Genomic DNA, 144,179 nt, shown 5'->3' on the forward strand with positions numbered 1-144,179 from the left:
GGCTTTGGGGATAAGGCGGGAAAGCGGAGTTGAGGATTATATCAGATCAGTCACGGAATAGATGGGCCAAATGGACAACTTCTGTATCTGTGATTCTGGCTGAAATAACAGATCAAACCCAGGCCCGAGATGGACTCCGTCCTACCCTGAGCTGCAGGATGTTACAAGTAAAACACACTCTTCAGAAATAAAAGGTAAAATTGATAAAAAGGCCAGACACACAGTTTATTCCATTATTTTTTAATAAAAATGAAACCAATAAAACTATGTACATTTTCATACATGCAGTTACAAACACAGACGATAAAAGCTTCTAAAATGTAAAACAACGGCACAATTGATTGGCGGTTGAGGGAGCGGGGGTGGGGGGGGAGGTACGATTGGACATTTTAACTGGGTTGGTAGGTGTGTTTGTACTTGGGGTGGTTGTTGTGGCTGACCCTCTGTCCCGTGACCAAACTCTGGATGATCCACTCCTGAGAGACGACGGGGAGGGCCAGTGACTCGGCACACTTCAACAAGGAGGCTGGGCAAGAGGGGTCCGTCACCACAATGTCAAAGATACCCAATGGGACATCTGAAAAAGCACAAGAAGAAAGCGCGGTTAACCGGGGGTGGGGGCAGGCTGGACCTTCACACTGGGCTACCTGCTGTCCTGTTATTTAAAAAATTCTTCTGTGGGATTGTGCGAGGTGGTGTTATCACTAGACTGGTAACCCAGGATCATGTTCTGGGGACCCGGGTTCGAGGCAGTTACATGGGTACAATGGATATAGAGGTACATGGGCCAAATGTGAACAACTGGGACTAGCTTAGTAGTTTAAAAAAAGGACGGCTTTCCGAATCTACTCTGCTTAATCCTGTTAGACTTGTGTAAGTTCCTACGAGATCCCCTCTCACTTCAAACTCCAATGAATACAATCCATCCAACTTATTGTGGGACATCTTCCACAGACAAGTTGCAGCGCAGAGGAGGAATGGAAAATTTATCACTTTCACTGAAAGCTGATTAAACTTATATTGCTGACTGCTGCGCCGCCCTGGAATGACAGAGCTGGCTCGAAGGGCTCACTCCTGCTCCTAATTCATATCGTACGTTCACCTGAGCATCAAATTGTAATCACAATTCTTAGCTGGTGCGCTGAGGTGCAATATTTGGGGGAAATTGCGATACTGAACTGTGATGAGGGAGGGAACATACTGAAAACACTGGACTGGTTAAAAGGTGTCACACCTTGCTCTATATTACAGGGGGTTTAATTAATTACCTGTAGAATCACTGGCAGCAAATTCAGCCTTACTGCCCATCCCTAACTGCCCTTGAACTGTGACTTTATTTATTTCTTTCTCAGTACAATCTGTTTTCAAGTTTATTTTAGTGCCACAAGTAGGCTTACATTAACACTGCAATATAGTTACTGTGAAAATCCCCTAGTCACCACACTCCGGCACCTGTTCGGGTACACTGATGGAGAATTTAGCACGGCCAACACACCCTAGCAGCATGTTTTTTTAGACTGTGGGAGGAAACCGGAGCACCCAGAGGGAACCCACGCAGACACGGGGAGAATGGGCAGACTCCATACAGACAGTGACCCAAGCCGGGAATCGAACTCAGGTCCTTGTGCTGTGAGGCAGCAGTGCTAACCACTGTGCCACCCTGCCACTCATTGGCTATTTCAGAGGGCAGTTGAGAGTCAACCATATTGCTGTGGTTCTGGAGTCACAAAGGCCAGACCAGGTAAGGACGGCAGATTTCCTTCCCTAAAGGACATCAGTGAACCAGATAGTTCTTTTTCTACAAGAATCGACATTGGTTTCATGGTCATCATTACTGAGACTAGCTTTATATTCCAGATTTATTATTGAATTTAAATTCCGCCAGCTGCTGTGGTAGGATTTAAACCCGTGAGCCTCTGACTACTTGTTCAGTGACATTCCTGCATCACCATCTCCTCAACATCTATATTCTGCACAATGTCAGCACCCACTGACTCATCCAAAATACAAGATACACCCATTGCAGTAAGGTGCAGACTAAGGCACATTGAGACAGTGTAGAGGGAGCTTTACTCTGTATCTAACCCCGTGCTGTACCTGTCCTGGGAGTGTTTGATGGGGACACCGTAGAGGGAGCTTTACTCTGTATCTAACCCCGTGCTGTACCTGTCCTGGGAGTGTTTGATGGGGGACAGTGTAGAGGGAGCTTTACTCTGTATCTAACCCCGGGCTGTACCTGTCCTGGGAATGTTTGATGGAAAAACCCTAACCCAATTCCCATTTTAAACACACTGCATTTTAGGTAGAGGCAGTGGCCTGACTATTTCTGAAGTATAAGTGGATGTGGCCAACAGATTTCAGGACTGACCAAGCCCCCCCAGGTCCGGGTGAACCTACCCTTGTTGTGTGCTGTTGAGTTGTGCTGTCTGACAGACATGGCCCCACCCATCATGAGAATCTCCGACCACAGGCTCAGGAAGCCCTCCTGCTGGTCAGATACAAGCAGCAACTTCATGTTCTTAAACGGAGTCGTCCTTGGATGCCTGCAGGAGACAGAGAGAGAGAGAGAGAGAGGACATGGGGACATGAATATATCAGGAATCAGACACACCCAGGGAGCAACAAGTTTATTTAAATGTTTTCAGCTGACAAATGGCAGACGGAGTTTAATTTAGATAAATGCGAGGTGATGCATTTTGGTAGATTGAACCAGGGCAGGACTTACTCAGTTAATGGTAGGGCGTTGGGGAGAGTTACAGAACAAAGAGACCTAGTGGTACAGGTTCATAGCTCCTTGAAAGTGGAGTCACAGGTGGGCAAAGTGGTGAAGAAAGCATTTGGCATGCTTGGTTTCATTGGTCAGAACATTGAATACAGGAGTTGGGACGTCTTGTTGAAGTTGTACAAGACATTGGTAAGGCCACACTTGGAGTAGTGTGCACGGTTCTGGTCACCCTATTATAGAAAGGATATTATTAAACTAGAAAGAGTGCAGAAAAGATTTACTAGGATGCTACCGGGACTTGATGGATTGAGTTATAAGGAGAGGCTGGATAGACTAGGACTTTTTTCTCTGGAGGGTAGGAGGCTGAGGGGTGATCTTATCAAGTCTATGAAATAACGAGGGGCACAGATCAGCTAGATGGTCAGTATCTTTTCCCAAAGGTAGGGGTGAGTGTCTGGAACAAGCTGCCAGAGCTAGTAGTAGAGGTGGGTACAATTTTGTCTTTTAAAAAGCATTCAGACAGTTACATGGGTAAGATGGGAATAGAGGGATATGGGTCAAACGTGGGCAATTGGGATTAGCTTAGGGGTTAAAAAGAGGACGGCATGGACAAGTTGGGCCAAAGGGCCTGTTTCTACTCTGCAAACCTCTCTAATGTTTCATTGGCTTTAGAGTGTAAACAAGTGTTTAACTAGGAAGAGGTGGGGGGGGTTGGGTGGTGAAGTGTGTACATGGGAGTGTGGGGGTGGGGGTTAAATGGGTGAGTAGAGTCAGTTATTGGAGTGGGGGGTGGAGTGTACAATTCCTGAACAAAAAGAGGAAACGATAGAGGAAGGAAATATTTCTCTCTCACCATTCCAGGATGCGTTCTGCCTCCACACTGTACCCCGCAGGCAGCATGTAATTCTTGTAAGGCTGCAGCTGGTTTGCCAGACAACTGTCCCGTACCCACAGGTTAGACACACAGGGGACGCCACTGGCGATACACAGGAAGTATTTCTTTGTGCGACAGTGCTGGTCTGCTATCAGTACACACTGATAAGCTGCTTTACACTGAAACAGAACAGACACACACCCACCCCGTGAGTCTCACATGCAGCAGTAAAACAGTCTCTGAAAAATAATTTAACAACTCTACATTAAAACCTCAAGTACTTGGCGTGGGAGTGGCCCTGGGTTACTAACTGCTACGCCCAGCTTTTAACCGTGGCTGGTGTCGTTGGCTGGACGGTGACATGGAAGTGTTTCACTCAACATCATCAGAGTCTGCCCAGGGCATGAGGGAGCGCCGCACCGTCAGAGGGTCAGCGCCTCACCATCAGAGGGTCAGCGCCGAGGGAGTGCCGCACCGTCAGAGGGTCAGCGCCTCACCATCAGAGGGTCAGCGCCGAGGGAGCGCCGCACCGTCAGAGGTATTAGCTTTCGAACGTGGCCCTGTTTATCCTGTCACAGATGGTAACAAATCTTGTGTCACTAGAGGAGTATAGGAGTTTGCTCCAACACCCTGGCCAATATTTAACTCTCCATCGATATTAGATTGCAGCTGTCACATTGCTGTATGGGGCTGTGTGCTGTTCACAAACTGGCATCACAACAGCAACTATACACAGAGATATCCTGAGGTGGAGAAAGAAGCTATATAAATGAAATCCTTTTTTTCTCCGTACAATCTCTTTTCAAGCTTATTTATTAGTGTCACAAGTAAGCTTACATTAACACTGCAGTGAAGTAACTGTGAAAATCCCCTAGTCACCACACTCCGGGGCCTGTTCGGGTACACCGAGGGAGAATTTATCACAGCCAATGCATCTAACCAGCACGTCTTTCGGACTGTGGGAGGAAACCGGACCACCCGGAGGAAACCCACGCAGACACGGGGAGAACATGCAGACTCCACACAGAGTGAACCCAGGACCCTGGCACTAAGAGGCTGCAGTGCTAACCACTGTGCCACCATGTTGTAATTTAGAGAGTGACTAAATCCTACTTTTGTTAAATGAGTGGGAATTATATTTATTTCAGCAGCGTACCATTAGAATCTTGTTTTATTTGAGAATAGTGAATAAAAGGGATTTATTTGGTTTGTTAATAGTTAATTTATTCACTGTTAGACAGATAAATTGTTACGTGTTGTTTTCAGACTGTGTGTCAGGGATTTATTTTGCATTTAACCACTAGGTGGTGTTAAAGAGCAGGTTGCACCACTTCACACACACCTTTTACAGATTATAGGGCAAGGTATTCCTCTTTGCCGTTAGTTCTCTGGGAGGGGGGGGGGAATGCATCACTCCTCTATTGTTCTCCCTACGTCTCCACCTTGCCCAGGATCGGGGCTCACTGGATAAAAGCAACTGAGGGATTGATCTTACCTGGGCTTCGTTGAAATCCTGCAGGATGTAGCCCCCGCCAGCTCTCAGCTGCTTCTCGGTATACAGCTTGTTGTAGGCTGCTGTTTCCACGTACTCTACAGGGGTAGATAAAACCGTACTTTATTCACTATCATTGGTGGGGGTGGCGGGGGGGACAGACTGCATATTGGAAAACCACCCCAACCTCCCCCATCACGCCTCGCATCACTGCCCCACTGCTTACAGCTGGTATGTGAGGTTCCCTCTGTACTCCCACTGTCCCCTTCCAAGTGTCCCCTCCCCTATTCCCCACCATAACCCCCCCCCCCCCAGCATTGACCTCTCTCGCATCCCCCTCATCCACAACTCCTCCCCAGTCTATTGGGAGCATAGTTAAAAGATTTTTTGGTTGGTGTCAAAAGTAGGTTTACATTCACACCGCAATGAAGTCACTGTGAAACCGTCCCCCTCACCCCCCCCCCCAATTAACGATAAAGAACAGACTTGGGCAGAAGCGGAGATGGTCTCACCCTCGTCCTCCTCGCTGCTGACGGCTCCGTCCCGTTGTGTCTGTTTGTTGGTCCTCCGGTCCGATTCCGTCGCGGCGGTGAGGATGAAGGCGTAGCCCACGAAGAGGGTGGGGTTTTTCGGGATGGGTCCATGCTGGGCTTCCAGCAACGGGCCAAGCTCACTGGAGACATCTCCCTCGGAGGGGCTGGTAAACCCCGTCGGCTTCGAGCTCCCTGCAGACCACAAAACAGGGCTCAGAATTTACAGACTTGGAAATATGTTCATACTCCACCAGGTCCTCCCACCTAAACCAACTCCCTTCTCCCACATCTGCCTCCCCTACTCTACACTCCCCGTGACAGCGGGTTCCACATTCTCGTCACACTGTGGGGGTTTTTTTCCTCATTCGTGGGACATGGGCATCTCTGACTAGACCAGCATTTATTGCCCATCCCTATTTACCCCTCGAGAAGGTGGCGGTGAGCTGCCTTCTTGAATCGCTGCAGTCCATGTACTGTGGGTTGACCCACGGTGCTGTTAGGGAGGATTTTGACCCAAAGGAATGGCAATATATTTCCAAGTCAGGAAGGTGAGTGGTTTGGAGGGAAACTTGCAGGTGGTGGTGGTGTTCCCGTGTAATCATAGAATGCCTACAGTACAGAAGGAGGCCTTTCAGCCCATTGAGTCTGTACTAACCAATTCCCTCTATGTCATAGCCTATGGTATAGAGAGATTTAAACCCATGTCCCGAGAACATTGGTTGAGTTGAGAATCCTAGACTCTTACAGTGCAGGAGGCCATTCGGCCCACCGAGTATGCACCTACCACAATCCCACATATTTATCTTGCTAATCTCCCCCTGACACTAGGGTCAATTTAGCATGGCCAATCAACCTAACCCACACATCTCTGGACTTCTCGATTCACAGTCTAGTGATAATATCACCAGGCCATCGTCTCCCCCAGTGCTGATCCAATAGAAATCTTTAATATGATTAGATGGCAAAGGAAATGGGACCAATTACTCAAAAAGAAAAATATGCAGGAATATCAGTGGCAATGTCACTGGGCTGGTAATCCAGAGACCCGAGTTAACACCCTGGAGACACAGATTCAAATCCCATCAGGGTAGCTAGTGGAAGTCAAATTTACTTAATAAACCGAACCAGCGGATAAAATCCGGAATGGAAAATTAGTCTGAGTAATGGTGACCATGGTAACCATCATCCACTGTTGTCAAAACCCATCCTGTAAAGAATCCTGCCTTTAACTCCACATCTCAATGCTCTCTGAAAGGGCCACAGTTTCAAGGGGCAATTAGGGAGATGGGCAACTGGCCACCAACCCAATGAAACTCCCTGGGTCTGACTGGCCGAATGGCCTCCCCCTGTGCTGTACACTTCTACAGGGCAAGTGCCGGGCACACTATCCCAATCCGGCTGCCGAAATCTACCCCCCGCCCCCGTCCTTACCGGATTTTCCGCTCCCTGGTTTGCGGCCACGTTTTGCGGGAGAACGTTCCTCGTCCGAGCTCATCAGCTTCCGCTTCCCCGAGAGGCCCAGTCCCCGGGGGCTCTCCCCCTGTTTCCGGGTTGGAGTGCTGGAGCCAGGATTGCTGCGCCGCTTGCGTTTTCCCTCCACCAGGTTATCTGCGAATAAACATCCAGCTCATAGACTCACCATCCTCTACACACACACACACACACACACCCCCTCCCCACACGTGTCTCCCCACACGCACGCAAACACACGCACCCCCCGCCCGCGCAAACAAAAGCCCCTGTGCCTGTGCGCGCAGACACACTGCGAGATCTCAGCTGGAGGACTGTGCACAATTCAATGTGTCGTAGATGTTTACAGCATGGAAACAGGCCCTTCGGCCCAACTTGTCCATGCCGCCTTTTGCTTTTAAACCCCTGAGCTAGTCCCAATTGCCCGCATTTAGCCCATATCCCTCTATACCCATCTTACCCATGTAACAGTCTAAACACTTCTTAAAAGACAAAATTGTACCCACCTCTACTACAATCTCTGGCAGCTTGTTCCAGACACTCACCACCCTGTGTGAGAAAAAATTGCCCATCTGGACACTTTTGTATCTCTCCTCTCTCAACTTAAACCTGTGCCCTGTAGTTTTACACTCCCCTACCTTTGGGGAAAAGATATTGACTATCTAGCTGATCTGTGCCCCTCATTATTTTATAGACCTCTATAAGATCATCCCTCAGCCCCTACGCTCCAGAGAAAGAAGTCCCAGTCTATCCAGCCTCTCCTTATAACTCAAACCATCAAGTCCTGGTAGCATACTAGTAAATCTTTTCTGCACTCTTTCTAGTTTAATAATATCCTTTCTATAATAGGGTGAGCAGAACTGTACACAGTATTCCAAGTGTGGCCTTACCAATGTCTTGTACAACTTCAACAAGACGTCCCAACTCCTGTATTCAATGTCCTGACCAATGAAACCAAGCATGCCAAATGCCTTCTTCACCACTCTGCCCACCTGTGACTCCACTTTCAAGGAGCTATGACATTAAGGACAGATCCCCCACTGTACAACTGGGCCCATTCCCAACTTACCCAAGCTGATGTCCGCTGCCATGGTGAGGGGGGTGGTGGCCTCGCAGGGGTCAAGGCCAAATTGCTCCCGTAGCCGGTTCCCCTGCTCCAAGGACAGGATGACCGCCATTCGCTTGTACCATTTCTGTAGCCCGTCTTTCTCGATGCAGTAATAGAATTCCTCAGCCTCCTTCCGGTGAGCCTTGACAATACCTGCAGAGCACAGCACGCAAGGCGCTCACTGTCTTTACAACTAACTGATTCAATAGTCTCCAGAAGGCAGCGTACAAGAGTAACAAATACTGACCATCCTCACTGCAACTCCATTTACCCTGCTCATCTCCACATCACCTGACACACAGAATCCCTACAGTGCAGAAGGAGGCCATTCAGCCCATCGAGTCTGCATCAACCACAATCCCACCCAGGCCCTATTCCAATAACCCCATGCATTTACCCTCCCAATCCCCCTGACACTAAAGGTCAATTTATCACAGCCAATCAACCTAACTCGCATATTTTTAGAACGTGGGAGGAAACCAGAGCACCCGGGGGATACCCACGCAGACATGGGGAGAATGTACAAACTCCACACAGACAGTGACCCGAGGCCAGAATTGAACCTGGATCCCCGGCACTGAGGGGCAGCAGTGCTAACCGCTGTGCCACCCACTTACCCGACATTAGTGGGAGGCACAGTGCCATTGTCACTGGACTAGTAATCCAGAGACCCAGGGTAATGCTCTGGGGACCCAGGTTCGATTCCCACCATGGCAAATCATAGAATCTCTACAGTGCTGAAGCAGGCCATTCAGCCCATCAAGTCTGCACCAACCCTGCGAAACAGCATCTTACCCAGGCCCTATTCACGAAACACTGCTTAATTACTCCGCTAATCCCCTCCAGATGGGTAAATCAAGCCTTCTCCTGTTCCTTTGTACTAGTTTTGAGGGGCTGAATGGCCTTACCACTGACCCTAAATGTATTTCTGGGTCTTTTCTTGGCAATTCTCCCAGCTGGCTGCAGTGGGATTCGAACTCGGGTTCTCTAGGTCGCCAGTGTAGTGGCGGCTCGCTGCGTCCTGCCAGCGAGACAGAGCTAAATACCTGCACTGAAGTACTCGTCGTCAGACAGGGCTGTCACCTCGGTCTCCACGGGGATGGGGTCACACAGCAGGATGTCCTTGCCCGGGACTTCGCATTCATAGCCATCGTCAAACAGCACCTTGTATTTGCCATCGCCGGAGTCGCGGGTAATGGTTCCCGAGTAGAAGTATCCATTGGATGACCACTTGGCCACCACGCGCAGCCCCACAAAGCTGCTGGCCTGAGAGGCCGGGAGCCCGGGGTCAGAGGGCGACGCGGCCTGCAGGGGTGGGATCTCCGGTGAGCCCGAGCGCGGGTAGGTTGGGCCCACCGCCTTCTCGGAGGGGCGGGCAGCAATGCGAGTGTAGTGTTCCTCCTCGGGGGACGTGGCACTGGACTGATCCGCCCCCCGTGCCCTGTGAGAGGCCGGCATCATCTCCCTGCACGGAAACAAGACGGCGACAAGAGAGCGGATGATAGAGAGAAAGAAAAGGCAGAATGAATCGTACGATCCCTACAGTGCAGGAGGCCATTCGGCCCATCGAGTCTGCACCGACCACAATCCCACCCAGGCCCTACCCCCCCGTACATTTACCCTAGCTAGTCCCCCTGTTGCTAAGGGGCAATTTAGCATGGCCAATCCACCTAACCTGCACATCTTTCGAATTGCGGGAGGAAACCGGAGCACCCAGAGGTAAAAATATGCAAACTCCACACAGACAGTGACCCAAGCCGGGAATCGAACCTGGGTCCCTGGCGCTAAGAGGCAGCAGTGCTAACCACTGTGCGACCGTGCCACCAATTGGTTAGGTCAACTGGTCAGGATGGGGACTAAAGGGGGCTGGCAGAGCAAGACACAGAAGCAGCACAAGTGCACCAACGCTGGGCCGAATGGATCCCATTTCCCCCAACGCTGGTGTTGCCCCGTGTCACCCAGCAACGCTGCTCACCTCCCAACGAGCGATCTGATTGGAGGCCGTCCTCGTTTCCCCCGGCCCCGGGGCGCAGGGCTTCTTGGCGCCTGCCTGTTGCTGACGGAGATCTCCTCGCTCTCCGCCACGCCGGACAGTGGCTGTCTGGTGGGTGACCAGTATTGGGATCCAACCTTCCTGGGGCTAGGAGATAAGAGAAAAGAGAGACAGGAGTTACAGATGGGAGAAGTCACTCAGATGGTACCGACCCCTGGGATGGCGAGTGAACACAGTAAGAAGTCTCACAACACCAGGTTAAAGTCCAACAAGTTTGATAGTAAACCCACAAGCTTTCGGAAACGCCGTTCCTTCGTCAGGGGTGTGGAAAGTTCTGGTGGGTTTACTATCAAACAAACCTGTTGGACTTTAACCTGGTGTTGTGAGACTTCTTACTGTGTTTACCCCAGTCCAACGCCGGCATCTCCACACCATGGTGGAGTGAGCCACTCATCAGGCCTGGCAAATGTAGCAACTCCCTCCCAAACACGGATCACCTGGACGCCAGCCACCCTCACATTGTGGGGACTGCGATCCAGCCTAGACCATCCCCCCAAGACAGACCCCACTCTCTGTAAAAGCTACATGTCCAAGTGCAGTCACGCAGTAGCCAGGAAGTTACTGCACAGATAACCCAAGTTAACCGCTAAAGAAATTTGTCCAAATGAACAGTCAGCAGATATTGAGAAATATTTAGAGAGATATTGGTTTAAAAGATCCACTGTGATATCCAATAGGAACCGCTGTCGCAATCAGTTGACTATTTCAACCAGAGACACTTCAGGCTGTAGTCACACAAACCCATCCCCGTGCTGTACCTGTCCTGGGAGTGTTTGATGGGGGACAGTGTAGAGGGAGCTTTACTCTGTATCTAACCCCGTGCTGTACCTGTCCTGGGAGTGTTTGATGGGGACACCGTAGAGGGAGCTTTACTCTGTATCTAACCCTGTGCTGTACCTGTCCTGGGAGTGTTTGATGGGGGGACAGTGTAGAGGGAGCTTTACTCTGTATCTAACCCCGTGCTAGGGGTGGGCCCCCACCTGAGTTTGGACTGGAATCCTCTGCCAGTGGGCACCACAAACTCCCGGGGGTCGGCCCCTCCGTTCCTGCCCCGGGTGGCCCCGCCACCTCTGCCCCGCTCGTGGGGTGCGAGGCCCCCTCCCCCACTGCTACTGCTGCTGTGTGCCAGCGACGCAATGCTGCTCGTGCCACTGGAGGCCCGCAGTAAGCTGGAGGCCTTGGAGGAGAAGGAACTGATGTCCGCCAGGTCTCCGGACGTCATGGAGCCTGTAGCCCGGGACGGTGAGACTTCGCTCTCGTATTCCCGAGATTCCACCACCGGCTCCTCACTCTCCTGGTGGAAATAAAACAGACACAAAGACACAGGGTGAAAGGTCAGTTCCACTAGTCTGAGCACAGATTCATGGTTTATTTACAGTTGTTAAGCACAGATAATATTGTCACCCTAAACAAAACCAGAGTCATTATAACAATGAGCCCATCAGACAGCAAAAAATCTGTCAGCACTTTTAGTGAGGGAGCGCCGCACTGTCAGAGGGTCAGTGCTGAGGGAGCGCCGCACTGTCAGAGGGTCAGTGCTGAGGGAGCGCCGCACTGTCAGAGGGTCAGTGCTGAGGGAGCGCCGCACTGTCAGAGGGTCAGTGCTGAGGGAGCGCCGCACTGTCAGAGGGTCAGTGCTGAGGGAGCGCCGCACTGTCAGAGGGTCAGTGCTGAGGGAGCGCCGCACTGTCAGAGGGTCAGTGCTGAGGGAGCGCCGCACTGTCAGAGGGTCAGTGCTGAGGGAGCGCCGCACTGTCAGAGGGTCAGTGCTGAGGGAGCGCCGCACTGTCAGAGGGTCAGTGCTGAGGGAGCGCCGCACTGTCAGAGGGTCAGTGCTGAGGGAGCGCCGCACTGTCAGAGGGTCAGTGCTGAGGGAGCGCCGCACTGTCAGAGGGTCAGTGCTGAGGGAGCGCCGCACTGTCAGAGGGTCAGTGCTGAGGGAGCGCCGCACTGTCAGAGGGTCAGTGCTGAGGGAGCGCCGCACTGTCAGAGGGTCGGTGCTGAGGGAGCGCCGCACTGTCAGAGGGTCAGTGCTGAGGGAGCGCCGCACTGTCAGAGGGTCGGTGCTGAGGGGCGCCGCACTGTCAGAGGGTCGGTGCTGAGGGAGCGCCGCACTGTCAGAGGGTCGGTGCTGAGGGAGCGCCGCACTGTCAGAGGGTCGGTGCTGAGGGAGCGCCGCACTGTCAGAGGGTCGGTGCTGAGGGAGCGCCGCACTGTCAGAGGGTCGGTGCTGAGGGAGCGCCGCACTGTCAGAGGGTCGGTGCTGAGGGAGCGCCGCACTGTCAGAGGGTCGGTGCTGAGGGAGCGCCGCACTGTCAGAGGGTCGGTGCTGAGGGAGCGCCGCACTGTCAGAGGGTCGGTGCTGAGGGAGCGCCGCACTGTCAGAGGGTCGGTGCTGAGGGAGCGCCGCACTGTCAGAGGGTCGGTGCTGAGGGAGCGCCGCACTGTCAGAGGGTCGGTGCTGAGGGAGCGCCGCACTGTCAGAGGGTCGGTGCTGAGGGAGCGCCGCACTGTCAGAGGGTCGGTGCTGAGGGAGCGCCGCACTGTCAGAGGGTCGGTGCTGAGGGAGCGCCGCACTGTCAGAGGGTCGGTGCTGAGGGAGCGCCGCACTGTCAGAGGGTCGGTGCTGAGGGAGCGCCGCGCCGTGGGAGGAGCCATTAAACTGAGACCCTCCCTCTCAGGGTGGATACAGAGGATCCCAGTGCGCTGTAGTGAAGAGCGGGGAAGTTCTCCCCTGTGTCCGGGCCCAACATTCATCCCTCACATCAACATCACTGAGACAGATGGTTAATATCTCATTGCTGTGTGTGGGATCTTGCTGTGCGCAGAGTGGCCGTCACCTTTCTACATCGCGATGGGACATCGCCTCAGCTTCACCACCGAGATTCTGTAACTCCCTCCCTAACAGTGCGACGTGGACTGCAGAGGTTCGAGAAGGCAGCTCAGCACCGGCACTGGGCATGAGGGGTAAACGCCGGCCTAATCCGCGATATCCCCATCCCACACCCGAATAATTAACAAGAGCGAGAGCAGACTGAAGCAAAAGCTGCTTCATCAGACGTCACAGTCACACAGGAGGCTGTGCTGAGGTGGGGAGATGGTGAGGATGGGGAGGGTGGGAGGAGGAGGAGGCTCACACACACAGACAACAAGGCAGCATCGAACTGCTCCTGTTCGTACAATGTAAATTCACGCTATTTAATTGTTGGCAGATAGAGGCAGTTAACTGGGGGGTGGCGGGGGTTTGCGGGGGGGGGGGTCAGAAAATCACTTGTGTCCCTTTAAACAGAAATAGACTTTTTTTAAGCGCTGCTGCCTCAGATCACTGTGTGGAGTCTGCACACATTCTCCCCGTGTCTGCATGGGTTTCCTCCCACAGTCCAAAGACGTGCAGGTTTGGCGGATTGGCCAGGATGAATGTGCAGGGATATGGGGATAGGGCAGGAGAATGGGCCTGGGAGAAAGAACAGCACAGGAAACAGGCCCTTTGGCCCTACAAGCCCGCGCTGCCCATTTTAACACTCAGAGTCTTTTGTTGATCATTGATGTTCTTGTCTACCTCTAGTGGACTCCACAATAAAGGGGTGCAAATTTAGGAATTATACGTGTACCAGATTGAGGGAGATCCAATTCAGGGAAACGTGAAGCACTGAATGGCCTCCTTCTAAATTAAAAAAAAGAATTGAGAAACACGGGGATAAATTCAAAGACGTGCGGGTTAGGTGGATTGGCCGTGCTAAACTGCCCCTTAGTGTCAGGAACATTAGCAGGGTATAATATGTGTGCTTTTGGGGATAGGGCCTGGGTGGTGTTGTTGCCCATGCAGGTTTGATGGGCTGAACGGCCTCCCGCATCACTGGGAAAGTGGTCCAGATTGAGAACATCTGTTAATGAATGGTGGGCTAGGTTTGAGGGGCCGAGTGGCCCCTTTATCTTTGCGCTGTATTCGCCTGCCTGGAATACTGACCCCCCGCTGAGGCAGACCGCCCCCGTCACACCGTCCCCACCCCCCCCCCCCCCGGGAGGGGTCCTTACCTCAGTGACTTTGCGCTCCACCTCCTTCCCGTCGATGTAGTACACATCAGTGATGATTCGGGTCAGCACGGTGCGCACCTCACGGATGGTTCGCACGTGTCGGCGCAGGAGACGCCCGGGCGGAGGGGCCGGCAGCTCAAACTCCTCATCCTCCTTCAGCAAGGAAACAAACGCAAGCCCCTGTCAGAAGGGGACAGAACCATCGACCGGCTCTACACAGCCTTAAACCGAGCCCCCAGCCTCAGGTTAAAGCAGCCAGAGCAGGAACTGTCACCGCTCCGGGAAACATCTACAAACAAACATACAAAATCCAACTGCACCAAACGGGGGTGGGGGGTGGACTTTAGTGGGAGAGTTAAAGTACCCGAGAGGTGGCACAGTGGGTTAGCACCGCAGCCTCACAGCGCCAGGGACCCAGGTTCGATTCCCTGCTTGTCTGTGTGGAGTCTGCATGTTCTCCCCGTGTCTGCGTGGGTTTCCTCCAGGTGCTCTGGTTTCCTCCCACAGTCTAACGATGTGTTGGCCAGGGTGCATTGGCCATGCTAAATTGCCCCTTAGGGATTGACAGAGTAAATATCTGGGGATAGGGCCTGGGTGAAATTGTTGTTGGTGCATGTTCGATGGGCCAAATGGCCTCTTTCTGCACTATCAGGGGATCAAAGGGTTACGGGGAGAAGGCAGGAGACTGGGGATGAGAATCATATCAGCCATGGCTGAATGGCAGAGCAGACTCGATGGGCTGAATGGCCAAATTCTGCTCCTATGTCTTAGGGTAATTATACTAGACTGAGCTCGCTGGCGGTCTCTCACTCCATTTTACCAGTGTGATGCTCTCTAATGGGAGCCCGCGAACGGAGTACCTGACTGTGGAGGGAGTCCGGGAACGGAGTACCTGACTGTGGAGGGAGCCCGGGAACGGAGTACCTGACTGTGGAGGGAGTCCGTGTCTCGGTCCTCAGCTCCCTGGTTTGCGTGGAATGATGTGCTCCTTGACCTCATCTGTGGTTTTTCCGCTGACCCTTCCGTCTGCACCATGGCGTCCCGAGATGGAAGCTTGCTGCTGTCCTGTGGCGTAGAGCTGGTGCTGCTGGTCTGAGTGGCCGTGTCGGTGACACTGAAGTTCGCCAGGCACCTCGAGCCCTCCCCATGTTCGGGGGCCCCCCTGGCTCTCGCTGTGCTGGTGCCCGCCCTCCTCTCCGTCCGCACAGCCTGCTCACCCTCCAGACGGGCCGGCGGGGTCTGGTGGACCTCCGGAGTCCTCCGGCCAGCCTCGCCGTCACCGTCCCCCCAGTGTGCGGCCGGCCCCTGGCCGCAGGTCACCACGTCCAGTTCCATGGCTTCTTCCTCGCTCTCTCCGGTGCTGCCGGCTAAATGCTTGCCGGCACTTGATTCCGGCATCGACTCCTCGGGCGTCTCCCCGACCTCCTCCTCCTCCTCTGGCGGTGTCTGGGTGACCAGGATGTGGCGGCGGGCTCTCTGCTTTGCCCGCTGTTGGCGCTGCCAAGCCTTGCGGTCTTCGCGAGCTTCCTCTGTCTCTTCCTCAGTGCTCGAGAGGCTGTAAGGCTCGCTTCTGAAAAACACAACACGTCCGAGTGAGATACAGAAACACTTAGATCCCCCCACCCCCAGGTAACTCGAGGGACAAATCTGTCCCTCATTTCCAATGACAGACGGCGGGGCAGTGGATACAGACTGAAAATTAACTTGCAAAAGGAAGCGGGGGGACAGGAAGGGAGGTTTTGCGTTTAAACTCAATGAAAAGAATTGCCTCACTAGATTATACTGCGGCACGGCGGTTAGCATTGCTGCCTCACAGCGCCAGGGACCTGGGTTCAATCCCCAGCTTGGGTCACTGTCTGTGCACATTCTCCCCATATCTGCGTGGGTTTCCTCCGGGTGCTGTCTTCTATTTACTGATCCAACTCACCGCCCCCCTCCCCCCCCCCCCCCCCCACCACCCCTTCCAAAAAATGCAAATATCTCTACGGCCAACCCCATCGAATCCAAATCATTACAAATAAAACCTGCGTCAGGTTGGCTTGTTTGCTCTGATTCACCCAGTCTGATAATGTCCTCTCGATGTATCTCTAACCCTGAACCCCCCTCCTCCTGTGCTGCCTCAATTCATTTAATAAGACGGAGACTAGAACTGCCCGGGTGGTTAGCATTGCTGCCTCACAGCGCCAGGGATCCAGGTTCGCTTCCCGGCTTGGGTCACTCTCTGTGCACACTGTCCCCATGTCTGCGTGGGTTTCCTGTGGGTGCTCTGGTTTCCTCCCACTGTCTGAAAAAATGTGCTGATTAGGTGTCTTGGCTGTGCTAAGATCCCCCTCTGCGTACCTGAACAGGCACTGGAGTACATGGTGACTAGGGGCTTTTTCACAGTAACTTCATTGTGGTGTTAATGTAAGCCTTACTTGTGACACTAATAAATAAACTTTAAATTTACCTCCAATTGGTGGATATTGGTTACCTTCCCTCAATCCCCTCAGTAAGAAGTCTCACAACACCAGGTTGAAGTCCAACAGGTTTATTTGGTAGCACGAGCTTTCGGAGCACTGCCCCTTCATCAGGTGAGTCACTTGTGAGACTTCTTACTGTGCCGATCCCAGTCCATCACCGGCATCTCCGCATTACGAATCCCCTCAGAAGAGGCATCACAAATGTGTAAATTCTGGGGGTGGGGGACGGGTAGTATTTGCATTTATTTATTCCATGAAAAAGTCATTACACAGCACGATCCCAGATACTGCCTGCTGATTATGAGCTGTATTAACTGCAGTATTGCTACACATGTACAGGCGGCAGTGTTGGGAGCCTGTGTGCTCAAGCTTTAGCACTGCGACAGTAGCAGAACGGCAGGCACCAAATAATATTCATTTTAAAGATATTCCAATGTAATTATTGGAACAGCCAAAGTGGGGGCTGGAGGAGCAGACACGGCCATTTCAAACACGCTGCTTTTCCACCCAGCCAGACGTCTGATTCCTCGGCAAGCTGGAGAGAAAGTGGGTGCCCAGCAGCCTACAGGGTAGGGGAAGTCGGGGGGGGGGGGGGGGGGGCAGTGGTGGGGGAAACGACATGGAGTACAGGTGCCTGTCCCCAACACAGGAGCACAAACATAGGTGGGAAGTACATCAGAGACCCCAACCTGCCACGTAAGTGGGAGGCTTGACGTCAACTATATCATAGTCAAACCCCCCTCTCCCCCACAAACCCCCTCCCTCCCCCACAACGCACCCCTACTACCCCTGCAACTCCCCCCCCCCACAACTACCCCTGCAATTCTCCCTCCCCCTCCCAACTACCCCTGCAACCTCCCCCCGTCCACTCCCACCAAGCCACATGCCTTCCCGACTTGGAAAATACATTGGCCGTTCCTTCAGTGTGGCCGAGTTGATACACTGCTGCCTCACAGCGCCAGAGACCCGGGTTCGATAAATAAACAAACTTTAAACTGAGGTATGTTCGAAAACAACCACTGGATCATCCCTCCCGCTCGGGCGCTGCACACAGCGGGGTGCCACATTGTCAGAGGAGCCACAGTTTGGAAGAATCATTCAGGCCCCAGGCACTCTGTGGATGGGAGCTGAAGACTGAGCGATGTGGTTTGAAGAGCAGTGTCCCGTTCTCCCGGTGTCCCCACCTACCCCCCCATCCTGAAAGATCATGGATGTGGAGATGCCAGCGTTGGACAGGGGTGAGCACAGTAAGAAGTCTCACCAGTGTAACCCAAACAGGCGCCAGAGTGTGGCCACTGGGGGATTTTCACAGCAGTTTCATTGCAGTGTTAACGTAAGCCCACTCGTGACACTAAATAAATAGAACATAATCCTGGAACTCCCTCCCCAGTGGTGCCGTGGGTGAGCCAACACGACACGGGGGCTGTAATGGGTTCAGGGAGATGGTTCAGCCATCACCTTCTTGGGGAGGGGGGGGGCAGTTGTGGGAGAGTAATAAAACGCTGGGTCCTGCCAGCATCCCGAGAATGAATCTAAGTGAAATGTGGGTCAGTCCAGGGCTCTGTCTGGCCAAGTTCCACATCGGAAATGGAAATAGCATCACAGCCAATGAAAACATTCCATGTTTGCTTCTTGTTCCGATTGGACTCGAAGGGAACGGAGAGACAAATGCAGAGGGAGCGGGAGCTGTCGGAGATCAAGCTCCTTCCTCCCCTCCGTCCAGGGCCCTTCTTTGAGAACAACAAAAACTCAATTCGCTGCAAAGAAAAACGCAGTCAAGGTCTCTTCTCCCCCGCTCCACCTCCCGTTCTTCTCCGGTGTTTAGATTCCAGGAGCTGGGAGCACAGCGTCCTGTATCACTGTTTTCACAATCAACTCACCTCAAATTAGCAGTCACCGTTGCATAGCAACGCTAACCATTTGACCTCGAATGTACTTCCAAAGTCTGGATTCGGCTGCCTGTGCATTTTAGCTGCAATTAAACCCCGCAGCTGGGAAGTTAAAGTAAATCTTCCGACTGAGATTGCACGTTGTAATTTGTATCTGCATTTTAAAGGGTTCTAAAACATTCCCAGTTACCGTCAGCTGGATATTGTAAAGTGTCCGTACTTTCTAAAGCTGGGGTACTTGATAGAATAGAATCCCTACAGTGCAGGAGGCGGCCATTCGGCCCATTGAGTCTGCACTGCCCACAATCCCACCCAGACCCTATCCCCATACCCCATGCATTCACCCTAGCTAGTCCCCCTGAAGCCAAGGGGCAATTTATCACAGCCAATCCACCCAACCCACACATCTTTGGACTGTGGGAGGAAACTGGAGCATCCAGAGGAAACCCACGCAGACACGGGGAGAATGTGCAGAATGCCAGACATGAGATAATGAGGCACTGCTGTCTCACAGCTGCAACGACCCAGGTCCAATTCTGACCCTAGGTGACTGTCTGAATTCTCCCTCAGTGTACCCGAGGCATGGCGCCCACAGGATTTTCACGGTAACTTCATTGCAGTGTTAATGTAAGCCTATCTGTGACACGAATAAATAAACTTTTAAAGTTTTAGCTTTAAAAAAAAAAGTTGGCTCAGTGTTTCAACCCAGGGGGCCATGAGGCATTCCCTACCCACACTCAGAGCAGCCACTGGTGGAGTGCTATTATCACTGTACAGTCATCCAGAGATAATGCCCTGGGGCTCCGGGTTCGAATCCCAGCACAGGCAGGGGGTGAAATTTGAGTTCAATAAATGTCTGGAATTAAGAATCTGCCGATGACCATGAAACCATTGTCGGAAAAACCCATCTGATTCACTAATGTCCTTTAGGGAAGGAAATCTGCCGTCCTTACCCGGTCTGGCCTACATGCGACTCCAGAGACACAGCAATGCTCTGAGGGACAGGCAATAAATGCTGACCCAGCCAACGATGCCCACATCGCCATGAATAAGTAAATAAACACCCCATGCTATCACCACCTCCACCGGCCCCCATTTCCATCACCATCTCTTCCCCTCTCCCCAACCCACCCCAAACCTGTCCTCAAACCCTCAGCGACCAAATCAAAGAAGATTACCTCAACGGGAAGGTGGCTTCCTCCTTCTCTTTCGCGTCTGTCTCGCGTCTCACCTCACAGACCCGACTGAACACCGACTGGCTTTTTGCCGCACTGCAGACAGAGAAACGGCCGATCAGTCACAGCCCCACTTTCCCCGGAGAACACCACAGGAGCAGCCGTTCCAATCCTTAGACCTGACGTTCTAACGCTGGACTGACCGCACTCTGCTAACTGCAAGGTATTGTACAGGAGAGGAAGGCCATTCGGCCCCTCCCCTTGGCTGAGCTGTAACCTCTTGAGTCTCAAGTGGTGATAAGTTTGAGTCCCAATCCAGAGACCCAAGGGTGGACTCCAGGATGACACTGCCAGTGCAGTAGTGAGGGAGTGCTGCACTGCCGGAGCTGCTGTCTTTCAGACAAGATGTTGAACCAAGGTCCCAAATAGAACCATACAAAAGTTACAGCAGAGAAGGAGGCCATTTGGCCCATCCTGGTCCATGCCAGCCTTTTGCTACACCTTTCTAATTCTACTTTCCAAGCCATAGCTCTATCTGCTTACAGCACTTAAGGCACAGATCCAGGTACCTTTTTTTTAAAAAGATGTGGAGATATAGGTGTTGGACTGGGGTGGGTACAGTAAGAAGTCTCACACACCAGGGGAAAGTCCAAGAGGTTTATTTGGTAGCACAAGCTTTCGGAGCGCTGCCCCTTCATCAGGTGAGTGACTCACTGAGTGAAGGAGCAGTGTTCCGGGAGCTCGTGATTCCAAATAAACTTTCTGAACTTTAACCTGGTGTTGTGACTCTTTTTTAAGAGAATTTAGGGTCTCTGCCTCCACCACCAATTTGGGCAGCGAATTCCAGACACCCAACACCCTCTGCATTAAAAACAAAATCTTCCTCATGTCCCCTCGATCCCTACTGCCACTTGAATCTGTTTCTGCTGGTTCTAGAATTCTCCACCAATGGAAATGATTCTAACCTGTCCACTCTATCTCATCCCCTCTTAGTTTTATACACCTCTATCAAATCACCCCTCAGCCTTCTTTGTTCCAAGGAAAATAACCCCAACCTATCCAAACTCTCCTCATAGCTACACTTCTCTAGTGCTGGAAACAATCTGGTATCTGCGGTGGACGTAACAGAAAGTTTGACACTATTAAGGAGAAATGCAAGGGAGTTCTCCCCTCTCCCCCTCCCTACCCCCACCCCACCAAATCTGCCCAGGCCAATATTTATTCATCATCACTGAACAAGTTTGAAGTTTATTTATTAGTGTCACAAGTGGGCTTACATTAACACTGCAATGAAGTTACTGTGAAAAATCACCTAGTCGCCACACTCCGGCACCTGTTCGGGTTACACTGAGGGAGAATTAAGCACGGCCAATGCACCCTAACCAGCACGTCTTTCAGACTGTGGGAGGAAACCCACACAGACACGGGGAGAACATGCAGACCCCGCACAGACAGTGACCCAAGCCGGGAATCGAACCCGGGTCGCTGGCGCTGTGAGGCAGCAGCGCTAACCACTGTGCCAGGAGGGTAAGAAGGGAAGAGCTTCCAGGGAGAGACACGGCAGAGAGAAGGGACTAAATGCGATTGGAGTGGGTTCAATAGTGTCACAACATTAAACACCCCTCCAGCTGATCCAGAGGGGCGTTTGGAAAGTGGTTTACTGTAAACACACAGTTGCAATATAATGGAGGGAGCAAAATAGCCAAAGTATTGTCACACAAGAGCACAGTGCAATATTGGAAAGGCCCACACGTTACCTGGCAACCGCCTCAGCAGCAGATGTTTGTATTCCTGCCAGAACAGGCTCTGCAAAGAGAGAAAGACCAAATATTATTCCAGAGAAACAGGAGACTGGCTCAGAAATTAAACACCAGCCTGAGCCAGGGTCGGGGGGGGGGGGGGGGGGGAGAGAGAGAGAGAGAGAGGGGGGAGGGAGGGAGGGATAGGGGGATACAAAGCACAGCGGTGACACGGCACAGAGAATCTAATAACTGAGCACTGAACCAGTTGACCTCACTGCCGGCTCGCCCTCAATCAAAACACCATCAACAAAGTCTCCCACAGAGTGAGGGGAGAGGTGGTGATCTTTTCTCTCCCAGTGGAGATGTGTGGGGGAGGTTACCATCCAGTAACACAGCAGCAGGACAGCAGTGTCACTGTTCAAATCACACACTCTTCATTCTTCACTGTGGGGGGGGAATTCTAAACCTCCCTTGGCTCAAGGGAAAGGCTGTACCAGAGGGAAAAGATCAAATTTAATCCACTGAACCCCTCCTCAGATCTGTCAGCGCGTGTGTCTGCAAGTACCAGGCTGCACGTGCACACTCATCTTCCTGTGCAAACTCAGCTCTGGGGGTTCGAAACCCGCCACGGCAGATGGTGGAATTTGACATCAAATTCCAGAACTAAGAATCTAGCAGTGACCATGGAACCATTGTCGATTGTCGGAAAACCCCATCTGGGTCACCAATGTCCTTTAGGGAAGGAAATCTGCCACCCTTACCCAGTCTGGCCTACACGTGACTCCAGAACTAAAACAAGAGTGCTCGACTCTCAACTGCCCTTCAAAGGCAACTAGAGATGGGCAATAAATGCTGGCCCAGCCAGCAAAGCAGGCCCGACGGGCCGAATAGCCCACCCTTGCTTCAAGATTCTGTCTCACAATTGAATAAAAACAGAAAGCGGTCAGGTGAGAAGAGGATAGGGTTATCAGTGATGCCTTCTGCTGTCGAGCAGCTTACTTGAAGGTGCCTTGAACTGCTGCAAGATTCCGCAGTGTATTCGGGGTGAGGGGGAATTGGGAGGGTCCAGAAGAGGAGGCCAGGATTAAAGACAGAAGGAGACAAAGGGAGGAAGCTGGGCTGATGAGTTCTCCCCGTCCTTACTTTCCAGGCTGAAGAGGGCGGAGTGGTCTCCCTCCTCCGGGACTGGGGTCTCCAGCCGCATTCGCAGGCACAGCTTGCCGTCAGCTGTCGAGGCAGCCAGGGACTCGGGACTCGAGGTCTCCCGCTCATGTTCCCCCGCTGCAACGTCACTGGTTCCCATGGCATTGTCTGGTGTGTCATCAGCTGTTCCCATGGCGCGGTCTTCAGGCTCTAAGTAACGAAAGAGACAGGACAAGAATTCAATTCGATTTGAGATGAAATACGGATTGGAGTCACCGCTCCGCGAAGGGATATTTCCGCGGACTTAGTCATTAGGAACTGGAGAGATTACACTGTTCTCCCTCTCAACCAAAAACCCATCAGCTCAAAAAGGTGATATTGTCACAGTGTAAGCCAGGGTAACACGCTGGTCCCTGGGTCACAGGTTCGAGTCCCACCCCAGAGACCTGAGCACAAAAATCCAGGCTGACACTCAGTGTGGTGCTGAGGGAGGGCCGCACTGTCAGAGGGTCGGCGCTAAGGGAGTGCCACACTGGGGAGGCGGTGTGGGGAGCATAACATAGAACAATTGGGCCGAATGGTCTGTTTGGGAAGACCGTGAGAGACCATGTGACTCCCAGAACCTACCAATAGGGGTGCTGTGCCTCGGGCCCTGCTTCAACTTGCCAATCAGAGGTGGCGTTCCGCTGCTGATGGGTTGGATAACATCTCCTTCCTTGGGCAGCGTGAAGTGAAATGGGATTTCTGGAGGAGGAAAGAACATTCACAACTCAACAGAAAAGGTGCGGTTCGCCATTAGAGTCAGCTGCCAGAGTCGGTCACTCTCTCAAACACTCCCATCTCTTCTGCTCTTCGTCACTCTGTAAGGCTACATCTGAACGGCACATATTGTCCCACGGCCTCTAACCAAGCAATTTAGCCCCTAAACACCCGCTCTTGACCAGGAATCAAGGTCCCAGTGTCTCTGCTGCCTATTTATTTATTTCATTGGTGAGGGTTAATGCAGCCCGGGGCGGTGGGGGGTGCAATTTAATCCGTATTATTCGATAGGATCCCAAGGGATCAAGTGGAGGATTGGTTTCAGATCCCACCTGATTCTGGTTCCTGTGGGGGGGGGGGGCTTACCAAATCTCAACCCAAATCAGCCCCTTCTGCCAGGAACGATCACTCACTTCCATCAGTGGGGTGTGGAGCGAGCCAAGGGATGATTGATATGACTGATGCTATCTCATCGTTCTTTGCCTCGCTACAATCTCCACACCCGTGACCTCAGCATTGGGCCCTCACCTTTTCTTTGACTTTACCCACCCGGGGTGCCACCCTGGGCAGTGGCACAGTGGTTAGCGCCGCTGCCTCTCAGCGCCAGGGATCCGGGTTCGATTCCCGGCTCAGCTCACTGTCTGTGTGGAGTTTGCACATTGTCCCCGTGTCTGTGTGGGTTTCCTCCGGGTGCTCCGGTTTCCTCCCACAGTCCGAAAGGTGTGCTGATTAGGGTGCATTGGCCGTGCTAAATTCTCCCTCTGCGTACCCAAACAGGTGCCAGAGTGTGCGCAACTAGGGGATTTTCACAGTAACTTCATTGCAGTGTTAATGTAAGCCTACTTGTGACTAACAAAAAAACTTTAATAAACTTTAAACCCTTCTATCCGACTGACCTCAACTTTTCAACAGGGTAAGTGTGTTTCCCTGCCCTCAATCCGATATTCTGACTCAGTCATCACCAACGTGGATCTTACTGAAGTACCCACCACCAGAACTGTCCAGAAGGTTCTTCACCGAATGTTCCGGTTGTTGAAGATCAGGAACTCCTTTGTTCCGAATCTTCACGTCCGGTTCCTGCTGACTGGCTCCCTGTGTCTTTGGAGATCCCATCGACAGGTCGACGCCGCTGGCTTTCGCCAGTTCCTCAGCCTCCGGTTGGTGGGGGTGTCTTCCCGGGATTTTCGCCTCTTGTCCGGGGGATGCTTCGCTCTGGCTGCCCGGGTTCTTCTGCTCCTTAAAGGTCTCCTCGCCTTCCGCTTGCATCTTGATGACCAACTCTGCCTGCAGCTCCTTCCCAGCATCTGTGACCTCCCCACCTTGCAGTTGCGAGTCTTCAATCAAACCTTCCTGGTCTCCCGAAGAGACCAGGCTGATTTTCTCAGAAGATTCCGGAACCTTCTCTCTCGGTTTCTGTGACGCTGATTTGCCATCCTCGTTTGGACTCTGGCCAACGGCCCCACGGCTCTCCGCAGCCTCTTCTTCCTCGATGCCCCGGTCTTTGTTTCCCGAGTGTTCGGGAGCCGGAATGAGGGGACGCTCGGGGTGGGAATGGTCCGGATTTGCAAGTACAGGAGCATGGAAAATTCCCTTCAATTTGACAGTGTCACTGATCTCCTCCTCCATTGGTTCCTCGTCTTCCTTTGGCTGTCTTTCCTTCTGGAGCGCTGCGGATTGCGTTTGGCTTTGAGAAAGTTCCAGGTCGAGGGAAGCTTCTTGGACCATCCCGTTGCCCTCCTCTTTTGGGGGCCCTTTTCCTGCGTGTTCGTCGAGACTCAGGGACGCGGGTACCTTCTCTGTCTCGCCCATTGGAGTTTCGTTCACAATTCCTCGTCTCACCGTGACAACATTCCTGGGCGGATTGCCAAACCCGCGGGATGAAGCAGTCCAATGAAGGTTCAGTGGCTCTCGGCAGGGGAGCGACAGCACAGCCGCTCCTCCTCCACCCGGCTCGCCCTCTCCGTCCTTTCCCTCCGGCTTATCAGCCGCTCGGGCAGAGGAATCCTGGGCTGAAGCTTCGGGAGGACAGGGGGGCTGCGCTTGGCTCTCCTCCGTCATTCCCAGATGGAAGCTGCGGCTTTCCTCGGGCTGGGCTTCCTGGCTGGTATCAGCGCCAGCTCCTTCCTCGATCTGGGTGGCCTGGCTGTCCTCAAAGCCGGAGGCTGGGCTCTCCTCTGTGTCCATTGGCAGCTGGCACTCACTGGCCGACAGCTTCAACTCGAAGGGTTCCCCCGCCCGCTCGTCCAGCTTCTTCACCCCGATCTCCGACCTCCCCTTCCGTCCCGGATCCTGCTGCTCACCCTCCACCTCGCTGTCGGACGCTGCCACGGCTGGTTTAGGGGGGTTTCCCGTCAGAGCGGCTTTGGGTTTAACCCTTACAACGCCGCTGGCGTTTTCTGACAGGCTTGGGGTCGGCATAAAAATATCCTTCAAAAATAAATTTAAAAAAAAAACATTTTATTGTGAATATTTCACTCGCCAGGGAAATTAGCAGCTCATTCAGAAAGCACGTACATCTATTGTGTAACGCAACCTCGCTGAGCAAGGTAGAGTATTGCCTCTGAGATTTATGTGAATCATCAAGGTTCATATTCCACTGCAGCGCCGAGGGAGCGCCGCGCTGCCAGAGGGTCAGGGCGCCGAGGGAGCGCCGCGCTGCCAGAGGGTCAGGGCGCCGAGGGAGCGCCGCGCTGCCAGAGGGTCAGGGCGCCGAGGGAGCGCCGCGCTGCCAGAGGGTCAGGGCGCCGAGGGAGCGCCGCGCTGCCAGAGGGTCAGGGCGCCGAGGGAGCGCCGCGCTGCCAGAGGGTCAGGGCGCCGAGGGAGCGCCGCGCTGCCAGAGGGTCAGGGCGCCGAGGGAGCGCCGCGCTGCCAGAGGGTCAGGGCGCCGAGGGAGCGCCGCGCTGCCAGAGGGTCAGGGCGCCGAGGGAGCGCCGCGCTGCCAGAGGGTCAGGGCGCCGAGGGAGCGCCGCGCTGCCAGAGGGTCAGGGCGCCGAGGGAGCGCCGCGCTGCCAGAGGGTCAGGGCGCCGAGGGAGCGCCGCGCTGCCAGAGGGTCAGGGCGCCGAGGGAGCGCCGCGCTGCCAGAGGGTCAGGGCGCCGAGGGAGCGCCGCGCTGCCAGAGGGTCAGGGCGCCGAGGGAGCGCCGCGCTGCCAGAGGGTCAGGGCGCCGAGGGAGCGCCGCGCTGCCAGAGGGTCAGGGCGCCGAGGGAGCGCCGCGCTGCCAGAGGGTCAGGGCGCCGAGGGAGCGCCGCGCTGCCAGAGGGTCAGGGCGCCGAGGGAGCGCCGCGCTGCCAGAGGGTCAGGGCGCCGAGGGAGCGCCGCGCTGCCAGAGGGTCAGGGCGCCGAGGGAGCGCCGCGCTGCCAGAGGGTCAGGGCGCCGAGGGAGCGCCGCGCTGCCAGAGGGTCAGGGCGCCGAGGGAGCGCCGCGCTGCCAGAGGGTCAGGGCGCCGAGGGAGCGCCGCGCTGCCAGAGGGTCAGGGCGCCAAGGGAGCGCCGCGCTGCCAGAGGGTCAGGGCGCCGAGGGAGCGCCGCGCTGCCAGAGGGTCAGGGCGCCGAGGGAGCGCCGCGCTGCCAGAGGGTCAGGGCGCCGAGGGAGCGCCGCGCTGTCAACAGATTTCCTTCCCTAAAGGATATTAGTGACCCAGATGGGATTTTTGATCCAAAGACCTTCAGTGCAGAAAGAGGCCATTCAGCCCATCGAGTCTGCACCAACTCTCCAAAAGAGCATCCCACCCAGTCCCTCCCTCCGCCCTGTCTCCGTACCCCCCCTGCATTTATCGTGGCCAATCCACCTGACCTTCAGGGCTAAGGACTGTGGCGGGAAACCCACACAGACATGGGGAGAACGTGCAGACTCCGCACAGCCAGTGACCCAAGCCGGGAATCGAACCCGGGTCCCTGATGCTGTGACGCAGCAGTGCTAACCACCTTGTCACCGTGATAGTTTTGTGGTCACTATTACTGAGACCAGCCTAAGATTCCAGATTTTATTAATCGAGTGTTGAGAGACATTTGTGCCAGAAATACAAAGTAAATTCAGGGGGAAGGTGATGACCTAGAGGTATTAACACTAGGCTATTAATCCAGAAACTCAACTAATGTTCTGGGGACCCGGGTTCGAATCCCGCCACAGCAGATGGTAGAATTTGAATTCAATAACAAAAAAAAAAAATCAGGAATTAAGAATCTACTGCTGACCATGAAACCATTGTCGATTGTTGGAAAAATCCATCTGGTTCACTAACATCCTTTAGAGAAGGAAATCTGCCATCCTTACCCGGTCTGGCCTACATGTGACTCCAGAGCCACAGCAATGTGGTTGACTCTCAACTACCCTCCAAGGGCAACTAGGGATGGGCAATAAATGCTGGCCCAGCCAGCGACACCCACATCCCACACACAAATAGCCCAGACGGAGAGGCTGCACTTGGAATATAGTGCTCCGTTCTGGTCACCACACTATCAGAAGGATGTGGAGGATTTGGAGAGGGTCCAGAAAAGATTTACCAGGATGTTGCCTGGTATGGAGGGCATTAGCTATGAGAAGAGGTTGGAGAAACTTGGTTTGTTCTCACTTGAGCGACGGAGGTTGAGGGATGACCTGATAGAAGTCTACAAGATTATGAGGGGCATGGACAGAGTGGATAGTCAGAAGCTTTTTCCCCAGGGTGGAAGAGTCAATTACTAGGGGGGCACAGGTTTAAGGTGCGAGGGGCAAGGTTTAAAGGAGATGTACGAGGCAAGTTTTTTTTTTTACACAGAGGGTGGTGGGTGCCTGGAACCCGCTGCCAGGGGAGGCGGTGGAAATGGATACAATAGAGTTTTAAGGGGTGTCTGAACAAATACATGAATAGGATGGGAATAGAGGGATACGGTCCCCGGAAGGGTTTTAGTTCAGTCAGGCAGCATGGTCAGTGCAGGCTTGGAGGGGCCGAAGGGCCTGTTCCTGTGCTGGAATTTTCTTTGTTCTTTGATATTCAGCAGCATCTGTTCACAGAGGAGATTGACGACGCTGCAATGTTTTACCACCTCTCTGTGACTGAAGCTCATTGGACACCGAGGTTTCAGAAACCCAAAAGGAGCCCCGAGCACTTACATGGGATAAATCTGGCGGTGTTGGCACAGGAATCAAAGAGCCCGCGGTGAATGCGGGAGCGGTCACTGACACCGGTGTGGAGGACTGCGGGCCGGGGAATGGCGCCTGCGCTGTCTGCTCCGCAGGTTGGTCCATTTCCATCGGCTCTTCATCTTCACACGGGCTTTTCCCCAATTGGCTGGGGTCTGCGGGTGGCAGGGAGGTATCCATTGGCTCCTCTGCTGGAAAGGAGAAAGGTTAAATATTATCACAGGCAGCATTCCCTCTCCTAGTCAGACACTAAGAACATCTTTTTCTGCAACAACAAATGATAGTTTTTGTATTAGATCACAAGCTACCCACCATTTCAATTGGTCTGGCACACTATCTAACCCCATGCTGTACCTGTCCTGGGAGTGTTTGATGGGGGACAGTGTAGAGGGAGCTTTACTCTGTATCTAACCCCTGTGCTGTACCTGTCCTGGGAGTGTTTGATGGGGACAGTGTAGAGGGAGCTTTACTCTGTATCTAACCCCGTGCTGTACCTGTCCTGGGAGTGTTTGATGGGGCGACAGTGTAGAGGGAGCTTTACTCTGTATCTAACCCCGTGCTGTACCTGTCCTGGGAGTGTTTGATGGGGGACAGTGTAGAGGGAGCTTTACTCTGTATCTAACCCCATGCTGTACCTGTCCTGGGAGTGTTTGATGGGGGAGGACAGTGTAGAAGGAGCTTTACTCTGTATCTAACCCCGTGCTGTACCTACCCTCGCATCCAAACCTAGTGTGTTGCACACTCGTATCTCATGTGCAGATATAATATATGTACTTCTGCTAGTTCCATTAATAACTGGCCCCCTTACCCGGTGTGGGCTGAGATGTCGGGATAGGGGAGCCTATGCAGAGCTAATTCATTCCTACCGAGGGAAGGACATCACTGACCCAGAGCCTCAGGTCTAGGGAGGTTTACATTCAGTCAGGGGTCGTTCTGCATCTAAGCAAAACAGCAGGCTCAACTGTGACGCCTGTCACAGTCAAATATCCCACAGTCTGGTTTTACATAGGAACGGCCACTGAAGTTTTGGCATCAGGTCCTACAGAACTGCACACCTGCAAAGCCCAGAGTGTATAGCAGAGGACGAGGCCATTCAGCCCATCCAATTTCAGTTTTACACGAGCCTCCAGTCACCTCACCAACATTTCTTTCTATCCCTGACTGGGCAAGGATGTTTCTCCAGAATTCCCCCCTGGATGTATTTACTCCAATCTCGTATTGCTTCGGGCTCCCACAACAAGCAGAAATATCTTGCTATCTGGAACGTGGAGATGGATAAATATTTGAAAGGGACATTTTTGCAGGGCTGTGAGGTGGGGAACAGGGGGAGTAGGGTTTTTTTTTTAAGATAATCCCTTGTAACTGTCTATCGGGATGGACTCACTCAGCTGCGGTGAACAGCCACAGGTGTTTGATAGAAAGCAATGGTTTAAGTCGAGGGTGCAGCACCCTGCTCTCCAGAAGAATCCAATTCTCATCCTAGCATCCGGAGATGAGGGGGTTAGACTATGAAGAGAGACTAAATAGTCTGGGTCTGTACTCGTTGGCGTTTAGAAGGATGAGGGGGGATCTTATAGAGACGTATAAGATAATGAAGGGGGTGGATAGGGTAGAGTACAGAGATTCTTCCCACTTAGAAAGGACAGCAGGACTCGAGGGCACAGCCTCAAGATAAGGGGGGAGCAGTTTAGATCAGAGTTGAGGAGGAACTTCTTCACTCAAAGGGTGGTGAATCTCTGGAATTCTCTGCCCGTTGAAGTGGTGGAGGCTGCCTCGCTAAACATATTTAAGTAACGGGTAGATAGGTTTTTGACAGACAAGGGAATTAAGGGTCATGGTGAGAAAGCAGGAAAGTGGAACTGATCCACTTCAGATCAGCCATGATCTTATTGAATGGCAGGGCAGGCTCGAGGGGCTAAATGGCCGACTCCTGCTCCTATTTCTTATGTTCTTATGTAGTTTTCGAGTCCACCCCCATAGCCTCAGCCCTCCCTCCAAGATCTCTGCACTTCTCTCATTCCGGCCTCTTGAACATTCCTGATTTCTATCGCTCCACCACCGGTGGCCGAACTTTCAGCTGCCTGGTCTCCAAGCTCTGGAATTCCCTCTCTGAACATTCCCACCTCTCCACCACACTCTCCTCCTTTCGGACGCTCCTTAAGACCTACCCCACTTGATCAAGCGACACAGTGGTTAGCACTGCTGCCTCACAGCGCCAGGGAACCTGGTCCAACTCCTGGTTTGGGGTCACTGTACGGGGTCTGCACATTCTCCCCGTGTCTGCATGGGTTTCCTCCAGGTGCTCCGGTTTCCTCCCACAGTCTGAAAGACATGCTGGTTAGGGTCACTACTGACCCGAACAGATGCCGCAGTGTGGTGAAGAGGGGATTGTCACAGTAAATTCATTGCAGTGTTAATGTAAGCCTAGTTGTGACAGTAATAAATAGACCTTTTAAACATTTAAGCTTTTGGTCACCCGGCCCAGTATCTTATATGGCGCAGTGCCACCCTCACTTCTGTAATACAGATTAGGAGCAGGAGCAGGAGTAGGCCATTTGGCCCCTCAAGCCTGTTCCCCCCATTCAATAAGGCCAGGGCTGATCAGACTGTAATCACAATCCTGACTCTCCTCAATAACCTTTCACCCCTGCTCGCTAATCAGGAACCTATCTCGCTCTGCCTTAACAATATTCTAAGACCGGAATGTTCCGGCTGTTCACCCCGGTGAGATTTTCCTGTCCCGCTGCAGTGTACAGGAGATTTAACTGGGCACCAAACTCTCTGACCTCGCTGTAGTAGGAACGTGGCATGGGTGGCCAGTAAGATGGCACCCTCAGTTCCCCACTCCGCCCTGCAAAAACCTTCCCTTTCAAATACTTACCCATCTTCACAGCGGAACATTCCAGATCGCAAGATATTGCTGCTTGTTGTGGGAGCCCAAAGCAAGGGAGCTGTTGATGTGAGATTGGATAAATAAATCCAGCGGTGAACCCCCTTACCCTGTGCTTCCACTGCCTTTTCAGGAAGAGAATTCCAGAGACTCTGATAAGAAAATTCTCACCTCCTGTCTTCAGCAGGTATTTTGAAACTGTGATCATTCTACCACCTTCCCCCACCCCCAATTCAGGGTGGCACAGTGGGTTAGCACTGCTGCCTCTCAACGCCAGGAACCTGGGTTCGATTCCCGGCCTTGAGTCATTGTCTGTGTGGAGTCTGCACGTTCTCCCCGTGTCTGCGTGGGTTTCCTCCGAGCGCTCCAGTTTCCTCCCACAGTCCAAAAGATGTGCAGATTAGGGTGCATTGGCCGTGCTAAATTCTCCCTCGGTGTAACCCGAACAGGAGTGTGGCGGCAAGGGGAATTTCACAATAACTTCATTGCAGTGTTAATGTAAACCTTACTTGTGACACTAATAAGTAAACTTTAAAAGCTTGAAAAGCCTTACAATGCTTTATAAATAGGTGCTGTTGTAATCAGAGGGGACATTAATTGTGGTTTTGGTAGTGAGGTCTACGTCTTTGGAAGGAAAGAAGTGGGTGTAATATTTTCCGGAGTATTTCCGGGTGAGCACCGTTACCTAATTCACCTGCTTGCTCCGTTGGGCTGTTGGGAACAATGATGGGAGTCGGTCCGAAGGCCTCCTGAGATGGATCAATAACATCGTTGGAGCTTCTGTAAAAGAGATGGTACATCATCAGGGATGGCAGGCACAGAACCATTATTCAATCAAACACCACTGGGCAGGGGGAGGTTTATCACACCAGCCTGCACCAGCTCGACACCAAGACCAGCCTTTTGGAGGGAAGGCACCAGCGATGGCCTTTGCCTCAGAGACGTTTACAGCACAGGAGGAGGCCATTCAGATGCAGCACTCTTTCCAGATGTATCACAGCTTGGAATGGCTCCAGCTCTGCCCAGGACCACGAGTATCTACAAAGGGTTCAAAACTCTGCCCCATGCCCAAAGTAAGTAGTCTCACAACACCAGGTTAGAGTCCAACAGGTTGATTTGGTAGCAGAAAGGCGTTTGCTACCAAATAAACCTTTAACCTGGCGTTGTGAGACTTCTTACTGTGTTTACCCCAGTCCAACGCTGGCCTCTCCACACCGTGTCCAAAACCCAGGGGAGGCAGTGGCCGAGTGGTATTATCACTAAATTATTAATCCAGAAACTCAGCTGATGTTCTGGGGACCCGGGTTCGAATCCCGCCACGGCAGATGGTGGAATTTAAATTCAATAAAAAATATCTGGAATTAAGAATCTACTGATGAACTGAAACCATTGTCAGAAAATCCCATCTGGTTCCCTTTAGGGAAGGAAATCTGCCATCCTTACCCGGTCTGGCCTACATGTGACTCCAGAGCCACAGCAATGTGGTTGACTCTCAACTGCCCTCTAAGGGTAACTAGGGATGGGCAATAAATGCTGGCCCAGCCAGCGATACCCATGTCCCACAGATGAATTATAAAAACCCCTGCCCCGTGTCTAAGACCCCGTGTCCATGATCACTCTCATCCAATCCCACTCTCCCATCACCCAAGTTCTCACTAACCTACACTCCTCAACTTTAAAATTCTCATCCTCATTTCCAAATCCCTCCCTGGTCCAAGCCCCTCTCAGTAACCGGCTCCAACACGACATCTCCCCCATCCCTCCAAAAGGCGACGTTCGAAAAATCACAGCCTCGTCCTGAATGGCTCAGCCACTGGCCATTCACCGTAAACCTCTGCACCTATCAACTTGTTCCAAGTCAACTCCAAGCTGGTTAGTGCTGATATCACTGATTCGATTCAGTGTCACGTTTGTTTGACAACCTTCCCTGTGAATCCTGTTACAGGTGCTATATAAATGCAAGTTGCCACTTCATTGCAGAGCGTGGATGGCTTTTATGATGCTTAGACATCACTCGAGGTCTCCCGCACCCCCTCAGACACAGCAGGTAACACGCAACCCCACCCTCGTCAACCAAACCATCTCCAGTCAGGAATGTTCCTGCTAACTGGGCAATCCCTCATCGGGAGCGGGATAGGGACACACTGTAGCTGGTCTTCTTTGATGCAGGTACACCCGAACAGAGGGGTTAATCAGTACATCCCTTTACTCAACATCCTGCAGCCTAACATCACACAATGCAGGCACCACCTCACTCTGGTTTCTCCGTGTATACAGCGGCAAAGGACCTGCCACTGGGAGGAGGAGCGGCCAATGCAAATCGCTGCAGTATCGTAGCAACAAGAAACACGATGCCCTCCGAACATCCCCAACTCAACAGCTATAATTTACAGAGAGAGAGACACACAGACAGAGAGAGAGAGAGACACACAGACAGAGAGAGACAGAGAGAGAGAGAGAGAGAGAGACACAGACAGAGACAGAGAGAGAGAGAGAGACACACACACAGACAGAGAGAGAGAGAGACAGAGAGAGAGAGAGACACACACACAGACAGAGAGAGAGAGAGACAGAGAGAGAGAGAGAGACACACACACAGACAGAGACAGAGAGAGAGAGAGAGAGACACAGACACACACACAGACAGAGACAGAGAGAGAGAGAGAGAGACACAGACACACACACAGACAGAGACAGAGAGAGAGAGAGAGAGACACAGACACACACACAGACAGAGACAGAGAGAGAGAGAGAGACACAGACACACACACAGACAGAGACAGAGAGAGAGAGAGAGAGACACAGACACACACACAGACAGAGACAGAGAGAGAGAGAGAGACACAGACACACACACAGACAGAGACAGAGAGAGAGAGAGAGACACAGACACACACACAGAGACAGAGACAGAGAGAGACACACAGACACACACACAGACAGAGACAGAGAGAGACACACAGACACACACACAGACAGAGACAGAGAGAGACACACAGACACAGACACACACACAGACAGAGACAGAGAGAGACACACAGACACAGAGAGAGACACACACACACACACACAGACACAGAGAGAGACACACACACACACACACAGACACACACACACACACAGACACACACACACAGACACACACACACAGACACACACACACAGACACACACACACAGACACACACACACAGACACACACACACAGACACACACACACAGACACTTGAAGCCTTTTGACGACAATGGGTTGCAATGAGTCATCTTGCTCTCTGCGCAAACAACCTCAACATTAATAAATCCAAGCCTTTTTTTTGCTCTCTCTAATCCGCAGTTTCAGAATAATCAGACACAACATGTAGATACAGATCACAATGCTTCCTTGGTTAGGAGACCTCACGGACGCTCAGAGAGAGTGTGGAAAATGTTCAGCCCACTCACTCTCACACAGATGGCCCCAGAGGCTTTGCTTTAATATCCCATTCTGCAGTGTAATGCAGTGCTCCCTCAATACTGCCCCAGAGCCTGGCTTACAGTGCAGGAACCGGGCCCTCCCACACACACCCCGAGAGGCACAGACAGGACATTTAAATCCAGTCGGCACCGCAATGGCTCAGCGTGGCTAAAGTGGCCTCAGTTTTGCTTCACTGATAATCAGTTGGGGTGGGGACAGGGTCATTTAAAACCTCAAGGTGTGATCACCTCTGGCCTTTAACAAACCGCCGCAGGGCCTGTTTAAGCTTTAAAGTTTAAGTTTATTTATTAGTGTCACAAGTAGGCTTACATTAACGCTGCAATGAAGTTACTGTGAAAATCCCCTAGTTGCCACACTCAGGCGCCTGTTTGGGTACACCGAGGGAGAATTTAGCACGGCCAACGCACCCTAACCCGCACATCTTTCGCTCTGTGGGAGGAAACCCACGCAGACACGGGGAGAATGTGCGGACAGACAGACTGCTGAGTGCATCACTCTCCTCTCCCAGGCCCCCGATCTTAAAGGAAGCAGATCCCTCATCGAGCGACCACCACTGGGGACCTCGGGTGTGTTTGGAAAAGTTTACAAGTTGATTATTAATCTGTCTGGGCGTGTTATGAATGCACCTTCCTTGGTCATCAAGTCCTGGGCTGGGACTCGAACTCTGGCCCACAGGGAGGGACGCTAATCCCAATGTGCCACTAGACCACCTTCTAACACTCCTGTAAAACGGACAGGTTTAGGGAAGGAACTGGCTGTTGAAGACAAAGCCATCAATGGTGGGGTGATTATAATCAGGATTGCAAGAGAGGCCAGGGACTGGGGGAAATGCAGAGATTCCAGATGTTAAAGTTTGTTTATTGGTGTCACAAGTAGGCTTACATTAACGCTGCAATGAAGTTACTGCAAAAATTCCCTAGTTGCCACACTCCGGTTCCTGTTTGGGTACATTGAGGGAGAATTTAGCACGGCCAACGCACCCTAACCCGCACATCTTTCGCTCTGTGGGAGGAAACCCACGCAGACATGGGGAGAACGTGCAGACTTCGCACAGACAGTGACCCAAGCCGGGAGTTGAACTTGGGTTCCTGGCACCGCGAGGCAACAGTGCTAACCACTGTGCCGCAGTACAAAGAGTGATTACAGCTCCACCCACAGTGCAGACTCCACACAGTCTGTGACCTAAGCCAAGAATCGAAGTCAGATCTCTGGCGCTGTGAGGCAGCAATGCTAACCACTGTGCCACTACTGTGGCGCTGGAGGAGACAAATGTGAGAGAGAGAGAGAGAGAGAGATAGAGAGACAAATGAGGCCCTGGGGGAGATTTTGTCACCAGACTGGGTATACTCAATGTGTGAGGCACAGCCTGACCCTAGATTTCACCCAGCGACTGTATACCAAGCTCAGGTACTGGTGGTACTCACTCTGAGAGGCTTTCCTGTGCCAGCGTTTGTTGCCCAGAGAGATGGAGGACTTTTAAATGATCGACACGGCGTGACGAAACACTTTCACTTCTCACAGGAGTTTCTGCGCTGGGACCTGAGAGAGAGGAAAGCAGCAAGAACTCATTCCCGGCACAGGCTGGAAACTGGCAGCAATCACTAACAGGGCAGAGGCTGAGAGAGCTCATTCATCAACGGTTCACCCCATCCAATCCTCCAATTAATAACAACACCTCCCCCCCCCACCGCCGGACAATCAGGGGCAGGGGGGCCCTGAGGGGCATTCCTATTAAAGAGTTAAACCACAGTAACTGGATTGTAATAGGTACAAACATGCAAAAACAAATTCAAAGCATGTTCCATTTCTTATACATTAACATGTTCTTTTAGTCAAAGTCTTTAAAAGTCTGACCGTTTATCATTTTTACTGCGGGGAGCAAAGCTCAAAGATTCATTTAGTATTGGGAATGCTGTGGGAGAGCTGGATTCTCCAACCAGACACCCTGCTCCCCCCACCCCAACCTTCCTCCCCCTCCCTCCTCCACCCCTGCCTCCCCCCACCTATGCCTGCTCCCACCACCCTCACATCCCCCGCTCCCCCCTCCAACACGCCCTCTCACCCTCTCTCCCCCCGCCTCCCCCTCCACTCATGCCTGCTCCCACCACCCTCACCCCCTGACACCTTCTCTCCCCCCACCCTCCTGCCTCCCTGACTCATGCCTGCTCCCACCACCCTCGCCCCCCACCCCACCCCCGTGCCCCCTCACTCTCCCTTCCCCCCCACTTCCTTTCCCCCCTGCGCTGCCCACCCCACCTCTCATTCCCACCGGCACAAATGATCATTAGAGAGTGAGGGTGACTCAAGGAAGGCTCGCATTCACACGGTGCCTTTCCCAATCTCAGGATGTCTGGAATCTCATCCCAGCCGCTGAGGTGCTTCCTGAAGTGGGATTACTGTGGTAATGTAGCAAAGGCAGCAGCCAATGAGCACACAGCAAGCTGCACTGTCATAGGGTCATGTGTCCTTGTGACGTTGACTGAAGATGAAGATTGGCCAACGGCAGCATCCCCCCAATTCTACTCCGAAGTATCAGCACGTGAGCTTTCCCGGCGAGCGGACGGTGCAAGCGGAGCCTGTGTTTCACAGGCAGCGCCTGTGACAGAGCAGCACTCCCTGACTGGAGGCTCAGCCTGGAGTGGGGTTCACCTTGGGGATGGGGGGGTGGGGGTCTGAGCTGTGGTGAGCCGCAGGGGAGCGAGGTTCTGGACGCTCACACACACCACGAAAGACATACCTGACGGCGTTGGCTCCGGCGAGTCCTCCTTTGACGGGGCGATCTCGGAGTGCTCCGGGTCTGGATGTGACGGGGGCTCCTCGATCCGCAATCCGGAAGGCATCAGGAAATGGGCCGTCATCTCCTTGGCATCTCGCAGTTTCTCCAGGCACGGGGCTGCAGGCACGCTCGACGTAACCTCCGATCTGCAACAATCCATCAACAAGGTTAGGCCCACTCACTGGTGGCGGGGCGGGGGGTGGGGGTCCACGATGGTGCACACCAACTCAATCCAGAGTGAGGGGGCAGCCAGCTAGTTAGACCGTAAAAACAAAAGGGGGCAGTTTAGATCGGAGTTGAGGAGGAACTTCTTCACTCAAAGGGTGGTAAATCTCTGGAATTCTCTGCCCGTTGAAGTGGTGGAGGCTGCCTCGCTAAATATTTTTAAGACGTGGGTTGATGGGTTTTTGATAAGAGAGGGGATTAAGGGTTATGGGGAGAGGGCGGGAAAGTGGAACTGAGCAGCGACAGATCAGCCATGATCTTATTGAATGGCGGGGCAGGCTCGAAGGGCTAGATGGCCGACTCCTGCTCCTATTTCTTATGTTCTTATAACACGGCACCCCCAACAGTGCCACACTCTCACAGCACTGCGCCGGGAGCATCAGCCTGGAACGAGTGGGACTCGAACCTACAACGTTGTGATTCAGAGAGAGAGGGGGCGTTTAATCGCCAGTCCCTCATTGCCCAGGAGTGGGCGCTGCAGAGCCTTCGCACTGAGCCTCAGTCCACGTGGCAAAGCAGTCTCTGCCAAGCTTAAAGTTTATTCATTAGTGTGACAAGTAAGGCTTACGTTAACACCGCATTGAAGTTACCGTGATAATCCCTGAGTCGCCACACTCCGGTGCCTGTTTGGGTACACCGAGGGAGAATTTAGCACAGCCAGCGCACCCAAACCCACGCGTCTTTCACAGGAAAGCGGAGCACCCGGAGGAAACCCACACAGACACGGGGAGAATGTGCTAACTCCACAGTGAGCCAAGCCAGGAATCGAACCCGGGTCCCTGGCACCGTGAGGCAGCAGTGCTAACCACTGTGTTGCCCCAGGTCACTGACCAGGCGAGGGTGAAGGATGGATGGACACAAGACCAAATCAGGACTGTGCGTCACTCAGAGAGGAAGCTGGAGGTTGACGAGGCAGGACTGTACAGAGAGAGCAAGACTGCCTCGCTGAGGCACCCCCCACCCCATCAAAATTCACCTGGTCAGACCGGCAAGAAAGATCTCCCAGGAGTTTTGTCCAGACATTTTTAAATGTTGACCAAGCTCTGCACAGAGCAGAATGTTCCGACTGATGACAGAATGATGACACTGCCCCATCTGTTCCCATGGTTTCAGAGAGACCACAGATCAACAATGACATCACTTACAGTAGAGCACAAAGGAAGAGGAGGCCATTCAGCCCATTGCATGGCTGCAGGCTGTTCTGAAACCACTTCCCGTCCTTCTGCCCTGTTCCCCACTGGCTCTCAAATATTCACCCTTCCGAAATTCTAAACCTGTCCTATTTCTGGCAGGGGATTCCATTCCCTGGCAGCTCTCTGGTGTTGTAGAGAGGCCAGGCTCAGTCTGCCTGAAGGGCAGATCCATGCATTGCAACATGGCAAAGGCTGACTCCCCAGAAAGATACCAAGTCAGATTGCATTCGCTTGACTTGTTTCAGGGTCTGTATTAAAGTGGTTAACATGTTAAAATAATCAGATATGATGTGACTACAGCCACCTCGCGCTCTCCCTCTTGGCAATTTGGAGACTGAGATGGAGGAGGAAGGTTCCTGTGGTCTAAGGGTAACGTGAGGGCTGTGGGCCACAATCTAACTGAATGGTGGGTTAGTCTCAAAGGGCCAAAGGGCCTCCTGTGTTGCCACAGTGGCACAGTAGTTAGTACTGCAGCCTCACAGCGCCAGGGACCCAGCTTTGCTTCCCAGCTTTGGGTCACTGTCTGTGTGGAGTTTGCATGTTCTCCCCGTGTCTGTGTGGGTTTCCTCCAGGTGCTCCAGTTTCCTCCCACAGTCCAAAAGACATGCTGGTTAGGGTGCATTGTTTGTGCTAAATTGCCCCTTAGTATCAAGGGAACTAGCTAGGGTAAAAAGCATGGGGTTATGGGGATAGGGCCTGGGTGGGATTGTGGTCAGTGCAGACTCGATGGGCCGGATGGCCTCCTTCTGTACTGTGGCATTGTATGATTCTACAATCATCGACAACATGAGATGAAGTGTTGTGGAGTACAAACTGGGGTTGAGCTTTTCAATTCTAGAATCAAGAATTAAAAGCTCCAATTAACAATGATCATAAAAACCCATCTGGGTCACTAATGTCCTTTAGGGAAGGAAATCTGCCGTCCTTACCCGGTCTGGCCTACATGTGACCCCAGAACCACAGCAATGTGATTGATTCCCAATTGCCCTCTGAAGTGGCCAAGTGAGACACACAGCTTTAGGGTGGCTCCCTGTCCTGCTCAGGGGCAAGTAGGGATGGGCGATAAATGCTGGACTTGCCATGAATGAATACAATCCTGGCAAAGCAGTCTATTTGATTGGCACTCCCGCCATCACTGACACACAGCGGTAGGCGTGTGTACCACCCACAAGACCGCACGCACAGTGGCAGCTGTGTACCATCTCCAAGGTGCGTTGCAACAACTCACCAATCTCCTTCAACAGACCTTCCACCACTACCATCTAGAAGGACAAGGGCAGCAGGTACCAGGGAACATCCCCACCTGGAGATTCCCCTCCAAGTCACTCACCATCCTGACTGGGAAAGATATCAGCCATTCCTTCACTGTCGCTGGGTCAAAATCCTGGAACTCCCTCCCTAACAGCACTGTGGGTGTACCTACACCCATACGGAACTGCAGTGGGTTCAAGATAGCGGCTCACCCACCACCTTCTCGGGGCAATTAGGGATGGGCAATAAATGCTGGATCTAGCCAGCCACACCCACATCCTGAGACAGAATCAAGAAAAGCTTGCAGCTGATGTCAAAAAGCTCATTTCCCCTCCCACTCCTTGGGCAGGAACACTCAAAACTGTTTGTCTCTCTAACGCACCTCTCGGTTGGGTGGCTGGTTCCGGTTCCAGTTCCAGTTCTGTCAGCAGCTTGGCGTCCTGGGTCAGCCCCGAGGTTGGCGTCTGCGAGGAAAGAGGAGGAAGAAGCATCAAAGAACTCGTTTATCTTGTCCCCATACAACACCGTCTGAGCTCAAACCTGGCTCCTGACTGAAGAACAGTCAGCGCTGGCCTTCTCAGCAACAAACTCACCCTCTCTACCCCCACAACCCCTCCCCTGAAACCAGCCCCCTCCTCCAAAACCCTCGCACATGTAGCCATTCTTGCACAGGCAACAACGTAGCAGTTACTTTTCACACAGCAAGATCCCACAGAGATAACTGGACAGTTACTCTGGCAGCACATCAACAATAAACACTGGAAAATCTCAGCGCACCTGACAGCATCTGTGCAGAGAGAACAGAGCCAACGTTTTGAGTCAGGGTGACCTATTGGAGAGGCAATGGCCTAATGGTATTACTGTTAGACTATTAATCCGGAAACTCAGCTCATCTTCTGGGAACCTGGGTTCGAATCCCGCCACGGCAGATGGTGGAATTTGAGTTCAATAAAAAAAAATTTGGAATTAAGAATCTACTGATGACCCATTGTCAATTGTCGGAAAAACCCATCTGGTTCACTGATGTCCTTTAGGGAAGGAAATCTGCCGTCCTTACCCAGTCTGGCCTACATGTGACTCCAGAGCCACAGCAATGTAGTTGACTTTCCACTGCCCTCCAAAGACAACTAGGAATGGGTAATAAATGCTGACCCAGCCAATGATACCCATGCTCCATGAATGAATAAAAAAAAAATTTAATCTGGTGGTACTGGTTGGGACTGGGATGGCAGGGTGGAGACTCCTCTGTGCCTCAGTTAATAATGCGGCGCTCCCTCAGCGCCGACCCTCCGACAGCGCGGCGCTCCCTCAGCGCCGACCCTCCGACAGCGCGGCGCTCCCTCAGCGCCGCAATGGAAAATTAATTGGAATCTGTTCAGTCTGGGGATTTCTTAATATTTTGAACACTGACAATTGAAATGCTGAAAGGTTTAGAAAGACAGTCTCTGGAGTGTTGTCAGCATCGAAAGGTCAATCCCCTCCTACCTGTGTCTGCATCCGCGTCCTTGCACTGTCTGCTCGAGGTGTCTATGCTCGCCTCCTCTGGGCAGTCTGCACTCTCACTGGCCTTGTGGACACTGCTTTCAGGATCAATGCTTTCACTCTCTGATAACTCGAGCAACCCAAAACCAGCCTGGGACGTGCCTGAATAAAACAAAACACATAACAACATAAGACATAGGAGCAGAATTAGGCCACTCGGCCCATCGAGTCTGCTCTGCCATTCAATCATGGCTGATATTTTTCTCATCCCCATAACCCCCTGATCCCCTTATTAATCAAGAACCTATCTATCTCTGTCTTAAAGACACTCAATGACCCGGCCTCCACAGCCTTCTGCGGCAAAGAGTTCCACAGATTCCCCACTCTCTGGCTGAAGAAATTCCTCCTCATCTCTGTTTTAAAGGATTGTCCCTTTAGCCTGAGGTTTGTGCCCTCTGGTTCGAGTTTTTCCTACTATCCGTTCCACGTCCACTCTATCCAGGGCCTCACAGTATCCTGTAAGTTTCAGTAAGAACCCCCTCATCCTTCTAAACTCCATCGAGTACAGACCCAGAGTCCTCAACCGTTCTTCACACGACAAGTTCTTCATTCCAGGGATCATTCTTGTGAACCTCCTCTGGACCCTTTCCAAGGCCGGCACATCCTTCCTTAGATACGGGGCCAAAACATACACAAAGACATCAGATCAGTGATGAGACAGGCCATTCAGCCCATCTAACCATACTTACCCACAAAGACGTTAAGTCCCCTTAGAAGTTTTTGATCTTGGGAGGTGGGATGGGGAGTGTCACTGGCTGGGTCAGCAATCCCCGATTACCCTCGGGGAGGGTGGCACAGTGGTTAACACTGCTGCCTCAGTGCCAGGGATCCAGGTTTGATTCCCAGCTCGGGTCACTGTCTCTGTGGAGTCTGCACGTTCTCCCCGTGTCTGTGTGGGTTTTCTCTGGACGCTCCTGTTTCCTCCCACAGTCTGAAAGACGTGCTGGTTAGGTGCACTGGCCGTGCTAAATTCTGTCTCAGTGTACCCAAACAGGCAACTGAGTGTGCCGACTAGGGGCTTTTCACAGTAACTTCATTGCAGTATTAATATAAGCCTGCTTGTGACACTAATAAATTAAATGTTAAACATCCATATATCCATGTAATCCTAGTAGAATTTTTGAAGTCTCTATGGGATTCTTTCTAAGGTGGTGTGTGGGTTGCCTTCCTGCAGTCCGTGTGGTGTAGGTACACCCACTCTGCTGTTAGGGAGGCAGTTTCTGGGTTCTGACCCAGCGATAGTGAAGGAACGGTGATCCAAGTCAGGATGGTGAGCGCTTGCTGGGGAACTTTCAGGGAGTGGTGTTCCCACGTGCCTGCTGCCCTGCTCTATTCCGTAAAGGGCATAGAATCAGAGAGGTTTACAGCACGGAAACAGGCCCTTCAGCCCAACTTGTCCGTGCTGCCCTTTTTTCTAAAAAAAAAACCCTAAAGTAATCCCAATTGCCCGCATTTGGCCCATAGCCCTCTATACCCATCGTACCCAAGGTGCTTCAGTGCTTCTTGTCACTGGTAAATATTGCCACTAAGTTTTCCAAGTGACTCCAAGACTTTGGGCTGGATCAGTATATTTGGAGGGGTGGTGGGGGGGGGGGGGGCACGTATTTTAAACTCACGAACAATTGTAATTTAGTTCCTTATAATTCAAAGCATACTAAATTGCCCCTTAGTGTCCCAAGATGTGTAGGTTAGATGAATTGGCCATGCTAAATGTGTGGCTTTATAGAAATAGGACATGGGAGGGGCCTGGTTAAGATCATGGAATCAGAGAATCCCTGCAGTGCAGAAGTGGCCATTTGGCCCATCGGGTTTGTACCAACTCTCTGACACAGCATCTTACTCAGGCCTTCTCCTCCGCCCTATCCCTACAGCCTCACACATTTTATCAAGGCTAATCCACCCTGCAACTTGCATATCTTTGGAGTGTGGGAGGAAACCGGAGCACTCGGAGGAAACGCACGCAGACACGGGGAGAACATGCAGACTCCACACAGACAGTGACCCAAGCCGGGAATTGAACCCGAGTCTCTGGCACTGTGAGGCAGCAGCGCTAACCCACTGTGACACCGTGCCAATCCTGGAACTATTAAGATATTCTGTCAGAAAGTCAGTGCAGACCCGATGGCCCAAATGGCCTCCTGTAGGGATTCTATGGTCTTGTTAAACGGGCCCAATTCTACCTTCAGCGCCAATGGAGTTGGTTGTTGAATCTGCGATGTCTCCGCCTTCCCCGGCCCGTGGACTAGCCCGGGTCCTCACAGCACTGCTGGGGTAAGAAGAAACAAATTAATAGCATTGCCTCCTTCACAACTGGTCTCCCTGCTCACCCTGTCCATGCAGAGGGTAGGAACACACTGCCATTCTGCCCAGTGGTCTATATGCCTTCACTCGCCTTGCTGTCCCACCTAGTGCTGCATCTCTAGCAGCAGAGACTGAGGAGCCAGGACAGCAAGTATGTGTCTACAAGAGGCAACAGTGAGTGCGAGTGCCTGGGGGGAGCAGGGTGGAGGCGTGTTGATGGCAGTGTCAAGCAAAAGAATCAACCCTCCCAGATAGCACGAGGACCAGAGCTGGCAAAAAGACAAGGGAATTGGATCTTGGAGAATCCACAGTGAGGTAACAACTATTCCCTGCATTTATATAGAGCCCTTTGTGACCTTAGGAGGTCCCAAAATGCTTTCCAGCCAATGATGTACTTCCAGCGTGCGCTCTCTGCAATCAGATCGTACTCAGCAAGCACCTTCTCAAGGGGCAATTAGGGTCGGGCCAGCGACACCCACTTCCCATCAACAAATATATTTTTAAAAAATGACCAGTTCACCTATTTTGGTTCAGGTGCAAAGTACACCCACAAAACTGGGGTGAACCTCCCAGCCCTTCCTGAAAACAGTGTCACAGGATCTTACAACAGCAGCCCGAGAGAACTCAGTTTAACATCTCCACTGAAAGACAGCACCTCCAACACTGCTGCACTTCCTCAGTACTGCACTGGGAGTGGCAGCCTGGATTGTTCGTACTTGAGCGGGATTTGAAACCAAGTGTCTAACTGAGAGACAAGAATGCAATCCTGAGCCACGGCCCACCCACCACTCTGTCCGCCCGCCCACCCACCCGTCTATCTATCTATCCACTCACTCTCTCGGTGACGCTGAATGGACACTGGGAGCAGTGGTTCCTCCCTTTCTCTTTCCACAGGTAAACGTCACAAGGCAATTCCCCCCCCCCCCCACCCCGAGGCCTCCCCCTTTCCAGATACCGTCAAGCGTTCAAGCCACTTACCTGGTTTGTCCATTTGGCCGTGGTAGATCTTCAGTCGAGGGAATGGGCTGCTCGTCCGACCTCTGACCTGTCGTCGTTTCCATGGCACCCACAACTATCAGAGATGAACCTGGTTAGGGGTAGAGTTGAAAGATGAGGAGCCGAGGGGACAGAACATTTGCCGCAAAGGTGTCCGTTGGAGAAGCGGCCTGCTCCCTTGGCCAATGAAGTCACCAATGTTCTTTGAGCTGACGTGGCAGTCCCATCCCACCTTCATTTTTGGTTAACCATCTGCCATGTTGACTGCTGCATTACAATGAGTGGACCTTTTATGCTGAAAAATTTAGTCTTGTGCTGCACACCCACAGTTGTTTATTTGACATTGGGATTGCTTAATGGGGGTATGTTGAGGAGTAGCCAAGGCCCACACTGCAGGCCTGGTGCCTCCATCAAAGCCCACTTCTAGAGTTCTTTCATGAGATGTGGGCATTGCTGGCAAGGCCAGCACTTACTGCCCATCCCTAATTGCCCTTGAACTGAGTGGCTCGATTGGGCCTTTTCAGAGGGCAGTTCTGAGTCACCAACATTGCTGTGGCTCTGGAGTCATGTGTAGAATCCCTGCAGGACAGAATGAGGCCATTTGGCCTATTGAGTCTGTACCGACCACAAACCCACCCTAGGGCCTAACCTATAACCCTCAGTTACCCTAGCTAATCCCCCTGACACTAAGGAGCAACTTAATACGGCCAATTCACCTAACCCGCACGTCTTTGGAGAGTGGGAAGAAACTGGAGCACTTGGCGGAAACCCACGCAGACACAGGGAGAACATACAGACATAGACAGTGACCCAAGGTTGGAATCGAACCTGGGTCCCTGGCGCCGTGAGGCAGCAGTGCTAACCACTGTGCCACCGTGACGCTGCCAAACTTGGAACCTCATGAATCGGAGGAGCCACTCACTGTAAAAAATCTCACAAATCTGGCCCTGGCGAGTTTACCAGAGACATTTTAACCCTGGTTCCACGGATCCTCACCTTTGTGGGGCATGTCCTTCCGGTCAGAGGGCTCTGCGTCGCCTCCCGCTGACGTCTTGGCTGCCTGGGGGCCAGCAGTCAGCTCCTGGAAAGTACAACACTGGGTTATCTGTAAGCCTGAGGCACAAATCATATCAAATCCACTTGCTTTCCAACTTCAATTCCCAGGGAATGCTCCAATCAGCAATAAACAGCCAATAATAAATCCAATCAGGAATTTAGGGCAAACATCTTTAGCCGGAGAGAGTGTGGTGAGAACGTGGAACTCCCTCCTACAGGGTGTGACTGATTTGATTTATTATTGTCACATGTATTGGCATGCAGTGAAAAGTACTGTTTCTTCCCTACTACATAAAGCATACCATTCATAGAGACAGAAAGGAGAGGGTGCAGAATGTAGTGTTACAGTCACAGCTAGGGTGTAGAGAAAAATCAACTTAACGCGAGGTAGGTCTATTCAAAAGTCCGATGGCAGCAGGGAAGAAGATGTTCTTGAGTCGGTTGATACATGACCTCAGATTTTTGTACCTTTTTCCCAACGGAAGAAGGTGGAAGAAAGTATGTCTGGGGTACATGGGGTCCTTAATTATGCTGGTTGCTTTGCCGAGGCAGTGGGAAGTGTAGACAGCGTCAACGGACGAGAGGTTGGTTTGTGAGATGGATTGGGCTACATTCACGACCTTTTGTAGTTTCTTGCGGTCTTGGGCAGAGCAGGAGCTATACTAAGCTGTGATACAACCAGAAAGAATGCTTCCTATGGTACATCTGTAAAAGTCGGTGAGAGTCGTAGCTGACATGCCAAATTTCCTTAGTCTCCTGAGAAAGTAGAGGCAATGTTGGGCTTTCTTAACTATAGCGTCGGCCTGGGGAGACCAGGACAGGTTGTTGGTGATCTGGCCACCTAAAAACTTGAAGCTTTCAACCATTTCTACTTCGTGGCTTTTTATCTCACTCAGATGAAGAGCTCTGATACACTTAAGGGCAAAGCTGGATTAATACTCGAAAGGTAAAGGAATTGGAAGATTATACTGACAAGATGAGATGTAAAGTGAGAGGAGACTCAAGTTTAGCATAAATAGTGACTTAGAACCAGTTAGGTCTATTTCTCTGCTGTGGATTTTACGTAATTCTATGCAAAAGATACTTAAAGGAGATAGAACTTTCAGCGCAAAAACACCCCAAAGGGTTTCATAGAATCATAGAACTCTACAGTGTAGAAAGAGGCCCTTCCCACCCTACCCCCATATCCCTACATATTATACCCACGAATCCCTCTAACCTACGCATCCCTGGACACTAAGGAGCAATTTCGTAGCATAGCACATCTTTGGGCTATGGGAGGAAACCGGAGCACCCGGAGGAAACCCACACAGACACGAGGAGAATGTGCAAACTCCACACAGACAGTGACCCGAGCCGGGAATCGAACCCAGGACCCTGGAGCCGTGAAGCAGCAGTGCTAACCACTGTGCTACCGTGCCGCCCGATTCATTTACACAGAGTTCTTGGAAAGTCTAGTCACTGATGTCCTGAGTGTAAAACACAGAACTCACTTCATAACAGCAGAATTCAACATGAAGCAAAAGACACATGCTGTCAAAGCTCACCGTCTGGCACTCACCCAATTCGCAAGAATAGCAAATTGTAAAGGCAGCAATTTATGCTGCACGAGAAGAGTGTGCTGACTGTTCGGCAAGCGGTCAGCACAGTGGCTAGCACCGCTGCCTCTCAGCCCAGGGACCAGGGTTCGATTCCCAGCTTGGGTCATTGTCTGTGCAGAGTGGGTTTCCTCCAGATACTCCGGTTTCCTCCCACAATCTGAAAGACGTGGTTAGGTGGATTGGCCGTGCTAAATTCTCCCTCAGTGTACCCAAACGGGCGCCTGAGTGTGGCACCCAAGGGATCTTCACAGTAACTTCATTGCAGTGTTAATGTAAGCCTACTTGTGACACTAATAAATAAACTTAAACCTCTGATGTAGAGGCGTAGGCACGGAGAATGCACCAGTAAACTGATTACTGACAAGTTGTTGCTGAGCTTGTCCTCCATGTGTGCACTTTGACTGAGTTTTGCTTCGCTTCAAAAATAATTAGTTGGATGTAATCTATTTCTGAGTGAACCAAATACAAGTGTTTGACATGACAGCGTACCCAGGCATCAATACAACGCCAAGGTCGGTGCCCAGAAAATATGAGGAGTTCTCAGGCTCACACTGCACAGGAGGCGGCCAATTGGCCCATTGTGTCTGTACCAGCTCTTTGAAAGAGCAATCCAATTAGTTTCACACCCACTCTCATCGCCCTCCATATGTTTATGTTGCTTTTGAAAAAGTGCTGATTAATTCTGCTTCCTCTGCCCCTTCAAATAGAACATTCTGGATCACAACAGCTCACCAGGTGAAAATATCTGTATCTCACCTCCCCAACAGAATCCCTACAGTACAAAGGCCATTTGGCCCATCGAGTCCGCATCGACCACAATCCCACCCAGGCCCTACTCCCGTATCCCCCTCATATTTACCTTGCTAATCCCCCTGATACTAGGGTGAATTCAGCATGGCCAATCAACCTAACCAGCACATCTTTAGACTGTGGAAGGAAACCGGAGCACCCGGAGGAAACCCACGCAGACATGGGGAAAATGTGCAGACTCTGCACCCTAGCTGGGAATTGAACCTGGCTCCCTGGCACTGAGACAGCAGTGCTAACCACCGTGTTCTCCGATTACCAACTCACTTGCCAGTTAAAACACTTCCTCCTCATTTACTCTCATCAAAACCTTTACTGATTTGGAACGTCTGTTTAATTGCCCTGTAACCTTCTCAAAGAACAAACCCAGCCTTTTCTCTGGGGTTCAAGAATGGTTCACCTGACTGATACAGGCCATTCACCCATTGGGACTGTACTAGCTCCGGCCCAGGTGCGGTGGAATGGGAGATAGATATATTTTAATTCATTCATTGAACATGGTTGTCGCTGGCTGGCCAACATTTATTGCCCATCCCTAACTGCTCGAGGGCAATTAAACGTCAACCACATTGCTGTGACTCTGGAGTCACACGTAGGCCAGACCGGGTAAGGACAGCAGATTTCCTACCCTAAAGGACATTAGTGAACCAGATGGGTTTTTCTGACAATAGTTTCACAGTCATCAGTAGATTTTTAATTCCAGATTTTTTTTTATTGAATTCAAATTCCATCATCCGCCGTGGCGGGATTCGAACCCGGGTCCCCAGAACATTAGCTGAGTTTCCGGATTAATAGTCTAGCGATAATACCACTAGGCCGTCGCCTCCCGGGTTCGAAGGTGCCATCTTTAAACGACAGGGGCTGTCTTGTCTGCTGGCTGGCAGTGTGAAGGGTACTCACCGGAAAGACTTGTGAAGGGGAAAGGCTTTCAGGTACTCACCAGGACGGGACTGACCGTGCGGGGCTGTAGGTTGGGCAGACACCTGGCTTGCAGGCGCCGGTAACTCTGCTCCGGGTCATCGTCTGACAGCACACTTTCCGCCTGGGAGTCCTCCACAATCAGGCAGGGGGTGTCTTGCTGCGAGAGCTCCGATTCCAGCTGCGTCCCGTTCGGGTCCATGTGCTGAACTAGAATTAAGAATAACTCATGCTAGGTAGAAATTCATAAGAACAGCAGAACTAGGAGGAGACCATTCGGCCCATCGAGCCTGCTCCACCATTTAATACAATCACAGCTGTTATCATAGAATCTCTACAGTGCAGAAGGATGCCATTCAGCCCATTGAGCCTTCATCGACCATAATCCCACCCAGGCCCTATTCCCACATCCCCACATATTTACTTGCTAATCCCCCAGACGCTAGGGGTCAACTCTCACCAACTTTTACAGGTGCACCATAGAAAGCATTCACCGCATTTTTCACAGCTTGGTACAGCTCCTGCAAGAAACTACAATAGGTCGTGAACAAAGTCCAGTCTATCACTCAAACCAACCTCCCATCCATTGACACTGTCTACACTTCCCGCTGTCTTGGAAAAGTCAGCGTAATCAAGGACCTCACGCACCCCGGACATTCTCTCTTCCGCCTTCTTCCATCAGGAAAAAGATACAAAAGTCTGAGGTCACATACCAACCGACTCAAGAACAGCTTTTTCCCTGCTGCTGTGAGACTTTTGAATGGACCTACCTTGCATTAAGTTGATCTTTCTCTACACCCTAGCTATGACTGTAACACTACATTCTGCACTCTCTCGTTTCTTTCTCTATGAACGGTATGCTTTGTGTAGCGTGCAAGAAACCATACTTTTTGCTGTAATGTTAATACATGTGGCAATAATAAATCAAATCAAAATTTTGCATGGCTAATTCACCCAACCAGCACCTCTTTCTGACTGTGGGAGGAAACCGGAGCACCCGGAGGAAACCCACACAGACACGGGGAGAACATGCAGACTCCACACAAATAGTGACCTCAAGCCGGGAATCGAACCCAGGTCCCTGGCGCTGTGAGATGGCAGTGCTAACCGCTGTGCCACCAGATGATCTTAGGCTTCATTTTCCTGCCCAATGCCCCAGACCAAAGATCTGTCCACCTCAACAACGAAGCATAAAATGTGTGGGGTAGAGATTTTCAAAGATGCACAACCCTTCCAGTGAATCTATTTCTCCTCATCTCAGTCCTAACCTTTCAGGTCCTGTGTTTTAGACTCGCTGACCAGAGAATCAGGGGGACTAGCAGGGTAAACGTGTGGGGCTATGAGGATAGGGCCTGGGTGGGATTGTGGTCAATACAGACTTGATGGGTGGAATGGCCTCCTTCTGCACCGTAGGTTTCTAGGATTCTATAATTCTCGGGCAGGGAAATAGGATCAGCTCATCATTTCTGAAACATTTGAATAGACAAAAGTACAATCCTTATGCTAACTATAATAGATTGGGCTGGCAAGGTGGCACACTGGTTAGCACTGCTGCTTCACAGTGCCAGGGAGCTGGGTTCGATTCCCGGCTTGGTGTGGAGTCTGCACATTCTCCCCATGTCTGTGTGGGTTTCCTCTGGTCTCCTCCCACAGTCCAAAAGACATGCTGGTTAGATGCATTGGCTGTGCTAAATTCTGTACCTGAACAGGCACCGGAGTGTGGCAACTAGGGAATTTTCACAGTAACTTAATTGCAGTGTTAATGTAAGCCTACGAATGAATAAATTTTAAACACTGCTTAGTCTTTTACATACAAACATTTGCCAATACATTCAAACATGCGAATTAGGAGGAGTAGGCCATTCGGCCCCTCAAACCTGTTCTGCCATTCAGTAAAATAATGGCAGTTCTGACAACGACCTCATCTGCACATTCTGTCTGCCCCGAGAACCTTCCACCCCCTTGTTAATCAGGAATCTATCTGGCTCTGCCTTAAAAAGATTCAAAAGTCTACTCCCACTGCCTTTTGAGGAAGAAAGTTCCAGAGACTCATGATGCTTGAGAGAAATCCTCATCTCCGTCTGGAATGGGCCATCCCTTATTTTTAAACAGTGGCCCCTAGTTCTAGATTCTCTGACCAGAGGAAAAATCCCCTTCATATCCAACCTATCAATACCCCCTTAGGATCTTATATGTTTCAATTAAGTCACGTCTTACTCTTCTAAACTCCTAGCCTGCCCAACCTTTCCTGATAAGACAACCTGCCCATTCCGGGTGTTAGTCTGGTAAATCTTTCCTGAACTGTTTCCAATGCTATTACATCCTTCCTTAAGCAAGGAGAACAATGCTGCACAACTGTACTCCAGATGTGGCCTCACCACTGCCTTGTACAATTGAAATATAAGCTCCCTACTTCTATAATTAACTCCCCTCGCAATAAACTATAGCATCCTATTAACTTTCCTAATTACTTGCTGCACCTGCACACTAGCCTTCTGCAAATTCATGCAAGGGGACGTCTAGAGCCCCCCGATTCTCAGGGTCTGTAATCTCCCGTTTAGATTTTGTCATTCCTCCTGCCAAAATGGATGATTTCACATTGTCCCACATTATATTCCATTTGTCAGTTTATTGCCACTCACTGAGTCTAATTATATCCCTTCGTAGCCTCATGTCCTCTTCACAACTATTATAGAATCCCCACAGTGCAGGAGGCGGCCATTTGGCCCATCGAGTCAGCACCGACCACATTGCCACCCAGGTCCTATCCCCATAGCCCCATACCATTTACCTTGCTAGTACCCCTGACACTAAGGAGCAATTTAGCACGGCCAATCCACCCAACCTGCACATCTTTGGACTGCGGGAGGAAACCAGAGCACCTGGAGGAAACCCATATAGACACGGGAAGAACATGCAGACTCCGTACAAATAGCGACCTCAAGCCGGGAATCGAACCCGGGTCCCTGGCGCTGTGAGACAGCAGTGCTAACCATTGTGCCACCACACCGTACTATTCCACCTATCTTTGAGTCATCAGCAAATTTAGCAACCATACTATCGGTCCATCCAAACCAAACCATCGGTCCATCTAAACCATACCATCCAAACATTGACATAAACTATAAAAGTTGAGATTCCAGCACTGATCCCTGTTGCACACTAATCGTTACATCTTGCCAATGAGAAACTGACTTACTTATGCCAGTCTCCTGTTAGCCATCTAACCTCTTATCTATCCTGTTACCCCCTGCACCATGAGCTTTTTTTCTGCAATAAGCTTTGATCTGCCATGTTGTCAAATGTCTTCTGTTCTGGCAATGTTAACTGAGAGATAAATATTAAGCAGGGATGGCACAGTGGTTAGCACTGCTGCCTCACAGCACCAGGGACCCAGGTTTGATTCTCAGTTTGGGTCACTGACTGTGTGGAGTTTGTACATTCTCCCCGTATCTGCATGGGTTTCCTCCAGTTTCCTCCCACACTCCAAATATGTGCAGGTTAGGTGGACTGGCCATGGTAAATTGCCCCTTAGTGTCCCGAGATGTGAAGGTTAGATGGATTGGCCATACAAAATTGCTCCATAGTGTCAGGGGGACTGGCAAGGTAAATGGTATGGGGTTATGGGGATAGGGCTTGGGTGGGATTGTTGGCAGTGCGGGCTTGATGGGCCAAATGGCCTCCTTCTGCACTGTGACTCCCCCTGCTCCTCATCAAAATAATAGCCGTGGGATCATTAATGTTCACCTGATAGGGTCAGAAAGCATCTCAATTTAGCCTCTCATCTGGGAGACAGCGCACCAGACAATGCAGCACTCCCACAATACGGCACTGGACTCTCAGGTCTGGGTTTTCCTGTTCAAGACCTGGAGTAAGACTTGAATCTAGAACCGCCTGCAACAGAGCAGGATTACTATGGGCTGACACTGGAGAGAGATGGGTGCACAAAGATCCTATGGCACTATTTTGCAGAAATTGCAAACTCCCACTGGTGTCCGAACCAATATTTATTCCTCGTTCAATATCACGAAAAACGAAGAGGTCATCAGGTCTTCAGCACATGGCCATTGCAGGAGTTTACAGAGAGCAAACTGATTCCTGTACAACACTTCCTTCCAGCAGTTCACCACACTTCAAAGCAAATCATTGGCTGAAAAGTGCACTGGGACCATCCTACAGTCCCGAAAGTGGTAGAAATGTGATCTTTTCCATCCAGTAATTCATAAACTCCTCCCTATTCACCCTTTGTGAACACCAAGTAACTGAGGAACAGAATGTGCTGTCTGGCGCTCAGCAGAATTTCAGAAATGTTGATCCAGTGCACAGCTCCTGGAGAATATTCTTACACAGAACCCAAGCGATGTGGCCCAGCTATTTACAAACTGCACCCATTCCTTAAACCGGTCCAAACATCACTAAACTGTAACCTTCCTAAAAACGTTCTTTTCCCAAGGAAACAACAGAGTCAAAGTCCAAAGATACAGAAACATTAAAAAGTGACTGCACAAACCAGTGATACAGAGTCTCACAGCACAGAGCACACAGACAAATTCCAATACCGCAAACATAATACACAGTACAGCCATTGTTAAAACCCAACCAAGGTCACAGCCTGTATCGCACACAGTTCATCCCCCCACCCCCCCACCCGAGGTCCCAACCCACACTGCAAGTCAACCTTGCGACCACCCCCCTACCCCCAAGTTCGAGGTCCATATCACCCCCCAAGCCTCCCTGCCAGGTCCCATTCAATATCACCCGGGGACCCAGTCCAATCTCACCCCCTGGGTCCCTGTCCACATGACCATATGACCCCCCCCCTCCAGGTCCCCCCACTCCCCCAGGTCCCAGTCCATATCGCATGCACCCCAGGTCCCATAGTCCATATCCCAACTCCACCCCACCCCACCAATGTCAGATTCCAGTCAATATCCCATCCCACCGCCACCAGCACCCCGCCCCCCCAGGGTCCCAATTTGTGTCCCATACCACCACTCCCCCAGGTCCCAGTCTGTGTTCTCTCCCACCCCCCATATTCCAGTATGTATTCTACCACCCCCAGGAGCCAGTCCATATGCACCTCCCCCCCCCACCACAGGTCCCAGCCCACATCCTACTGCCTCCACCGCACACCCGCCCCCAACCTACCCAGGTCCCAGCCTGTATCCCACCCACCCTGGTCCCAGCCCGTTTCCCGCCCCCCACCCGGGTCCCAGCCCGTATCCCACCCCCACCCCCCCACTGGGTCCCAGTCCGTATCCCACCTCCCCACCCCCCCACTGGGTCCCAGTCCGTATCCCACCTCCCCACCCCCCCACTGGGTCCCAGTCCGTATCCCACCTCCCCACCCCCCACTGGGTCCCAGTCCGTATCCCACCTCCCCACCCCCCACTGGGTCCCAGTCCGTATCCCACCTCCCCACCGGGTCCCAGTCCGTATCCCACCTCCCCACCCCCCACTGGGTCCCAGTCCGTATCCCACCTCCCCACCCCCCACTGGGTCCCAGTCCGTATCCCACCTCCCCACCCCCCCACTGGGTCCCAGTCCGTATCCCACCTCCCCACCCCCCAAGTCTCAGCCCATATCCCAACGCCCCTGGATCCCAGTCCGTATCCACCTTCCTAGATCCCAGTCCGTATCCACCCTCCAACAACCACCACCCCCAATCGGTCTCAGTCCACATCGACCCCCACCCCCACCCCCAACCCCTCCCCAGGTCCCAGTCCGTATCGCCCCCTCACTCCACCGCAGAATCCAGTCCATATCTTCCCCCAACCCCTCACTCCCCCCCACCCCTCACTCCCCCCCCAAATCCCAGTCCATATTTTCCCCCCCCACAAGATCCCAATCCATATCACTCCCCCCCATTCACCCCCGCCCCCCCAAGGTCCCCTCCCCCTCCAGGCCCCAGTCCGCCCCCCCCGGGTTATATACGGCTCCAGTCTCTCTCACACAGCTGCTGTATCCCATGGACACAGTTACACTCTGTATGATCCCCACATTTACCGGCTGGATCTCTGCGGGATCTGCTGTGGGATCTGGGAATTCCGGCTTTTAGATTCCCCAGGGGGCCGCTTCCCGCTCCCCCCGACTGCGGCAGCGCGGGGCTCCGGCGGCAGCGCGGGGCCGGGTCCGGCTCCGGGGGCGGGGCGGGATTTATCCCCGCCCACAATCTGTTACATTCCGACACTGGAGCCAATCCGCGGCTTCCCGCTTTTCCTATTGGCCAACTGGCCGGATCTACGTCATTGACAAACACAAACTACGGCCAATCACAGAGCAGCTTCTGTCCCAGCGAAGAATCAGCATCAGAAATTCCCTCCCTCGCCCCCATCCACCCCCTCATCACCCCCCCATAACCCTGCCCAATACCCCCCTCACCATCCCCCCCATAGCCCTGCCCCAATACCCCCCTCACCATCCCCCCCATAGCCCTGCCCCAATACCCCCCTCACCCCTTCCCCAATACCCCCCTCACCATCCCCCCCATAGCCCTGCCCCAATACCCCCCTCACCATCCCCCCATAGCCCTGCCCCAATACCCCCCTCACCATCCCCCCCATAGCCCTGCCCCAATACCCCCCTCACCATCCCCCCCATAGCCCTGCCCCAATACCCCCCTCACCCCTTCCCCAATACCCCCCTCAGCATCCCCCCCATTGCCCTGCCCCAATACCCCCCTCACCCCTTCCCCAATACCCCCCTCAGCATCCACCCATAACCCTGCCCCAATACCCCCCTCACCCCTTCCCCAATACCCCCCTCAGCATCCACCCATAACCCTGCCCCAATGCCCCCCTCAGCATCCACCCATAACCCTGCCCAATACCCCCCTCACCCCCTCCCCAATACCCCCCTCAGCATCCCCTCTTATCCCTGCCCAATACCCCCCCACTCCCTCCCCAATACCACCCTCAGCATCCCCCCATAACCCTGCCCCAATACCCCCCTCACCCCTTCCCCAATACCCCCCTCACCCCCTCCCCAATACCCCCCTCAGCATCCCCCCATAACCCTGCCCCAATATCCCTCTCACAATCGCCTCATAACCCTGTCCCAATACCCCCTCACCGTCCCCCAATAACCCCCTCACCTCACATACCCCAATATCCCCTCACCCCCTCAACCTCAGTATCCCCCTCACCATTACCCCTCCCCCCACCCCCAATACCCCACCTCATCCCCACCCCCAATATCCCACCTCACCCCCATACCCCTCTCCCCAATATCCCCTCACCGCCCTCCCCAATACCCCTTCCCCTCTCATCCCCCCCACCGCCAATACCCCCTCATCATCCCCCATGCCCCCTCCCTGATACCCCCTCCCCCTTACCCCCACTACCTCGTCACCCCCAATACACCCTCCCCCTTAGCCCCACTACCCCTCCCCCTTACCCCCACTACCTCCTTACCCCCTCACCCCTCCATATTCCTTCACTATCCCCTCCATAACCCCTATCCAATACCCCTCCCCAGTACTGCACCCCCATACCCCCCAATAACCCCCACATCCCCTCCTTCCCAATACCCCCTCACTCTTGTACCCCCCTCACCATTGCCCCATTCCCCCCTTCCCATCGCCCCATTCCCCCCACCCCCAATACTCCCTCATCCTCCAATACTCCCTCATCCCCCATACTCCCTCACCTTCAACTCCTCACCCCCTCCCTCACTTCACCCTCACCCCTCTCTCAGTGCACCCTCACCTCTTCACTCATTTCTGTCTCATTACAATCCTCCTTAATCCCCTTTTCCCCATACTCCCTTATACCTCCATCCTATTCTTCCCCTCCCCCTTACTCCCCATTCTCCCCTTTCCCCAATACCAAACCATATCCCTCCTCATTTTCCCCCTCACCCATTCCTCCTCTCACCCCTTTCTCCACATCCCCCTCTCCCCCATTACCAAATCATCCCCCTATCCCCACACTCCTCCCCATACATTTTCACCCGTCACCCAGCCCCTTCCTCCAATCTCCCTCACCCACTCCCAATCCCCTCAACACCCCCACCCCATTTCCCTTTCACCCACATTTCTCCCATCCCCCTCTACATTCCTACTCACCCTCACCCTCTGCTCCCCTCCCTTTTCCGCCTCGCCCCCTCCTCATCACTCCCCTCACCCTTCACCCAACCCCCCCTTCTGCTACCTATTCTCCCCTTCCTTGCCCTCTCTTTATCATTCCCCCTTCCCTCCCCCTTAACCTCTGCTTTCTCCAGCTCCCCTCTCCCTCTCCTACGTGCCCCCCCATTTCCAGTGAAGTTGTGGCGGGGGGGGGTAGTTCTCGGGTATGGTCACCTTGTGGTACTTTTCCCAGGAGGGGACCACTCCTCCTGTGTGGGTGTTGCTGTGCTATTCAAACATGGTGTGAGGCATGACAAACACAACCATGTCCTCATTTGACACTGGAATTTTCCTGCACTGCCCGCTATAGGAATCTTGGCAGCTGGGGGGAGGGGTGGACCAAAGGTCCATTGACCTCGGCAGGATTTTGGGGCGAGCGCCCCGAGAGTTCAATGGGGGTAGAGCTGTTGGCATGAAGTCAGGCATCCCTCACTGCCCCCACACTCCTTTCCCCTCATACACTGAGGGTGGCTCCCAGCTCGCGCAGACTGTCTCCCACTCTGGTCCGACACCCACGTTTGTACTGAACCCTCGTGTCGGGAAGGCAGTCAAAGAGACACTTCACACACAACGAAATGCCTCTCCAGTGCAGCGGTTGAAGTGGAAGCTATCTTTCTGCACAGCAAGATCCCAGGTACAGGAATGTGATTTATGACCAGTTGATTGTTTTCCCGGTGCTGATGGGGAAGGAATGTTGACCAGGACAGTGGCACAGTGCTTAGCAGTACTGCCTCACAGTGCCAGAGGCATAAGAACTAGGAGCAGGAGTGGGCCATCTGGCCCCTCGAGCCTGCTCCGCCATTCAATAAGATCACGGCTGATCTTTTCCTGAACTCAGCTCCACTTACCCACCCGCTCACCTTAATTCCTTTACTGTTCAAAAATCTATCCTTGCCTTAAAAACATTCAATGAGGTAGCCTCGACTGCTTCACTGGACAGGGAATTCCACAGATTCACAACCCTTTGTGTGAAGAAGTTCCTCCTCAACTCAGTCCTAAATCTGCTCCCCCTTATTTTGAGGCCATGCCCCCTAGTTCTAGTTTCACCCGCCAGTGGAAACAACTTCCCTGCTTCTATCTTATCTATTCCCTTCATAATCTTATATGTTTCTATAAGATCCCCCCTCATTCTTCTGAATTCCAATGAGTATAGCCCCAGTCTACTCAATTTCTCCTCGCAAACCAGGTTCGATTCCCGGCTTGGGTCACTGTCTGTGCGGAGTCTGCGTGTTCTCCCCGTGTTTGCATGGGTTTCCTTATCCTCATAATGCCACACATATCCCAACGTTAATCCATCTAACCAACACACCTGGTCCATACTCCTGGATGGCACACTGGTTAGCATTGCTGCCTCATAGCACAGGGACCTGGGTTCAATTCCAGCCTCGGGGGACGGTCTGTGCAGAGTCTGCACTTTCTCCCTGTGTCTGCGTGGGTTTCCTCCCAGTGTTCTGGTTTCCTCCCACAGTACAAAGATGTGCTGTTTAGGTGCATTGGCTATGCTAAATTGCCCCTTAATGTCAGGGGGACTAGCTAGGCTAAATATGTGAGGTTTTGGAGATGGGGCGTGGGTGGGATTGTTGTCAGTGCAGACTCAATGGGCTGAATGGCCTCCTTCTGCACTGTAGGGATTCTATGAGGCAAAGTCTGACATTGACTCAGATAAAGAAATAGTCGAGAAGGAGACCAAAAGCTTGGAGGAAGAGGTAGGCATGAAGAAATGGCTTAAAGCAGGTGGGGTGAGAGAGGTTTAGGGAGAGAATTTCGGAGCCTTAGAGCCCAGGCAGCTGAAGGCCGCTAATGGTGGAGTTACCCGAGGCATCAGTGGAGAAATTGTAAATGTTTTCAGGATTTGAGAGAGAAAATGGTAAAAACAGCCACAGTCCCCACTCCAGACCGACGTCTGCTGACCTCTGCTGGAGGTGTGCATGCATGTCAAGCAAGGACAGGAGCAGACTGGATTGTGAATCCTCCCGCAGTCAAATAGCCAGCCTGGCTTCACCTCCAAGGGAAATCAGCACCTTTTAGAGAATAACTTTATATGATGAAGAAGGGAAATATGTTGGGATATCTCGGCAGACTGAAATTCGTTCTAACCCTAGAGCTTTGACAAAGGGTCATCTGGACTCGAAACGTCAGCCCTTTTCTCTCCTTACGGATGCTGCCAGACCCGCTGAGATTTTCCAGCATTTTATCTTTTGGTTTCTCACTCTAACCCATCCAAATTGTTTTAAAGTTTATCGATTAGTGTCACAAGTACGAACGTTAGCACTACAATGAAGTTACTGTGAAAATCCCCTTGTCGCCACACTCCGGAGCCTGTTTGGCTACACTGAGGGAGAATTTAGCAATGGCCAATGCACCCGAACCTGCACATCTTTCTGACTGTGGGAGGAAACAGAAGGAAACCCACAGGGAGAATGTGCAGACTTTGCACGGACAGTGACCAGGAATCGAACCCGGGTCCCTGGTGCTGAGGCAGCAGCGCTAATCACTGTGTCACCCCATTGGGCAGAGGGGGTAAAGCCAGCTTCCGGCCTGAACCCGTTCCATTCCTACCACAGAAGTTAAAATTAGGCCTTGGCTTAAATTAATGACAACTTGATAGTTATTTAAAATCTGCAAGTGCTGATTAATGACTGGTGTAATACCACAGCTATATCTCTTACTGAACTGCCAGTGTCCCAATATCCTACACTATATCCACCCTGTTCATCACTGGGGCGGCACGGTGGCACAGCGGTTAGCACTGCTGCTTCACAGAGCCAGGGACACGAGTTCGATTCCTAGCTTGGGTCACTGTGTGGAGTTTGCATGTTCTCCCTGTGTCTGTGTGGGTTTTCTCCGGGTGCTCCGGTTTCCTCCCACACTCCAAAGATGTGCAGGTTAGGTGGATCGGTCATGCTAAATTGATCCCAGTGTCAGGGGGATGAGCAGGGTAAATACATGGGGTTACAGGAATAGGGCCTGGGTGGGCTTGTGGTCGGTGCAGACTCGATGGGCCAAATGGCCTCCCTCTGCACAGTAGGGATTCTACAGCTCTCTCGATGCTGAAACAAGTTTCATTTACAGCTCCATCGTCTTGGAAAGATTCTCCTCTCACCAATAGTTGGAATTTCTAAAAATTAAGTCATTCGCTCGTTAAGTAATCAATCAAAGAATCTGCAAGTCCTCACTTGTCGATTAGACTTCCATTTCTTTAGCACCTGTCACATCCTCAGGATGTTCCGAAGCACTATAGCACAATGAATTCTGGTCGCTGTTGTAATGTAGGGAACACAGCAAGATTCCGTGGACAGCAATGTGATTTTTTTTTTACTCATTCATGGGATACGGACGTGGCTGGCTGGACTAGCATTTATTCCCCATCCCTAGTTACCAGAAGGCATTTGAGAGTCATAGGGTCATAAAGTCATTGAGGTTTACAGCATGGAAACAGGCCCTTCAGCCCAACTTGTCCATGCCGCTCTTCTTTTAAACCCCATATCCCTCTATACCCATCTTACCCATGTAACTGTTTAAATGCTTTTTAAAGACAAAATTGTGCCTGCCTCTACTATTGCCTCTGGCAGCTCGTTCCAGACACTCACCACCCTCTGTATGAAAAAGTTGCCCCACTGGACCCTTTTGTACCTCTCCCCGCTCACCTTAAACCTATGCAGTTTAGTTTTAGACTCCCCTACCTTTGGGAAAAGACATTGACTATCTAGCTGATCTGTGCCCCTCGTTATTTTATAGACCTCTATAAGATCACCTCTCAGCCTCCTACACTCCAGAGAAAAAAGTCCCAGTCTATCCAACCTCTCCTTATAACCCAAACCATCAAATCAACCAAATTGCTGTGACTCTGGAGTCACACATAGGCCAGACTAGGTAAGGATGGCAGATTTCCTTCCCTAAAGGACATTAGTGAACCAGATGGGTTTTTCCGACAATCAACAATAGTTTCATGGTCATCAGTAGGTTCTTAATTCCAGATTCTTTTTATTCTAATTTCACCATCTGCCATGGCAGGATTCGAATCCCGGTCCCCAGAACATTAGTTGAGTTTCTGGATTAATTGTTCTGTGATAATACCAGGGCAACATTGCTTCCCCATAAATAAACCGCTTCTATGATTTTTTTTACATCAGTTTACAGCCTCAGTTCAGAAGGGCGGTTTGAGTTCAGTGTGACAGCTCTCCATCAGCAGCACAATCTCCAACAGGGACATCGATCAACTGATTACCTAGCTGGACCAGGATGCCAGCAAGGTCACTCTACAAGACCATTAACATCCACATGGACAAGCAGGTGAGCTTTAACATCTTAGCCCAGAGACAGTAAGTCCAACAGTGCGGCATTCCCTCAGCACTGCACAGCAATCCAATTATTGCTCAAACTAGGTTTTCTGATCGAGATGGGAACTGACTGAGCCAAACTAATACACTCCCTCCCCCCTTACTCAAAAAGGGAGCTTCCCAGGGGAGTTTATCAAATTGAATTCTGACAGTTCCTTCCCTGCTGCCATCAGACTTTTGAATGGATCTGCCTCGTGCTTACTCTACACCCTAGCTATGACTGTAACACTACGTTCTGCGCTCTCTCCTTTCCTTCTCTATGAACGGTATGCTTTGTCTGTATAGCACGCAAGAAACAATACTTTTCACTGTATGTTAATACATGTGACAATAATAAATCAAATCAAATCAAAACTAAGCCACATAAGACAATGTTAGGACCGAAGACCACAACTATAGTCAAAGAGGTTGGTTTTAAGTAGCATCTTAAAGGAAGAAAGCGAGAGGCTGAGAAGCCCTACGGTGCAGGAGAAGGCCATTCGGTCCATCAAGCCTGCACCAGCAACAATCCCACTGAGTCCCTAAGCCTATAACTCCACGCATCTACTCTGCTAATTCTCCCGGACACGAAGGGGCCAATCAACCTAACCCACACATCTTTGGAGTGTGGGAGGAAACCGGAGCACCCGGAGGAAACCCACGCAGACACGGGGAGAATGTCCTTTTTCCTTTGATCCCAAATGGAATCGAACATCACCTCCGTTGCTCAGAGATTAGTCTTCCTGTTCTCTGCTAATTGTTTATTTTGCCCTGAACAGCTCTTTAAAACTCAAATGTAAGATTGAAGATGTAAGAAATTCTCCCAAGGCATCTCACACACCTGAGAATGACCTTAGCAATCCATCCTCAGCCCCCGTCTCCAAACTCTCACCCTTTTCATAACTTTTCCTCTTTATTTTACGCATGCAAATAGATTAGTATTCCTCCCAATTTTACCCTCGAAACCATCATTCTACCTCTTTAGAGAGTCTAATGGGGTTGGAGGGATTCTGATGAGGTTTAATAGGGTGGACTCTGAGAGCGTTCAGGGAATCTAAAACATGGAGAAAGGGGTTACAGACTCAAGGCTAATCATTTAGGACTGAGGTGGGAAGAGATTTCTTCACTCAAAGGGTTGTGAATCTTTAAAATTTTCCCTCCCAAAGGATTGAGAATGCTCCATCATTGAATATATTATTTTATTTATCAGTGTCACAAGTAAGGCTTACATTAACACTGCAATGAAGTTACTTTGAAAATCCCCTAGTTGCCACACTCCAGTGCCCGTTCGGGTACATTGAGGGAGATTTTAGTACGACCAATGCATCCTAACCAGCACGTCTTTCAGACTATGGGAGGAAACCAGAGGAAACCTATGCAGACACGGGGAGAATGTGCAGACTCCACACAGTCACCCAAGCTGGGAATTGAACTGGGTCCCTGGCGCTGTGAGGCAGCAGTGCTAATCATCATGCCACCGAAACCCCAGCTTCCTGAGACTTTTAAAACAAAGTAGACTAGTTTAAAATAGGGACAATAATGTGCCTTATGTAGCCCAATGGTATCTCAATGTGCCTCCTACATTATTATACAAAGGTATTCTCTATTAAACACAATACAATCAATAGTTATGAATTTTAACAAATATTGTAATTTTGAGTGTCTTGTAAGCTTTAGCCAAGGGTACCCTAAAAGCATAATGGGTAAAAGCAGAACCAGATAGGTCACATTCTCTGGAACAATGAAGTATCTGGGGACGAAGCAGAAAGGCTCAAGAGTTTCCAAGTTTTTAGGTGTTCAGATCACCAACAACCTGTCCTGGTCCCCTCCATGCTGACACTATAGTTAAGAAAGCCCATCAACGCTTCTACTTTCTCAGAAGATGAAGGAAATTTGGAATGTCAGCTACGATTTTCATCAACTTTTACAGATGCACCGTGGAAAGCATTCTTTCTGGCTGTATCACAGTTTGGTATGGTTCCTGCTCTGCCCAAGACTGCAAGGAACTACAAAAGGTCGTGAATGTAGCCCAATCCAATTTGCAAACCAGCCTCCCATCCATTAACTCTGTCTACACTTCCCGCTGCCTCGGCAAAGCAGCCAGCATAATTAAGGACCCCACACACCCCGGACATTCTCTCTTCCATCTTCTTCCTTCGGGAAAAAGATACAAAAGTCTGAGGTCACGTATCAACTAACTCAAGAACAGTTTCTTCCCTGCTGTTGTCAGACTTTTGAATGGACCTACCTCGCATTAAGTTGATCTTTCTCTGCACCCTAGCTATGACTGTAACACTACATTCTGCACCCTCTCTTTTCCTTCTCTATCAATGATATGCTTTGTCTGTAGCGTGCAAGAAACAATACTTCTCACTGTATGTTAATACATGTGACAATAATAAATCAAATCAAATCAAACCAGTAAGAGGCATTAGAAGACCTTGCAGCTGTGATGTACTAGATAATAGAATGAATAGAAAGACTCAACTGCTAATTAAAATGAATAGGAGCATTCCACCCCTCACACTTGGCCTGATAAACATAGAAGATAGGAGCAGGAGGAGGCCATTCAGCCCTTCAAACCTGCTCCGCCATTCATTACAATCATGGCTGATCTGTCCAACTCAGTAGCCTAATCCTGCTTTCTCCCCATAACCTTTGGTCCCATTTGCCCCAAGTGCTATATCCAGCCCATTCTTCAATACATAGCTGCCATCTTGAAGAAGGTATAGCTGGTTAGGAGGATGACTTCCTGGCTCCTTTTTAGTTCTCACAGTGTGCAGGTGGCGAGAGCAAACCTTGAACCTGTCATATTTGGGTAGGTAACGTTGCTAAGCAGCAGGGGGGAAAAGATGTCCAGGTCCAGTTCACCAATGAACTCCTAATGATACCAAGGGGTAGAATGCTATTGGCCAAGGTAGATAGTGTGTATTGAGATAATTGGACCATCCAGTTTGTATGCCGGATTGTGCGGGGAATATAAAGCTTCAAAAATAGGATATCAAATGTGTTTATGTGGGAGAAATTGGAATCCATCCAACATCTCTCTCCCAATGCATATTGGTGAAATAAAGAATATCTTTCACTGCATACTGTCATTCGCAAATTTGGTATTAGCTGAATTAGATTCAATGCAGGGCCCCCAGAGGGAAGCCCCTCAGAAAATTCCCCTAGCAGGAAAGACAGATTTTTGGCTTTTTTATTTTATTCATTAATGGGACATGGGCGTCGTTGGTTGGCCAGCATTTATTACCCATCCCTAGTTGCGCAAGAACAGTTGGGAGTCAACCACATTGCTGTGGCTCTGGAATCACATGTAGGCCAGACCAGGTAAGGATGGTAGATTTCCTTCCCTAAAGGGACATTAGTGAACTAGACAATGTTTCATGATCATCAGTAGATTCTTAATTCCAGATTTTTTTTTACTGAATTCAAGTTCTACCATCTGCCATGTTGGGATTCAAACCCAGGTCCCCAGAACATTAACTGAGTTTCTGGATTAATAGTCTAGTGATAATTCTATTAGGCCATTACCTTGCCTCCTTTTTGGAATCTTACGGAATTATGGGATATGGGGAGTGGACAGGAAAATGGAGTTGAAGTCCCAAGATCAGCTATTAATGCATTGAATGACGGAACAGGCTCGATGGGCTGAATGGTCTACTGCTGCTCCTGTATCTTTGTGCTCTTCCATTCTTGCCTCTCTCAAAATCTGAGGTCAAGTGAACATTCATTGCACCATCTACTCTCAAACATCCCTTCCCAGAATTTCAGGTCAATCAAACGCATCAGCTCCCTCGCACCTCTCTTCCTCCAGCACACTTTAAAACCCAGCCTTCATCTCAAGATCATTATTACTTCTTGGTTCATCTTTGCTGCTCTCTTCCACCTCGACATTGAAAACCCTTTCTCCGAGGGTATTGGGCCCTGGCCCATTGAATGTATGATGTGGGTATGCCGGCGTTGGACTGGCGTAAACACAGTAAAAAGTCTGACAACACCAGGTTTTAGTCCAACCTATTTATTTGATAATATTCTCACTAGCTTTCGAGGGGACAGCCTCTTCGTCAGGTGATTGAATGTAGTCAAGACTAATTTGAGTAGATTTCTGATTGCTAAGTAAGATACTAGTGTTAGGTTGATTGGCCATGCTAAATTGCTCCTCAGTGTCAGATGTAGATAAAGGGGGTTATGGGGATAGAACCTGGGTGGGATTGTGCTCGGTGCAGACTTGATGGGCCAAATGGCGTCCTTCTGAACTGCAGGGATTCTATGAGTCAAAGGTCAGCAGGGAAGTCGAGTTAAGGCCACGATTAGTTTAGCCGAGATTTTATTAAATGGCAGAGGAGGGTGGAAGGGCCAAGTGGCCCACTCCTGCTTATATTCCCTCACATTCTTCAGCATTCTTCACTGCAGACCTTATTAGTGTCACAAGTAGGCTTACATTAACACTGCAACGAAGTTACTATGAAAATCCCCTAGTCGCCACACTCCAGTGCTTGTTTGGGTACACTGAGGGAGAATTTAACACAGCCAGTGCACCCTAACCAGCACATCTTTCAGACTATGGGAGGAAACCGGAGCACCCAGAGGAAACCCACGCAGACACAGGGAGAACATGCAGGCTTCACACAGACAGTGATCCAAGGTAGGAATCGAACCCGGTTCCTTGCCGCTGCAGGGCAGCAGTGCTAACCATTGTGCCATTGCATCTCTACAGCCAGTAAAAGAATGAGGCAGGTCTTTCAGAAGGCCAGCAGACCTGGAGTTTGGACATCAGGTTAGAGTTGAGCGTTTTAATAGCTTTACCTGCCAGCTGCCATTTCACCCGGGGTTCCCAAGCAGCAAGTGTAAGCAAAACAACAACTATGAACTTATCCTAACCCAACACTGGAGTACAACTCACGAAAGATGAGGACTGGCCATTTTGTAATCCTTGATTTGAACGTCCTTATCTCTATAACCTCCTCTGGCCTCTACACCCTCTCTCTATCTCTATAACCTCCTTCAACCGCTACATCTGCTCCCTATCTCTGTACTCTCCTCCAGCTCCTACACCTCCTCCTTATCTCTGTAACCACCTCCAGCCCCCTACACTCCTTCCCTATCTCTGTAACCTCCTCCAGCCCCCTACACCCCTTCCCTATCTCTGTAACCGCCTTCAGCCCCCTACACCCCTTCCCTATCTCTGTAACCTCCTCCAGCCCCCGACACCCCTATCTCTGTAAACTCCTCCAGCTCCTACATCCCCTCCTTATCTCTGCAACCTCCTTCAGCCCCCTACACCCCTTCCCTGTCTCTGTAACCTCCTCCAGACCCCTACACCCGCTCCCTATCTCTATAACCTCCTTCAGCCATTACATCTGCTCCCTATCTCTGTACTCTCCTCCAGCTCCTACACCCCCTTCCTATCTCTGTAACCTCCTCCAGCCCCTACACCCCTTCCTATCTCTGTAACCTCCTCCAGCCCCCTACACCCCTTCCTATCTCTGTAACCTCCTATAGCCCCCTACACCCCCTCCCTATCTCTGTAACCTCTTACAGCCCCTACACCCCCTCCCTATCTCTGCAACCCCCTCCATCCCAGCAGACATGGGCTAACATCTTTGGAAGCATCTCACATACACAGTAGTTAATCCTGTCCTTAACTGCAGCTAGAGTCCAGGAGTCTGGCAAGCGGTCATCAGAAGCAGGGGTGGGGGTGAAGGGGGTGGTTCGGAACCAGCCAATACCCCTGCTTAGGATCCAAAAGAGAAAATGCTGGAAAATCCCAGCAGGTCTGGCAGCATCTGTAAGGAGAGAAAAGAGCTGATGTTTCGAGTCCAGGTGACCCTTTGTCAAAAGCTTAAGGAAGACTGGGTGGGCTATCAGGGGCGGCAGGGTATGGGGGCAGGGGGTGTCTCCTGCCTTCCGGCCCAGAGGATTGAACCTGTGACTGTCTACATTCACATGTCTCTGAAATACAGCTGACTGTGTACTTACCCACTGAGCCTCCCTCCACCCTCCAACCCCCTCCTTCTGCCTTAACTTCCTGCACTTATCCGAGACATAGACAGTCTATTATTAAAACACTGAGGCTCTTCTGAAATCCTAAAATTAAAAGCAGTCAGAGCAACATTCCAGTTCAATGTGGGGGGAAAACTCAGTTTCAATCACAATGCAGTCAGGATGGTTTTGTATTTTGAGATGGGGGGTGGGGGGAAGGGGGGGGGCGGTGGGGAGGTACCCAGTCCCGGATATTCACCATGAACTGGCCTTGCTCTCCAGCCTGTCCACAATGTCCATGGTGGACCCCAACCCCACACTGAGCGGGGTGACTACAGAAAACCGCAGCAACACTGAATTGGAGAGATTCCTGATTTCCCTCCAGAGGCCAGAAACTGTGGCAGCGTGATGGGGAAAGGGGGGGAGGGAGGGGGAGGAATGGGGGGGAAGGGAAGGAGAGGAAGGGCGAGGAGAGGGGAGGAATGGGGAGGAGGAGGAGGGAGGGGGCAGAACTATATTGGTGTTTAATCCCCCCACCTCGCTCCTCCCAAGGTGGGAGAGCTTGCCAACGTCTCGTGGTTGAGTTCACAGGTGAGCAGATGGAAGGTTATCGATGTCCTTTGAAACCAGATCCCAGAATGAATCAGCAAGCTGACAGGTCTGAGTCGGGGGAAATACACTTGTGGCTGGGAATTTAGCTTGGCTCATTCCTCCCTCCCCCACCACCACCTGCACCCCCCCCGCCTCTCCCCACCCTCCTCTTCCTCTCCCCCCACCCTCCTTCCCCTACCCCCTGCCCCCCGCCCTCCTCCCCCTTCCCCCCCGCCCTCCTCCCCCTTTCCCCCCCCGCCCTCCTCCCCCTTCCCCCCCCGCCCTCCTCCCCCTTTCCCCCCCCGCCCTCCTCCCCCTTTCCCCCCCCCGCCCTCCTCCCCCTTTCCCCCCCCGCCCTCCTCCCCCTTTCCCCCCCCCCGCCCTCCTCCCCCTTTCCCCCCCCCCGCCCTCCTCCCCCTTCCCCCCCCCGCCCTCCTCCCCGTTTCCCCCCCCGCCCCTCCTCCCCCTTTCCCCCCCCCCGCCCTCCTCCCCTTTCTCCCCCCCGCCCTCCTCCCCCTTTCCCCCCCCCGCCCTCCTCCCCCTTTCCCCCCCCCGCCCTCCTCCCCCTTTCCCCCCCCCGCCCTCCTCCCCCTTTCCCCCCCCCGCCCTCCTCCCCCTTTCCCCAACTCTCCTCCCCAGCCCACCGCTCCCTCTCCCCCCGCCCCCTCCTCCCCAGCCTTCTCCCTCCTCCCACTCTCTGCCTCCCTCCTCCCCTTCTCCGCCCGTCCTCCTCCCCCTCCTCTACCCCCACCCGCATCACCACCCTCCGCCCTCCCCCGCCTGTTCCCCAGTCCTCCTCTCCCTCTCCCCACCCTCCTCTCCCCACCCACCCTCCTCCTCCTTTCCCCACCCACCCTCCTCCCCCTCTCCTCACCCTGCCCTCCTCCCCCTCTCCCCACCCACCCTCCTCCCCCTCTCCCCACCCACCCTCCTCCCCCTCTCCCCACCCACCCTCCTGCACCTTTCCCTCTGTTTGCTGTGCTAGCTCATTTAAAACGAAAAGAGAGATTTTCCCCCTACCCCATTCCCCATTCCCCTTCCTCACAGTAACCCCCTGAACCACACCCCCTCCCCACTGGCCTCTCTCACCCCTGACCTCCAGCCCCTCCCACAGCCCTCCTGCCCCTCACCCCCACAGTCCTCCCCCTCCTTCTCCCCCTTTCCCCAACCCTCCTCCCCAGCCCTCCACTCCCTCTCCCCCCGCCTCCACTCCCTCTCCCCCCACCTCCACTCCCTCTCCCCCCGCCTCCACTCCCTCTCCCCCCCTGCCCTCTCCCCTCCATCCTTCTCCCCCTCCCCGCCCTTCTCCTTCCTCCCCTCTCCGCCTCCCCCTCCTCTACCCCCTCACACCCGCCCTCCTCCCCCCGCCCTCCTCGCCCTCTGTCCCCCCGCCCTCCGTCCCCCCGCCCTCCTCGTCCTCTGCCCCCCCGCCCTCTGCCCCCCCGCCCTCTGCCTCCTCTCCCTCTGCTCCCGCCCTCCTCTCCCTCTGCTCCCGCCCTCCTCTCCCTCTGCTCCCACCCTCCTCTCCCTCTGCTCCCACCCTCTTCTCCCTCTCCCTCCCTTCTCTCCCCCCCTTCCCTCTCCCCCCGCTCTCCCCTCCTTCCCTCTCCCACCCTCCCCTGTCCCTCTCCCTCCCCTTGTCCTCTACTTCCCCTCCTCCTCTCTCCCTCTCCCTCCTCCTCTCCCCTCTCTCCCTCCTCCTCTCCCCCCCTCCTCTCCCCCCCTCCCCCCCTCCTCTCCCCCCCTCCTCTCCCCCCTCTCCCTCCTCCTCTCCCCCCTCTCCCTCCTCCTCTCCCCCCTCTCCCTCCTCCTCTCCCCCTCTCCCTCCTCCTCACCCCCCTCTCCCTCTTCTCCCTCCTCTCTCTCCTCTCCCTCCTCCTCTCCCCCCTCATCTCCCTCTCTCTGTCTCCCCCCCACCCTCTCACCCCCCCTCACCTCACCCCCCTCACCCCACCCACCCTCTCACCCCCCCTCACCTCACCCCCCTCACCCCACCCACCCTCTCACCCCCCCTCACCCCACCCCACACACTCTCACCCCCCCCACACACACTCTCACCCCCCCCCCACCCCACATACTCTCACCCCCTCCCACCCCACATACTCTCACCCCCTTACAGGCAAGTCCTGATTAATTCACTTGGAGCTGTTGACGAGATGGTTTGAGGGAGCCTCAGGAGAGAACAACTTGTAGCTACACACCCCACACTCCCACCCTACCCCACACCCCCCCTCTCCCCCATACAACCCCCTCTGCCCGCCCCATCCCACCCCACCCCACTCCACTCCACCCCACTCCCCCACCCACATCCTTCCCTTTCCCTACACACACCCCTCCCCTACATCCCCCACACCTGCACCCCCAAAACACCCCCACACACCCCCTTACCCACACACCCCCCTCTCCCCCCATGCGCTCCCTCTCCCCCACACCGCCCCCCCCCTTCCCTCCCTCAGCATCTCCAGAGATTGCCTGCACAGTGGGTGGGGAGGCACAGGTTACAGCACCGATTGATTGGAGTCACTGATGCGCCTCATTCAGAGAGGGTGAGGAGGGCACAGTGACTGAGACAGAGGCACATTTACAACCTGCCTTACCCAGCATCCAATAAATAAAATCCCAATATAACCAAAAAAAACACCCCCTTTCCTCCAAAGGGCAAAACAAGCCTCCCCTTCCCAATTCCCATCCCATTCACTCTCTCCTTAATTTACAGCGTTCATTGAAAATACAGAGTTGGCAAATAATGCCTGTTTTATTTGGGGAGAGGGGTCCGTGGTGGAGGGGGGGGGGAGGTGCAATAACCTTGTTAATTCGCATTGCTGCGTTTTTTTTAAAGACTGCACATCTGTCTTGCTCCAACACATTTCCAGATGCGTGGATTTTTCCAATATCCCCCTGAACTGCGAGATAAAATGGGAAGAGAAGCGAGGTTTGCTCTCAGCAGAGAGGGGGGGGCGGAGGGGGGGTTAGTCCACATCAACTCGCTTTTTACATTAAAAAAGATGTTCTTTGACAACATGTAAAGTATATTTACAGAGCTGATAAACAATGCGAGTGAGAGGCACTCAGTCTTGTAAATGAAGGAGCTGCGTAAACCAAAAGCAGAGGTCTTATTTATTTTAAATCATATAATTCCACCGGCATTATTATGAGTGGTTTAATTATTGAAAATTAGACTGGAGCTCAATCAATGCCCCCCACTTTCCCCCTCCCCCCTTACCCCCCACCCAAAAAAAGTGCAATTAAAATAGAAAGGTATATGTTTTATCAGAAGCAAAAGACGCATGCATTAAAGGAAAGAGATGTAAATGTAGTTTTTTTATTTACCTGCTTGATGTAAAAGCTGGGGGGTGATTGAAAAAAACCAGATGATATGTGCTGCAGTCTTCTCCCCGAGCTCCTGAGTCCTGCACCGCAGAGCAGCACCAGCAGGGGCGCTGCTGGATAGCCCTCCCCAGGTCATCTAACATGGGTGTGAAATGATACACACACACACACACACCAGCCTATATTGTATATCACAGAGAGAAAATAACACAGGCACACTCAATATAGACAGGCTGCATGCTGAGTTTTAAAGTGGCATTTAATCTGCTCAGTGCTGGGAAACTAGGGATTTTCGTTTAATAATCTCCCCCCACACACTCCACTCTCCCCCCACGCACCCCTCTCCCGCCCCATACCCCCTTTCCCTCACCCCCCCACACTCCCACACACACCTCTCCCTCACACACTCCACTCTCCTCCCCACACCCCTCTCCCCCCCACACCCCTCTCCCCCACATACCCACTTCCCCCACCCCTCCACACTCCCATGCACCCTCTCTCCCCCACACACTCCCCTCTCCCCCCGACACACCCCTTTCCCCCATATACCCCCTTTCCCTCACACCCTCCCCCACACTCCCACACACCACCTCTCCCCCACACCCCTACGCCACTGCCCCACACACCTCTCTCCCCCACATACCTCACTTTCCCCCCACACACCCCTTTCCCCCACACATCCCCTCTTCCCCAAACCCTCATGTCAGCCCCCACACATCCCCTCTCCTCCCGCACACCTCTCTCCCCCACATACCCCCTTTCCCCCACACATCCCCTCTCCCCCACTCTCCAATGCCACCCCCACCCTACCCTACACACCCTCTCCTCACACAGCCCCTCTCCCCCATACCCCTATACCACCCCCCCACCCTACTCCACACACATCCCCCCCTCCCCACACCCTGCCTCTCCCCCACATAGCTGCTTCCCCCACCCCACACCCTTCCCCCCTCACAGACACCCCACTCCCACACCCCACACTCCCAAAGCACCCCACCCTCTGCAGTGCAGAAGGAGGGCCATTGAACCTGCACCGATAACAATCCCACCCCCATCCCCTTAACCCCTGTTAATGAGTCCGACACTAAGGGACAATTTAGGGGCAGCACGGTGGTTAGCACTGCTGCCTCACACCTAATCACCTGATGAAGGAGCAGTGCTCTGAAAGCTCGTGATTCCAAATAAACCTTTTGGACTTTACTAAAAGCAAATTACTGCTGGAATCTGAAACCAAAAGAGAAAGCGCTGGAAAATCTCAGCAGTCTGGCAGGATCTGTAAGGAGAGAAAAGAGCTGACGTTTTGAGTCCAGAGGACCCTTAGACAAAGCTGTTGGACTATAACCCGGTGTTGTGAGACTTCTTACTGTGCCCACCCCATCTTCACATCACAGTGCCAGGGACCCAGATTCGATTCCTGGCCCCGGGTCACTGTGTGTGGAGTCTACTGTTTCTCCCCCATATCTGCGTGGGTTTCCTCCAGGTGCTCCGGTTTCTTCCCACAGTTCGAAAGGCGTGCTGGTTTGGGTGCATTGGCTGTGCTAAATTCTCCCTCAGTGTACACGAACAGGTGCCAAAGTGTGGCGACGAGGGGATTTTCACAGTAACTTCATTGCAATGTTAATGTAAGCTATTTGTGACACTAATAAATAACTTTAAACTTAAAAGAAGGCTGGAGGGGGGGATGGAACATGACTGAGGAATATAAAATTGCCATTGAATCCCTACAGTAGAAAAGAAGCCAGCAGGTCTGCAATGACTCTCTGACGGAGAGTATCTTACCCAGGTCCTCTCCCCTGCCCTACCTCTGTAACACCACACATTTTCCATGGCTAATCCACCTAGCCTACACATCGTTGGGCACTTAGGGACACTTTAGCATGGTCAATCCACCTAACCAGCACACTTTTGGAGTGTGGCAGGAAACCATAGAACCTAGCACCTGGAGGAAACCCACGTAGACATGGGGAGAATGTGCAAACTCCACATAGTCACCCAAGGCCAGAATTGAATCCAGGTCTCTGGCGCCGTGCGGCAGTAGTGCTAACCACTACGTCACCCTGCCATCCAGGGATATGGACCAGGTTAGATGGATTAACCATGGGGAATGTATGGGGTTATGGGGATAAGGTAAGAGTTAGGACATTTGTATGATGTTCTGTTAGACAGTTGGTGCCAACTTGTTGGGCCAAATGGCCTCTTCTGCACCATAGGAATTCTAAAATTTGGGGGTACAATGGTTAGCACTGCTGCCTCACAGTGCCAGGGATCCAGGTTCAATTACATTCTTGGGTCACTGTCTGTGCAGAGTCTGCACGTTCTCCCCGTGTCTGCATAGGTTTCCTCCGGGTGCTCTGGTTTCCTCCCACACTCCAAAGATTTGCCAGTTAGGTGGATTGGCCATGTTAAATTGACCCTTAGTGTCCCAAGATGTGTGTAGGAATAGGAAGCAACTGTTCCCCTTGGTTGAGGGGGATCAAATCATGAAGGGGGGCATAGTTTTAGGGTGAGGGGCAGGACGATTCAGAGGGGATTTGAGAAAAAAAAATTTACTCAGAAGATGGTGGGAATCTGGAATGCATGGCCTGGGAAGGTAGAGGAGATTGGAATCATTGCAACCTTTAAAAAGGATTTGGATGAGCACTTGAAATATCAGAACATTCAAGGATGTGGGAAAAGTTCTGGAAAATGGGATTAGCGTGCCTTTAATGGTAGTTATTGTCGATGCAGACCCAATGGGCCAAAGGGCCTTTTCTGTGCTGTACATTTCTGTAGCTCAATGGTCAATCACCCTTCAGCTAAATGTCCATTGCAGATGGCCATTTAACCTCACTGCATTAATATAGTATCTTTCACAACGACTGGATGACTCAGAGCAATTTACAGCCAATTTAAGTACTTTTGAGGTGTGGCCATTGTAGTTTGGCAGGAAAGCCAGTCCACCAGCAAAGAAATTGTATGCTCCAGACAGTCCTGCAACCAACAACGTGTTAATAACAAGATGATCTCTTTTTTTCTCGTTAACACAGAGCCCAAGACATCCCAGCTCTCCTTGCTCAATGTGAATAGGGCAAAACATCTCATATTCCAACTCTTCCTCTAATTCCTGCCCCTGTTCTCATGAATTGCCCTGCAGTAACTGCCCTACGCTAAAAGGGTGACTGGTCACATTGCCACTTGGGTGAATTTATAAGAGGATTTTACAGAACCGTGACCAAGAAGAAGGGGGAAAGAAACAGAGAAAGACTGAGGGGGCCCAGGACATGTCTCCCTTGTGAAATGGAACCTCTTTGTCTTATTCAGCTGTGCATCATTTTACTGCAGAAATAATATCTTAGTGAGTGAGTGGGCAATCTATACACTCGGCTCCCTGGGGAGGCACTGAAAGCAGATTGTATTGATTGGTTCCAATGCAAATTAATGAAAATTCTTCAGGACAATATTATTTTGGGAGACATTCCATGGATATTTGATTGTGCAGCAGTTGTGGGGGGGGAATGGGTGACCTTGGACCTCTGGTTGCCAAATCTGTTCAGCATGGGGCGGGGAGAGATTTCTCTCACCTCATGTCTGGGTCTGTTCTAAACTCATTGATGGAGACTAATCATTGTGATGACTCAATATCTCTATTATCGCTGTATCCCGTGACTGTCAGGATGGTAGAAGGTGAACTTCTCATTTGTATCTATTTTCGAGTTACTGTCTTCATATTTACCAGTCAGGCTCACATATTTACCAGTTGGCTGACGAACAAAGAACTTTACAGCACAGGAACAGACCCTTTGGTCCTCCAAGCCTACACCGATCATGATGCCTGCCTAAACTAAAACCGTATGCACTTACAGAGTCTGTATCCTTCCATTCCCATCCCATTCATTTTTCCTCTAGTTGCCCCTTAAATGCCACTACCATATCTGCTCCAACACTATCCCAGACAGTGCGTTCCAGACATTAACCACCCTGTGTGTAAAAAATGTTAGTTAAAAATTTTATTAATTGCAAGGTATAATGTCAAAATATGTAACTATTATTAAAACAGATGGACTGAGAGTTGTGCACATTGCCTGGGGTTAACATGCTCACCTGAATCAGAAGGTAGTGGGTTCAAATTCCTCTCCAGGAAAGTTATCTTTCTCTACACCCTAGCTGTGACTGTAACACTATAGTCTGCACCCTCTCCTTTCCTTTCCCCTATGTAGTCTATGTACGGTATGCTTGTCCATATTGCTGTGCAAGAGATAATACTTTTCACTGTATCCATGTGACAATAATAAATCGAATCAAATTCAACTTGAGCCAGTGCAGCACTGCCAGATGTGCCGACTATTGGGTGACCAGGTAGTCTGCAATATGTTGGTATTGGTTGAGGGTTATATATTGAACAGGGCAATGCGGAGGACATCCGCGTTCTTCTTCAAAATAGTGGCACATGCAGCCGAGGGGACAGAACGTCAGCCTGGGTTTTGTTCTCAAACCTCTGGATCAGGTCATGAACCTGCACAACCCTCTGACTCATAGACAAGAGTGCTGCACACTGAGACACAGCAGGTGATCAATTCAGATATTGTAGCTACACGCTTTGCCAATTCTAATTTGGCCTCCTTCCACCTTAGTAGATAATTTTGTTTTATTCTCTCACAGGATGTGGGTGTCGCTGGCAGGACCAGCATTTATTGCTTATCCCTAATTGCCCTTCAGCTAAGTGGCTTGCTTGCTTGGCCATTTCAGAGGGCAGTTAAGAGTCAACCACATTGCTTTGTATCTGGAGTCATATTTGATTTGATTTATTATTATCACATGCATTAGTATACAGTGAAAAGTATTGTTTCTTGCACGATCTACAGATAAAGCATACCATTCACAGAGAAGGAAAGGAGAGAGTGCAGATTGTAGTGTTACAGTCATAGTTCAGTGTAGAGAAAGATCAACTTAGTGCGAGGTAGGTCCATTCAAAAGTCTGACAGCAGCAGGGAAAAAGCTGTTCTTGAGTCGGTTGGTATGTGATCTTAGACTTTTGTATTTTTTTCCCAACAGAAGAAGGTGGAAGAAAGTAAGTCCAGGGTGCATGGGGTCCTTGATTATGCTGGCTGCTTTTCCGAGGCAGCAGGAAGTGTAAATAGAGTCAATGGATGGGAGGCTGGTTTGTGTGATGGATTGGGCTACATTCACAACCTTTTGTAGTTTCTTGCTATGTTGGGCAGAGCAGGAGGCATACCAAGCTGTGATTCAACAGAAAGAATGGTACACCTGTAAAGGTTGGTGAGAATCGTAGTGGACATGCATGTAGGCTGAACCAGGTAAGGACTGCAAATTTCCTCCTCTAAGGGACATTAAACAGACAATCAACAATGGTTTCATGGTGATCAGTAGATCCTTAATTCCACCATCTGCCGTGGTCCCCATAGAGTAAGAAGTCTCACAACACCAGGTTAACAGTTTATTTGGTAGTAAACACCACTAGCTTTTGGGGTTTGCCCCTTCGTCAGGTGACCCATAGCAGTACCATGGGTCTCTGGATTACTCATCCAGTGACAACATCACTACACCATAACCTCTTAATAAAGTTGTTTTAATCTCTTACCATAAAAGCAGAATGCTATGGATGGGAATCTGAAATAAAAACAGGAAATTCTGGATGAACTCAACAAGTCTGGCAGCATCTATGGCGAGAGAAACAGAGTTAATGTTTCAAGTCTGTATGACTCTTCTCCAACCTCTCATCTCTCACTGCAATAGGACCCTCCTTAGTGTCACATTGTATGTACAGCACAGTGACAGGCCAGTCAGCCCAACTGTCAATGCTGGTATTTATGTTCCACAAAAGCCTCATTCCACATTGCTACATCCCACCCTATCACCATTTCCTCCAATTCCTTTCTGCTTCTTGTGTTTATCCAGCTGTCCCTTAAAGGTATCTGTGTCCTTTACTCATATACTCCCTGTGATAACAGGTTCCACCCACTCACCATTGCCTGGGCAAACAAGTTTATCCTGAATTGTAGTGTTTATAACCCCCAGTTCTAGTCTTTGCTGACCCTGATGCCCTCCATTCCCACCCCCTAATTCCCATCCCCAATTCCTATGCACCCCCCATTCCCACACCCCAATTCCCAACCTCCCCATTCCCCCACCTCCCCAATTCCACCCCCCCAACTCCCAACCTAGGGGAAACATTTGCTCTTTCGAACCTGCCAAACTCTTTCAGTGCATCATAACCTCAATCAAGTCATTAGAAATGGGGCAGTCAATGGAGTCAATCCACTTGGAGGCCATGTAGCTCTTTTCCTCTGATCTAAGTGCTGAAGGTGAGTGCCTTAACACCAGGGAGAGGGGAAATGGATCAGAGTGCAGTTGTGGTAACGATGCACAGATGTACAGGATATCACAAACCATATGGAGTTTCTGAATGCTGTCCTTGTACTAATGGAGTGCTGAGTGAAACCTAATACTGCTATGGGCTGACCAGATGTCATTGATTCTTGGTGACTCAGTTTGATTTCAGAACAAGTGTTAAATCCATGCCAATTTAAAAGGTATTTACAAACCCCTTTGGGTTGTCTCTATCACTAAATGCATTGCTAAGTACAAACTTTATTTAGATACTTGGTCTCTGATTCTAGCTGGGTGAGATGAACAGGGTGTTAGAATTGGTCTCTGCACTCCTTGAGCTAGTATAGATGGGAATGTGGAACTTGAAAGGTTAACCAGGATCTTGTTGAATGGCAGAGCAGGCTCAAAGGGCTGAATGGCCTACTCCTGCTTCTATTTTGTATGTTCATATTAGCTGAACACAGCAAGAAAGACTTGCATTTATCTAGCACCTTTCGCACCCTCCAGATTTCCCTCACAGCCCTTCCCAGCCAAGGAAATACTTATGAAGTGTAGTCATTGTTCTAATCTAGGAAACAAGGCAACCCAATGTTCCGTCTATGTTTTGTTGTTGTTGTGCTTGGCTTATTCATGTAAACGCATGGACACTTTGGACATTTTTACACAGCCATGCGTGTCCAGTAATGTAAAGGGGGACTTGGCCTGAGCAAGGCTGCAGAGCTAAGAGGGAACATCGGTAGCAGCTAATTTGCCCACAGCAAGATCCCATAAACAGCAATGAGATAAATGACCCGTGAATCTGTTTGTAATGATGTTGGTTGAGGGATAAATATTAGCCAGAACACCAGGATGAATTTCCCTTTTCTTCTTCCAACTGACCCATCAGATCAGAGAAACAGAGGAATTAGGAGCAGAAGTCGGCAAATTCAGCCCTTCGCGCCTGCTCCGTCATTCAATCAGATCATTGCTGATCTCTCCCTAGTTTCAAATCCACCTCCCCACCTGTGCATCATACCAGACCATCAGCCAATGGTCAAGTCTTGGGACTGGTAATGTTAAAGGGGAGGCTACATTGAATCTGATGTCCAGTGAGTTTTGCACTGATGTCTGCTGGACTACAAAGGAACTACAAAGGGTTGTGAACATAGCCCAGTCTATCACACAAACCAGCCTCCCAACCATTGACTCCGTCTACACTTCCTGCTGCCTTGGAAAAGCAGCCAGAATAATTGAGGGCCCCATGCACCCTGAACAAAGTTGGGAAAAAGATACAAAAGTCTGAGGTCACGTACCAGCCGATTCAAGAACAGTTTCTCCCCTGCTGCCATCAGGCTTTTGAATGGACCTACCTTGGAGTAAATTGATCTTTCTCTGCACCCTAGCTGTGATTGCAACACTACATTGTGCACTCTCTCCTTTCCTTCTCCCTATGTACTCTGTGAACAGTATGCTTTGTCTGTATAGTGAGCAAGAGACAATATTTTTCATTGTATCTCAATACACGTGACAATAATAAATCAAATCAAATAACGGCGGGGGAATGGGGGCTGTCAGATTCACAAAACCACGTGGTATAGGTCGAGACTTTTGGAAAGGGAGAGAATTAAAAAATAAATAATTAATTGCTTGAAAGAAACTGAATCTCCTTTAAATGATCATAGAATCCCTACAGTGCAGAAGGAGGCCATTCAGCCCATCAAGTCTACACCACCCACAATCTCACCCAGGCCCTTCTCCCATAACTCCACATATTTACCCTGCTAATCTCCTGACACTAAGGGGCAATTTAGCATGGCCAATCCCCTAACCTGCACATCTTTGGAGTGTGGGAGGAATCCGGAACACCTGGAGGAAACCTACACAGACAGAGGGAGAATGTGCACACAGATAGTGAACAAGGCCAGAATTGAACCCAGGTCCCTGGTGCTGTGAGACAGCAGTGCTAATCACTGTGCCACCATTGGCTATGGGGCCTTCTGAGGATGTGAAAGGTGCCAGACAAATGCAAAAGCTGTTTTTTTTAAAAAAAATGCGCACATTTCTGGTGCGTTACTGAGGTTACGGGCAACATTTCAAGTTTTTTGATTAACTGTGAGAGAGCGGGGGAGGGGAGTAGAGGTTTAGATTGGAGTGAGACAGCAGTGCCTACCACTGTGCCACAATGCCTCCCTGTACATGAAGATGTAGATCTGAAATAAATACTTCTGCTGAATCATTGAGAACTTGCAATAAATGATCTGGAAGGTTCTGTGCTCAGGCTCCTGCTACTGGTTGCTGACTAATAGAGTGCTGGATCTGCCGCTGTAATCCCATCACCCCATTCCACAGCATTCAGTCATTTATTATGAATATCAAATCTCTGGGAATTTCTCAACAATCTCTTTCGAATTTATTCCCAGAATGCACCCAGGGAGACATTCAACAAGAAATAAAAGGCACAAATACTATTAATCACAGACAGTTATGAATTCAGTCAGAGCTGCAATGCAATATTAAATGCAACAGTGAATTTTCAGAATGTTTCATTCACGTCCTGTCAGCATATATTGAACAGAAAGTCTGGATAAATGTGATCTGATTGATGACCCTGTGATTAGTGAACAGCAGCCGTCGCCTTTCACTGTTGGCTAAAACTGGAGCCAAACTTCAGACTGAAAGGGAACATAATGTCTTGGCTTTAAGCACTTATTGAAAGGCCTCCACAGCCCTCTGCGGTAAAGAACTCCACAGATACACCCCCCTCTGAGAAACAAAATACCTCCTCATCCCTGCCTTAAATGCATGACCCTTTAGACTGTCTTTCCATAGGTTGAGAGGCTCCAATTAACCGTTAACACGCTGCACAGACAGTCACCCAAGTTGGGAATCGAACCTGGATCCCTGGCGCTGTGAGACAGCAGTACTCGCGAATAACCAATTTGCTCAATAACAGAATGGAAGGTTTCCTGTGCTATAAAACTCACAGTTGCTTCTGTGTCTGAGGGACAAATACAGAGGCAAAGAGGTTCACAGATATCAAACCTGCAGTAAAATCAACTGTGGGGGCTCACAGAACTGGTATGGCCATTTGGACCATCAATTTGCTGCTTTTATTACATTGATCTCTAATCATTTAATACCCAAGGATGAAAACCCAGCAGATAAGGGACACAGTACGGTGGCACAGTGGTTATCACTGCTGCCTCACAGCACCAGGGACCTGGGTTCAATTCCTGGATTGGACGCTGTCCCCTGTGTGAAGTCTGCACACTCTCCCCGTGTCTGCGTAGGTTTCCTCCGGGTGCTCCAGTTTCCTCCCACAGCCCAAAGATGTGCAGGTTAGGCGGATTTTCCATGCTAAATTGCTCCTTGTGTCAAGTGAATGCTTGGGGTTCATGGGGATAGGGCCTGGGTGGGTTTATGGTTGGTGCAGACCCATTGGATCGAAAGGCCTCCTTCTGCACTGTGGGATTCTATGATTCTATCCAGCATTATCAGAAACTGTGCAATGCAGAGCAGAAAAGCCAGCATCTGAAGGGGGCACAGGTTAACATCCTCATGTAGTGTGCTGCTTTGAATACTGATGAATCTCTCTAGTTCCCTCTTTACCAATGCATCACAGACTCTATTGTGAGAGAGAGTGTGTAACAAGCCACAAGTTTAAAGTTTGTTTATTTATTAGTGCCACAAGTAGGCTTACCTTAACATGAAGTCACTGTGAAAATCCCCTCAATCCTGTTCAGGTACTTGAGGGAGAATTTAATACTGTCAATGTGCCTAACCAGCGCATCTTTTGGAACTGTGGGAGGAAACCAGAGCATCCGGAGGAAACCCATGGGGGGGGGGGGGGAGTGCAGATTCCACACAGTCACCCAAGTCAGGAATCGAATCCAGATACCTTGCACTGCAAGGCAGCAGCGCTAAGCAGTAACAAATTTACTCAGTAACAGAATGGAAAGTTTCCTGAAACTTACATGCCTTGTATGAGAGACAAATGTATGAGAGACAAATACAGAAGCAAAGAGGTTCACACATGTCAAACCTGCAATCAAATCAACTGCGGGGACTCACAGAATTGGTATGACCCTTTGGGCCATCGTGGCTGGACTGGTCCTCCAGCTGAGCATAGTGACATTGTTTCTATCCAAGAAATTATCTAAGGCCTTCTCGTTTGAAGGAGCTTTTGTTTGATTTGCAATGGTGCTAGATTTCAGTTATTCAGAGGCAGGATTGTTGCAAAGCACATTGCACAGACACACACACACACACTCACACACACTGAGCCACCCTCACACTGCACCACATCCACTCTCACACTGCACTGCCGCAGGATTTCAAAGCTTTTTGCTTTTTTTTCCCTCTTTCCTTCTTCCTTCTTCCAAACCCCGCCCATCGCCAGATCCCAACTCCCTGCATTGGCTGCAGTTGACATCATCCCAATGTCAGTCAGTCAGCCCTGGCCAATGGGCCTGGGGCTCTGCTGGTTTAAGAAGGTGGAGGGGGGGAATGGGCGCAGAGGCGATTGATTGGCGTGGTTGCGATGGCGACAGCGGCCGGGGCAGCGCTGCTCCCCGATGTCCGGGATCCGCCGACTGCAGCTGCAGCGGCAGCCGGCGTGGATCAGCACCATGGACAGCAGTACCCTGGACAGCAGTACCATGGACAGCAGCACCCTGGACAGCAGCAGCAACTTGCAGCCTCCAGCCATCACAGATACTCCATCCTAATAGTCATCGGCGAAATCGCCACTGACAACCAACTGCGAGCAGCAATTCTCCACGTCCAACAAGGTGAGGACAACGTGGAAATCTCCACAATGAAATAATACTCTATAAACTTGGAGTGTAACTACAACTATGCAGTCTAAATATGACTTATGTTCAGAACAAAATTAGTTTCGCTCATGCAAACTAGTTAACTATATTCTTTTAAATATCCTGTTGGGATAATTGCTTTTGAAATATCTGATTTAAATAAATCCTTTTAAATATGGTATTTTAAATATATACTATTTAAACGAATGCTTTAAATATCCTATTGGAATAATTGCTTTTAAGATATCCTGTTTAAATATACAATTTAAATACATACTTTTAAATATACTATTTAAACATATACTTTAAATACACTATTGGAATATATCATTTTAAATATACTATTCAAATATATACTTTCAAATATACTATTTAAAAATATTCAGATACATACTTTTAAAGATTCTATTAGAATATCTGCATTTAAAATATACTATTGGAATATGTATTCTTTTAAGTATACAAATTAGATATATAATTCTAAAGATCCTATTGGAATATATCATTTTAAATATACTATTCAAATTTATACTTTTAAATGTGCTATTTAAATAGGTCCTTTTAAATATCCCACTGGAATATATACTTTTAAAGATGCTATTTAAATATATCCTTTTAAATAACTTAAATGAATATATTTAGATGGCAGCCACTTTTTGAACAGATGTAATCGCGGTGTCATGTTGCATTGTAAAGTTCTTGCTGAAACGGATTCATTGAGCACAGTGTGTGAAAGTTAAACTCTGACCCAAGAATGGGTGTGCGCACCGATGGCTATAGGAAGGACTGCCGGCGAAGAAACGCTCCGATTTTCTTTATTTTACACTTGCTGCTTGTTTCTCCAACCACCTCCACCGCCCCCTCCGCCGCCCCCCGCCCACAAGCACCCCCCCCCCCCCAATACCAGATCCTAGTCTAGTTCTATAGGAGCTACATTTTCTGAGGGGAACATTGCAGAGGTTTAAAAAGAGGTTCGCCCCCTCCCTCTCCTCTCTCTCTCTCCACAATGGTCTTTAAGATCTGACCATTAGGATGCAAAATTTTCTGTTCCACGTTTCCCGGATTTCTGGTGACTCACCAGCATTCCTCGCCGTTTACCGTAAGATTTCTCCGCGTGTCCAGTCGTTGGCATTTTATTACAGCTGTTTCATAACCGACAAAAAATATATATATTTATATTTCCGGCCTTTGGGCCGGAGAAACTGGTTTGCAAGTTGGGTACTGATTCAGAAGGTGTTTCAGTATTTGTAAGGGTCCCAGGGGATTTTTGCAGGGGTCTCCCAGGGACTGTGTCAGTATCTGCAAGGGGGCGGGGGGAAGAGAAGGGTATCTGGGATTGTGGCGGTATTTGCAGGGGCTATCTAAGATCGTGTCGGCATATGTAAGGTGTATCTGGGAATGTGACGGTATTTGCAGGGATCTGGTAGGTCCTGGAGAGTGTGTTAATGTTTACAGTGGGTTCCCCTGGGAGAGTGTCGGTATTTTCAGGGGTCCCTGGGCAATGTATAGCTATTTGTAGGGGTCCTCGGGGAAGGTATTGGTATTTACAGGATGCTCATGGCTGTGTGTCATTCTTGCTGATCGGAAATAAACACAATGTTTTCACAATGCAGGTTTGCGGATTATTAGCAGGGCTGATAAAATAGAATCCCTACAGTGCAGAAGAGGCCATTCGGCCCATTGAGGCTGCAGCAACCACAATCCCACCCAAGCCCTATTCCCACATCCCATGCATTTACCCTAGCTAGTCCCCCCAACACTAAGAAGCAACTTATCATGGCTAATCCACCTAACTAGCACATCTTTGGAAGGAAACCGGAGCACCCAGAAGAAATCCATGCAGACATGGGAAGAACGTACAAACTCCACACACACAGTGACCCAAGTTTGGAATCGAACCAGGGTCCCCGGCGCAGTGAGGCAGCTGTGCTAAGCACTGTGCCACCGATATATTGACGGCAGCAAAGTAGCCCAGACAGCAAGTTGACTAGTGTTGGTCAGAGCAGATTGTCCTGTGTCAATGTGTGACAAAACTAACAGAAGCACGGGCAGAGATGAAACAATATCAAACAAAGGGTTGAGGGAGGAGATATTAGGAGAGAGTCCAGCATTTGAAGACATAACTTGTCTTCAAAGATTGAAGGAGAAGAAAATGTGCCCACACCACACTGTTCTTCTTCACTGCTCTAGTGTATTGTGAGTACAATTAAATTATTATTAATTCTAGGGGCTATGGATACCTTTAATATTTCAATACTGAAGAAGATTCCATGATTTTTTAAAATTAATTCATGGAACATGGGTGTCGCTGGCTGGGCTAGCATTTATTGCCCATCCCTAGTTGCCCTGGGAGGGCAGTTGAGTGTCAACCACATTGCTGTGGCTCTGGGGTCACATGTAGGCCAGACCGGGTAAGGACGGCAGATTTCCTTCCCTAAAGGACATTAGTGACCAGATGGGTTTTTCCGACAATGGTCTCATGGTCATCAGTAGATTCTTAATTCCAGATGTTTTTTATTGAATTCAAATTCCACCATCAGAACATTAGCAGAGTTTCTGGATTAATAGTCTAGCAATAATATCACCAGGCCATCACCTCCCCAAATACACCAGTAAGTGAACAGACACAGTTAACAGCATAATAATCAACATCTTGGGAAATAGTATAGATTTGGTAATGCTCTGAGCCAATTGTATTGTGTATTGCAATAACTTGTATTGATATCGCACCTATAACATAGTCAAACTTCCCAAAATCCTTCACAGGAGTGCATCAGACAGAACCTGACACAGCATCATGTAAGGAGATATTAGAAATGTATTTATTAGTGTCACAAGTATATTAACACTGCAATGAAGTTACTGTGAAAATCCCCTAGTCACCACACTCCGGCGCCTGTTTGGGTACACTGAGGGAGAATTTAGCATGGCCAATGCACCTAATCCGTGGCCTAAGAACACATGGCCTAAGGAGCATCTTAAATGTAGAGAGTGATAGAAGGCCAGAGAGGTTTGAGAGGAAATTTCTGATCTTAGGGCCTTGGCAATTTAAGACAGAGGCACCAATGGTGGAGAGATTAAAATGAGAGGTGTGCAGGAGGCCAGAATTAAAGGAGTGCAGAGTGTTAAATTTTATTTATTAGTCATAAGTAAAGCTTATATTAACACAGCAGTGAAGATACTGTGAAATTCCTCAAGTCGCCACAGTCCAGTGCCTGTTTGGGTCAGACCTTGGAAGGAAACCAGAGGAAACCCACACAGACATGGGGAGAATGTGTAAACTTCGCACAGATGGCGACTTACGCTGGGAATCAAACTCAGGTCCCCGGCGCTGTGAAGCAGCAGTGCTAACCATTGTACTACAGTGCCCCCGGGTTGTGGGGCTGGAGGAGATTAAATCGATAGGGAGGAGTGGGGCTATGGAGGGATTTGAAAATAAGCTTAAGGATGTCAAAATTGAGGTAGTGCTGGAACAGGGACTAGTGCAGGTCAGGATGGGTGAAGAAGAATTGTTGCGAGAAATATGGGCAATGTTACCAAGGTGGTGATGGAGAGGATAGGAAGCAGGAAGTTCAGTTTAGAGTCATGTCGGACGCCAATCTTTCTCTGAGCTGCATGAGTACACAGTTTCAAAACTGATAGCCAAGTTCCACATGCATGATGATGGCCTCAACTAGGGTCTTGGCTTCATGTCACTTGTAACTTCCACCATTTGCCTGGGCTTGCAAAATCCTACTAACTATCCTGGCTTGAGACAATTCACATCTCTTTAACCTCTCATTGTCCCTCTTTCCACTCGCATTGTCTGTACTTGTAAAGACTTGATTACCTGTAAAGACTCACATCCCAACTATTATCTTGCAATTGTGCCTTTGTCTATGTATGCCATGTTTCTGAACCTAATTCTCCATTCACCTGATGAAGGAGCAGCGCTCCGAAAGCTCGTGATTCCAAATAAGCCTGTTGAACTTTAACCTGGTGTTGTGAGACTTCTTACTGTGCCCACCCCAATCCAACACCAGCATCTCCACATTATGCAGTGTACAAATGGGCAGCACACAGGCCACATACCTTTATGGAATATACCATGCACTGCAACAAGCCAGTCATACACAACACTGGAAGTTAGAGGGAGTGTTGTCAAGTTGGCAAACAGTTTGATTCACCTGCAAAAGGAGGGAATGGGCCGGTGATGAGGGAAAGTGTTTATTAGCCATTAGGAACTGTGAATTTTATATGGTGTTATCAGCACAGCATCTGGGGCATTGGGAAGTCTCCTTCATCCCTATCCTACCAGTTCCAGGTCTTCAGCCACTGGTGATGCTTGCTGAGTGTAGTAAGGCCAGAAACCAGGACAATGTCTACATGAGTTGATAGTTAGGGTCTGGTGGCACATGCTCAATTGGAAAGCTTTGAGTTATCCCATTCCCTGATATGAGGTAGGAGGGGCTGAGGTCTCTATTGCTTCATGTGGGTAAGGCACAGTTACTGGAGCACATTAAAATAAAGGCACAAGTAGGCTTACATTCACATTGCAATGAAGTCACTGTTAAAAACCCCTAGTCGCCACATTCCAGTGCCTGTTTGGGTACACTGAGGGAGAATTTAGCACGACTAATGCACCCTAACCAGCACGTCTTTGAGACTGTGGGAGGAATCCGGAGCACCTGGAGGAAACCCATGCAGACATGGGGAGAATGTGCAAACTCCACACAGACGGTGACCCAAGCCAGGAATTGAACCCAGGTGCCTGGTGCTGTGAGGCAGCAGTGCTCACCACTATTCCGCCCTACACATCTGCTACTCCATCTGTTCATCGGTAACTGCACCAATATCTTGAACAACTCGTTTCAACAGTATTTCCAAAAGGCAAGTTTTATCTGCAGTGTGTTTATCAAAGGCTAATCAGCTACAGTAAGACTTTTTTTTATTCATTCATGGCACATGGGCGTCACTGGCTGGGCCAGCATTTATTGCCCATCCCTATTTGCCCGAGGGCAGCTGAGAGTCAACCACATTGCTGTGGCTCTAGAGTCACATGTAGGCCAGACTGGGTAAGGACAGCAGATTTCCTTCCCTAAAGGGACATCACTAAACCAGATGGGTTTTTCCTGACAATTGACAATGGTTTCATGGTCATCAGTAGATTCTTAATTCCGGATATTTTTTATCGAACTCAAATTCTACCATCTGCCGTAGTGAAATTCGAACCCTGGTTCCCAGAATATTTTTTCTGGATTGATAATCTAGTGACAATACCACTAGACCATCGCCTTTGTAAATATGATATGTGAAGTGAGGCTGGATCGACTGCATTTGTACTCCCTGGAATTTAGAAGAATGAGAAGGGATCTCATAGAAACATATAAAATCTTGATGGGACTGGACAGGCTAGATGCAGAAAGAATGTTCCTGATGTTGGGAAAATCCAGAACTAAGGGCTCACAATCTAAGAATAAGGGGTAAGCCATTGAGGACTGGGATGAGGAAGAATTTTTTCACTCAGAGAGTTGTGGATCTATGGAATTCTCTACCACAGAAAGCTGTTGGAGCCAGTTCATTAGATATGTTCAAGAGGGAGCTGGACATGGTCCTTGTGGTTAAACAGATCAAGGAGAGAAAGTGGGAATGGGATATTGAAAGTGCATGATCAACCATTATCATATTGAACGGTGGTGCAGACTTGAAGGGCCGAATGGCCTACTCCTGCACCTATTTTCAATGTTTCTAGGAGGTACATTGTTATGGGTTCACAGGGAGTAAATCCAAAGTTTCCCTTCATCCGAGGAAAACATCAAGGTTCCTGAAAAATGCAATAGGAGATTGAGGAAGGCAATGGTGGAACTGATAAGGGGTAAATGTTGTTGTGTTTCTCCCCCTTCAAGTTTGGCCAACATGGCTTTGGAGGATTCCCTCCACCTCTCATCCCCCAGTCCAAGGGAATCTCCAACATTCTCCTTGAGAATCCAGGATTGGACGGCTCATTTCCAGCTTGGATACATCACTTCCCAGCCCAGGCTGCTTCCTGTCAAGTTGACCCAGTCAGTGTGTGAAGTGATGTAATATCCTGCGAGCCAATGTAGGTTCAGTGCTGCAGCAGTGGGTGGTTAGGGAGTATTTGCTACCCTTGGTTAAACTTCATTTTTAATTTAAAAAGCATAGTGGAGTTCTGACAGAGTTCTGTCATATCCAACACTCAATGTTCATTTGTTGACATTATTGAAGAAGAAAGAGGGAGCATTTATGTAGCACCTTCAGCAGCATCCCAAATCTACACACATCCAGTGAACTGCCTTTGAAGTGTAGTCACTGTTTAATGTTGGAAACTTGAGCTGCCAATTTATGCACAGCAAGCTCCCACCTACTGCAGTGTGGTGTTGCCTGGGTTGGAGAGTTCCAGTTGTGAAGAGAGATTGGATGGACTGGGGTTGTTTTCCTTGGAGGAGATTGTGGGGGCTTGTGATTGAGATGTATAAAATTATAGTAGGCATGGATAGGATGGCCAGGAAGAAACCTTTCCCTGTTTTGGAGGGGTCAATGACTGGGGGGGGAGGGGCAATAGGTTAAGGGTCAGGGGCAGGAGGTTTAGAGAGGATGCGAAGGAAAGCTTTTTACCCACAAGGATGGTGAGATTACATAAGAACATAAGAACATAAGAAATAGGAGCAGGAGTAGGCCATCTAGCCCTTCGAGCCTGCCCCGCCATTCAATAAGATCATGGCTGATCTGTCGTGGCTCAGTTCCACTTTCCCGCCCTCTCCCCATTCTATAACTCACTGCCTGAAAGTGTGGTGGAGGCAGAGATCCTTGTAATGTTTAAGAATATTTAGATGTGCACTTGCAATGCTTTCTATTTTGGCAAATCAATTAAACTAACCTGCACAGAATGAGGGACAAAGCAAGGAGAGCAACCTCTTCAAAGGGGGACTGCCCCAACCAAAAACAGAATGGAAATGCAACTGAAAACACTAACCAAAAGGTGATTAAGGAGGTCATTCCAGTGGTGCCCAACGAGCATGGGCAATTGCTATGACGAGACATGCAAGGCCAAGTGATGGAAGATTGGATTAAAATAGTTAGGTGGTTTGTCTTTGACTGGCACAGTCATGATGGGCCGAAGGGCCTTTTTCTGTGCTGTCTATCTCTAAAAGCAGATCATCTGTTTGAGCGATGTTGGCTGAGGGATAAATATTGGCCTCAGGACACAGAAAGTCTGCCCTTCTTTAAAATATTGTGATGGGATCTTTTACATTTACCCAAGAAATTAAATAGAGGCTTGGTGAAGGCAGCACCTCTGATAGTGCAGCACTGGGGAGTTGGATTCATTGCACTGGAGTGTGACATGACTCCATGACCTTCTTACTCAGCAGTGAGAGTGTGACCCACTGAACCCCAGCAGTTAACTATCACAGAAAGGAGCCTTATTGTATTCTTTCAAAACTCACCTAATCCCCCCATGTCTCCATTTCCAACTTTAACACTCCTAGTTGTTTTTAAACCTTGTTCAAAGGTCACCATTCCTTCATCTAGATCCCTATTAATAATTTAATAAAAGTCAATAGAGTGATGTTAGAGCAAAGAAAAAACAATAAAGAAAATTACAGCACAGGAACAGATCCTTTGGCTCTCCAAGCCTGCACTGATCATGCTGCCCGACTGAGCTAAAACCCCCTACCCTTCCAGGGACCATATCCATCTATTCCCATCCTATTCATGTATTTGTCAAGACACCCGTTAAAAATCACTATTGTATCTGCTTTCACTACCTCCCCCCGGCAGTGAGTTCCAGGCACACACCACCCACCCATTGTGTAAAAGACTTGCCTTGTACATCTCCTTTAAACCTTGCCCCTTGAACCTTAAACCTAGGTGCCCTAGTAATTGGCTCTTCCACCTGGGAAAAAGCTTCTGACTATCCACTCTGTCCATGCCTCTCATAATCTTGTAGACTTCTGTCAGGTCGCCCCTCAACCTTTGTCTCTCCAGTGAGTTTCTCCAACCTCTCCTCATAGCTAATGCCCTCCATGCCAGGCACCATCCTGGTAAATCTTTTCTGTACCCTCTCCAAAGCCTCCGCATCAACTATGCACCAGATTCAGTTCTGTATTGTAATTGTGATCCTTGTGTCTAGAATTATTCAGGGGGAAGCCTTTCAACTGTTGAGTAGCTGTTGATACAATGGGCTGTGAAAAGTGTTTCCATCTTGCAGTAGACATCAAACTCTGAGATACTGAGTCAAACAGACCCAGGCTCCAATCCCCAGTCAATGCTCAGTCACCTGAGACACTCCATTCCCAGAGACTTGAGCACAAGACGAAAGCTGATTCTCCAGGGCAGTGCTGAGAGAGTGCTGCAGCATCAGAGGTGCCATTTTTCAGCTGACGTTTCCTTGGTGAGGCCACACTGTATTTTTGTGTGACGTTTTGGTGTCTTTATCTGAGGAAGGATGTCCTTGCTATAGAGGGAGCACGGTGAGGGTTTATCAGGCCGATTCTTGGTCTATCATATGATGAGAGATTAGGATTATATTTACTGGAGTTTAGAAGAATGAGAGGGGATCTCATAGAAACTTACAAAATTCTAACAGGATTAAATTCAGAAAGAATGTTCTTGATGGTGGGGGAGTCCAGAACTAGGGGTCATAGTTTGAGGATAAGGGGTAAACCTTTTAGAACTGAGGTGAGGAGAAATTTCTTCACCCAGAGGGTGGTGAATGTGTGGAATTCACTCCCACAGAAAGTAGTTGAGGCCAAAATGTTGTGATTTCAAGAAGGAATTAGATATAGCCCTTGAGGCTAAAGGGATCAGAGGATGTTTAAAGATTATTTATTAGTGTCACAAGTTGGTTTACATTAACACTGCAATGAAGTTAGTGTGAAAATCACTTAGTTGCCACACTCTGGCACCTGTTCGGGTACACTGAGGGAAAATTTAGCATGGCCAATGCACCTTCCCAGCACGTCTTCCGGACTGTGGGAGAAAGCCAGAGCACCCGGAGGAAACCCACGCAGACACGGGGAGAACGTGCAAGCTCCACACAGACAGTGACCCAAGCCGGGAATCGAACCCGGGTCCCTGGCGCTGTGAGGCAGCAGTGTCAACCCACTGTGCCGGGGGGAAGGTGGCATCAGGATATTGAATTTGATGGTCAGCCATGATGAAGCTGAACAGCAGGGCAGGCTCAGAGGGCCGAATGGCCTACTCCTGTTTATATGGAAACTAGAGCCTCTCGGGTGGATGTAAAGGATCCCATGGCCATTGTCTTGGAGAAGAGCAGGCAGGTTCACCCTGGGATGTCCAGGCCAATATTTTAGGTCAATCTGACTGACTATCCTGTATAGCATGAGCACATTAGTTTTCACCCCCTGATAGGAATATCAGGCAGGGTTACAATGGAAAGCCAACCCGGTCACATCGTATCAAGGTGGGTCCGATTAGAATTACCCCTATATAATACCCCTCTGGGCCATCGGCTTCCCCTCCAATTATCACTAGACTATTAATCCAGAAACTCAGCTAATATTCTGGGGACCCGGGTTCGAATCCCGCCACGGCAGATGGTGGAATGTGAATTTTTTAAAAATCTGGAATTAAGAATCTACTGATGACCATGAAACCATTGTCGATTGTTGGAAAAACCCATCTGGTTCTTTTGGGGAAGGAAATCTGCTGTCCTTACCTGGTCTAGCAGCACGGTGGCACAATAGTTAGCAATGCTGCCTCACAGCGCTAGGGACCGTGGTTCAATTCAGGCCTTGGGTCACTGTACGGAGTCTGCACATTCTCCCCATGTCTGCACGGGTTTCCTCCGGGTGCTCCAATTTCCTCCCACAATCCAAAGATGTGCGGGTTAGGTTGATTGGCCATGCTAAATATCCCCTTAGTATCAAGGGGGCTAGCAGGGTGGATATGTGATGTTACGGGGATAAAGCCTGGGTGGGAATGTTGTCAGTGCAGACTAGATGGGCCGAATGGCCTCCTTCTGTACTGTAGGAATTTGATGATTCTGCATGAGACTCCAGAGCCACAGCAATGTGGTTGACTCTCAACTGCCCTCAGGATGGGCAATAAATGCTGGCCAGCCAGCGACATCCATGTCCCACAAATTAATTTAAAAAAAGATGTGCGGGTTAGGTTGATTGGCCGTGCTAACAATTTGCCCCTTAATGTCCTGGGATGCGTAGGTTCGAGGGATTAGTGGGTGTAATATGTAGGGATATGGGGGTAGGGCCTGGGTGGGATTGTGTTCGGTGCAGACTCGATGGGCCGAAGGGCCTCTTTCTGCACTGTAGGGTTCTATGATTTCTATGAAAAAAGTTCTTTCAGCAAAATATCTTGGCAATTTCAGCGAGTGACGATTGCCTTTCCTCCCTGACTTAACTAATGGACCGGAGGTGAAGGAGAGAAAGGAAACGTATCACATCACACTGCCTGCCTTTTTTTAGAACTTGGCTGCTTGTTCTTTGTCTCTTTAATAGGGATCCAATTATTCTGCATTGCAGGCAAATGTGACTTAGTGAGGGAACTCAATACAGAAGGGCACTTTCCAGGAAGTGGTTCGAACTGGTCCCCGAAGTCACGAGTTCCACAGTCACAAGTGATTTGCATCGAACTAGACCCTTTGTTCTGTTGTCTCTTCAGATTATGGACCTGAGGGGGATAATGTTTTTCACCAGGGGAGAATGCATTTATAGGTAATGATGCAAATGAATCAACAAACATTGTCCCATCAAAAGAAATCCAGGATGCTTTTGATAAAAGGAGAGAAGGGCAATTGAAATGCAGATGACACCAAGATTGGTGGCATTGTGGACATAGGTTATCTTTGATTTGATTTATTATTGTCACATGTATTAACATACAGTGAAAAGCATTGTTACTAAACAGACAAAGCATACGGTTAATAGAGAAGGAAAGGAGATAGTGCAGAATGTAGTGTTATAGTCATTGCTAGGGTGTAGAGAAAGATCAACTTAATATAAGGTAGGTCCATTCAAAGGTCTGACAGCAGCAGGGAAGAAGCTGTTCTTGAGTCGGTTGGAATGTGACCTCAGACTTTTGTATCTTTTTCCTTGATGGAAGAAGGCAGAAGAGAGAATGTCCGCGGGGTCCTTAATTATGCTGGCTGCTTTGCCGAGGCAGCGGGAAGTATAGACGGAGTCAATGGACGGGAGGCTGGTTTGTGTGATGGACTGGACAACATTCACGACCTTTTGTAGTTTCTTGTGGTCTTGGGCAGAGCAGGAGCCCATACCAAACTGTGATACAACCAGAAAGAATGCTTTCTATGGTGCATCTGTAAAAGTTGGTGAGTGTCATAGTTGACATGTCAAATTTCCTTAGTTTTCTGAGAAAGTAGAGGCAGTGGGCTTTCTTAACTATAGTGTTAGCATGGGGGGACCAGGACAGGTTGTTGGTGATCTGGACGCCTAATAACTTGAAGCACTCAACCCTTTCTACTTTGTCCCTGTTGATGTAGACAGGGACACGTTCTCCCCTACACTTCCTGGATTGCAACACAATCTTACAGAAGGGTCCAGAGGGGAAATTTTTTTCACACAGAGGGTGGTGAGTGTCTGGAATGAGCTGCCAGAAATAGTATTAGAGGGGGATACAATTTTGTCTTTTAAAAAAGCATTTGGACAGTTACATGGGTACCATGGGTATAGAGGGATATGGGTCAAATATGGGTAACTGGTTCTGTTCTATGTCCTTGCTCCTTACAGTGTCTCTTCTGGCCAAAAACAGGCAAGTGGGACTGTCCTACTAGTAAAAAAAGGCAGCATGGACAAGTTGGGCCGAAGGGCCTGTTTCCATGCTGTAAACCTCTATGACTCTGAATCAGATTGAGAAATCAATCTAAGAAGGATCCCAGAAAATAATTCTCTGCTGAAGGATGATAAATGTTTGGAATAATCTGTTGAATGAGTTGGTGGGAATATTGGAGGTGTTTAGGCCCTGTATTATGGAATGGGTTTATAGAAATTCCATGGTGGCGGGGTGGGGGGAATGGGGTAAAGAGTCTTAGTTAATTGATCTTTCCTCGCCTTTGTTGGTGTTCCAAGCCTTGAATGAAGTGGGCCAAATGTGAATCCACCACTCAGCGTGGAGGGCGGAGGGAGTCTCAGAGCCATTGAGCAATTACAAACATATGAGCAAGGGGTAGGAGCAGGCCATTCAGCCCCTCGAGCCTGCTCCGTCATTTAATAAGACCTTGGCTGACCTGATAGTGACCTCATCCCACCTACCCCCAAGAAGCTCTCATCGTCTCTTGTTTAACAAGAAGATAATTCTTACCCCAAATATCCAGTATGTGTGACAGCAATGGTAGAACTTCCAATAGCTGGAGTGTCGATACGGAAAGGGCACAGATTTATAGTGATTGGTAAAACAGACTTGCGGTGACATTGATTCAGTCAAGCTTAGGGGTTTAAAAAAAAAGGAGCAGCATGGACAAGTTGGGCCGAAGAGCCTGCTTCCATTCTGTATACCTCTGTGACTCTATGACTTTATGAGTGTGACCTGGTAGGGTACAGATTCAACAGTAACCTTCAAAAAGGGAATTGGAAAAACACTTGAAAGGAGTAAGGAATGCCAGGGATAGAGAGGGAGGGATTAGGGTTAACTCTTTGAAAGGGCCAGCACAATCCCAATGGGCTGAGTGGTCTCCTTCTGGGCTGTGATTCTACCTGAGGGAAGGTGCAAAACGGACCAAGCTAGAGGAGATCCGCTGATCAGCCAGGTAGATCTATGGATCTAATCTAAACCAATGTTAGCCATGGTGGATAGACAGACATTGTGAAGAGTCCAATCACAGGGAGTTAATGAACACTGCTCTAAACGAAAGGGATGAGGAGAGAAGGTGGAGCCATGATACATGAGTGAAAATCAATCTCGCGTGGGTATGGGTTTTAATGAGTATGTGGAATACAGTCAATTTTAACATTACCATAATGGAAGAGGTTGAGAAGTGACTTAATCTCCAGGAATTGTTAAGATAATTGGTGAGTTAATGATGTTCTTGTACAATCATTTGAACAATCCCATTGTGGTACCCTTATTAGCATAAATTCATCATAGTGCTTCGTTAGCATAATTTAATTGTAGCACCTCATTAGCATAATTTATTTATAGTAACCGTTAGCATAATTTCATTGTAGTGCCAACATTAGCATAATTTAGTTATGTGCGAGGAGCTTTCAGGTTTCATTCCCAAGCCCTAATACCCTCCTAACCTATAATCCTCTGCCAATCCTCTCCATTAGCCTGGTGGTGCAGAGGGTTAGCGTCCCTGCCTCTGAGCCAGAAGCTCTGGGATCAAGTCCCACCCCAGGACTTGATGGTCAAGGAAGGTGTGTTCAGAATGTGGCCAAACAGGCTGGGTGTCAACCTGCAAAATCCAGGAGAGATTTCTGTCAGCCAATCTCATAGAGTCATAGAGGTTTACAGCATGGAAACAGGCCCTTTGGCCCAACTTGTCCATGCTCCCTTTGTCTTTAAACCCCTAAGCTAGTCCCAATTGCCCACATTTGGCCCATATCCCTCTATACCCATCTTACCCATGTAACTGTATGAAGATAAAATTGTATTCGCCTCTACTACTACCTCTGGCAACTTGTTCTAGACACTCACCACCCTCTGTGTTAAAAAAATTGGCCCTCTGGACCCTTTTGTATCTCTCCCCGCTCACTTAAACCTATGCAGTTTAGTTTTAGACTCCCCTATCTTTGGGAAAAGATATTGACTATCTAACTGATCTATGCCCCTCATTATTTTGTAGACTGCTATAAGCTTGATCAACAGTGATGCCCCCTCAAGCTATAAGTCCCCTGGCAACAGACTGGGCGAACTGTTCCGGGAATTACTAGCTGTGGAAACAGACAAAAGCCTGCCTTGATACATCATCAGGTCCGGGAAGAGACTTGGAATGGAATTTGTCTCCAACACTTTGGGTGGTATTTTTTTCATCCCTTGGGAATCACAGCCGGGATGGGGAGTGGGTGGGGGGGGGTGCGGAGGTGGGGGGGGGAAGCAGAGCTTGCAAAGGTCCATAGACCTCGGGTGAGAATTTCCAGTCTTGGAGTGAGCGTGGCTGGAAAATCCCAGCCTTTGACTTGATTTTTAGTAACTTCGTCTGATATCATTGGCTCAATGTCGATTTTGTAATCTGACTACATTCCTGTGAAGCAGCTACTGATGGGTTACTGTGCTAAAGGCTTTACAATGCTGTTGCTTGTCTCACCCCAGTTTGTATTTGTATCTTCTTCCAGTGTCAGTCCTCAATTCAGAATAACACTCACACACGTTCATATCTCCGTGTCCTTCGCTTTCGTATCAATGCTAACAAATCCTTTCGTCATCTTGAACATTTGAACTTGATCACCCTTTAATCTTCTATATTTCTGGCTTACAAGCCTAGTCCATGCAATCTCTCCTCAGAATTTAACCCTGTTAGCCCTGGTGTAATTGTAGTTAATCTTGTCCCCGCAATGCCAATATATCACTCCTGGGGTGCCCAGGACTGAACACAGTGCTCCAGATGGGGTCCAACTAAAGTTTAATTATCGACAACATCACAAAATCATGGAATCCCCACAGTGCAGAAAGAGGTCATTCGGCCCATCGAGTCTGCACCGACCACAATCCCACCCAGGCCCTATCCCCATAACCCCATGTATTTACCCTGCTAATCCCCCTAAGGAACACAGCACGGTGGCACAGTGGGTTAGCACTGCTACCTCACTGCGCCAGGGACCTGGGTTCAATTCCTGGCTTGGGTCACTGTCTGTGTGGAGTCTGCACATTCTCCCTGTGTCTGCGTGGGTTTCCTCCGGGTGCTCCAGTTTCCTCCCACAGTCCGAAAGATGTGCTGGTTAGGGTGGATTGGCCTTGTTAAGTTCCCCGTCAGTGTACCCAAACAGGCACCGGAGTGTGGCGGCGAGGGGGTTTTCACAGTAACTTCATTGCAATGTTAATGTAAGCTTACACTAATAAAATAAACTTTTAAACCTGTACCCTCCCCAGAATTTCAGCCAATTTTCTGGCAGAGTTATGTATTGAAACAATAAGGATTTGCACCTATATTGTGTTTTTCACATCTGTGAATGTCATATGGCTCGTGTGAAGCCTGGGTACTGATGTAACACAGCTGCCAATTTGCAAGTTTCTTATTCATTTTTTAAAATTTATTCATGAGACATGGGCATGGCCAGCATTTATTGCCCATCTTTAGTTGCCCGAGGGCAGTTAAGAGTCAACCACATTGCTGGGGCTCTGGAGTCACATGTAGGCCAGACTGGGTAAGGATGGAAGATTTCCTTCCCTAAAGGACATTAGTGAAAGACATGGGTTTTTCCGACAACGGTTTCATGGTCATCAGTAGAATTTTAATTCCAAATTTCTTTTTTAACGAGTTCATATTCCACCATCTGCCGTGGTGGGATTCAAACGTGGGTCCCCAGAACATTAGCTGAGTTTCTGGATTAATTGTCGAGTGATAATACCACTAGGCCATCACCTCACCCCAAGTGTGGCAGTTCCGAAGGGGTTGGTGTCCTCTCCTCTCCCTCCTTAAATCTCGGTGCACTGATCCACACAGGTCCCTGATCTGTGAGTTAGCTTAAGCAGTGAAACAAGGGTTGGAATAATATCCAGCAGGCAAGAGGGAGCAGAGGATTAAACAGACAAACCAATCCATCGCTCCCACTATCCATTAATTCACTGCAAAACATGTAAGTTTTGGGTAGCCAGAGGGAGGTATCAGACTGGGCTGCATACAATACCTCCCACAGTCAAATAGCATTGCTAGCACTACCGCAGCGCACACATAAAACATAGAGAGGGAGTTGCTGGTGATGGTTAAGTGAAGAGGTTGGCGTTTAAAGTTTATTTATCAGTGTCACAAGTAAGTCTTACATTAACACTGCACTGAAGTTATTGTGAAAATCCCCTAGTTGCCACACTCCAGCACCTGCTCGGGTACACTGAGGGAGAATTTAGCATGGCCAATGCAGCCTAACCAGCACGTCTTTTGGACTGTGGGAGGAAACCAGAGCACCCGGAGGAAACCCATGCAGACATGGGGAGAACGTGCAGACTCCACACAGACAGTGACCCAAACTGGGAATTGAACCGAGGTTCCTGGCGCTGTGAGGCAGCAGTGCTAACCACTGTGCTACCATCTAGCAACTTGGGAGGGGAAGGATTTTCTTTTTAAATTTTTACTCCATCCTTAAAGTTGCAAAGCCAGTGCTCAGAGTGGAGCGAGGAAATCCAAATCCATTCCTTCCTTGCTCCAAAAACCAAGTTCAAAAATCAATTGAATCCAGTTCATGGCGCCCCCCCCCGAGAGAGGCAAACAAGATCCAAGCTGACTAGGTAAGGTACTGCACTCCAATTTGATCTCGATCTGATGCTTGATCTTAGCCAAAAGGCTGAGACCAGGATTAGTACTCCCCCAAGTAGGAGATAGTACCTTCAGGGGAAGGAAGAGAGAACTTGGACACTATCTCACAGCGCCAGAGACTCAGGCTTGATTCTGGCCTTGGGTGACTGTCTGTCTGTGTGGAGTCTGCACATTCTCCCCGTGTCTGCGTGGGTTTCCTCTGGGTTCTTCCAAAGATGTTCAGGTTAGGTGGATTGGCCATGACAAATTGTCCCTCAGTGTCCAAAGATGTGTAGATTAGATGGATGCTAAATAGGAGGGGTTAGCAGGGTGAATATGTGGGGTGACGGGGATAGGGACTGGCTGGGATTGCTGTTGGCGCAGGCTCAATGGGCTGACTGGCCTCTTTCTGCGCTGTAGGGATTCTATTGGCGCAGGCAGCTCATTGTGCAGTGCTCCCAGCCGCAGCAGCAGCTGGTGTGTGCCAACATTCGAGCAAGAGCAGACAGAAAACCCTGCGTCAGCTGTGTGATATAGCTTGGATGTGATGCAGAGTCAATTTGCACTCCCATTCTTCAAGCTTTTCACTCTGTGCTTGGAAATCAGCAAAGGAAAAGCAGATGCGGAATGCAACAGAGCAATTGATTTCATCTGCCCGCATTCTGTCTGCTTTTGGTGGTGTGTGTGTGTGTGTGTGTGTGTGTGTGTGTGTGTGTGTGTGTGTGTGTGTGTGTGTGTGTGTGTGTGTGTGTGTGTGTGTGTGTGTGTGTGTGTGTGTGTGTACTTGCTGTGATTCAGTTGTTATCGGTACAGACAGCACTGGCGCCTGTCTGTGGGGCAGTCATTATGTTACAGAATGATTAACGCAGAGGACGTGGGCTCCAAACACACGCCAGGGCAGTTTGAGTGTTTGGATTCAGGTTGATGACGTCCACAAAGCTCAAAGTGACCATCAGGCTGTGGGATTGTTGTTAAAAACCCAACTGGTTCACTAATGCTGCCACAGGGGAGGGGAGCGACAGTCCTTACCCAGTCTGGTCTTCTACATGACCCGTACCCCACACCAAGCAGCCTGTCTCATAACTGCCCTCGTATGTGAGCCTGGCCACCCCTCAGACAGCTGCTCTCTGTCCAGGAGGAATGTCCACCACCACAATTAGGGGATGAGCACTAACTGCTGGTCTTGTTAGCCATACGCACACTTGGTTTCTCTATGTCTGCAGCAGGAATTTGCTTGCTTGCTGCTGTGATCTGAATGTTTGGTCTCACTGCACAGACCTGAACCTCAAAACCTGCCCACAAATAACACTGATTTTTGGGAGGACTTAGAACAAAGAACAAGAAAATTCCAGCACAGGAACAGGTCCTTTGGCCCTCCAAGCCTGCACTGACCATGCTGCCTGTCTGAACTCCTTACCCTTCCAGGGATCATACCTCTCTATTCCCATCCTATTTATGTATTTGTCCAGACACTCCTTAAAACTCATATCGTATCTGCTTCCACTGCCTCCCCTGGTAGTGAGTTCCAGGCACCCACCACCCTCCGTGTAAAACACTTGCCTCGTCCATCTCCTTTAAACCTTGCCCCTTGCACCTTAAACCTGTGCCCCCTGTGTAATTGACTCTTCCACCCTGGGAAAAAGCTTCTGACTATCCACTCTGTCCATGCCTCTCATAATCTTGTAGACTTCTATCAGGTTGCCCCTCAACCTCTGTCACTCCAGTGAGAACAAACCAAGTTTCTCCAAACTCTCCTCAGAGCTAATGCCCTCCATACCAGGCACTATCCTGGTAAATCTTTTCTGTACCCTCTCCAAAGCCTCCACATCCTTCTGGTAGTGTGGCGACCAGAATTGAACACTATATTCCAAGCGTGGCCTAACTAAGGTTCTATAAAGCTGCAACATGACTTGCCAATTTTTAAACTCAATGTCCCGGCCGATGAAGGCAAGCATGCCGTATGCCTTTGTGACTATCTTCTCCACCATTTTCAATAACCTGTACACCCAGATCCCTCTGCCCATCAATACTCTTAAGGTTCTGCCATTTACTTATATTTCCCAACTATATTAGGCCATCCAAAATGCATTACCTCAACTTAAATTGAGGATCCAAATTAGGTAACATCTGTTGGTACACTGCCCAAATGAAGTGCGGTTCTAAAGATCATCTTACGACTTGGTGTCTCTGAGTCAAGTCCAAGTCACACTCCAGGGACTCAAGCACAAAATTCTAATCTGATATTCTTGTGCAGTACCGAGGGAGTGCCACACTGTCGGAGGAGCATCTCAGTGCAGTACCGAGGGAGTGCTGCACTGTCTGAGGTATGTCTCAGTGGGGCACCGAGGGAGTGCTGCACTGTCTGAGGAGCTATCTGTCAGACGCAAGTGTCTAGCCTCTCAGGTGCAGCTGTAAAAGACCCCCCAGGGTAATCCTGGACAATATTTATTCCTCAGCCAATAACTAAAAGACAGATGGATCATTTATTCCATTGCTTTTTACTGTATGTAAATCGATTGCCACATTTCCCACGTTGCAACGGTGAGCATACTTTAAAAAGTACTTTGTCGGCTGTAGGGCACTTTGGGGTGGGGGGGGTGACATGGGGTTGGGAAGGGCGCTACATAAATGCAAGTCTTTCTTTCTATGAAGTTGCAAATGTGGAGCATGTGAACAATTCCTCGTTACAAACACTTGCAACTAATAAATCAACTTTACTTTTACTTTACCTCAGGGAATGTGAGGTGGAAGGGTTAGAAGGGCCATATCCAACAGGATGAATGGCCTTTGTCATCCAGACCTTCCTCAGCAACAGCATGCAAAGTCAGAAAGAGGTTCTCTGCATTTGTATAGTGCCCTGTGTCACAGGATGACTCAAAGAAACCTCTTGAAGGGCAGTCACCCTTGTTTGTGAAGGCAGCTGTAGTGGACAGGACAGCCTGCCTCAAAAAACAGTGAGGTGAACTGTCCATTTTATTCCAGTGGCTAAGGTTAAAGAATCATAGAATTCCTACAGTGCAGGAAGAGGCCATTTGGCCCATCGCGTCTGTACCAACCACAATCTCACCCAGGCCTATCCCTGTAGCCCCGCATATTTACCCTGCTAATTCCCTGGCACTAAGGGGTAATTTAGCACGGCCAATCAACCTAACCTGCACATCTTTGGAATGTGGGAGGAAACTGGAGCAAACCCATGCAGACACGGGGAGAATGTGCAAACTCCACATAGACTATTCCAAGGCCAGAATTGAACCCAGGTCCCTGGCACTGTGAGGCAGCAGTGCTAACAACTGTGCCAGCGTGCCAGGGAGGAATATTGGCCAGTACACCAGGAGAAATCCCTGCTCTGTTCATGCCCCAACTGAAAAAGGAGATTGGGTGAACATACTCAGCCTGTAACAGGCACAGTTAGAACGGCAGACATCTCGAAGCATTGGAAAGTGTATGTACACTAACCTTGAACAGAATCTAATTGAGAATCAGCTCACTTTACGAGGTACTGGTTCATTTCCTATCAGGTCACTCGTCCTGTTGAGCATCTCATCCAGGAACTGCGCTCACTGACCCACGCTGGCTCCCAATCTGGTAACACCTCGATTTTAAATTTCTCACCTGTGTTTTCAAATGGAGTTAGTCCTCTCCGTATCCCTGTAACCTCCTCCAGCTCCATAACAGGTTTCCTACCACAGCCCAAAGATGTGCAGGTTGGCTGGGTTGGCCTTGCTAAATTGCCCCTTAGTGTCAGGGGGACTAGCTGGAGTAAATGCATGGGGATAGGGCCTGAGTGAGATTGTGGTCAGTGTAGACTTGATGGGCCGAATGGCCTCCTTCTGCCCTGTAGGATTCTCTGATCCTTCCCATGCCTGATTTGAATCATTCCATCATTGACAGCCTTGTCATTGACTATCTGAACTCTCAAGCTCTGGAATTCCCTCCCTAAACCTCTTAAAAACCCACACTCCTGTCCAAACCAGTTCTGATATCTCCATAATTGAAAGTTCTCCTCTGATACACCCTTTGAGGTGTTTTAACGATATTCGAGGTACCACAGAAATGCAGTGTCGGTGGTAACCATGATGTGGAGATGCCGGCGTTGGACTGGGGTAAACACAGTAAGAAATCTCACAACACCAGGTTAAAGTCCAACAGGTCTACTTGGAAATCTCTTTTTGTTTGTGACTTAAGCTTAAAGCTTCAGCTGACACTCCCGGTGCAGCGCTGGGGGAATGCTGGGCTGGCAGAGGTGCTGCTTTTAAGATGAGTTGTTAAAACAAGGGGGTTCCAAATAAACCTGTATAAAGCTGGTGTTGTGAGACTTCTTACCATGTAAATGCAGACAGTTGTTGTTGTTGCTGAATTTAACAACAGAATTTTCACCTGTCAATTACGGCTCTCCCTCCTGGATACCTATGTAATTACACAGTCTGATCCCACAGCATGATTCCCCCGGAGATTCAGCAACCGTTTAAACAGAATAGTTACCACATCGGGATATATAGATGAAAAGAATCAGGCTCCCCTGAATGTGCCTCCAGTCAGGCCTCAACTAAGGAATGAATGATTTGCATTTACATTGCGCCTCTCTCAGCCACAGGGCATCCCACGTGCGTTGCAGCCAAGGAGGTACGTTTTGAAGCGGGCTCACTGTTACATTGTGGGAAACAGGGCAACCAATTTGTGCACAGCAAGCTCCCACAGAAAGCAATACACAGATAATCTGCTGTGTAGCGATGCCAGTTGAGGGTTAAATATTGGCCAGGACATCCCCTCTGAAATAGTGCTGGGGTTCTTTAACTGGGGCAGGGAGGGGCAGGGGGGTTCTCATTTCAATAACTCGCCTAAAACCCAGCACTTCCGACAGCGCAGCATTCCCCCAGCGCTGCACTGGGAGGGTCAGCCCAGGTTTCATGATTAAGCCACAAACAAAATGCTGGAAAATCTCAGCAGGTCTGACAGCATCAGTGGAGAGAGAATAGAACCAACGTTTCGATTCTGAATCATCCTTTGTCAGAGCTAAAAACAAAGAAAATGAGGTGGGATTTATACCCTGAGGGTGAGTGGAGGGGGGGGTAATTGATAAATATGTCATAGAAAAAGTCAAAGGGAATGTAAACATAGAAACATAGAAAGTAAGAGCAGGAGAAGGCCATTTGGCCCTTCAAGCCTGTTCCGCCATTCATCATGATCACGGCTGATCATCCAACACAATAGCCTAATCCTGCTTTCTCCCTATTTGATCCCATTCACCCCAAGTGCTATATCCAGCTGCCTCTTGAATACATTCAATGTTTTGGCATCAACTACTTCCTGTGGTAATGAATTCCACAGCCTCACCACTCTCTGGGTGAAGAAATGTCTCCTCATTTCCGTCCTAATTAGTCTATCCTGAATCCTCAGGCTGTGACCCCTGGCTCTGGACCCCCCCACCATCAGGAACATCCTCCCTGCATCTACCCTGTCCAGTCCTGTTATGTTACGATATATTAAATGGTGATGATAAAGGCCGAGAATGGGGCAAATAGTGTCCATTAAGAGATCGGAATGTGTAAATGGTGGAGTGTCAAAGGAGAACCTGAGACATGTGGCCCAAGTGGGGCGCTGGGGGGAAAATGAGATGGAACGCGAGATTTTTAAGAAGTGGATAAATGAAGCAATGGAAGAAATCTTGAGCCATTTTCTTTGTTTTCAACTCTGATGGAGGGTCCTCCAGACTAGGGGTGCAGAACTAGGTAAGGGTCATAGTTTGAGGATTTGGTTGGTGGTTTCACCTTTTAGAGCTGAGGTGAGGAGAAATTTCTTCACCCAGAGAGTGGTGAATGTGTGGAATTCACTCCCACATGTGTAGCTGAGGCTAAAATGTTACATGATTTCATGAAGAAATTAGATATCGCCCTTGGGGCTAAGTGATCGAGGGATATGGGAGGGAAGGGGGGGAGGGCGAAATCAGATTATTGAATTTGATGAAGCTTTGACACATCCCTCGATGCCTTCAGCCCCAAGAGTGATATCTAATTTCGCTCTGTTCTATCTCCACAGACCTTGTCAAACCTGCTGAGATTTTCCAGCATTTCCTGTTTTTGTTTCCGATTCCAGCATCCGCAGTAATCTGCTTTCATTTTGTTTTGTGCTGCAGTCTCCGGTGTGGGAATTGAACCCACGACAAACAGCGAGACTGAGATAACGTGTCTCAGGACGTTTGGCACGTTCTGTCTTCCATTACTCATTCCCAACAGTGACTCAGCAGAAATAAAAAGGAAAACTTGCTGATCTAAGTTGGAATGCAGGTTCCAGCCACTGGGAGTCGATGTGGATGTTAAGGAGTCAGGCATCATCTCTCTCTCTGTCTCAACAAGGTCTGTGAGACATAATCAATGAGACAGAAGCACTGCTGCAGTATGACTGTGCATTTAACTCATGACCGGGGAGGGGACCAGTTTGAAGGGCGATATGCAGAGGCAGGGAGGTGACACACAGCAGAAAGGGACGCTTATCTTGGGTTTAATCGGCTGAATGTGGATCGATGATGGCTCAGGTCTCCCACTGATTCTGTGTCCTGATTTTGCGATCGGGCTACTGCAGAGAGCAGGAGGTTAATGGCTGTGACTGGCACTAGGTCAGCTTAACCCCTTCACATCATCTTTTCTGCTCATCTCTCCTTCCCCCGGACACGCTATTCACTTTCATGATTTTTTTATTCATCTGTGGGACATGGGTATCACTGGCTGGGCCAGCATTTATTGCCCATCCCTAGTTGTCCCTGGAGGGCAGTTGAGAGTCACCCACATTGCTGTAGCTCTGGAGTTACATGTAGGCCAGACCAGGTAAGGACGGCAGATTTCCTTCCCTAAAGGGAGGAAATGGGATTTTCCAACAATTGACAATGGGTCATCAGTAGATTCTTAATTCTAGATTTTTTTCATTGAATTCAAATTCCACCATCTGCTATGACAGGATTCGAACCCAGGTCCCCAGAACATTTTCTGGATTAATAGCCTAGCGATAATAGCAAACAAACATCCTCATTGGCCTCTGTAGAACAAGTGACATTGTGGTGATATTATTGGACTAACAATCCCACCATGGCTGTTAGGAGAATTTAAAATCAATGAATTGATAAATTTGGAATAAAATGCACCAATAGTAAAGTTTATTCATTTGTTCGTCATAAGCAAGCCTTACATTGACACTGCAATGAAGTTACTGTGAAAATCCTGTAGTTGCCACACTCTGGTGCCTGTTCGGGTACACTGAGGGAGAATTTAGCACGGCCCAATGCACCCTAACCAGCACATCTTTCAGACTGTGCAAGGAAACCAGAGCACCCGGAGAAACCCACACAGATATGGGGAGAACGTGCAAACTCCACAGGGAATCTCACACTGTGAGGCAGCAGTGCTAACCCCAAGCTGGTTTAATATTGCCCTTTGGGGAAGGAAGTCTGCTGCTCTTACCCAGTCTGCCCTACTTTGTGGTTGAGTCTTTCCGGCCCTCTGAAATGGCCTAGCAAGCCACACCATTCAAGGGCAATTTGAATGGGCAATAAATAGAGGTTTACAGCATGGAAACAGGCCCTTCAGCCCAACCTGTCCATGCTGCCCTGCTGGTCTTGAGAATGAGACTCACACCCCAGAAGGAAAAAAAGTGTAATAAGCAGTGGGAGCCCAGCCGGTATTGGTTTCTCTGCCCTCCACAGAGCTTCCACTCCCTTTGGGGTAGCACAGTGGTTAGCACCGCTGCCTCACAGCGTCAGGGACCCGGATTCAATTCCCGGTTTGGCTCACTGTCTGTGCAGAGTCTGCACGTTCTCCCCGTGTCTGCATGGGTTTCTTCCAGGTGCTCTGGTTTCCTCCCACAGTCTGAAAGACATGCTGGTTAGCGTGCATTGCCATGCTAAATTGACCCTCAGTGTACCCAAACAGGCGCTGGAGTGTGGTGACTGGAGGGATTTCACAGTAACTTCATGTAAGCCTACTTGTGACACTAATGAAGTAATAAACTTATGTTTGAAGGCGTGAAACCCAACTATAACCCTGTTATGATTGACTGAATCAGCCTTTGGTCTTTGTGGAATTAAGATTAATTCACAACATCTGGATTCCTGATTCATTACATCTGGCCAGTGGCTAAAGGATTAAACAACACTGACTAATAATGAATTATTTTGAGTTGTTGGGGCTCTCCCCATAGAGGCAAGCACAACTGCCATTTTGCACGCAGCAAGATCCCAGAAATATCAAGGGTGTGAAATGACCAGGTCAATCCATAGTTTGGTGTTGGGTGTTGATGTAGGATTATGGGTCAGGCTGGGAGAGACACAAGAGACCTCCTCCGAATACGTTATATTCCTTCAGCACTGCCTCAAACTGTCCAACAAGGTTAACGGTGTCCTTCTGAGCTTGAGGCCGGAGTGACCAAAAGACCTAAAGATGTAGGAGCTAGGAGCAGAAGTTGACCATTCAGCCCATCGAGTCTGCTCCGCCATTCAATGAGATTGTGACTGACCTGATGTAATAATCCTCAACTCCACTTTCCCGTCTTTTTCCCTTAACCCAAAGATGTGCGGGTTAGGTTGATTGGCCATGCTAAGAAATTGCCCCTCAGTGTCCAGGGACACGTAGGTTGGAGGGATTAGTGGGTATAATATGTAGGGATATGGGGGTAGGGCCTGGGTGGGATTGTGTTCAGCGCAGACTCAATGGGCCGAAAGGCCTCTTTCTGCACTGTAGGGTTCTATATATTATATGTAAACCCTTCATTCCCTTACAGATTAAATATCTGTCTATCTCAGCCTTGAGTGTATTTGATTTGTTTTATTATTGTTACATGTTTTAGTATACAGTGAAAAGTATTGTTTCTTGCACACTATACTGACAGAGCATACTGATCATAGAGAAGGAAAGGAGAGAGTGCAGAATGTAGTGTTACAGTCACAGCTAGGGTGTAGAGAAAGATCAACTTAATGCGAGGTAGGACCATTTCAAAAGTCTGACGGCAGCAGGGAAGAAGCTGTTCTTGAGTCGGTTGGTACATGACCTCAGACTTTTGTATCTTTTTACTGACGGAAGAAGGTGGAAGAGAGAATGTCCGGGGTGTGTGGGATCCTTAATTATGTCGGCTGCTTTGTCGAGGCAGCAGAAAGTGTAGACAGAGTCAATGGATGGGAGGCTGGTTTGAGTGATGGATTGGGCTACATTCACGGCCTTTTGTAGTTCCTTGCGGTCTTGGGCAGAGCAGGAGCCCATACCAAGCTGTGATACAACCAGAAAGAATGCTTTCTATGGTGCATCTGTAAAAGTTGGTGAGAGTCCTAGCTGACATGCCAAATTTCCTTAGCCTCAAGAGAAAGTAGAGGCGTTGGTGGGGCTTTCCTAACTATAGTGTTAGCATGGTAGGGGGTACTAAGACAGGTTGTTGGTGATCTGGACACCTAAAAACTTGAAGCTCTTGATCCTTTCTACTTCGTCCTGTTGACGTAGACATATTTTCCACTATACTTCCTGAAGTCGATGACACTTAATGACCCACCCAGCCTCTACAGCCCTCCGTGGTAAAGAATTCCACAGATTCCCCACCGCTCCCCGCCCCTCACAGGAGAAATTCCTCCTCATCCCTGTCCTAAATGGTTGGTCCCTGCCGCTTAGCAAGCCAAACCTTTGTTATTAATCTTGTCTGCAAGCTAAGGATGACTAACGACTGTTGTTTCCTTTCTCTCCGCCCCCTCCCCCTCCCCCTCCCCACCTCCCCCCAATGCAGGCATTCGGTCCTGGGACGTCGACCTCGAATCCTTTAACCTCAATCACCAGCTACGACTTTTCGTGACCAGGCACTCGGCGCAATTCTCCGCTGAAGTCCGAGGTGAGTCCGGCGCTGGGGCAGCGCGATGTCGCGGGGAGAGGGAGGGTGGGGGCTGCGGGGGTGAGAACCGGATCTGGTGTCAGCACCAAACAGGCAAAAAATATCACACACTAGCAACCAGACCATGAAACACCCCTCAATCTAGCTTGCTAGCATGCTTGTCCTCGGAATTATTAAGCTAATAACACAATCCGCGCTAATCTTCCAGCGCAACGAGCTGGGAGAATCGTGTGTTGGCCAATTTGCGGGATCCCTGCGAGCGTTCGCGCTACGATTGTATCTCCCAGGCCTGGATTTCTGTACGGCACCGGGAATCAGCTGTGAGATGGCGCTGAAATGGAAATTCGATTTTAAATTTGATTTTAATGTGATTATTGGGCCCAGGACTGAATTCTCCGATCGCATCTCCCTGACCCCCCACCCCCAGTACAACTTTCAACTGCCAGTGTTCTGACTAGCTCCCCACCTTTGAGGAACTAGTGTTCTGACCCCCGCTGGAGTGAAGAGGGGGCAACTGGGGCCCCTCAGAGGGATCGGGCGTTGCTGGAATGGTGCCCCCTGGGGGGGCATGGGCACCCTGGCACTGCCAGCCTGTGCCCCTTGGCACTGCCCAAGGGGCAAAGTGCAGACGCCCAGGGAGCACCTTGGCACTGCCCATTGTGCCCGGGGCAGGGCCTAAGGGGCGTAGGGTGAGTTGGGGGTGGGGACTAGGCGGCAAATCCATGGGGGTAGAGGGTCCTGCTGCCACCCTGCCATTGGTGATCGGTCAGGGTCGGAGGGAGGCCAGCGATTGGGATGACTTGGGGGGGGCTGATTGGTCAGCCTGGGTGGTGTGCTGGGGGGGTGGGGGGGGGTCTGTCCTGGCAAGGAGGTGGTATGCCAGGGGTATGGATGGGGTGGGGGTGTATTGTCACTGCTGGGGGGCGGGCTGGAGATCGAGGTGCTCCTGGATGGGGGGGGGGGAAGGGGGGCCTGGGTCAGTCTGGCCCAGGAATGCTTGTGCATGTTGCTATGGAGCCATGGGGGGGGATGGAGGGGCAGCACTGCGGGGGTCCCGGACTGGCCACCGATCGAGCTGACCAGCAAACTGCAGGCTGACAGATAGGAGCCACTGCACACGCGCAGAGACCTGGAACTGTCAGCCTCCAGTGGAAATAGGCCCCACCTCCCCCGAGCTTTTAGTGATATTCACAATTGTGACCCCTGCATTGCACAGAGTGTGGGAGATTTGAGTGGGAAGTTGCACAGAAAAAGCTGGTGTGATTTACATCATTTTTCCTGCAAATTCAACACTTAGAAATTTTTTGGGAGAATTGTGGCCAACAACTCAGGTTACCAAAAAGTCTAGATTGTTGCTACTTTCCCAAAGAATATTCATAGTCAAATAATTCTAGACCAGAAACATTCAATTACCCTCTCAGTAGAATCTAAAATTAATTTTAAACAAAAATCTAAAAACAAAGGTGTTAGTTTTGAGAGTTTCTTTTGAATAAATGTCAAATTCAGGCAACATTTTCCAAATGGGAAAGGCTCAGGAAATCAGAAATACAAAGGGACTTGGGAATCCTTGTTCAAGATTCTCTTAAGGTTAATGTGCAGCTTCAGTCGGCAGTTAGGAAGGCAAATGCAATGTTAGCATTCATGATGAGAGGGCTAGAATACAAGAGCAGGGATGTACTTCTGAGGCTGTATAAGGCTCTAGTCAGACCCCATTTGGAGTATTGTGAACAGTTTTGGGTCCCATACCTAGGAAGGATATACTGGCCTTGGGAAGGGTCCAGAGGAGGTTCACAAGAATGATCCCAGCAATGAAGGGTTTGTCATATGAGGAGTGGTTGAGGACTCTGGGTCTGTACTCGATGGAGTTTAGAAGGATGATGAGGGGGGATTAATTGAAACTTACAGAATACTGAGAGGCCTGGATAGAATGGACTTGGAGAGGATGTTTCCACTAGTGGGAGAGACTGGAACTCGAGGGCACAACCTCAGAGTGAAGGGACGACCCTTTAAAACAGAGAGGAGGAGGAATTTCTTCAGCCAGAGAGTGGTGAACCTGTGGATCTCTTTGCCGCAGAAGGCTGTGGAGGCCGGGTCACTGAGTGTCTTTAAGGCAGAGATAGATCGGGTCTTGATCAATAAGGGGATCAGGGGTTACGGGGAGAAGGCAGGAGAATGGGGATGAGAATCACATGATTGAGTAGCAGAGCAGACTCAATGGGCCGAATGGCCGAATTCTGCTCCTAAATCTTATGGTCTTAACACTTGTCTGAAAATTTAGGCTACATGGCTATAGTCATAGCAACACTAAAACTTTAAAAATGTCTTACCTCCTTCTAAAACGCTCTGCTTAACGTGTTGATGGTGACAACCCTCTGAGTGCACAGAATATTAACCCATTTAAGAGAAAAAAAAATGTCATATTCACTCTGGGGATGTGATCGTTGTCCATCCTTAATTGCCCCTTGAGATGGGCTGTGATGAGCTGCCTTCTTGAATCACAGCACTGCTCGTGGTGTAGGCGCACCCACCATGTGGTTAGAGAGGGTGTTCCAGGATTCTAACCCTTCAACTATGAGAGGAAAGGTTGTTTATTAAGCAGTGTGCTCCGAGAAACTTTACTCCCTGAGTATGGCCATCCGCAACCCAATGTTTGGGAGCAAGGAAAGATGTTTTTATACACAAGTTGTTGAATAAGTAATTATTTTCCAGGAAAATGTTTTAACCGACCCGGTTCTCCAACAAGGTATTTGTAATTCGAGGCAGTTGGTAAATGATCGGCAATGGAAGGGTAATGATCCTGGGGAGTCTGCCGTCTCTGGGAAGTCGATCTAACCATCACTCCTTCTGGAAGAGGTAAACTCCCCGACACTGCTGAAATTTTGAAAGTTGCTGTATTCAGAGGGTGTAGCTGGGTGGGTTTCTAGTTAAGTATCCAATCCAGTGTGACCTCAACACTTACCAGGATCCAGGGAGAGAATTCAAGGCTGCCTCTCCTTCTGGGGATTTCCCCCAATCATGTTTTCCTCTCTCAATTCACCAACTAATCGCAGAAAGACCTGAGTAAAATAACACCTATCCCCTGCTTACAAATATCGTTCAATATAATGCAACATGGGACATTAATAAAGAGTAACTGTGATATCATGCAGTGTTAGTTTAGGTGCAACCTCTAGGTCATCCCAGTGCGAGTATTAAACAAACCATAGCGAGGTGGCACAGTGGTTAGCATTGCTGCCTCACAGCGCCAGGGACCTGCGTTCGATTCCCGGCTTGGGTCACTCTCTGTGTGGAGTTTGCACATTCTCCCTGTATCTATGTGGGTTTGCTCCGGGGGCTCCGGTTTCTTCCCACAGCCCGAAAGATGCCCTGGTTAGGGTGTGTTGACCTGACCAGGTGCCAGACTGTGGCAACCAGGGGAATCTTCGTTACAGTGTTAATGTAAGCCTTACTTGTGACTAATGAACTGTAAATAAAAGAGAGGATAACTTTTGGTCGGAGTCAGACTCAGTACAGTGGAAGATGGTTGCGGTGGTTGGAGGTCAATCATCTCAGCCTCAGGATATCGCTGCAGAGGGTCCCTCAGGATTAGTGTCCCAGGTGCAACCGTCTTCAGCTGCTTCATCAAAGACCTTCCTTCCGTTGTAAAGTCAGAAGTGGGGATGTTTGAACTCGGAACAGTCTGTCCCATGTCTGTGTGGGTTTCCCCTGGGTGCTCAGTTTCCTCCCGCAGTCCTGATGTGGAGATGCCGGTGTTGGACTGGGGTGGGCACAGTAAGGAATCTCGCAACACCAGGTTAAAGTCCGACAGGTTTATTTAGTAGCACGAGCTTTCAGAGCGCTGTCCCTTCATCAGCTGAGTGGAGAGGTGGGTTCACAAACAGGGCATATATAGACACAGAGACAGCTGCAATATAATGGGAAGAATGGTCGGAATGTGAGTCTTTACAGATAATCAAGTCTTTACAAGTACAAACAATGTGCATGAAGAGAGGGAGAATCACAGGTTAAAGGGGTGTGAATTGTCTCTGTAGGAAAGCTCGTGATTCTAAGTAAATCTGTTGGATTTTAACCTGGTGCTGTGAGACTTCTTATTGATTTATTATTGTCGCATGTATTAATATGCAGTGAAAAGTATTATTTCTTGTGTGCTATAAAGACAAAACATACCGTTCATAGAGTGCGCAGGGGAGAAGGAAAGGAGAGGGTGCAGAATATAGTGTTGCAGTTACAGGTAGGGATGTTTTTGATTTTAAGGTTAAATCCTCTTGTTCCAGATTTCTTTACCAACGGAGAAACTGTTCTCTCTATCTGCCCGTTCATTTTTTTTGCCCCAATAAGCGTATTTTATTCCGACGTGTGGTTAAAGTACAATGCGGAACTGTTCAAATTTGACATTACATAAAGTATACTGCAATGTTTTTCATTACTCTAGGTGGCAGTCTGTAAATGCTGCGAGGCACCTCCGTTAGTCGTCATGGTTTCAGTATTTGTTTTACGCCAGTCAAACAGCCCGAGGATGTTTACACCGGCCCCCCAGCCCCTCAGTGTGTAACAGCGAGGGGAGGGAGACCTCAGGCAGTGACCTTACTGGAAGCTTTGTGTACACTGCCCCAGGCTTTAGTGTGTCTCTGGGTGTGTAGCCCCAGAATGTGCCGCACTATCGACCCTTTCAAAAACTTAAAAAGCCCGCAACCAAGGCCTCCCTCGGAACTCTGGCATCCTGCTGAATGCGTGCTGCACACCACCCAAGGTCAATATACCCTTTCAAAGGTGTAACGCCCGCATTGTGCACAATATCCTGATGTGGTCAGTGCAGGATTTTGCATCCCAGCCTGCAGTACATTCTGCTTGGATTTGAACATACTAAATCTCCTATAGGGGGTGCTGCTGGCCACTTAATTAACAGAGCCCACCTTCACCATTCTCACTGACTCACTGATTTCAGCACCGGTCTATTCACTCTTAATGCCATCTCTGCTTGCAGGAGTAGCTCAGAGTGTACAGAGGCTGGAAGCACCTTGTCTGGATGTGCTGGTTACCTATAAGAAAGCTGCATTGCCTGGGGTGGCACAGTGGCAATGGGGTTACCTCACAGTGTCAGGGACCCGGGTTCAATTCCCGGCTTGGGTCACTGTCTGTGCAGAGTCTACATGTTCTCCCCGTGTTGGCGTGTGTTTTGGGTGCTGCAGTTTTCTCCCACAGTCCAAAGATGTGCGGGTTAGGTGGATTGGCCGTGCTGAATTGCCCCTCAGTGTCAGAGGGGACTAGCTAAGGTAAAAATGCATGGGGTTATGGGGATAGGGCCTGGGTGGGATTGTGGTCAGTGCAGACTCGATGGGCTGAATGGTCTCCTTCTGCACTGCAGGGATTCGATGATGCTATGAATTGATACAATGCTCTCTGACAGAGTACATTACCTAAGCCCCTTCACCCACCCTATCCTCGTAACCCCACACATTTCCCATGGCTAATCCATCTAACCTACACACCTTGGGGAACTAAGGGTCAATTTTTCATGGCCAATCCATCTAACCCGCACATCTTTGAACCGTGGGAGGAAACCAGAGCACCCGGAAGAAACCCACGCAGACACGAGGAGAGCATGCAGACTCCACACAGACGGTGTGGCCAGAATTGAACCTGGGTCCCTGGCACTGTGAGGCAGCAGTGCGAACCACTGTGCCACCGGTGAAGCAAAGAGGTGCCATTTCTATTGGACCTTTCATATCCTCGTGGGCGGGGGGACAGTTTGTAAGCTTTTCACAAATAGACCCCCGTTTGAAAATCCACTATTGTCACCAATTTGCCCACAGTAATGGGATAAAATAGAGAGACTTGCATTCCTGTAGCACCTTTCACAATCTCAGGATGTCCCATAACACTTGACGGCCAATGCAGTATTTCCAAAGTGATTGTAAGGACACCAGGGAGTAACCCCCCCCCCCCAACGGCATAGACTTATAGAGTTATAGAGGTTTACATCATGGAAACAGGCCCTTCGGCCCAACTTGTCCATGTTGCCCCTTTTTTTAACTCCAAAGCTAATCCCAATTGCCCACATTTGGCCCATATCCCTCTACTCCCATCTTATCCATGTAACTGTCTAAATGCTTTTTAAAGGACAAAATTGTACCCACCTCTACTACTGCCTCTGGCAGCTTGTTCCAGACACTCACCACCCTCTGTGTGAAAAAATTGCCCCTCTGGACACTTTTGTATCTCTCCCCTCTCACCTTAAATCTACGCCCCCTAGTTTTAGACTCCCCTACCTTTGGGAAAAGATATTGACTATCTAGCTGATCTGTGCCCCTCATTATTTTATAAACCTCTATAAGGTCACCTCTCAGCCTCCTACACGCCAAAGAAAAATGTCCCGGTCTGTGCAATCTCACTTTATAACTCAATCCATCAGGCCCCAGTAGCATCCTAGTAAATCTTTTCTGCACTTTCTCTAGTTTAATAACATCCTTTCTACAATAATGTGTCCAGAGCTGTACACAGTATTCCAAGTGTGGTCTCGCCAATGTTTTGTACAACTTCAACAAGATGTGCCAACTGCTGTATTCAATTTATAATTGACTATTTTCAGTGTACAATAGAGTTCTGAAGATGAGTCATGCGGGGCTTGAGATGTTGACTCTCTCTCCCTCTCTCTCCCCCCACAAATGCTGCCAGACCTGCTGAGTTTATCCAGCACTTTCTCTTCATCCTGGCACTGGGGGGTAGCTCTTGCTGGAAAAGTGATGAGTCAATAGCAGAAAGAGAATATCCCACTTAACACCCATTTCTGGGAAGTTTTGGCTAAGGATGCGTTGGCTTGTGACTGGGGTCCTGGCTTAGCAATTCTCACATCTCCCCTTGGGAAAATTGACGTGAAATTGTCTAATGAGAGTCACTCCGGCAGCCTGTTTTTCAGAGCTCTGTCCCAGTAATTAGCAGAATCATTCAGACGTGGATATGGAAGGTGATAATTAGACACTTTGCCTCACCTGTCTGAGAGGCCATGGGTGAAAACTGGATGCGAGCGTATCCCAAACAGCAATTTCAGGTAAATGGGATCAGTTCCCCAGCCTGACAACTTGGCAACTTAAAATCATGAGGCAATTGACAACAAACTAATCACTGGAGTGCATTGTCAGAGGGACGGAAGATCAAAGAACTTTTGGTCAAACTGTATCCAACTTTGATTATATTGCACTTCAGTGTACAGCTCAGGTTCTCTGACAGTGCGGCACTCCCTCGGCACTGACCCTCTGACAGTGCGGCACTCCCTCGGCACTGACCCTCTGACAGTGCGGCACTCCCTCGGCACTGACCCTCTGACAGTGCGGCACTCCCTCAGCACTGACCCTCTGACAGTGCGGCACTCCCTCAGCACTGACCCTCTGACAGTGCGGCACTCCCTCAGCACTGACCCTCTGACAGTGCGGCACTCCCTCAGCACTGACCCTCTGACAGTGCGGCACTCCCTCAGCACTGACCCTCTGACAGTGCGGCACTCCCTCAGCACTGACCCTGGTTGAATGTATTCCAGGGAGTTTCCGTCACATAACCTCCCAGTCAAACCACCCCACCCAGCCAAACAGCCATCTCCAAATTGTTGCTAATTTTCTCTGAAAAGTGAGAGAAGCATACAATTTATTTTAAACCCCCCCTCCCCAAGGCTGTGTCTCACAGCAGCGTCCCGCAGACTAATCTTTAATTCCTGGGTTCACTTCATACCCCCCATTCCAGTCCCACTGGGGCCTCACCACCACACCCCCCCCCTCCCCCCCCCCCCCCTCCCCCCCCATCACAGAGTAAATGGACAGGGGAGGAGGGACTGTCCCTTTAAGGAGGGCCGAACTCTCTCTGTTTGCACAGTGTGTCGGCATTAAACTATTTGTGATATTCTGACAGTGTCTGGGGAAGCGGGTTGCAGACAGCAGGCGGCTGGACTATGAGATCATCGACGGTTGCCGGGATACGGGGACGGAAGTGTTTGAGTGCAGTGTGTGTGGGGTGGTCAGATCTCTGGTTCAGAACCCTGGCCCTTGGCCAGTGTCGCCTCCAGACAGCAAAAGCAAAGAAACCTCCCCCCCCCCCACCCCGCCAACCCCCACCACCCCCAGGGCCTTCAAGGTGAAGGGAACTGGAACTTGTCTCTTGCCTTTTGAGAAGAGACTGGGGGTGGGGAGGAGGGTTGGATTTGTAATGAGTTTCCCGACCAGAAGAATCCCAGGCTGATTCCCGGCCCAGATGCATGGCGAACCGTGCACCGTTCAGTCCGTCACAGGAACAGCGAGAGGCCACTTAGCCCCTTAACTTGGCTCCAACTATCCACCTCGGATCTGGGAGTTTTAATACTCTTGTCTCACAGCAATCGAACAATCTCAGCGCTGAGATTTTCATTGATAGCCCACCACAACAGTGTTCAGGGCAGAGAGTTCCACGTTTCCACCACACTTGATGCTTGCCCAGATCAGCCCTGGGCAGTCTCGCTTGAGTGGCAGGGTGGCACACTGGGTAACACTGCTGCCTCACAGCGCCAGGGACCCGGGTCCGATTCCCAGCTTGGGTCACTGTATGTGTGGGGTTTGCACATTCTCCCCATGTCTGCATGGGTTTCCTCTGGGTGCTCCGGTTTCCTCCCACGGTCCAGAGATGTGCAGGTTAGGTGGATTGGCCATGATAAATTGTCCCTTAGTGTCAAAAAATGTGTAGGTTGGGGGGATTAGCGGGGTAAGTAGGTGGGGCTATGGGGATAGGGCCTGGGTAAGATACTCTGCCGGAGAGTCAGTGCAGTAGGGATTCCTTTCTTGGTAACATCACAACGCACCCCAAAATTGCCCCTTAGTGTCCAAAGATGTGCAGTTTAGGTGTATTGGCCATGCTAAATTGCTCCTTAGTGTCAAAGATATGTAGATTAGGTGGATTAGCCATGAGAAATTTGTGGAGTTATGGGGGGTAGGGTAGGGGAGAGGACCTTGATAAATACTCAGTCAGAGAGTCAGTGTAGATTTGAATGGTCAAATGGCCTCTTCTTCACTGTTGGGATTCTGGGATAATTTCTAAAGTTTTGTTCCTTGGTCTGGATTTCCTTCCCCCATTTTCAGAACTAGTAACTCTATCCATCCTTTCAAATCCTTTAATCATCAAAAACATCTTAATGAGATCACTTCCTGGCTACACAAAGCCTGCACTGATTGGGATAAGTTTCCTCCATCTTAAATCCATGATTTTTATTTCAAATTTCAAAGTATTTCGAAGTTCTCCATCTCTTCCTTTTGCAGCTCAGATTCTATCAAACACATCCTGCGATTCTGGGCACCAGAACCTGGTTGGAACCATCACAATTCCCTCCACTGTTGCCCAGCAAGGGGTGGAGGCCACTTGCCAGGACGAGCCCAATGCCTGTCATTCTTGTCCTCCTGCCTAGATGGCAGAGGTGGGGGAGGCCCATCTATCAGTCTGATGGAAGGGAAACACTCCCAACCGCAGCAGATGGGTTTGATTGATTGGCCGGGCGGCCTTGGGACTTGGTTTCCTAGACCACTATCTAATTTGTGTGCAGACATCTGTCTCATCTCTCTCTTTCTCTCTGTCTCGTTCCCTTGGACAGATGCTGCAACATAAGGCAGTGGAGTCAAGGTGACCTTGGTTGGGGGGGAGAATTTTCCAAAATGGAACTTTTGACACGCCAATTGTTCTGCCATCTCCTTGGTTTGATCGATCGCCCTGCCAGCCATTGGCATGGAGTCTGCACTTCTCGACTCTGAGCTGTCAGGTTGTGGGTTCAAATTCCACCTGAGAGGGCTAAGCGCTTAATCTAAAGTGGCACAGCCGGTGTGGCACTGAAGGGAGTGCTGCACTGCCTTTCGGGCGAGACATTGAAACAGGGCCCTCTCTGCCCTCTCAAGTGCATGTTAAAGATCCCAATGAACCACATTACAGAGGAATGGGGGAGATACGCCCCAAGCCATCCCCCTATCCCCCATCCAAGCCCTTTGGGCTCCTGGCCAATATCTGCCTCTGGAACCAAGATCACTAAAAACCAGATTTATCTAGTTGTTGCCACATTATTATTTTGTGGGTCTTACTCAGCGCAAGTTAGGATGTCCCAAAGTGGAGAACCCAATTGTTGGCAGGGGGATGGGGGTGGGGGGGGAGGGGCGGGCAGAGAGGTTGGGGAAGATGGGGAGATTAGTCCATCATTTCCCAAGTTGATTCCTGGGATGGCAGGTCTGATCTGTGAGGAGAGACTAAGTCGGTTAGGATTATGTTCACTGGAGTTTAGAAGAGTGAGAGGGAATCTCATAATTTATAAAATTCTTACAGTGTTAGACAGGGTAGATTCAGAAAGAGTGTCTCCAGTGGTGGGGCAGTCCAGAAGTAGGGGTCAGAGTTTGCAGGTAAGGGGCAAACTTTTTTAGAACAGAGAAATTTCTTCACCCAGAAGGTGGTGAATGTGAGGAATTCACTCCCATAAGCAGTTGAGGCCAAAATATGTGATTTCAGGAAGAAATTAGATATCGCTCTTGGGACCAAAGGGATCGAGGGAAATGGGAGGGTTCAGGATATTGAATTTGATGATCAGCCATGATCAAAGTGAATGGTGCAGCAGGCTCGGAGGGCCGAGTGGCCTAAGTTTAATTATTAGTTTCACAAAGTAGGCTTACATTAACAGTGCAATGAAGTTACTGTGAAAATCCCCTAGTTGCCACATTCTGGTGCCTGTTCGGGTACACTGAGTGAGAATTTAGCACGGCCAATGCACCCTAACCGGCACATCTTTCAGACTGTGGGAGGAAACCGGAGCACTCGGAGGAAACACGTGGAGCGAACATGCAGACTCGGCACAGACAGTGACCCAAGCCGGGAATCGAACCTGGGTTGGGTCCCTGGCGCTGTGTGGCAGCAGTGTTAATCACTGTGCCAGCCTATGCCTGCTTCTATGTTGAAAGAAAAGTGTTTCAGTTGGGTTCGAAAGGACGAACTGAGTGTCGCTGCAATCCAGACCGATAGCTGGGGTTACGGTAAGAGTGAACTGCTCAGCTTGCCTCTCCCAGTGAGAGAACGGTGCCCATTAACAGGGGCTCCTAATCCAAGCATTAAGGTAATTCCACTCTATATACCAGTGACACGTCATTTGATATCTTGCGATGGTTGAGTCGGACAGCAAGCTGCGATTGGAATAATGCTGAGTAAATGAGGTCTCCCTGTGAGCTCATAGTTGCTATGGGAACCTCGCTCATGACTCCATTCTCTAAGATGATTGAAGCCAAGTACTAAGTCCTTACTGCATAGCTTACCCATAATGATGGAAATGTCATGGCAACCCAGCATAGCTGAAACAAGAGGCTGGAAGTATAACCTCCTCTCGGAGCGATATTATTTATGATATGGATGATGTTTATTGCTGCGTTGACGTTGGCTGGTGGTTGTTGGGGTAAAGGCCGCACTCAGAAACAATATTAAGCAGAGAATCTCAGCTTGAGTTGCTGGTACCTGCTTGAGTTATATTGTTGTGGGTTGGCCCTGCGCAGTGAAAAATCAGCCAGAGTTCCAACCAAGGTAGGGGGGCCTAAAACTGCAGGACATAGGTTTAAGGTGAGAGGGGAGAGAGTCCAGAGGGGCAATTTTTTCACACAGAGGGTGGTGAGTGTCTGGAACAAGCTGCCAGAGGTAGTAGTAGAGGTGGGTACAATTTTGTCTTTTAACAAGCATTTAGACAGTTACCTGGGTAAAATGGGTGTAGAGGGATATGGGCCAAATGCGGGCAATTGGGACTAGCTTAGTGGTAAAAACTGGGCAGCATGGACAAGTTGGGCTGAAGGGCCTGTTTCCCTGCTGTAAACCTTTATGACTCTATAACTCTGAGAATTCCCCATTCAGTTGCCTGGGCCCCAAGTTCTGGAATTCCTTCCCTAAACCTCCCTATCTCACTTTCCTTCGCAGAGATGCTCCTGACAATCTACCCCTTTGACCATTGCTTTTGGTTACCCAACCCCTTGAATTAGATTTGATTTATTATTGTTAAGTATATTGGGATACAGTGAAAAGTATTATTTCTTGCACGCTATACAGAGAAAGTATACCATTCATAGAGTACGTAGGAGAGAAGGAAAGGAGAGAGGAGAGTGCAGAATGTAGTGTTACAGTCACAGCTAGGGTGTAGAGAAAGATCAACTTAATGTGTGATAGGACCATTCAAAACAGAGCTTATAGGGAGTATGGGATATTTATGACACAGGGGGCTATTTGGACTCTTGTGTTCAATGCCAATCAGAAAGATTTCATACAATCCCTACATCACATTGAAGGAGAGTTCCTCCAGCAGTGCAATGTTCCCTCGCTGTTACACTGGAGCATCCACCCTGGAGTGGGGAATGATCCTGGAACACTGCAATACAGGGACAATTATGATCCCACAGTGCCACAGGCCTCAGTCTCGGAGTGGTCCGATTTCCACGACCTTTTGTGTGAAGAAGTGCTCCTGAATGGCCCAGTAACAGTTTTAAGATTCATAGAATAGAATCCCTACAGAGCGAAAGGAGGCCATTCGACCCATCGAGCCATATCAGCTCTCTGACAGAGTATCTTATCCAGGCCCTATCTGCATAACCTCACACATTTAGCAAGGTCAATCCATCTAACCTGCACATCTTTGGACACGAAGGGGCAATTTAGCATGGCCAATCTACCTAACCTGCACATCTTTGAACACTAAGGGGCAAGTTAGCATGGCCAATCCACCCTAACCTGCGTATCTTTGGAGTGTGGGAGGAAACGGAGAACCTGGAGGAGACCCACGCAGACATGGGGAGAATGACAGTGACACAAAGCTGGGATTGAACCCTGGGTCGGTGGCGCTGTGAGGCAGCAGCGCTAACCACTGTGCCGCCAGCCTGTTCTGGATTCCTCGCCCACCCCCACCAACTTGAGGAAATGGCTTCTTTGTTAAAACCCTAAATCATTTATATGCCCCCCGATTACATCACCCCTCGAGCTTCTGAAATAATGGAAATACAACCCAAGCCGGGGGGAAGAATTCTCTCGTTCCGCTCACACGGGAGTTGTAGCGGGTGGGGGTGGGGGTGGGGGTGGGGGGGGGCGAGGTAGACTGTGCTTAAGTCCATTGACCTTGGAGTGGGATTTCTCCGTTTTAAGGTGAGGGCGTCCGAAAAATCCTGCCTCAAGCATTTGGCAACTTGACCTGTGACTGTAACCCTGAGGCCCCCAGTGGGAGAGGCTGGGTGGGTGGGAGTGGGGGGGTGGGGGGTGGTGGTGGGGGGGGTGGGGGGGTGGTGGTGGGGGGGGTAAGTGGAGAAATATGCTGAAAGTATAGCTGTCCCTGCACCATCTCCTGCCCCACTTTAACAAGAACCCACCGTTCCCCAGAGTTGCTATTCTGGGTGTCTGACCCAGTTTGAGTAATGAGCACTCACCCGTTCTGAGGCCTCGGCTGCTCGCAGACACTGAAAATGACCAACTGTAAGTGGCACAAGTGTCTGTGTTTCACGTCTGGGAGCTTTCGGGTAAACTTCAAAGTGGAAGGCTAATTGAAAGCTATAAGGCAAATAGCTTTCCTCACAGTCTGTGAGAGGCACTCAGCAAATAAAAGCTTGTCTTTTACTATAACCTTATCGAGCACTTTAGCTAAAACAAAATGCCACTGGGATTGTGGCAGGAGCAGGGGATAAAAGGGGACAGAAGGGGATAAAGACCACACTAAGAGCGGTACGGTGGTACACTAGTTAACACCGCTGCATCACAGCACCAGGGACCCGGGTTCAAACCTGGCCTCAGGCGACAGACAGTCTGTGTGGAGTTTGTATGTTCTCCCCGTGTCTGCGAGGGTTTCCTCTGGGTGCTCTGGTTTTCTCCCACAGTCCAAAGATGTGCAGGTTAGATGGATTGGCCATGCTAAATTGCCCTTTAATGTCCAAAGATGTGCGGGTTTGGTGGATCGGCCATGCTAAATTGCTCCTTCGTGTCCCAAGATTAGGGGGATTAGTGGGCTAAAACTTAGGGTTACGGGAATAGGGCTTGGGTGGAATCCTCTGTCAAAGAGTCAGTGCAGGCTTGATTGGCTGAATGGCTTCCTTCTGCACTGTAGGGATTCTATAATTGCCGTGACTCTGGAGTCACATGTAGGCCAGACAGGGTAAGGACGGCAGATTTCCTTCCCTAAAGGGACATTAGTGACCCAGATGGGTTTCTGACAACTGACAATGGTTTCGTGGTCATCAGTGAATCTAAATTCCGAATTTTTATTGAATTCAAATTCCAATCTGCAGTGGTGGGATTCGAACCTGGAGGGTTGTGGGGCTGGAGGACATTACACAGAAACATAGAATGTAGAAGCAGAAGTAGGCTATTTGGCCCTTCGAGCCAGCTCCACCATCCATTTTGATCATGGCTGATAATTGAATTCAATATCCCAACCCTCCTTCTTCCCATCCCCCAGATTCCTTGATCCCTTTAGTCCCAAGAGCTTTAGAAACAGAGAAGTTACGGAGATGGTGAGGACGCGGGATCGATCTGGAAGAATAAGGATGTATTTCTGGATGAGGAGCCACTGATAGGTAGCGAGCACGGAGACCGAGGTGACGGGTGAAGGGGACTTGGTGAGGGACGTGGGCAGCAGAGTTGCGCCAGAGAATGCCAAGGTGACCGCATTGCCCTTGTCAAACTGTCATTCCATTAGACAGAAGGACAGACAGAAAGAGAGAGTGGCACAGCTGCCGGCTCCCGATGAATTGGCAATTGGCCAGAGTCCTACCATGCCTGGCATTCACCAGTGAGGATGGCAGTCAGCCAGTATCCCACAATTCCTCTGAACATCCCAGCGCAGCTGGTAGCAACAGGAGGCGATGCAGCTGGAGGTAGCAGCAATGGGCACTCAGCCTAAGTCATGTACTTTGCTGCTGTTGGCCTCAGTTGCTACCAGGAGACAGACAGCTTACTGCAGAACTATTTTTATACCAGGAAATGTAGGGCGCAAAAAAACTTGTTTGGTATCAGTGGCATATTCCAGCAGAGCTACAGCTCCGAGCACATCGACACTAGGCTTGCCCTACTTCTATTATTACACCCAGTCTACTGCTGAGAAACAGGCCATTCGGCCCAACTGGTTGATGCCAGCACTTGCACTAAGCTCCGACTCCATCAACATCATTTTGGTACTTCTCCAGCTAGGATAGTGACACTTTGTACAGCCTAAGCTTCCAAAATGATGGGGGGGTAGTGGTATTATTGTTAGACTCTTCATCCAGAAACTCAGCTAATGTTCTGGGGGACCCGGGTTCGAATCCCGCCACGGCAGATGGTGGAATTTGAATTCAATAAAAAATATCTGGAATTAAGAATTTACTGATGACCCATTGTCGGAAAAACCCATCTGGTTCATTAATGTCCTTTATGGAAGGAAAATGGGTGGTGCGGTGGCACAGTGGTTAGCACTGCTGCCTCACTGCGCCAGAGACCTGGGTTGAATCCCTGCCTCAGGCCTGTGTGGAATCTGCACATTCTCCCCGTGTCTCCATGGGTGCTCCAGTTTCCTCCCACAGTCCGAAAGCCGTGCTGGTTAGGTGCGTTGGCCATGCTAAATTCTCCCTCAGTGTACCCGACCAGGCGCCGGAGTGTGGCGGCTAGGGGATTGTCCCAGTAACTTCATTGCAGTGTTAATGTAAGCCTACTTGTGATCCTAATAAATAAACTTAAATTATAGCGTTAAAAAAATATACATTTTCTTTGAACACTTCAGTTTATTCATCCTAAGTTTTGAAGGCTGGGGGAAAGTTTGGTTAAACCAGGTGGAATCTCCCTAAATCCACCCAAACACAGTTGGCAATGGCAACGGCTAAAGTAGGGCGGCCATTTTGAAAGTGGCAAACACAAGATGGAGGCTCAGGGACACATATTGCCCCAGAGCTGGATCATATAACACATCTGAGTGGTTCAATAAAGATTGTCTGACTTTTAAATCATATCTTATTTCTTAGTCTTCAGATAATTAAAATGTTTTGTCAGTCTCCACAGATTCAGTGACTCATCAGTAACAGCCAGATAGAGGCAGGGAGGATCTATCAACTGCTACTTATTTTCAGCCCCTGATAAAATGTTCCTTTAAATAAGGTCTAATTGTTCCAGATAACCTGCCAAAAGTTCATACCCCATCCCACCACCCACCTTACTCTCATCACACCGGCAAGTTCATGGATAAGACAAGAAGGTGACACCAGTTCTTTCCAGATTCAAACAGAAAATTCCAGAAAGTTCCGAAAGGATAGCCAGCATTTGAAAGAGAGAATACAGGTGAGCATTTCAGGTGGGGCCCATTCCTCACACTCTTGGGGGTGGTTGGTTGGGTCGCTGAGATGCAGTTTTAACCAAATCCATTCATGGGGAAACTGACAGCACCATTGCTTCTGTACCCCACCTGACATTCCCCTCCGTCCATGTCTCGGTGGCTGGCACTGTTGCCTCTGACTGAGGAGGTTGTGGGTTTGAGTCTTGCCCCAGGTAATAAGCACAACAATCTAGCAGCGCTGAGGGAGTGCTGCACTGCCAGAGGTACCAACTTTCAAATGAGATGTTAACTTTTTCTATCTCTCAGATGGGTGTAGAGTCCCAAAAAGGGAAGAGTTAAATAGACAGCATGGTGGCGCTGTGGTTAGCACTGCTACCTCACAGTGCCAGGGACCCGGGTTCGATTCCCGGTTTGGGTCACTGTCTGTGTGGAGTTTGCATATTCTCCCCGTGTCTGCGTGGGTTTCCTCCAGTTTCCCAAAGATGTGTGGGTTAAGTGGATTGGCCATGCCAAATTACCCCTTAGTGTCAGGGGGATTAGCTAGGGTAAACACATGGGGTTATGGGGATAGGGTCTGGGTGGAATTGTGGTCGGTGCAGACTCGATGGGCCGAATGGCCTCCTTCTGCACTGTAGAATCCTATGATTCTAAGTTATCCCTAAATGATTAATATTTCATAGAATCCCTACAGTGCAGAAGGAGGCCATTCAGGCAATTGGGTCTGCACCAACTCTCCGAAGGAAAACCCCATCCAAGCCCTCCCCTCTGTCCTATCCACGTAACCCCACTCATTTATCACGGCCAATCCACCTAACCAACACATCCCTGGACACTAAGGGGCAATTCTCCATGGCCAATCCGCCTACCCTCCACACCTTGTGGGAGAAAACTAGAGCACCAGGAGGAAACCCACACCGACACAGGGAGAATGTGCAGACAATGACCGAAGTTGGGAATCGAGCCTGGGTCCCTGAGGCAGTGAGGCAGCAGTGTTAACCACCCTGCCACCAATTTACTGGGATGGGTGACAAATGTTGGCCTAGCCAGTGACAGCTGCATCCTGCAAAAGAACGTTTAAAAACCACCAAAACAATCATTTCTCTGGGCAGGATTAGACTGTGGGAGTTTCCCAAGGTATGAATTGGCTGCCATATCCCATTCGGCTTACAGCTTCCCAAGGCTGCGAAAGGTGCTATATAAATGCTAGTTCTTCATTTTGGTCCTTTCAATAATGACATTGAAGGGGGAGGGAGATCTCATAGAAACATATAAGATTATGAAGGGAATAGATAAGATAGAAGCAGGGAGGTTGTTTCCACGGGGGGGTGAAACTAGAACTGGAGAGCTTATAAGGAGGAGCAGATTTAGGACTGAGTTGAGGAGGAACTTCTTCACCCAAAGGGTTGTGAATCTGTGGAATCCCTGCCCAGTGACGGAGTTGAGGCTACCTCATTGAATGTTTTTAAGGCAAGGATAGATTGAACAGTAAAGGAATTAAGGGTTATGGTGAGCGGGTGGGTAAGTGGAACTGAGTCCATGAAAAGATCAGCCATGATCTTATTGAATGGCGGGGCAGGCTCGAGGGGCCAGATGGCCAACTCCTGCTCCTAGTTCTTATGAATCCTTTGAATTCATTAACTGGTGCAAATGAAATTGCACCTGAAGTGATAGGAAGCAATATTGCACTGCTCTTTCTTACCATATTATTTTAACACTATATTTTAACGCTACATAAAACCTTGGTTAGGCTGCATTTGGAGTATTGTGTGCAGTTCCGATCACCTCAGTATCAGAAGGATGTGGAAGCTGTGGAGAGAGTGCGAAGAGGGTTCACCTGGATGTTGCCTGGTCTCGAGGGTGTTGGCTATGAGGAGAGGGTGAATAAACTAGGATTGTTTTCACTGGAGAGACAGAGCCTGAGGGGAGACCTGACAGAGGGCTACAAAGTTATGAGAGGCACAGACAGGGTGGGTAGTCAGAGGTTTTTTTCTCAATCACAGTGTCAATTACACGGGGGCTCAGGTTCAAGGTGAGAGGGGGAAAGTTTAAGGGAGATGTGCAGGGGGGAGGTTTTTCACACAGAGAGGGGTGGGTGCCTGGAACGCGCTACCAGAGGAGGTGGTGGAAGTAGGCACATTAACAACAGTTAAGAGGCATCTGGATAGGTACATGAATAGGGAGGGAATAGAGGGATACAGACCGAATCAGAAGGTTTTGTTTTAGTTTAGTTAGGGCATCATGATCGGCACAGGATTGGAGGGCCGAATGGCCTGTTCCTGTGCTGTACTTTTCTTTGATCTTTGTTGATCTAAGCATGAAGTAGAATCTTTGTATTCTGGTGAGAAATAGAGATAGATCGGTTCTTGATTAAACAGGGGTTATGGGGAAAAGGCAGGAGAATGGGGATGAGAAAAATATCAGCCATGATTGAATGGGGGAGTGGACTCGATGGGCCGAGTGGCCTAATTCTGCTCCTATGTCTTATGGTCTAAATGAGATGTTATGGATGAGTTCAGAAAACTGGGGGAAAAGGGATTTAATTAACATGGAATTAAAAACTGCTAAAGGCATCTCTCCACTGACAGAATTGAGTGCAACACTTCTCAACTAATCCCTTACTTAAAGACTGATTAATTCAAATATATTCCAAACTCTTCATCATTGCACAGTTGATTATTTTTATTGAAATGTAATCTTTACAAAAATTAAGTCAAATTTTGTCCAATATTTTATTAAGATTGTATCGGAATGAACCACAATAAATTAATCAATGATACAGAAATGAACATATTGTTAACAAGCTGACAGCTTGTAAAGGTTCATTTAACAGAAGACAGAAATGTATTTATTGTTGCTGCCTTGTGGCTTAATTGGGAAAAGGAATTAGCTGGAAACAGAAAAAGTCCTCTATCCCATCAAACACTCCCAGGACAGGTACAGCACGGGGTTAGATACAGAGTAAAGCTCCCTCTACACTGTCCCCCATCAAACACTCCCAGGACAGGTACAGCACGGGGTTAGATACAGAGTAAAGCTCCCTCTACACTGTCCCCCCATCAAACACTCCCAGGACAGGTACAGCACGGGGTTAGATACAGAGTAAAGCTCCCTCTACACTGTCCCCATCAAACACTCCCAGGACAGGTACAGCACAGGGTTAGATACAGAGTAAAGTTTGCATGTTCTCCCCATGTCTGCGTGGGTTCCCTCCGGGTACCCCAGTTTCCTCCCACAGTCAAAAATATGCAGATTAGGTGGATTGGCTATGCTAAATTGCCCCTTCGACTCCAAAAATGTACAAGTTAGCTGGATTGTCCATGCTAAATTGCCCCTTATTGTCCCAAGATGTATAGGTTAGTTGGATCGGCCATTCTAAATGCTCCTTTGTATCCCAAGATATGTAGGTCAGGTGGATTGGCCATGCTAAATTGCCCCTTAGTGTCAGTGGGATTAGGAGGGTAAATATGTGGGGTTACGGGGATAGGGTCTGGATGAGATGGTTGTCAGTGCAGGTTTGATGGGCTGAATGGCCTCCTTCTGCACTGGAGGGAGGCTTTGATTCTTTGATTCTGTTCTGTAACAATCCGATTTCAATTCCCAGCTGTATATTGGGGTGTGGGAGCTACTGCACTTTCTGCTGAGTCAGTCTGTTTCCTTTGCAAATGGATCCCTGGAGCTTCCCTTTTATGAACCTTGAGATTGGAAAGAGTTTAATAAATAATGTAGCGGCTGCAGAGATGGAATGTTGGTATGAAAAGGAAAGTCTCATGTTATCCGAGGTTAGAGTTAAAGGAGCAATCTATAAACTGTTCCATTACTGGATGCATTAGCAGCAACATCACAAGCTGGAAGTTACAGGGTCCAGAGGGTTAGGCTGTCTCTCTAGTGAGAAGATAAAAAAATCTCCTTAATAAGTGCAAGCAAGAACATTCTGAAATTGGAGCAGGATCAGACCATATAACCTCTCAATACTGCTCCGTCACTCAGCAGGATCATAGATGCTCTGTAACCTTGACTCCACATTCCTGCTCTACCCTTCGATTCCAGAGACCAAATAACTCTCAATCTCAGGGTTCAATATACTGACCCTCACCCCCATTAAACTTCAGAATAGAGACTTCCAAAGATCCACACTCTATACTGTCCCTACACAGGTACAGCACAGGGTTAGATACAGAGTAAAGCTCCCTCTACACTGTCCCCCCATCAAACTCTCCCAGGACAGGTACAGCACAGGGTTAGATACAGAGTAAAGCTCCCTCTACACTGTCCCCCCATCAAACACTCCCAGGACAGGTACAGCACAGGGTTAGATACAGAGTAAAGCTCCCTCTACACTGTCCCCATCAAACACTCCCAGGATAGGTACAGCACGGGGTTAGATACAGAGTAAAGCTCCCTCTACACTGTCCCCCCCATCAAACACTCCCAGGACAGGTACAGCACGGGGTTAGATACAGAGTAAAGCTCCCTCTACACTGTCCCCCATCAAACACTCCCAGGATAGGTACAGCACAGGGTTAGATACAGAGTAAAGCTCCCTCTACACTGTCCCCCATCAAACACTCCCAAGACAGGTACAGCACGGGGTTAGATACAGAGTAAAGCTCCCTCTACACTGTCCCCCATCAAACACTCCCAAGACAGGTACAGCATGGGGTTAGATACAGAGTAAAGCTCCCTCTACACTGTCCCCCATCAAACACTCCCAGGATAGGTACAGCACAGGGTTAGAAACAGAGTAAAGCTCCCTCTACACTGTCCCCATCAAACACTCCCAGGACAGGTACAGCACAGGGTTAGATACAGAGTAAAGCTCCCTCTACACTGTCCCCCATCAAACACTCCCAGGACAGGTACAGCACGGGATTAGATACAGAGTAAAGCTCCCTCTACACTGTCCCCCCATCAAACACTCCCAGGACAGGTACAGCACGGGGTTAGATACAGAGTAAAGCTCCCTCTACACTGTCCCCATCAAACACTCCCAGGACAGGTACAGCACAGGGTTAGATACAGAGTAAAGCTCCCTCTACACTGTCCCCCATCAAACACTCCCAGGACAGGTACAGCACGGGGTTAGATACAGAGTAAAGCTCCCTCTACACTGTCCCCCCATCAAACACTCCCAGGACAGGTACAGCACAGGGTTAGATACAGAGTAAAGCTCCCTCTACACTGTCCCCCCATCAAACACTCCCAGGACAGGTACAGCACAGGGTTAGATACAGAGTAAAGCTCCCTCTACACTGTCCCCCGATCAAACACTCCCAGGACAGGTACAGCACAGGGTTAGATACAGAGTAAAGCTCCCTCTACACTGTCCCCCCATCAAACACTCCCAGGACAGGTACAGCACAGGGTTAGATACAGAGTAAAGCTTCCCTCTACACTGTCCCCCCATCAAACACTCCCAGGACAGGTACAGCACAGGGTTAGATACAGAGTAAAGCTCCCTCTACACTGTCCCCATCAAACACTCCCAGGATAGGTACAGCACGGGGTTAGATACAGAGTAAAGCTCCCTCTACACTGTCCCCCCCATCAAACACTCCCAGGACAGGTACAGCACGGGGTTAGATACAGAGTAAAGCTCCCTCTACACTGTCCCCCATCAAACACTCCCAGGATAGGTACAGCACAGGGTTAGATACAGAGTAAAGCTCCCTCTACACTGTCCCCCATCAAACACTCCCAAGACAGGTACAGCACGGGGTTAGATACAGAGTAAAGCTCCCTCTACACTGTCCCCCATCAAACACTCCCAAGACAGGTACAGCACGGGGTTAGATACAGAGTAAAGCTCCCTCTACACTGTCCCCCATCAAACACTCCCAGGATAGGTACAGCACAGGGTTAGAAACAGAGTAAAGCTCCCTCTACACTGTCCCCATCAAACACTCCCAGGACAGGTACAGCACAGGGTTAGATACAGAGTAAAGCTCCCTCTACACTGTCCCCCATCAAACACTCCCAGGACAGGTACAGCACGGGATTAGATACAGAGTAAAGCTCCCTCTACACTGTCCCCCCATCAAACACTCCCAAGACAGGTACAGCACGGGGTTAGATACAGAGTAAAGCTCCCTCTACACTGTCCCCCATCAAACACTCCCAAGACAGGTACAGCACGGGGTTAGATACAGAGTAAAGCTCCCTCTACACTGTCCCCCATCAAACACTCCCAGGATAGGTACAGCACAGGGTTAGAAACAGAGTAAAGCTCCCTCTACACTGTCCCCATCAAACACTCCCAGGACAGGTACAGCACAGGGTTAGATACAGAGTAAAGCTCCCTCTACACTGTCCCCCATCAAACACTCCCAGGACAGGTACAGCACGGGGTTAGATACAGAGTAAAGCTCCCTCTACACTGTCCCCATCAAACACTCCCAGGACAGGTACAGCACAGGGTTAGATACAGAGTAAAGCTCCCTCTACACTGTCCCCCATCAAACACTCCCAGGACAGGTACAGCACAGGGTTAGATACAGAGTAAAGCTCCCTCTCAGAAGGGAAAAGCAGTAAAACGGGGGAGATTAGATTACTGGTCTGAAATGTTTTTCTTCCTTCTGGATTTTATATTGTTCAGATTCTCCTTCCATTTCACCAATTTGACATTATCCTGTCCCACACCAGTCAGCACTGACCTCGGTTGAACAAATTGCTCAGTAACATTATGCAGGTCCACAAGGAACTGGGTTCTGAACTAGATTCTCTGGGCTTGCTTAGCTGCTGTTTGTCAGTCTGCTCCACGGGGCCTGTGGATAACAGAGGGTTAAAAATCTTCCCAGAACTGCATGTTCTCTGCTCTGACAGACGTTCTGCATTGCAGCCAGAGCACTCTCCTTGCTCCACTGCGTTGCAGTACTCAATCTATAAATAAATACAAATCCTCTTACTGAGCCTCAGGCCTACGGAGCTCGAGGCCTGGTGAAAATGGGGTTGACCGAATGGTGGCAGTTCCGCAAGGCATTGCCGTGCCCAACTTCCACTGTCTTGTCCCTTCAAAGCAGTTGCATGTTTGAGCTGACCCTAACCATCTTTCGCTGAACGCAAAAATCCAGCCAACAACCGTGCCAGGTAGTTTCTTTCTGCGAGACTCAGAATAAAGTATTTGTTTTATTCTGAGATGCCTTTTGCGTTTATTCAGCAAAAAAAAATCTAAATTTATAACAAGGTAGAACATGCTGGAAATTCTCAGCAGCAGTGAACAGGGTTAACCTTAATCAGAGGTGACCTTTCATCAGGACTGGGAGATGTTAGAGATTTATCATTTACATATCATGTCCCATGCTTATGTACCTGTTATATTCTCCACATCACCCCTGGGTGTCCTTGAATAGTAGCACAGATGATTTGATTTGATATATTATTGTCACATGTATTAGTATACAGTGAACAGCATTGTTTCTTGCGCGCTATACAGACAAAGCAAACTGTTCATAGAGAAGGAAATGAGAGAGCCAGACTGAGTTCATAGAATATTAGCAGCCCTACAGTGCAGAAAGAGGCTATTCAGCCCATCAAGTCTGCACCAACAACAATCCTACCCAGGCCCTATCCCCACAACCCCACATATTTACCTCTGCTAATCCTCCTGACACTAAGGAACAATTTAGCACGGCCAATCCACCTAACCTGCACATCTTTTGGACTGTGGGAGGAAACCGGAGCACCCGGAGGAAATCCATGCAGACACGGGGAGAATGTGCAGACTGCACGCAGACAGTGACCCAAGGCAGGAATTGAACCCGGGTCCCTGGCACTGTGAGGCAGCAGTGCTAACCACTGTGCCACCCACCGTGTGTCAACTCAATGCAAACAGCAACAACTTGCGTTTATATAGCATCTTTAAGATAATGAAACATCTCAAGGTTATCATTAAACATACATAAGAACTGGGAGCAGAAATAGGCCACCCCGCTCCTCAAGCCTGCACTGCCATGGCATAGACAGAGTGTGACACCGACTCACATACTGGGGGAGACTCACCAGCCGTTCACGCCAGTGGGATTCTCCAGTCCTGCTGCAGTGAACGGAGACTTGGCTGAGTGCCAAATTCTCCATCCTCGCTGGCAGCAGCAGTGGTGGGGCCAGAACGGCTGGAGAATTCTGACCATTAGCTTGGTCAAAGAGAACAGCTTTACATCTTAAAGGAGCTACAGCAAGGTCGAGGGGTCGGGAGGCACCAAGAGTGAATTCGAGAGCTCGGGCCCAGGCAGCTGGAGACACAGTCTCCAGTGATTAAACTTGGGCTGGTGGAGTTAGAGGAGGGCAGGAGGGTTCACGGGCTGGAGATGGTTCTGGAGAGCGAGTGAGGAATGGCCAAGGGTGGGGGGGGGACTATGCAATCCCGGGATGAGAAGCGAAATGTTGCGTATCCAATGTCACTCCAATCTCAATGTCTGACCCAGTTCTGATGTTCTTTTTGTGGCCAGCTGTTTTCAGAGCTGCATTGTACGCTCCTGTCCCTCTGCACCACATTCCAGATATAACGGACAGCACTCCAACAGGAAAATACTCTTAGCATTCTCTCTCACTCTCTCTCCCCTCTCTCACTCTCTCTCCCCTCTCTCACTCTCTCTCCCCTCTCTCACTCTCTCTCCTCCTCTCTCTTCACCCCTTCCTGCCTGTTGCTGAGATGTTTGATTTTATTGATCATAAACCGAATGTCTCCAACGCTATCTTATTTGAAGGTGGGGGAGTGTTAATACTCTCACAAGATCGTGGGTTCAATTCTCAGCCCAGAACTGGAGGAGGGAATCCTGGCCAACACTCCCAGTGCCGTACGGAGGGAGTGCTGCACTGTCAGAGGTGCTGTCTTTCAGTTGCTTGCCGGAATTGTCCCGCCTCGTCCACCCAAGGCCAGCAGAGAATGCCTTTCTGCGAACCTCCCCCCGCTCCGTTTCTGGTGTGGGTGTGTCGGTAAAATTACACCCGATATCTCTCTCAAGTGGACATAAAAGATCCGCTATTTTATTCCCTGTGTCCTGGCCAACATTCCTCCCTCAGCTAACATCCCTAAAGCAGATGACCTGGTCATTCTGAGACACCGTTATCCCATTGGCAAAAGAGAAACTGTTCCCATCAGTGGAAGAACATTGATTTAAAGTTTATTTATTAGTGTCACAAGTAGCCTTATGTTAACACTGCAATGAAGTTACTGTGAAAGTCCCCTAGTCACCACACTCCAGTGCCTGTTTGGGTAACACTGAGGAAGAATTTAGCATGATCAAAGCATTCCATCCAGCACGTCTTTCAGACTGTGAGAGGAAACCTGAGCACCCGGAGAAAACCCACGCAGACACAGGGAGAATGTGCAGACTCCACACAGACAGTGACCCAAGCCGGGAATCGAACCTGCGTCCCCGGCGCTGTGAGGCAGCAGTGCTAACCACCGTGCTGTGACATGAGCAATGATTTTTGTTTGGATCTGGAGTGCCCTGCCTGAGATTGTGGTGGCGTCTGAGTCAATCCAGGCTTGTGAAAGGGAATTGGATCATTATTGGAAGAGGAAAGTGGTGAAGACTGGGAGGTGGGATTGGGTAAACTGCTCTTGCAGAGAGCTGTCACAGAGATGATGGGCTGAATGGCCTACCTCCACGCTCTCACTGGTTCTATGATTGATGTTTGCGGCAGATTGGTTGCTGTATTTCCAACATTACAACATTTCAGGCAGAGCTGAATTTGCTGTAAACACTTTGGGATTTGGGAGGTTCTGGGTGACCCTATATAATTATAAATCTGGTCTTTGTCCTGGTTAACATTCTTCCCTCGATCCACCCCACAAGGAAAGCACACATTAATGGGCTGTATATTTCAGCACCACCCTATCTGGGGGATGTTGTGGGTCCAGAATGACTGTTCTGGAGCCTACAGAAAACCACTCACTGTGCATTTCAGAGTGACTTTCTCAGTGAGATCGATACAACCTGCAGTTCCTGGCCAAACCACTGTGGGGAGCACCACCAGGCCTCACATCCTCATTGGGACTTTTATTCCGAATTTAATATCTTGTTCATGTTATTGATACAGAGTTTTCCTTCATGGTATTTACAGTCACAGGGATGTTATACTCACTGATATTGCCGCAGCAATCTCCATTTCCACTGAGGCATCCTCCAAGTGTTTAATTCAAGCAATCTCTCACTTTCTCACTCTCTTTCTCACACACTTTCACTCTCTCTCTCTCCCTGTTTCTCACTCTCTGTTTCTCACTCAGCTCCCTCTCACCCTCTCCCACACACACATTCACTCTCTGTCTCTCCCCATGTCTTACTCTCTGTTTCTCACTCCAGCTCTCTCTCTCTCTCTCACTCTCTCTGTTTCTTACTCTCTATTTCTCACTCTAGCTCCCTCCCTCTCTCACATTTTCACTCCCTGTTTCTCCCCATGTCTTACTCTCTGTTTCTCACTCCAGCTCTCTCTCTCTCTCTCACTCTCTCTGTTTCTTACTCTCTATTTCTCACTCTAGCTCCCTCCCTCTCTCACATTTTCATTCTCTGTTTCTCCCTATGTCTCTCACTCTCTATTTCTCTCTCTCTCTCTCTCCCTCTCTCTGTATCTCCCTGCGTCTCACATTCTATTTCTCACTCTAACTCCCTGTCTCTCTCTCTATCTCTGTCTCTCTCTCCCACACCTTCACTCTGTCTCTCCCTGCGTCTCTCACACTCTATTTCTCACTCTAGCTCCCTGTCTCTCTCTCTTGCACCCTCTCTGTGCCTCCCACTCCTCATCAGCAGACTCTTCTAACCCTTTCCACTTTATCCAACCCCCTCTGCGATGTATCTATAATATCCCTCCCACAGGTACCGGCTTCCACATTCTCCCCGTCTCTGGGGAAAGGAATTTGTTCTGAATTTCTCCTGGGATTCGATTCACTCACAATATTAAACACCTGGTGAATCACGAGATTAGTGCTGGATTTATAATCTAATGTCCCACAACGCTTTACACAATGTGAACAATTTCAATCCATTCATCAGATTCCATTCTAAAAGTGAAAATCAGACAAACTTATAACTCAATAGGAACAAAACTCAAGAGAGTTTGGGGCCTCAGTATAATATCAAACCCAAAAGATGGCGTTCCCAATACTCCCACCCCCTTAGAAATGTCCCAATGACAGTACAGCACTCCCTCAGCACTGACCCTCTGACAGTGCGGCGCTCCCTCAGCACTGACCCTCTGACAGTGCGGCGCTCCCTCAGCACTGACCCTCTGACAGTGCGGCACTCCCTCAGCACTGACCCTCTGACAGTGGGGCACTCCCTCAGCACTGACCCTCTGACAGTGCGGCACTCCCTCAGCACTGACCCTCTGACAGTGCGGCGCTCCCTCAGCACTGACCCTCTGACAGTGCGGCGCTCCCTCAGCACTGACCCTCTGACAGTGCGGCGCTCCCTCAGCACTGGCCCTCTGACAGTGCGGCGCTCCCTCAGCACTGACCCTCTGACAGTGCGGCACTCCCTCAGCACTGACCCTCTGACAGTGCGGCGCTCCCTCAGCACTGACCCTCTGACAGTGCGGCACTCCCTCAGCACTGACCCTCTGACAGTGCGGCGCTCCCTCAGCACTGACCCTCTGACAGTGCGGCGCTCCCTCAGCACTGACCCTCTGACAGTGCGGCGCTCCCTCAGCACTGGCCCTCTGACAGTGCGGCGCTCCCTCAGCACTGACCCTCTGACAGTGCGGCACTCCCTCAGCACTGACCCTCTGACAGTGCGGCGCTCCCTCAGCGCTGACCCTCTGACAGTGCGGCACTCCCTCAGCACTGACCCTCTGACAGTGCGGCACTCCCTCAGCACTGACCCTCTGACAGTGCGGCGCTCCCTCAGCGCTGACCCTCTGACAGTGCGGCACTCCCTCAGCGCTGACCCTCTGACAGTGCGGCACTCCCTCAGCACTGACCCTCTGACAGTGCGGCACTCCCTCAGCACTGACCCTCTGACAGTGCGGCGCTCCCTCAGCACTGACCCTCTGACAGTGCGGCGCTCCCTCAGCGCTGACCCTCTGACAGTGCGGCACTCCCTCAGCACTGACCCTGAATGATGTCTGCAGGTCACTAAAGTGGGGACAATGTACCCGTGACCTTCTGGCTGAGAGGTGAGGGTTTGACTCACGTGTGTGTTTTCTGTGACAAGATTCCAGGGCTGGTAGAAAGGTAATGACCCCAGTGAGGGAGTGTGACTAATTCCCTCACAATTGTACACATGTGGGGAGTCAGTGCCTCAGAATTGGAGATGGGTAAAGCTGCTGTTATTTCTAGTGTGAGAGAGTGCGGAGAAGATTTGGGACTAGAGTTTGTTGGTGGGGGGCACAGGGTGCGGTGGGTGCGGGGAGGGGGGTGGCGCAGAAGGAAAGGGTTAATTCCTGAAGTGGGGGTGTATCAGTGAAGCAGCTGGAAGCTGGTTTGTCAGTCGCAGCTATTTCCAGAAGTTTCGTGGTGACAATATCTTCTTGTGGAATCAACAAAACATTTAACTAACCACGAACACCACTCTGGGTTTGAGAGTTCCTCAAAACAGCAATGATTCACCTTTGTCCAGCTCGCCTGCTGTTTCACTGAGGGAGTGGCCTCACTGAGTGACACCACTCCAAATGCCCATTGGCCGAGTCTAGTCGCTGGCGCTTATTGCAGGGTAGTTACAGCCCCCAGCCCAGTGCCAGCACCCTGGTGTCTGAGGCAGGAACCCATGCCCTCAACTTCCTCCCCAGAGACTTTAGCACCAAATCCAGACCCTCACTCCCAGCCGCACTGAGTTTTTAGATGTCTAGATCACCAATGACCTGTCCAGGTCCCCCCATGCTGACACTGTAGTTAAGAAAGCCCCACCAACGCCTCTACTTTCCCTGAAGGCTAAGGAAATTTGGCATGTCAGCTATGACTCTTACCAACTTCTACAGATGCACCATAGAAAGCATTCTTTCTGGTTGTATCACAGTTTGGTATGGGCTCCTGCTCTGCCCAAGACCGCAAGGAACTACAAAAGGTTGTGAAGAAGCCCAATCTATCACTCAAACCAACCTCCCATCCATTGACTCTGTTGACACTTCCCGCTGCCTTGGAAAAGCAGCCAGCATAATCAAGGACCCCACACACCCCGGACATTCTCTCTTCCATTTTCTTTCATTGGGAAATTGATACAAAAGTCTGAGGTCATGTATCAACAGGGAGGTGATGGCCTATCACAAGACTATTATTCCAGGAACTCAGCTAATGTTCTGAGACCCTGGTTTCGAATCCTGCCACGGCAGATGGTGAAATCTGAATTCAATAGAAAAAAATCTGGAATTAAGAATCTACTGATGACCGTGAAACCATTGTCAGAAAAACCCTTCTGGTTTATTAATGTCATTTAGGGAAGGAAATCTGCCGTCCTTACCCGGTCTGGCCTACACGTGACTCCAGAGCTACAGCAATGTGGCTGACTCTCAACTGCCCTCCAAGAGCAACTAGGGATGGGTAATAAATGCTGACCCAGCCAGCAACCCCCATGTCCCATGAATGAATTTTAAAAAAACAACTCAAGAACAGCTTCTTCCCTGCTGCTGTCAGACTTTTGAATGGACCTACCTTGCATGAAGTTGATCTTTCTCTACACCCTAGCTATGACTGTAACACTACATTCTGCACTCTCTCCTTTCCTTCTCTATGAATGGTGTGCTTTGTCTGTATAGCGCGCAAGAAACAATACTTTTCATTGTATCCCAATGCAATTTAGCATGGCCAATCAACCTAACCCGCACATCTTTGGAGTGTGGGAGGAAACCAGAGCGCCTAGAGGAAACCCATGCAGACATGGGGAGAATGTGCAGACTCTGTACAGACAGTGACCCAAGCTGTCACTGGGAACCCGAGTCTCTGGCAGTGTGAGGCAGCAGTGCTAACCCACTGTGCCACCCGTGCTACAGGTCCCAGTGGGGAGTTATCCACAGTTATCAAAATGCAAATGGTCCACTGGATAACATTCCAATCCCAGGAGATTTTTCGTGGTCATTTTGGAAGAATTCATCGGGGGCCCATTATCTGGGAGGGGGAGGGGGTCACAAATCTCAGGCCTGGCTGAAAACCTTCTAGAAGTTTCTCCAGCCTGACTGTTAAAGATTAATGCATGCGGAAAACAACACTTAATGTGTGCTGGGGGTCAGAGGTTGCCCAGCGCAGCCTGCCCAATGACTAATGGCCAGAGATTAAAAAGTCTCATCAATGAGTGGACAGGGGACAGGTCAAAGGTCACAGTCTCCAAAAGAAAATCCTCTCGGACAGTTTAGCTGAACCGCTTCACTGACCCAGGTTGGGATTTGATCAAACCACAGGGGCTGTAGGGGTTTGCTACCTCTGTGCTGCTGTATTCCAGTGAAGATTGTCTCACTGTGTAACATCCTGTGACTGCAGTGATTCTGAAAAAGAAAAGGTGAAATTTTCCATTACTGCAGCTGAACGGAGTAATCAAACCGACTCACTCAGTGCCCCGGGTCACTGTAGCAAAGAAGGGACGGTTGTTTCCACTCAGACAGGTCTCAGCCCCGACTCGCTCAGCGATTCGCACTCACTCCCGCAACACAAAGCCACGGGTTCAAATCCCACTCCAGGTAGTGCACACATAATCCAGGCTGACATCCCCACTGCAACACAGAGGGAGTGCTACACTGTCAGACATTCCCAGAGCAACACAGAGGGGGTGCTACAGTGTCAGTCATTCCCAGAGCAACACAGAGGGAGTACTACACTGTCAGTCATTCTCAGAGCAATACAGAGGGAGTGCTACACTGTCAGACATTCCCAGAACAATACAGAGGGAGTGCTACACTGTCAGACATTTCCAGAGCAGCACAGTGGGAGTGCTGCACTGTCAGACATTCCCAGAGCAATACAGAGGGAGTGCTACACTGTCAGACATTTCCAGAGCAGCACAGTGGGAGTGCTGCACTGTCAGACTCACAATCCCACAGCACTCTTGGAAAAAGACCAGGAAAGTGTTCCTTGGTGTCCTAGCCAATATTTAAAAGTCACTATTGTATCTGCTTCCACTATCTCCTGCGGCAGTGAGTTCCAGGCACCCACTACTTTCTGTGTAAAAAATCTGCCTCGTACATCTCCTTTAAACCGTCCCTCTTGCACCTTAAACCTGTGCCCCCTACGCCCCTGGGAAAAAGCTTCTGACTATCCACTCTGTCCATGCCTCTCATAATCTTGTAGACTTCTATCAGGTCAACCTCCGTCAATCTATTAATGGTAGAGCATTGGGGAGAGTTACAGAACAAAGAGATCTAGGGGTACAGGTTCATAGCTCCTTGAAAGTGGAGTCACAGGTGGACAGAGTGGTGAAGAAGGCATTCGCCATGCTTGGTTTCATTGGTCAGAACATTGGATACAGGAGTTGGGACGTCTTGTTGAAGTTGTACAAGACATTGGTAAGGCCACACTTGGAATACTGTGTACAATTCTGGTCACCCTATTATAGAAAGGATATTATTAAACTAGAAAGAGTGCAGAAGAGATTTACTAGGATGCTACCGGGACTTGATGGTTTGAGTTATAAGGAGAGGCTGGATAGACTGGGACTTTTTTCTCTGGAGCGTAGGGACTGAGGAGTGATCTTATAGAGGTCTATAAAATAATGAGGGACATAGACTAGCTAGATAGTCAATATCTTTTCCCAGAGATAGGAGATCTAAAACTAGAGGGCGTAGCTTTAAGGTGAGAGGGGAGAGATACAAAAGGGTCCAGAGGGGCAATTTTTTCACACAGAGGGTGGTGAGTGTCTGGAACGAGTTGCCAGAGGCAGTAGTAGAGGTGGGTTCAATTTTGTCTTTTAAAAAGATTTAGATAGTTTCATGGGTAAGATGGGGATAGATGGATATGGGCCAAACACGGGCAATTGGGACTAGCTTAGTGGTTTAAAAAAAGGGGGGGCATGGACAAGTTGGGCCGAAGGGCCTGTTTCCGTGCTGTAAACCTCTATGACTCTGTGACTCTATAACCTAACTCACGCATCTTTGGACTGTGGGAGAGAATAGAGACGTTTCGAGTCTAGATGACCTTTTGTCAGAGTTGAGTTAGACGATCAGCCAAGATCATGATGAATGGCGAGGATCGAATGGTCTCCTCCTGCTCCTATTTTCTATGTTCATTCTTTAATAAGTGTGGGTCACTTATAACTCACTTATTTGGTTGCTTAAGCATCTGGACATTGCAATCTTTTGAATATTTTGTTTTTTGAAGTGTTTCTTTTGGTGGTGAGAAATGAAGATAGTTCAGAATAAAGTAACAGCTCCGAGCAGGGGGAGGGAAGGAGCTGAGTGCTGCAGGAGTGTGAGTGAGCTGAGTGTGAGTGAGCTGAGTGTGAGTGAGCTGCGTGTGAGTGAGCTGAGTGTGAGTGAGCTGAGTGTGAGTGAGCTGAGTGTGAGTGAGCTGCGTGTGAGTGAGCTGCGTGTGAGTGAGCTGAGTGTGAGTGAGCTGAGTGTGAGTGAGCTGAGTGTGAGTGAGCTGAGTGTGAGTGAGCTGCGTGTGAGTGAGCTGAGTGTGAGTGAGCTGAGTGTGAGTGAGCTGAGTGTGAGTGAGCTGCGTGTGAGTGAGCTGCGTGTGAGTGAGCTGAGTGTGAGTGAGCTGAGTGTGAGTGAGCTGCGTGTGAGTGAGCTGCGTGTGAGTGAGCTGCGTGTGAGTGAGCTGAGTGTGAGTGAGCTGCGTGTGAGTGAGCTGAGTGTGAGTGAGCTGCGTGTGAGTGAGCTGAGTGTGAGTGAGCTGCGTGTGAGTGAGCTGAGTGTGAGTGAGCTGCGTGTGAGTGAGCTGAGTGTGAGTGAGCTGAGTGTGAGTGAGCTGCGTGTGAGTGAGCTGAGTGTGAGTGAGCTGCGTGTGAGTGAGCTGCGTGTGAGTGAGCTGCGTGTGAGTGAGCTGAGTGTGAGTGAGCTGAGTGTGAGTGAGCTGAGTGTGAGTGAGCTGAGTGTGAGTGAGCTGCGTGTGAGTGAGCTGAGTGTGAGTGAGCTGAGTGTGAGTGAGCTGCGTGTGAGTGAGCTGAGTGTGAGTGAGCTGAGTGTGAGTGAGCTGCGTGTGAGTGAGCTGAGTGTGAGTGAGCTGAGTGTGAGTGAGCTGCGTGTGAGTGAGCTGAGTGTGAGTGAGCTGCGTGTGAGTGAGCTGAGTGTGAGTGAGCTGCGTGTGAGTGAGCTGAGTGTGAGTGAGCTGAGTGTGAGTGAGCTGCGTGTGAGTGAGCTGAGTGTGAGTGAGCTGCGTGTGAGTGAGCTGCGTGTGAGTGAGCTGAGTGTGAGTGAGCTGCGTGTGAGTGAGCTGCGTGTGAGTGAGCTGAGTGTGAGTGAGCTGCGTGTGAGTGAGCTGAGTGTGAGTGAGCTGAGTGTGAGTGAGCTGCGTGTGAGTGAGCTGCGTGTGAGTGAGCTGCGTGTGAGTGAGCTGAGTGTGAGTGAGCTGCGTGTGAGTGAGCTGAGTGTGAGTGAGCTGCGTGTGAGTGAGCTGAGTGTGAGTGAGCTGCGTGTGAGTGAGCTGAGTGTGAGTGAGCTGCGTGTGAGTGAGCTGAGTGTGAGTGAGCTGCGTGTGAGTGAGCTGCGTGTGAGTGAGCTGAGTGTGAGTGAGCTGCGTGTGAGTGAGCTGCGTGTGAGTGAGCTGCGTGTGAGTGAGCTGAGTGTGAGTGAGCTGAGTGTGAGTGAGCTGAGTGTGAGTGAGCTGCGTGTGAGTGAGCTGCGTGTGAGTGAGCTGCGTGTGAGTGAGCTGCGTGTGAGTGAGCTGAGTGTGAGTGAGCTGAGTGTGAGTGAGCTGAGTGTGAGTGAGCTGCGTGTGAGTGAGCTGCGTGTGAGTGAGCTGAGTGTGAGTGAGCTGCGTGTGAGTGAGCTGAGTGTGAGTGAGCTGAGTGTGAGTGAGTTGCGTGTGAAGGGAGATTGGAGCGACAGGCAGATTTGCTGGCTGAGAGAGGTGAAGATGAGGCTAGCAGTCGCTCTGGGTTCAGTGGGAACGGAGCCAGCCACAGAAGATGGCAGCAGGTTTATTTGGGCTGAGTCGCTGTTAGAAGGAGGCAGTCAGAGTGTGAGCAGGACCATTCCCTGGTGTTAACTGTCTCTCGGATGGTTCCAAAGAGTCTGTTTGCACTTCAGTTGGTAAATTGGTTGCTGTAAATAAAAAAGCTGATTCTGGAGCTGTGAGTATCATTGTGGGAGCTGATATTCATTGTCCTTCTCCACAGAACCACACAACACAGAATGAAGCCATTCAGCCCATTGTCTCTCTGTGTCGGTGCTCTGTCACAGCTATCCGGTTTAGTTCCACAGCCCTGCTTTCTCTCCACAACCCTTCAAATAGCAAGTGGCACAGTGGTTAGTGCTGCTGCCTCAGTGCGCCAGGGACCTGGGTTCGATTCCTGGCTCAGGTCACTGTCTGTGTGGAGTCTGCGTGTTCTCCCTGTGTCTGTGTGGGTTTCCTCTGGGTGCTCCAGTTTCCTCCCACGGTCTGAAAGACGTGCTGGTAAGGGTACCCTCAGTGTACCCAAACAGGTGCCAGGGTGTGGCGACTAGGGGATTTTCACAGTAACTTCTTTGCAGTGTTAATGTAAGGC

At 49.8% G+C, this 144,179-nt stretch overlaps 1 protein-coding gene across 7 annotated transcripts; it reads right to left on the bottom strand.

Moving 5' to 3' along the window:
• Positions 1-193: 193 nt before the first annotated feature.
• tp53bp1 (tumor protein p53 binding protein, 1) lies at positions 194-72,034 on the bottom strand. Of its 7 annotated transcripts, none has more exons than XM_080183652.1 (28): positions 71,964-72,034; positions 49,636-49,823; positions 46,228-46,312; positions 45,214-45,322; positions 44,115-44,200; positions 41,878-42,036; positions 40,775-40,856; positions 37,685-37,869; positions 36,372-36,486; positions 32,159-32,253; positions 28,554-28,774; positions 24,450-25,887; positions 23,329-23,445; positions 22,702-22,911; positions 21,574-21,622; positions 19,820-19,912; positions 15,215-15,860; positions 14,291-14,443; positions 11,236-11,549; positions 10,178-10,342; positions 9,249-9,667; positions 8,164-8,355; positions 7,056-7,232; positions 5,604-5,816; positions 5,095-5,189; positions 3,579-3,778; positions 2,398-2,543; positions 195-577 (listed from the first exon to the last, which is right to left on the bottom strand). In XM_080183652.1, exons 2-28 carry the CDS (start codon positions 49,813-49,815, stop codon positions 390-392), a joined length of 6,132 nt encoding a protein of 2,043 aa, XP_080039778.1. In that variant the 5' UTR covers positions 49,816-49,823; positions 71,964-72,034; the 3' UTR covers positions 195-389. The 7 variants fall into 7 exon arrangements, with proteins under 7 accessions (XP_080039784.1, XP_080039778.1, XP_080039781.1 ...); XM_080183655.1 differs by lacking the exon at positions 71,964-72,034 and adding an exon at positions 55,620-55,742 and having other exon boundaries at positions 44,115-44,197; XM_080183657.1 differs by lacking the exon at positions 71,964-72,034 and adding an exon at positions 55,620-55,742 and having other exon boundaries at positions 28,554-28,771; positions 32,168-32,253.
• Positions 72,035-144,179: the final 72,145 nt, after the last annotated feature.

This window comes from Carcharhinus amblyrhynchos, unplaced genomic scaffold (genome assembly GCF_965287045.1).
Source record: "Carcharhinus amblyrhynchos unplaced genomic scaffold, sCarAmb.v2.hapA chromosome_360, whole genome shotgun sequence".
Classification (NCBI taxonomy): Eukaryota; Metazoa; Chordata; class Chondrichthyes; order Carcharhiniformes; family Carcharhinidae; genus Carcharhinus; species Carcharhinus amblyrhynchos.

Bases quoted from the DNA above. Each gene is read 5' to 3' on its own strand.
- tp53bp1 (XM_080183652.1), bottom strand. From the start codon at position 49,815: ATGGACCCGAACGGGACGCAGCTGGAATCGGAGCTCTCGCAGCAAGAC. The intron at 9,668-10,177 runs GTGAGCAGCGTT...GTTTCCGTGCAG, and splicing joins ATCAGATCGCTCGTTGGGAG to GGAGATGATGCCGGCCTCTC. The intron at 5,817-7,055 runs GTAAGGACGGGG...TGTGGTCTGCAG, and splicing joins ACCAGGGAGCGGAAAATCCG to GGAGCTCGAAGCCGACGGGG.